Below are 144,179 nucleotides of genomic sequence, written 5' to 3'. Positions count from 1 at the left end.
CCTTGGGTGCACTTTATATAGATTTGATTTAAGATCAAACAGTGTTTTCCTGGAAATAGGAAATGTACTCTCTCTGACCCAACATATCACCAAATTAACTCACCTTACATATCAGTGACTAGATCCTAGAGGATGTTGTGTATCGCAGACTTTACTGCAGTTTGGCATGGTTGGGTGTCTCTGGGCAGTGTTGCGAACTCTTGTGATTTTATCTAGGAATATCTAGGAATATTTGGTGTTTTTTGTAGAGCCCGCACTCTTGAAGTCAAGTGCTTATGTTAAAATCTTTACTAACATTTTTTTTAAAGAAAACAAGTTTCTATCTTTCATAATTGTGGAGAACAGCTTAAAACATGATCCAAACTACCCAAAAGGCTGGGAAAACAGAACGCAAATAAAAAGATCCTCAAATGTATGAATTAAAATGTATGCTTAAAAATCATGACTTTTTTTTTTAACAATCTCATTATTCTGGGGGGGGCTGATTCGTGGTTTTTGAATGCGTAGGGCTGACAAAGCTGGCAGAGGCTAAGGTCAGCACTTTGGCTGATAAGGGTTAAAGCGTGTTGGCAGAGCTGATAACGGGTATGGCTGTATTTCAGTCACCGGGTGTAATTGCAGCTTGAGCAGGCATACCAGAGCTAGCCTTTTACCTTATTAGCTCAGGTCCCAGAACACTTAGCCACAGCAGTGCGAGCTTCAGCAAGGACTATAACTCTCAAGGAATTACCTAGGGTTCCAGGTGGGTTTGTACAGCCTGTGTTGTAGCTCGCTGTCAGCTCCAGCTGCAATCTAGACATACCCAGGAGGGGAGTGTTCACAACGCTAGTTTTCACCTTCCATCACTTCGATCCTGCTGCCAGCCCTTCACTTGAAGCAGCAATCTTCTGTTTCAAAAAACATGCAGGATGATGCATATGATGCTGGTAAAGGCAGGTTTTGCCTTTTCTTCTCAAGGTGGCTAGGGCATTTCCTATATACTTTAGAACTTCCTTGATGTTTAAAGATGTAGAGGCATCTAAATGCATATGGTCTCTTCCCTTGGTAATTCATACCTAAAATTGCATCCCTTTTAAACTGTATGTCTGTTTGCTTGGACCTGCTGGTACTGACTTGGGATTGTGCTCCCGCTTACCTACCAGATTTGCAGCTGCACCCTGGAATGCTGTGGTTTGGTCTCTCTGGTTTAAGTGCCCCTGAGGCTTACCGTGTTGAGGAAGCAGCACTTTTGGGTCACTCGTTTTACATCACACTTGGTTGATGCACACAAAGTACTACTGTCACTACGAAAGGGAACTCTGACAGTAGCACGACACAAAGTCATACTATGCTGGTTGTTACAGGGCTGTCGTCTTGCGTAATGTGTGTTCTAGATTTCTCTCTCTTCGGTGTAGTTTGTTTTGTGCAATTCTGTGGGGATGGGAGGGATTTTTCCTTCACTCTGGTATCTTCTTGCTCTATGTATTTGTTATCGTCTTCAATTCAAATTCTTTGCTATGTTCTTACAGTAGAAATCCATCCTCGATTCATAGATTCCAAGGCTGACAGGGACCATTGTGATCATCTAGTCTAACCTCCTGTATAACACAGGCCACAAAACTTTCCCAAAATAATTCCTAGGGTGTATCTTTTAGAAAAACATCCAATATTGATTTCAAAATTGCCAGTGATGAAGAATCCACCACGACCCTTGGTAAGTTGTTCCTATGGTTTGATGCTGCATTTCCAGTCTGAATTTGTCTTGCTTCAACTTCCAGGCATTGGATTGTGTTATACCTTTCTCTGCTAGATGAAGAGCCCATTATCAATTATTTTTCACCTTTATAGAATGTAATCAAGTCACCCGTTAACCTTCTCTTTGTTAAGGAGCTCTCTAAACCTTAGAAATCTTAGAAATGTAGGATTGAAAGGGACCCCCACAGGTCATCTAGTCCAGTCCCTTGCACTGAGGAAGGACTAAGTATTATCTTGACTATCTCTGACAAGTGCTGGTCTAACCTATTCTTAAAAACCTCCATGGATGGTGATTCCACAACCTTCATAGGTAATTTGTATGAAAAAGGGACCTCACTGGGGAAGAGCTAAGAGGGCAGGGACAAAAGGGAGACACAGATTAGAGGAATGGAGTAAAGAGATGGGGGTGTTTGCAGAGGGCATGTCAGGAGACAAGGGGTCTGAATGTGTCCCCATTGAATATTAAAAATATTCAGGCAACTGTAAATTGGATTTAAGGCAGATAAGAAGCTTTGCATAATTTCAGAAAGGTAGACTGATTTTGCTGAAAATGTAAACACAATCATTCTTCCAAGCTTGAGAAATTTCAGCCAAATAGGAAAAAAAATTTCTTAGCATATGAGAAGAGCGAGTTATAATGCTAGCTAGTTTCAGCATAACCATAACTATACTATTTACTACCCAGAAGACTTTATACTATAGGACACATTGTACTCTGAAAACGTTTCTTCTAAAAGAAACAACTTTGTTCATCCAGACAGCAGTATGAAGCATCAAGGTTTTGCTTTTTCCCCCCCTCCATCAGGCTATTTTCAATGATGCTTTGAAAATCCAGAGGGGTTATGACATGAGCTACCATTAAAGTAGCACTTAAGCAGAAGACACTTGAGAATGCCAACAGCATGAATTAAACCATTTGATTATCTCTGAACCCTATTTCCAACACTCAAGGTGCTGCTTTGTTTATTGAGCAGCGTTTCTTCCATCACTGTGCATGCTCAAGAATGGTAAGACTGGGGGTGTTTTAATGGCAGCTAGTGTAACAGTCAGTGTGAAAGTTCACAATGCTAGCTTGTAAAACAAGGGGCAAACATTTGTAACAGGGTGCTTGCTGGAATAGCTTTGAACTTCAAGTCCACTGCACAGCACCTGAGATCACTATGAACAATCCCAGTGGATACCTGTACTTGCAAGACCACATTTTCCCCAGGCTTCAAATCCTCTGATTTTTGTCACTTATAAAAAGGTGCACACAAATGTTTGCACCTGCAGAATTGCATGCACATCTGCATAACGGTGCCTGTGAACCAGCTGGTAGAAGGGCTCAATTCCCCAGTTCATACGCAACAAGAGGAATGCCCATGAAGAAAATGAGTTAATGAGTAATTTTGCAGGCACAAAAAATTGTACAACTTGCACATTTTTGCAAGTATACAGATGAAGGCCACAGCTGGAAGTCTGCCCCAGAAATGGGGAATGTGAACAGTCAACTATAAGATGACAGCTGAGATTAACACGCCCTAAGTAAAAATATCGAACCCCATAAGCAGATATATATTGGACCTGGTCACTTCTAACATGTCCTTTACACTCTCTCTTTTGCATGCCAAATTTTTGCCACTGTGGGGCCCTTGTCAGTGATTAACAACGGCTCATACTGCCCCTCTCCTACACACACAAGTGAACTCAGTTGAATTATTGTCCAATAAAGACATCTGTCCACTTATTATTTCCTCTCTGTGGATCCAGTGCAAATATTATAGATCATATCTATTAACAGTATAATATAAATTGTTTTAGTGTAGCTAAAGGTTCATATATAAAAAGTTGTCTATACAAACAGCATAGTGTCATCAAATATTGTCTCTAAACAAACTGTCCCATTTCTTTGAGTACCCGGAAAAATATATAATCCCTGAGTAGCTGAGCCTTACAATTTATTTCCACCTGCTCACATCTCTGCTTTAGATCAGCTCTCACTGTCATGTGTAAAAGCTTCCTCGGGTCTGCTTGTGATTTAAATGCACATTATTACAAACACCAGTGTTACTGCATTGGACTCCTCTCTCCAGGGGAGCGTCAGGAGGTGAGGAGAGTCATGTTAGAGATTTAACTAAACAACATTTCAGGCTTTAAAGTTGTGTCTACATTACGGAGGCTATACTTGCATAGCTATGCCAGCAGAAACCTGTGGTACAGACACAACCTACACCTACAGAAGAGATTTTTCCATCAGTGTAAGATCTCCATCTCTCCGAAGTTAGTTACAGCTGCGTCTACACTTGGGGTTAGGTCAGCATAGCTACATTGGTCAGGGATGTGATTTTTTTCACAGCCGTGACCAATGTAGCTATGTTGACCTAACTTTTTATTAAGGTAAAGTTACAATAAGACTTTATCATATTACATAGTACAGACCAAGACTAAGTAACCTCCTGGCTACAGCTGACAAGATCAAAATGTTGTGTCTGCATGTACACGTGGTTAACCTTTTCCATCTTGAATCATAGCCACATGCTTTCTACAACATAAAACTGACAGTCTCATAGTGATGCAATACATCACCATATGAGGAGATATTTGGATAGCAAGTTACTGAATATAGACAACTTGTGAAAAGCCCTATGCTCCTTCTAGGTTCCTGTGAGGCACTGAGAGCTCTCAGTCACGACTAGGAGCTGAGGGCACCTAGCGCCTGCAGGATCAGGTACTAACTTTAAATGAATCTCCCTTTCCCCCATTCCCCTCTCTAAAGAGGTACCTAATTAATGTTTGGCTGCCATTGTAAACAGGCCCAAGTAACAGAAGTTCAAAAATGGACAGCTTATATTTTATTCTTCTCTATCTTTATCTTATCTTTACAGAATTTATTAAGCCCAATATAATTTGACAGACTAAACAAGCTTTAAGCCCCTGACTAAATATGCCTTTGGGATGCATGGCAAATCAACACTCTGCATTAGTACAACCACATCCATGCTCTGGTAAACATTAAATATTTAATATTTTATTAAACCTTAATTAAACTATCAGGATTTGGTTTGTGTCTCTTTCTCCGTCTTTCCTAATCACCTAGTACTACTGTGTAAACAGATACTCTCCTATCTGACTTCAGCCTGCCTTACTGAGTGACGCTGTACACCTCACAGCTGTTTTCATGATAATGCATTATGATGTCACAAATGATGGATGGTGACATCGCTGAACAAATCCAGGAAGGTGGAGTTAGCTGGTGAGAAGAGGCAGAAATAGAGCCCAGGAGGTGAATGGAGTTATTAAAAAAACTGTTTTCTTTGCATGTGGCTGAGGGTGTCCCTGAAGGGCTACACCTAAGCCCATATATAACAAGCTATATCAGTAAAAGCAACAAAGAGTCCTGTGGCACCTTATAGACTAACAGACGTTTTGGAGCATGAGCTTTCGTGGGTGAATACCCACTTCGTCAGATGCATGTCAGCTATATCAGTGCACTGACATCCTAGTTCTCAGAAAGGGTAGAAAGGTGGACTTCTTGCACAAAACATAAGAGGTCTCTACCGCTTGATCTAAAAAGAGAACTTCTTTAACTCTGAGTAAGTAGCTGGCTGTTCTAATAACAAGACCAGGCACCAGAATGAGCTATGATCTCACATATTAAGCCAGTGTATTACACACATACTGTCACACAAAAAATAATATGAGCCATATTAGGTTACACTGCTTCTTCTCACAAAAAGCACCCAGACTGGGAGTTTACATTATACTTCTAGTCAATAAAGCTTTAAAGAGTTAACTAAGCATCCCTTACAAAAACTGCAGTATTTTATGGTAAATGCCTAATAAACCGGAGTAATGGTAATTTGTAACCTGCATTGTTTTGGACCATTATTATAATATATTTCTATAAGGGATCTTGCTCTCCACAAATATTTGAGTCAGCAACGCAAATAGCACAGAAGCAACTTCAAAGCCAGCAATAAGGACTTCAGCTTTCCAAGGACAGGTACATAAATGTGGATTCGCAGGGAACAAATTAGGGATCCATCTACTGCAAGAAGGGTGCTGAAGTTGAACATTTTGTTGTATTGGCAGCAACCTTCCCCTTCCTTCTGCTATATAGTTATATGGGTTTTCAGGATAACAGCGTTCTACTGTCATTTCATTTGGCTATACAGTGGGTGAAAGCTAAAGAAAGGCTCTTTCTGCCTCAGAAAAAAGGCTGGGCACAGGCAAAAGCTTGTTTCTCCCCCTCCCCCATTTTTTTAAGGCATTGAAAGCCTAACAACGACTTTTAAATAGGTTCAGTCTATACATGCCCTAACGGTCATTGATCCTATCAACACACATCAAGGACCTGCAATAAGTGTTTTTGCCACTGCTGAAAGGAGGAGGGAGGAGCACAGGATACAATGGAAAGAGAGAATGTGTAAGTGTGCGTGCTAAACAGCAGCCCAGGATGCATTTTTCTCTCTCTTTTACACACACACACATGCACACACAGAATTATAGCATGCTTTTACTTTCACTTTTGCACTGACATACCCTAGATTCTAGAACTTCCTGTATTCTGATCACTGGACTGCTGCTGCAGTCCCAGATGGAAACCCAAAAGCCCCATTGCTACAGTCACTGCATTCTATCTAGTAAAATGCTCTAATATAATATCTGGAATAGAAACATTGACAAGTATCTGGATCGCAGTTGTGGCATTTACGTAACAATATTCAGATTCAATTCAACAGACTCATTTCATTCCATTTTTCTTTCCACATCAGAAAATGAGAGCGGGATAACTGAAAAGATCACTCCTTTGAGAATCACTACAATAGTTTATCAAGATAACATATTTTAATACAAGGAAAGGCAAATGCACAGCCTATTTCCAAATGGATAAATGAAATAAATCCTTCTAAACCAATTTCTTGTTGTTTACTGATTTGGGGAAACTATGCTACATTTTACCAGTCTGTATCATCTACTATAAACAGTACTAATCTACCCAAACATATTGAGAGTCAATATCCATTTCCAGTTATGAATGAACACAGCAGGAAGCTGAGAAAACATCAATGATTCAAACTGGGTTTGAGTGTTAAAATGAGATACATGATCCAGGCTATATCTTCGGTGATTTTCATAGGGAGTGCAATGTGTGAAGATCAAATTTTATGCCAGGATTTGCTATTACTCCTTTTACATGCTGTTCAAATGGAATTTTTCTGTTAATAAAGATAACAATAAAAAAAGATTTATTGGTTCCCTAATTTCTTCTAAAATTATTCTTTGAGACTGAGAAAAATCCTCATTGCTTCAAATATGGTAAACCACATTTGGGGCCAGATCCTCAGCTGGTATAAAGTCACCTTTTCTCCAGCTAAATCAATGGAGCTACACCGATTTACACCTGCTGAGAATCTAACCTACTATCTACTTGTATTAAAGCACCTTGTCTTTTTGTCCAGGAGGTGATTCAACAACAAATTCTAGCACATTTTCATTTCACAGATTTCTCTTGTGTGTGCAGAAGTTACTGAACCTTGACAAAACAGAACAGCCAGAAGAAATTGTGTAGCTAATTTCACAACATGTAACAGATTTTTATCAGATTTTTATAACTATTCTACTCTCTGATCATAAAATATCAACGTGCTTTCAGAAATGCTAGCAAGAAATCCTCCAACACCAAGCAGTGTGATCGATACAGCTTTAGTAGAAGATATTTTCCTCCCTTTCTTTTCTTTCTTTTTTTTTTTTTTTTTTTTTTTTTTTTTTTGGATGCATTGGTTTCTGCTGTACTAGAAAATCATTTCTCCAAGAGAAAGTATTACTTTCCAAGCTCTGTGCTATTGGCATTTTACAGTAGCTTTTCTGGAAGAAGATGATCTAAGAAAATGTTAATCTTTCACCTGGTTTATATTGGTCTTCAGTTGCAAAGCTTGGATTAACACTGAGCACTGCCGAAATGCTTTTTATGTGCTGTGTGTACTAAACTCTAGTAATGACACTTTACAAATCGTAGGCACTTTCATTTAACATTGTGACACTGAATGGGGGGGGTGGGTATAATAGGTGAGGGAAGGGTCTGTCTCCCCTGGCTGCAGCTGCTGCCGCGAGACACTGGGCAGGGGCTGCTCTGGCCCCGGGGCAGGACAGCATGCCTGGGGCTGCTCTGGCCCGGGGCTCCTCCGGCAGTGAGAGGGGAAACGGGGAGCTTAGGGCTCCGGGATTCATGGAGAGGGCCTCATGCGGGATTCGGGGAGAGGGCCTCAGGGCCACGGGGCTAGCCTCCTCAAAGGGGGTGAGGGGTCCACCCTCCACCCATGTGTCACTGGTTTGTTTCCTAACACGAACAAGAATTCAAAGTTTTAAAAGTATATAATATGCTTCTACAGTTGATGCCAGAATAATGAAACAAACATCCCTTTAAAAAAAGCAAACGGAGCAAGTGTCTTTTCCTGGTAGTGTGAAAAAGTCATGGTGCTCACCAGGGCATCCATAAAGATGGCAAACAACCACTACTGCAGAGTGTAAGGGAGTAGCAGAGACGGTAAAGTTTTGCCTGAGTGGATCTGTGCTATAGACAGACTCACTAGCAACAGCCCTGGCCAATCCACAATCCCTCCAACCCCTGCCATGAGCTGGAGGCACCTCTTGCAGAAATCTTCAGTGTGCAAGAAGCTGTAGAGTTCCTCTCTGCAGTGGTTCTACTCCTCGCCCAGCTGACACACACTTTGTACACTCCTTTTGCAATTTACGGACCCCCACAGGAGTGGCCTAGGGGCTAGCCTATTTTGAATTTCAAACATCAAAAATAATCAATTGGGATCTAATTGGTAGCAGCTGATCCTCACAGATGGTACCACAGGGGCAGAGAGAGTAGATGGGGCAACCTTCACAAAGGTTCGGTTCAATAAGAAAATAAAAGTTCCAAAGGTTATTCCAAATGGTAGAACTTTGGAAATAACCAGGAATTTCCCATCAAACTGATTTTCTCACGAAAATGCAGTTTCTGAAAAATCAAAACTTCGGTGAGAAAATCTTGTCTTTACTTAAAAAAAAAAAAAGTTTTCCATTGGGAAAACAAAATTAAATATTTTCGCTTTTGGCTTGGTTTGACCCCGATCTGAATATTTCATTTTGATGAACTGACCAGAAATGTTTTCATTTCAATCAGATCAACCAAACATTAAATGGCAGTTCCTTGTTAGGCACATTGTCTTATGGGAGATGTAGTTCGAGTCCCCATTCCCTCCTATGGGTGAACTTCCTGGAATACTACACATCCCGTAAGGCAACACTGATTTCCTTCTGACCAACCTCTGCATGGTGCATCATGGGAGTCACAATTCTGGGTGCAGCAGGGAGCCTGGTTGTTAGGGCAAAACAGGGGCATCCATCTTCTGAATTACAACTCCCATAAGGGAATGCACCACAATGAGAGAATACAATTCAAAGTTTAACTTAGTTGAAATGAAGCATTTAATGTTATAGCAACAAATCAAAACAAAACATTAATATTTTGGGAATGTTGGGGAAAAACTGCTTGAAAGCTCTGGAACAAAATGTTTTGACATTTCTGAGCCCTCATTTTTCAGAATTTCCATTCCATGAAAGAAATCGAAATTTAAAATCTTCCTCCCAATTTGAGCCAAAAACAAATGTTGAAATACCTGAATTTGCCACAGGATGGGAATTCCAAATTGCACTCAGCTCTACAGAGCTTCTTGTTTCTCCTAGATTGCAAGCTCTTTGGGGTAACAACTGTTGTTTATTATATTTGTGTACAGGCTCAACTTAGTTAAGGCCTTTAGCTGCTACTATATTATACATAAATAGTAATATTAAATAATATCTGCAAAAAAATTGCTGGAAAACTTGTGATAATGGGCTTTCTGCTCTTAGAACACTTTCTCTCATGGTATATTGGTATAAGCAGGTTCTGATCTTGGCCACAAAATGGACATGAATGGACACTTAACTAAACATTTTAGAACTTCAACAAGAATCGATTCTAATACAGGGCAAAGGTTCAGGTTTGTGTGATTTTATTTTCTCTAAAATGGCTTTCTGATTCAGAAACCTAACCCAATAGTTTTTAGCCAGCTAGCACCAGACACCAGACTGCTGTTCCTCTGATCTCTAGAGTCTGAGAGACTGTTCCCAACAAGTTTAAATGAAGAACTTAGTAAAGGAGATGTCCCAAAGGACTTTAAATGTGCATGCTCAAAGCCTTAAGTATTGGCTGGTGAAGACTAATTACAGCTGGAGATGCTTTTTCTTTTCCGTTCCCACTTTGTAGGGATGTGATTTTAGCTGATACAAAATATTGTACAAGGAAATATTAGTTTAGCCAAAATATGCAAAAAGCAGGTAATGCACAGAGCATACTGAGCTACCTCAGACAGTAATGAACCCTTGCATTAAACTAACACTTCTCATATGGAATAGTAAGTATACTAGTCCCAACCCTTCTCTTATTAGCTTAATGAGGGATAACCCAAGCTTCTGTCCAGGGAATAAAAAGTGGTAAGTTAAGAAAAGGAAAATATTAGATTTAGATAATTAGATATATAGAAACAAGTCGACAGAGATTTTCCATCTACCCCAGGTCAACTTCTCCTTCAAGGACAATCAAGGATGACCTGGGGTAGATGGAAAGTCTCTGTCAACTAGACTAAACTAGACCAATGCATAGGATTGGATTCAGTTTGTTTTATTTTACATTCTCCAAACTCAAAACACCAGACCGAATAATTATAGCAGCGGTGACCCTTGCTATTCGTTTTAGAGTCCTGCAGGGCAAGCTGTTTAATTCTTGCTTCCAAAGCTAAAAGCTATTTTTCCTTCCTCAGAAGCAGCTTAGAAAATGGTATGGTGTTATCAAGAAATATTTGCACTAAAGAATAAAAATAAAGACTTTATTATAGGCAGGTACTGGGATCTCTTTTTTTTCCCCCTTGCATCTTTTCTTTTTTCATAAGGAAGACAAATCACTAAAGTTTAGATATAAAAAAAAACAGAAGCGTCAATTTTGGGGCAATATATATTGCAGCAGACAATACATCAGTCAATTTGCTTTACTGAACCTAGGAAATGATGTTTTAAGTTTTAGTATTGCTTCTGTCAACATAGAAAAGATGTTTTTTCTCAGCTCTGGAGTACAACAGATAATACTGTCATGTTCAAAATTACACTTATTGCCTGTGCTGTGCCAATGATAACCACAATTTGTTTAATACTCTGCTTGTGTTCTATTTTTTTTAAACACATCATGAGTAAAGAACAGTAAAACCTGTGCAAATTTTGGGGAAGCTAGTTCAAAAGCCTGCTATAATGGAATCCTAAAAGCTGATTATGTCTTAGCTATTGCAACTGCACTTCTGTAATACAATGGCAACAAGCTCAGACCAAAACCTTCAGAGCTCTTCAATTTCCTCCTGTCCGCTGCTTGGATAACAATCGCAGCTGAATGGAAGTCACCCTTTGTTCCTAGTATTAATAGATGGTTTAATGCATTCTGGGAAAGTCTTGAGATGAGGAATTTAACCCATTCCAGCAAAGACTCCCTCATGCAGAGGAAACCCAGCACACACTTTTCTCACAAGATGTCAAGCCAGAAAGTATGGCCTTTGTAACAAGGGGAGGCAGCGTCAGTATCAGGTTGGACACACTTAGGCCAGCTGTGAATCCCAGCAAGGTCCTTCATCAAGCTGAGGTAGATACCTGAGGGCAGATACTCAGCTGGTGCAAATGCCATAGCTTCCTTTTGGAGCTCTGACAATTCACCAGCTGAGGGACTGACCCCTGGAGTTCCATCATACAGTGCCATAGGAGCTGGAGCACCCTTTGGAAAAAAATAGTGGGTGCTTAGCACCCATTGGAAGCCAGCTCCTCTCCCTCCCTCCCAGCACCTCCCGTCTGCCATGGATCAGCTGTTCCGCGGCACACAGGAGGCACTGGGTGGGAGGAAGAAGAGTGGGGATGGGGCACACTCAGGGGACAGGGTGGAACTGGGTGGGAAGAGGCAGGGTGGGGATGGAGGTTTAGGGGAAGGGGTGGAATGGAGGTGGGGCCTGGGCCAGAGCTGGGGTTAAGCATGACCAAAGCAAGGAGGAAGTTGGCGCCCATTCACAGTACACTGTGTGTACATGCACGCAGTAGGGCAAGATGGTCTTTCAGCTAAGACCCTAAAACCCAAGCTCCTGACAGTTCTAGATGGACTTTGAGCCTCTCCACCACTCCACAGTTTTGCTCTGTGCTTCCTGGATGCCCCCTCCCACCCCAGAGATAGCTTTATCCCCCATGTGACAACACTCCTGCATGTTGAGACCTGGTTGGATGATAAAAATACCACATGCATGCAAAAGCCTACCATTGAGCCTCCAAAAATACACGCTTTGGACCAACTAAAATGATTTAATGTGTTCTTTTCACAACATGAAATACGTTTGGTGAGAGGGGACGGATCGAGGGAGGCAAAAGGAGAGCAGAAACTCTCCTTGAGGGTTTGTTTACTCAAGATTACTGATTGTCAATTAACTTAAATTAGGTAACACATTTATACGTTAGTCTGGACACATCACAAACCTTAGGGTTTGGCTACCCTTGCAAGTTAGAGCACATTACAGCAGCCCTGGGTGCCTTAGCTCACTACCCGTCCACACTGGCAAGACACATAGAGTTCTCTGACTCCAGGGCTAGAGCGCTCCCGGTACTCCACCTCAGCCAGAAGATTAACACTTAGCGTGCCTTGGCTGAAACGCCCAAATGTCAGTGTGAACGAGGTGTTGCATTACTGCGCTCTGATCAGCCTCCGGAAACATCCCATAATCCCCTTAAGACAAGTGGCCATTCTTGTCATTGTTTTGTAATCGCTGCAGGAATGCGGATATGCCCTTTGAAAGCTCTGTTTCTGACCACCGGCATGCTTATTTGCTCCAGGACAAAGCAACCATTACTGCAGAATGCTGTGTGTGAGAGAGAGAGGCGGGGGGAGGAGAGAGGGTCTGCTGCTGTCTGAACTTACACGACAGCATGCTGACATGCTCTCAGCTCCCCCAAAACCCACTCTCTCTCCCCCCACATACACATAACACACTCCGTCACACTTCATCCCACCCCCCATTTGAAAAGCACGTTGCAGCCACTTGCATGTTGGGATAGCTACCACAATGCACTGCTCTCTGTGCCTGTTGCAAGAGCTGCTAATGTGGCCACGCCAGTGCACTTGCAGCTGCCAGTGTGGACAGATTGCAGTGCTTTCCCTAACGCGCTCTGCGAAGGGGGGTTTAACTCAAAGCGCTCTACATCTGCAAGTGTAGCCATGCCCTTAGCGTACTGGAACAAGGTACCAATGTGTTAACAAGCTCGAGTTAAATGGCAACCAATAAACTGGTGTTTAAAACACTCTATTGCAGACGTAGCCTCAGACACTATGCATACTGTTCCTGCCCTGTTTAGAATCTTACAATAAATTACCATAGTTTCATCTGCTTCCTTTCTCCCACCTTTTGTACAGCCTATTTAGATCATAAACTCTTCAGGGCAGAGATTGCCTCTAACTGTGTTGCAAGTACAATGCCTAGTGTAATAGGGCTCTGGTCTCAACTGCAGCTTCTAAGTCCTACTGTTATATAAGTAATTTATAATAAAGTCCTTCACAAGTTTACTGCTTGTTTGCTCAAGAAGGAATTTGCTGACTGACTAGAACCACTGCAAAAATGTTTTCCTCCTCTCTGCTGTATCCTTTCATTATACGAAAAAACATTTGTGACTCCTTCACTAGCTTCTTCCCACCTTCCTCCATCAAGTTCAACCTCTTCAACTCTGCTCATGTAGAGATCTCTGCCCTTTTTCTCTTGCTGATCCTTTCAGGCCCTTTGCTCCTCTTTAACTACCCCTCCTCTACTCTCAGCATGGATCATCCCCTCCTTTTCCTACACACCCCAACAACCACCTCTCTTTCCCCTTTCAAACACATCTGTATAGCTTTTGCATGGTCACTTTATACACAAGTTTGAATGGGCATCCGTTGTATTTTAGGCATCTATTATTTTGACTGTTTAGAACCCATCTATGAGGGACGATGCCCTCTGTGTTCATATAACACTGAGCACACTGTCTGTGATCAATACATAACTGCCATGAACGGAAACAAGGAGGAAAATCTAATTTAGATCTGGCTGTGAAAACATGTCAGTTCAGTGGCTCAAGTCAATACAAGCTGACCTCCATGGCTTTGGATCCTGCTGGCAATGATAGTTGGACTGCAATTTTACAAAATAAACCTGTCCCCATACCCACAGTGGGGACATCCCTTTCTGGCCTCTGGCTGCCAAAGGAAACTACAGACAATGGGTCAAATTCTCCACTCAGTTACAGAAAGAGTACTGAAAATTACTGAAAGCACATTTAAACTAGCGCTGACAATACCATGTCATCACTACTACCCCAAAGCAGAGCTGGTGCTTAGTTAACTCTGACACTGCAACTGAGAAGGCATAAAATTACCAGTACAATAAAGGGGGTGGATTCTGACTAAAATAAAGCGTGAATGCACTAAAATAAGCAAGAGGACATCTGAGTTGACTGTAGAGTCTTAGCATTCAGCACTGAGCAACCCTTAGCTCTCATTTTAGTAGTGGATAGCTGAATCTAACATGCCTGGAAAGTTTTCACCAGTCTTTTGGTTTCACTCTCACTCACCTTGGCTAATGGTAGATCCTTTCCTGTCACTGTTCTAACAAAACCCTTTTCTCATAACTTGCTGCTGTCAGGGAGCTGAATTTATGCTGCTGTGAGGGAGCTGAATTCGGCTCCATCTCAGCACTCCTGACCTTGGACTGGTCACCAGCTCTTACTAGCTAATACCATATGGTATTTGCAGTTGTAGAAGTTGTAATATTCTGCAATTCTTTTGTAGAGCTATTCCTGTGAGCACATGCTTATGGAGAACAGCAGTGAGGTAAGAGCTGGGTTTAGGACTAAGGTTACTAAAGAGAGAAACAAACGAGAGGAAACTATATATTCTCCTGTGGAGTGGAGTGGTCTCCCACTCTTTGCATCCTGTGCAGACATTTATGGGCTAGATTCTCAGCTGGTGTGCACTATTTATACTAACTGAGGATCTGGCCCTTATACCTCTGCAGAGTGGGGTACAAAATGCTACCCTTCTGATTTGGAAGCATTTTACACATTTTCACAGATATAAATAACTGCACAAGGTGTTGAGCAATGAAAAAAAACAGACCCTGTATCGTTGGACAAGGACAATTAACAAAAGCCTTTTACTGCGACCTCAGTAAATACCCATGGACTGTATGACTCAAGTCATTCCTTGAAATGGATTTAGTCATGAAGGCAGTTTGTCTATGAAGTGAAATCTGCCTTGCAGTATCTGAATCAGCGTGGTTATTTTTCAGATTGGACAAGTTATGAGAAAAGGGTTTTGTTAGAACGGTGACAGGAAAGGATCTACCATTAGCCAAGGTGAGTGAGAGTGAAACCAAAAGACTGGTGAAAACTTTCCAGGCATGTTAGATTCAGCTATCCACTACTAAAATGAGAGCTAAGGGTTGCTCAATGCTGAATGCTAAGACTCTACAGTCAACTCAGATGTCCTCTTGCTTATTTTAGTGCATTCACGCTTTATTTTAGTCAGAATCCACCCCCTTTATTGTACTGGTAATTTTATGCCTTCTCAGTTGCAGTGTCAGAGTTAACTAAGCACCAGCTCTGCTTTGGGGTAGTAGTGATGACATGGTATTGTCAGCGCTAGTTTAAATGTGCTTTCAGTTCTGTTGCAAAACAACATAGAGCCCTTCTCTACTGAAATACATAAATGAAAGGCTTCTGTGCACCCTTATTTATCACTGAATGAAACGTTAAAGGGGGTTCCAAAAGAAAATTGAAGCTGTACTTCCCAAGAGGCCATGCAGATGGACAACGTATCATGTACTGTGTCACAAGTATCAATGAGCCTTTTACAAATCATGGTGCAAATTAGGCACCCTTCTAGACCGGGGTGAGCAAACTTTTGGCCTGAGAGCCACATCGGGGTATGGAAATTGTATAGTGGGCCATGAATGCTCATGAAATTGGGAGTAGGGCTGAGGAAGGGGGTGTGGGCTCTGGGGTGGGGCCAGAAATGAGGAGTTCGGGGTGTGGGAGGAGGCTCCAGGTTGGGGTGCAGAGGAGGGTAAGGGCTCTGGGGTGGGGCTGGAGATGAGGGGTTTAGGGTGGAGGAGGGGGCTTCAAGCTGGGACTGAGGGGTTTGGAGGGTGAGAGGAGGATCAGGGCTAGGGGAGGGAGTTGGGGTGTGGGTGGGAGCTGTGGGCTGGGGGTGCTGGCTCTGGGGTGGGGCCAGGGATGAGGGGTTTGGGGTGCAGGAGGAGCCTCTGGGTTTGAGTGGGCTCAGGGCTGGGACAAAGATTTGGAGCTTGGGTTGGGGCGTGGGCTTACCTCAGGCAGCTCCCAGTCAGCGGCCCAGTGAGGGGGCTAAGGCAAGCTGCCTGCCTGTCCTGGCACTGCTCTGCGCATGCCCCGGAAGCAGCCAGCAGATCCGAGTCCTAGGCGGGGGGGTGGGTAGGAGGCTTCACATGCCGCTCTCGCTCACAGGCACCGCCTCCCTCCCCAGCTCCCATTGACTGGTGCGGAGCTGGTGCTCGGGGCAAGGGCAGTGCGTGGATCCCTGTGCCTGCCTCCCATGCCTAGGAGCCAGACCTCCTGGCCACTTCTGGGGTGCAATGCGGGGACATGTAGGGCCTACCCTGCCTCAGTGCTGCAGCACCGCTGACCAGACTTTTAACAACCCGGTCGGCAGTGCTGACCAGGTTTTCCGGTTGAAAACCAGATACCTGGTCACCCTAACACCAACCCTACAAACTGCTCCAGGCAGGCAAACCCCTCCCCTCTTGTGGGACCTCACTATCTTCTAACCCAAATACCCTAACAACCCATATATGTTAGAAGATATCTTCTATGGGGGTCTGAGTTTCTTTTGGGAAATATATTGCAGATGAAGCAGATTTTCTCAGGAGAGATTACAGCTCGTTACTTGGGAATGTTAATTGGTAATGTAAACCCTATGGAAAACATCCACTTCATCTGCAGACACGAAATACCTGAATTATCCATAATAACCTCATTTTCCAGTTTTTTAAGGGTAGGAAAGCTATTGTACATTTAATATATGAATTCAGCTATGCCCTGTGCATGTCTTTTAAGGCTTAGTCCTGTGGCCTGATGCCAATGGGATCTTTGCCATTGACTTCACTGAGTGCAGGGCTAGGACCTGGCTGAATAAATCTTGTTATAACCGCTGTCTTTCCTCCCCACCCCACCATTCTGTCATCCCTTGTTGTGTAGACTCTAGACTTTTCTGAGGAGGGCCTTGCCTCTCTGTGTATGTGGTCATGGAGCCAAGTTCGCCTTGGGGTGCTCTGAATAACTTAATAACCATAAACAACTTGCATACATGGAAAAAAATTACACTCATAAAATTGCAGTGGCCAAATTAGAGGCAATTTTGCTTCCAACATCAGTAAGGCTTTGTGTGTCATATGTGAGGATAACATTTGATTTTTCTGAGCTGGAATCCCTCTCACTGTATAATATAGACCCAGTTTTCAACATTTGGATATCGCAAAAGTACTGCCCACAGAGCTTGCTGGCTTCGTAATTTTTTCTGTCAATTAACTCCACTTTTAAACTAGTCAACAAATCTGGGTTTAAATTATTATTAAAATATCTGACATAATCCCATGAAAACCAAGAAGTTCCAAGATCCCAGTTCTTGTTCAATCCTTAAATCCCCCATTTGGCAGCTACCCATGAAGAAGGCATGAGGCTTAGATACCACAAGTGCAGAGATGTCTGTGTAGAACTGATAAATGAAATTGTTTTCAATTGTTCACTTTATTAATGTAACTTCTATTCACCATTCACTACACTTGCCTATACTGTAACTTCTGTTCCATATTGTAATTCAAACCCCATTTTAAAACACTCACTCCATTTTGTAAAAGCTTCCTCCAACCTTCATTTTTGCAAACCCTGCTGTAATCTTATTAGTTTAGTTTAGATGTGTGAATGAGGTATGTATGAATGATGGAATCAACCTCCAGCCCCAGCCTGTCCTGATGAGATAAAGTTCAAATACCAACGGCTGAAGACCTAGACAACAGCCCTAAACAAAGTAAGAAGCATCCACCCTAAAAAGAAAAGGACAACAGAAGGAAGATCAAAGCCAGGTTCAAGGCTGAAAGTCACGCCTGCAATTGATGGGTGATCAATCTAAACCCAGAGGCAGCGTGACACAGCAAGACCTATAGACTTTGAATCCAAACTAAAAGCCTATAAAAAAGAAGGGTGAGATGGGTAACATTCTGCTGCCAACATGGAAGAACATCGGTGCGTGCCCAACAGAGATCCAGCTCAGCCTTGTGCCCAGCTTTCCTGGCCAGTTAGCTGCCACAAGCTACGAACCCAAGCTGCAAAATCAAGCCATGAACTTAAGGTATCTTCAGGACTGGTAACTATGCAGCAGCTGCAGAACACCTGATGAGAGTGAGAGAGAGAGAGAGAGAGAGAGAGTGTGTGTGTGTGTGTAAGAATTAAGATATTAGTTAATAGTCAGAAATTGTTATCATAATAAATGTGGCATCTTTGCCTTGTCCCCTTTAATAAGATCCTGCTGGTTTTTACTGGTCTAATATAATTGGTACAACATTTTGGTGGAGAATAGCGAAAGGGGGATTATTGGTATTTTTGCCTCACTTATTGTAAACCAATCTGTGTGCACACAACCAGCTCTACAGAGCACGGTTCTATTTTTGGTTAACCAAAACCTGCTGGCCCCCGTGTGGGTAGCAGGAAAATAAAGAGCTCTTAAAATTGTTAACAAAACCTGCTGGCCTCCGCGTAGGTAGCAGAAAACATAAAATTGTTAACAAAACCTGCTGGCCTCCGCGTAGGTAGCAGAAAACATAAAATTGTTAACAAAATCTGCTGGCCTCCGAAGAGGTAGCGGAAAAAAATATATATATATTTTGTTAACAAAACCTGCTGGCCTCCGAAGAGGTAGCAGAAAGAAAGAAAGAAAAATCAGGGGCAGCAAGAGGGTCCCAGGGGCCAGCAGTGCTGCTTGCTGAACAAAATTAAAAATGTTTATGAAAAGGCAAGGGAAAACAGTCCTAGAGGAAGAAATGAAGTCAAAAGTAGCTTCTACCTCATCTTTTATAAAAGAGATAATGCCTTTTCAACAAATCCTGCAGAGATATGGGCACAGTCCTTAGACTGAACAAGCCCTTGCAGATATCTGCACCATTTTGGATCTAGAGGATAGCTTGGCCCAATATATCCTCATATGTAAACCCCCAAATGCAACAAAAAGAGACGCTGCAGGGATCTGGCTGCTGTGGGAGGCTTGTAATGACAGCTACCTCCACCTAACAGCCTGTAAAAAGCTAAAAGAGAAACTATTCCAACTAAAAGAAAAAAGAAAAAAAAAAGGAACATTTGAGACCCCAGAAAGGGCAGACTTTTGGGACCCCTCTGGAGAGTGGGAAGGGGGATATTTGGGTAGATTCCTCCTCCCAGGGCCAAAATGCCATTGCAACAGTAACAACAGTGCCTGCTTCTGCCTCAAACCTCCAGGCCATGGCAAAGTGGCTGGGGATTTTAAAATAAAAAATTTAAACTCAAAGAAATGCACCACTTAATTAGCATTTGTGCAGCCCCAAGTACCAAACACACTGTGGCAAAGACTGAGCAGGGTTTGCCATGTGGGGCCACTGTGCTAATTTGTTTCTAAGCTTCTATTTTTCAGGCTCTGAACCAGAACATCAGAAGAGCTGGTACCAGCTGAAGAGTTATAAAATACCATGGTTATAGTGTCGCGACAAAGTCTGTGTTCAGTGTTCTGTGTTGCAAGTTCTGTGTCTCTCTCTAGTGGTGTGTGTTCAGTGGTCTGTGTTGCAAGTTCTGTGTCTGTCTCTAGTGGTGTGTATTCAGTGTTCTGTGTTGCATGTTCTCTGTCCGTCTCTAGTGGTGTCCTGTGCTAGCATTGGGTCCAGAAAAGAAAAAGAAATACTACACTAGACAGGACAAATGTCTTTTCCTCTCTCTACTTCCCCCCAGTCCATCTAACTTAGCAATCACCACTTGTGTCCAAAAAACTTTGGTCCCCATTGCATCAGGTTTATTTTTTGTTAGGTTATCTAATAGTAATTTTGCTGTTAATTTTTGTTATTGATACATTTGTATTGTTAGTTACATTTGCTTATACTGTTAATTCCACACTTTCCTCTATGCACTCTGGTTCTACTCCCCCAAGCCCTAAAGGGTAGTTCTTGGGCACCCATAACCTGTAAGACCTTGGCCCATAATTGTAAGGCCCCATCTTTCAGGTCCCCAGAAACCTCTTGAAAACATCTGTTAAAAATAGGGGATTCTGCAACATTTTAGCAACAAAATGTTAGTTTAAGTCCAAATCAGCTTAACCTTGCATGACAACTGTGGTCCTCTTACAAAATCTTATTTGCTGTGTGTTCTTAAAAAGGTCCTGACTTCAGTAACTTTTATTGTTTGATGGCTATTGCTGCATCAAACTTGGTCCTCATTTTATTTGTCAATGTACTCAATAATTGTAATGGTTTTATTGTATTCCCAATTATTATAACTATAATTGTTTTCATTTATGTGTAGGTTATATCTGGTGTTTAGTCAATTGTAATAGCTTTAGTTATATTCACCTAGTTATAATTATTTGGTTTGTTTGCAACAGATCACCTTGCCCTACAATGTCAACAACTAATGTAATGGTCATAACTCAAGGGGCAAAGTGTTGCAGAAGCAGCCCACCTGGTCAGCAGTTCTAAATATAATTTTTCATCCCCTCATTGTCCTATTAGTAACCCTAACTGTTATGTTGGTTCTGCCTTAAAACAATTACATAAAGTGTGACCCATTCAATGCCCCTGGATTGAAGTGTCAAAAGGGGGACAATGTAGAACTGATAAATGAAATTGTTTTCAATTGTTCACTTTATTAATGTAACTTCTGTTCACCATTCACTACACTTGCCTATACTGTAACTTCTGTTCCATATTGTAATTCAACCCCCATTTTAAAACACTCACTCCATTTTGTAAAAGCTTCCTCCAACCTTCATTTTTGCAAACCCTGCTGTAATCTTATTAGTTTAGTTTAGATGTGTGAATGAGGTATGTATGAATGATGGAATCAACCTCCAGCCCCAGCCTGTCCTGATGAGATAAAGTTCAAATACCAACGGCTGAAGACCTAGACAACAGCCCTAAACAAAGTAAGAAGCATCCACCCTAAAAAGAAAAGGACAACAGAACAACAGAAGGAAGATCAAAGCCAGGTTCAAGGCTGAAAGTCACGCCTGCAATTGATGGGTGATCAATCTAAACCCAGAGGCAGCGTGACACAGCAAGACCTATAGACTTTGAATCCAAACTAAAAGCCTATAAAAAAGAAGGGTGAGATGGGTAACATTCTGCTGCCAACATGGAAGAACATCGGTGCGTGCCCAACAGAGATCCAGCTCAGCCTTGTGCCCAGCTTTCCTGGCCAGTTAGCTGCCACAAGCTACGAACCCAAGCTGCAAAATCAAGCCATGAACTTAAGGTATCTTCAGGACTGGTAACTATGCAGCAGCTGCAGAACACCTGATGAGAGAGAGAGAGAGAGAGAGAGAGAGAGAGAGAGAGAGAGAGAGTGTGTGTGTGTGTATATAAGAATTAAGATATTAGTTATTAGTCATAAATTGTTATCATAATAAATGTGGCATCTTTGCCTTGTCCCCTTTAATAAGATCCTGCTGGTTTTTACTGGTCTAATATAATTGGTACAACATCTGAGTGGGGGAAAGAAACAGAATCAATAAAGCACGACTGAACAAAGCAGTCATATGGATTATAGGACAGATCTGTTTTTTTTTATAGTACAGTACTTGCAAACTGTTTCCTTCTGGCAAGAAGCGCTTCTCATTGTCTGAGTTTTTAGAGCCCTGTGATGAGTAGCATGGCAGCAATTCTCTTTGAACTCAGAATTTCCTGGTTTTTGAGGGTCTCAATTTAAGTCATATCTCTGATAACTTTTTGTGGTCAATTTATAAGAAGGGCAGGCACAGGGAGAGAGAGACACTTAGTGGAGTGAAAATAATAATGCTTTGTACTTGTACAGTATCTTTTGCACCAAGGAGCTCAGAGCATTTTTGGGTAATGTCCCCCCTTTACAGATGGGGAAAGAGACACACAAAGAAGTGAAGTATTTTACCTTAGGTCAAACCGCTAGTCTGTAGCAAGGCCAAGAGTATAACATTGTTTCCAGTCCCTTTTCTAAGCATTAGGTCAGACTTCCTGGTTAAAAAACCCAAATGCACACAGCAAACAAACACACCCACAGAGGGAGAGAGAGAATTATTTAATTGAAGTAAGAACTTGTTTTTGGAGATTACTGTCTGTCTTGCCAATGCCCTAGTGACAGTCCTGTCTGCACCCATAATGAGAGCAAACCCTTCTGTGGCTGCATGAAGTCATGTTTTTCACTAAATTACCATAGCTGCTGTCATTTCCCCCACAACTCCCTCAAAACATTAGATTACCACAAGGGCCTCCGTTATTTCCTCATTTTTGGCGCCATTCCTGATAAGACAGAAAGAAAGGCTAACTTGACATACCTGCATTTGGGTGGATGGGTAACAAAGATATTCAGTGTTAGGAACAGAAAATAGAGATCTTTCTGGAACTGCCAATTTTCTGGATCCTTTGAGGATTAGATCCAAGTTTACAATTTCAGTGAGCAATTATCTAAATAGAAATGCTCTAATTGCGCTAGGATTGTGTTTTCTCTGGAGTGTTATTTCTTTCACGTAGCCTGCTGTTTATTTATATCCAGCTAAATAAAAGGTATACTGAGCTACTCAGTGATTTATGCTGAAGTAGGGATTCAGCTGCTGGTACATGTGAGATTGCAACTCTGGGGCCCAAAACCCTCCGGGGCTGTTCTTATTTACTGAACCTGGGCCCATTCCTCTCTTTGCCCCTCTAGATTCACAGTTTAATAGAAGACAAAACACAATTCTTCCTGGGTGATTGTCAGCCAACTGACTTGCTGCTTTTGAAACTGCTGCCAGCTTGGGAGAGAGAAAGGGACTTAGGCATCACTTAGAATGTTCAGATGATGTCAGTTTATTCTGCATATTACACGTGTCTGAAAGCAACAAGAGGGTGGAGGAGGCAAAGTGTGCATTGCATTGGGCTTCCACCACTGATGACAGCTTACACTGATACAGTTGCTGTCATCTCAACACTCCTCAACAGCTTTGTGCAGTCAATACTGCAGCCATTCTGCGATAGAGGTCAGCACTGAGGGACCAAAACACTGAAGACCAAACCCTACTCTGAAGAAAAACGCCATTGAATCTTTAATTCCTAAAGAGAGCAGCAGGTTTTCAAAGATTAGTCCCCTGGTGTTTAGACCATCAAGTCATCTCCTTCACCTAAGAAAAGAAATCATATTACTTTACCCTATTGTTTAAAAAAAAACAATAACATTATATTCCAAACATCTATCCTGAAAATTGTAATGCGATTGTGGAACGTGTGCAGGTATATGCACATACATAGTGAGGAGAGGCAGTAACCCCACCACAAATAAAACTGCAACCTCTGGCTGCTACGCAAACTGAGCTCATTGGGGCTAAAGGGCCCCCAGTCTCCTTTGTCTTGAAGCATAGCAAAGGTTGCAAAGGGGTGGGGCAGAGGAAAGAATCCTCAACACCACAAGGGCTACAGACTGGCTCCTTAGAAAACAAAATGGGTGTCACAGGCCCAGAGATCCTCACTGGAAACCCATAACCATAAGTGGCATATGATTTTTAAAAACTGAATGTTTCAAACATAGAAGTAGCAGCAGGGGGAGACTTCCTATTATGCATCCCACAAGTACCAGCCACTTCTTACCTTCATTTGACATTTCTAGAGGCTTATAAGTAGCAATAGAAGCACCTGTAAACCACACCTTAGATAGTCTCTATGGAAACCTGCAGCTGACAGGCACAGTTTGATAAGCTGACCCCACAGGTAAGGAAAAGCAGAAGTGGAAGATATCCAGAGAGAATGGAGACCTGGTGTAGCTAACGAACAGGGGACTGCAAACAGGGGAGTTTGAGAAGGGGAGAATGAGATCCCCCTGCTGAACAAGCAAAGTGTGAGTATTAGTTTTGGGGTGAGTGACTTTGTTTGGCGGTTTGTGGTTTTTCTTTCTCTTTCAGGTTATTTCAGTTGCAGGGTCAGTTGGGATTGTGTGTCTGGGGACTGTTTGCCTTTGTTTCCTGGATCATCCTCAATCATCTTTGATCAGCCTCAATCAGCCTTTAATTACCCTCCCCTTGTGTGATAAATGAGTGGGTAGGACTGACCTAGGAAAGAAGGCCTTAAAACCCAGAGGCTAAGCAACCAATGGGAGCTAGCAAACAGGGGAGTTTGAGGGAGGGAGTCATAATATAATCACTATGGTTAGGAAGGGCTGCATGGCCAGAGCTAGCGCTGCTCCTGTCTTCTCCACCTGCACCTGCATCCAGACAGACAACCTAACCCTAGATGCCTCTACCCAGATCCTGGTGTGGACTTGTAGAGACTGTGGACTGCATTTCCCACTCACAGAAAGCCAGGCTGCGGGGGGACCATCTAGTGTGAAAGGTGCCTGCTGGTGGAATCTCTCAGGAAGCAGGTGAGATAGCTACAGGAGGAGGTGGGTAGGCTGAGGCACATCCGAGCCCACGAGGAATTCCTCAAGAGTATTCATATGGAGACATCCAAAGCTGAGGACCCTATCCAGCAAGAGAGAATTGCTGTCACACCACCAGGGGAGGAGGATATGGCTCTGTCACAGGGAGGACACTGGCTGCTGGTTACTTCTGGTTACTCCTACTCCCATCCACCATGGTGATGGAAATCCGTTATGCTGCCCTGGCAATGAGCGATGAGGAATCACCCCCAAAGGTGGAAGAGGAGAAGCCATGTACCCCCAAGGCTGAGAGGATTGCAGCCACCACTCCCAGAAAGAAACCTAGGGTTGTGGTGGTTGGTGACTCTCTTCTGAGGGGGATGGAGGCACCCATCTGTTGCTCTGACATGACTCCCAAGAGGTTTGTTGCCTGCCAGGGGCCCCTATCTGAGATGTTATGGAGGGATCGTCAAGGATCATCCGGCCCTCTGACTACTATGCTATTCATCCATATGGGCACTAATGATACTGCGAGGTATGACCCTCAGCAGATTAGAAGTCTCTGGGTAAGGATAAAAAAGGTAAAAGAACAAGGGTGATGTCATGGTAAGGGTCTACTATAGAGCACCTAACCAGCAAGAAGAGGTGGATGAGGCTTTTTTAAACAACTAACAAAATCATCCAAAGCACAGGACTTGGTGGTAATGGAGGACTTCACCTATCCAGACATCTATTGGGAAAATAACACAGCAGGGCACAGATTATCCAACAAGTTCTTGGAATGTACTGGAGACATTTTTTTTATTTCAGAAGGCGAAGAAATCTACTAGGAGAGAGGCTGTTCTAGATTTAATTTTGACAAATAGGGAGGAGCTGGTTGAGATTTTGAAAGTGGAAGGCAGATTGGGTGAAAGTGGTCATGAATGGTGAGTTAATTATTTTAAGGAATGGTAGGAGGGAGAACAGCAAAATAAAGAAAATGGATTTCAAGAAGGCAGACTTTAGCAAACTCAGGGAGTTGGTAGGTAAGATCCCATGGGAAGCAAGTCTAAGGGGAAAAACAATTGAAGACAACTGGCAGTTTTTCAAAGAGACATTATTAAGGGCACAAGAACAAACTATCCCACTGCATAGGAAAGATAGGAAGTATGGCAAGAGACCACCCTGGCTTACCCAGGAGATCTTCAATGACTTAAAAATCAAGAAAAGTGGAAACTAGGTCATATTACAGAGGATGAATATAAACAAATAACACAAGTATGTTGAAACAAAATTAGGAAGGCCAAGACACAAAACGAGATTAAACTAGCAAGAGACATACAAGGTAACAAGAAAACATTCTACAAATACATTAGAAGCAAGGACAGGATAGGCCCATTACACAATGAGAGGGGGAAAACAACAGAAAATGTGGAAATGACTTCTTCGTTTCTGTTTTCACCAAGAAGGTTGGTGGTGATTGGATGTCTAACATAGTGAATGCCAGTGAAAATGAGGTAGGATCAGAGGCTAAAATAGGGAAAGAACAAGTTAAAAATAACTTAGACAAGTTAGATGTCTTCAAGTCACCAGGGCCTTATGAATTGCATCCTAGAATACTCGAGGAGCTGACTGAGGAGACATCTGAGCCATTAGTGATTATCTTTGAAAAGTCATGGAAGACGGGAGAGACTGGAAAAGGGCAAATATAGTGCCAATCTATAAAAAGGGAAATAAGGACAACAAGGGGAATTAAAGACCAGTCAGCTTAGATGGTGCGAAGATGGTGTCGCCAGGAGAGCTTTGGCTTACTCGACCACGGGATGCTATTCGAGGAAGGACTGCTAGGCACAGATGGCGTTCACTTTTCGAAGAGGGGAAAGGCCTTATTTGCGCACAGACTGGCTAACCTAGTAAGGAGGGCTTTAAACTAGGTTTGACGGGGACAGGTGAGCAAACCCCACAGGTAAGTGGGGAACAAGACCTGGGAGATGGGTTGGAAACAGGAGGGAGCACAGGCTATAATGGCAGTGAGGAAGGAGGGTCAGGGCAAAGCTGGGAGGCAAGATCAAACCAGTATCTTAGATGCCTATATACAAATGCAAGAAGTATGGGTAATAAGCAGGAAGAACTGGAAGTGCTAATAAATAAATACAACTATGACATTGTTGGTATTACTGAAACTTGGTGGGATAATACACATGACTGGAATGTTGGTGTGGATGGGTATAGTTTGCTCAGGAAGGATAGACGGGGAAAAAGGGAGAAGGTGTTGCCTTATATATTAAAAATGTACACACTTGGACTGAGGTGGAGATGGACATAGGAGATGGAAGTGTTGAGAGTCTCTGGGTTAGGCTAAAAGGGGTAAAAAACACGGGTGATGTCGTGCTGGGAGTCTACTACAGGCCACCTAATCAGGTGGAAGAGGTGGATGAGGCTTTTTTCAAACAACTAACAAAATCATCCAAAGCCCAAGATTTGGTGATGATGGGGGACTTCAACTATCCAGATATATGTTGGGAAAATAACACCGCGAGGCACAGACTATCCAATAAGTTCCTGGACTGCATTGCAGACAACTTTTTATTTCAGAAAGTTGAAAAAGCTATTAGGGGGGAATTCTAGACTTGATTTTAACAAATAGGGAGGAACTTGTTCAGAATTTGAAAGTAGAAGGAAGCTTGGGTGAAAGTGATCATGAAATCATGGAGTTTGCAATTCTAAGGAAGGGTAGAAGGGAGTACAGCAGAATAGAGACAATGGATTTCAGGAAGGCGGATTTTGGTAAGCTCAGAGAGCTTATAGGTAAGGTCTCATGGGAATCAAGAGTGAGGGGAAAAACAACTGAGGAGAGTTGGCAGTTTTTCAAAGGCACACTATTAAGGGCCCAAAAGCAAGCTATTCCGATGGGTAGGAAAGATAGAAAATGTGGCAAAATACCACCTTGGCTTAACCATGAGATCTTGCGTGACCTACAAAATAAAAAGGCGTCATATAAAAAATGGAAACTAGGTCAGATTACAAAGGATGAATATAGGCAAATAACACAGGAATGCAGAGGCAAGATTAGAAAGGCAAAGGCACAAAATGAGCTCAAACTAGCTATGGGAATAAAGGGAAACAAGAAGACTTTTTATCAATACATTAGAAGCAAGAGGAAGACCAAGGACAGGGTAGGCCCACTGCTCAGTAAGGAGGGGGAAACAGTAACGGGAGACTTGGAAATGGCAGAGATGCTTAATGACTTCTTTGTTTCGGTTTTCACTGAGAAGTCTGAAGGAATGTCTAATATAGTGAATGCTTACGGGAAGAGGGTAGGTTTAGAAGATAAAATAAAAAAAGAGCAAGTAAAAAATCACTTAGAAAAGTAAAATGCCTGCAAGTCACCAGGGCCTGATGAAATGCATCCTAGAATACTCAAGGAGTTAATAGAAGAGGTATCTAGGCCTCTAGCTATTATCTTTGGGAAATCATGGGAGACGGGGGAGATTCCAGAAGACTGGAAGGGGGCAAATATAGTGCCCATCTATAAAAAGGGAAATAAAAACAACCCAGGAAACTACAGACCAGTTAGTTTAACTTCTGTGCCAGGGAAGATAATGGAGCAGGTAATTAAAGAAATCATCTGCAAACACTTGGAAGGTGGTAAGGTGATAGGGAATAGCCAGCATGGATTTGTAAAGAACAAATCGTGTCAAACTAATCTGATAGCGTTCTTTGATAGGATAACGAGCCTTGTGGATAAGGGAGAAGCGGTGGATGTGACATACCTAGACTTTAGTAAGGCATTTGATACGGTCTCGCATGATATTCTTATAGATAAACTAGGAAAGTACAATTTAGATGGGGCTACTATAAGGTGGGTGCATAACTGGCTGGATAACCGTACTCAGAGAGTAGTTGTTAATGGCTCCCAATCCTGCTGGAAAGGTATAACAAGTGGGGTTCCACAGGGGTCTGTTTTGGGACCGGTTCTGTTCAATATCTTCATCAACGATTTAGATATTGGCATAGAAAGTACGCTTATTAAGTTTGCGGACGATACCAAACTGGGAGGGATTGCAACTGCTTTGGAGGACAGGGTCAAAATTCAAAATGATCTGGACAAATTGGAGAAATGGTCTGAGGTAAACAGGATGAAGTTCAATAAAGATAAATGCAAAGTGCTCCACTTAGGAAGGAACAATCAGTTTCACACATATAGAATGGGAAGAGACTGTCTAGGAAGGAGTATGGCAGAAAGAGATCTAGGCGTCATAGTGGACCACAAGCTTAATATTAGTCAACAGTGTGATACTGTTGCAAAAAAAGCAAACGTGATTCTGGGATGCATTAACAGGTGTGTTGTAAACAAGACACGAGAAGTCATTCTTCCACTTTACTCTGCGCTGGTCAGGCCTCAGCTGGAGTATTGTGTCCAGTTCTGGGCACCGCATTTCAAGAAAGATGTGGAGAAATTGGAGAGGGTCCAGAGAAGAGCAACGAGAATGATTAAAGGTCTTGAGAACATGACCTATGAAGGAAGGCTGAAGGAATTGGGTTTGTTTAGTTTGGAAAAGAGAAGACTGAGAGGGGACATGATAGCAGTTTTCAGGTATCTAAAAGGGTGTCATCAGGAGGAGGGAGAAAACTTGTTCACCTTAGCCTCCAGTGATAGAACAAGAAGCAATGGGCTTAAACTGCAGCAAGGGAGATTTAGGTTGGACATTAGGAAAAAGTTCCTAACTGTCAGGGTAGTTAAACACTGGAATAGATTGCCTAGGGAAGTTGTGGAATCTCCATCTCTGGAGATATTTAAGAGTAGGTTAGATAAATGTCTATTAGGGATGGTCTAGACAATATTTGGTCCTGCCATGAGAGCAGGGGACTGGACTCGATGACCTCTCGAGGTCCATTCCAGTCCTGGAGTCTGAGTCTATGAGCTTAACTTCTGTACCCGGAAAGATAATGGAGCAAATAATAAAGCAATCATTTTTCGCACATCTAGAAGATAATAAGGTGATCAGTAACAGTCCACATGGATTTGTCAAGAACAAATCATGTCAAACCAGCTCGATAGCTTTGATAGCCTTGTGGATGGGGGGAAGCAGTACACATGACTTTAGTAAAGCTTTTGATACTGTCTCGCATGACCATCTCATAAACAAACTAGGGAAATGCAACCTAGATGGAGCTATTACAAGGTGGGGGCATAACTGGTTGGAAAACTGTTCCCAGAGAGTAGTTATCAGTAGCTCATAATCATGCTAGAAGGGCAGAAGGAGTGGGGTCCTGCAGAGATCAGTTCTGGGTCCAGTTCTGTTCACTAACTTCATCAATAATTTAGATAATGGCATCGAGGGTGCATTTAATAAAGCTGGGAGGGGTTGCTTTGGAGTATAGGATTATAATTCAAAATGATCTGGAAAAATGGTCTGAAGTAAATAGGATGAAATTCAATAAGGACAAATGAAAAGTATTCCATTTAGGAAGGAACAATCAGTTGCATACATACAAAATGGGATATGATTGCCTAGGAAGGAGTACTACTGAAAGGGATCTGGGCGTTATAATGGACCACAAGCTAAATATGAGTCAATAGCAGAACACTGTTGCCAAAAAAAGGAACATAATTCTTGGATGTATTAGCAGGAGTATTGTAAGCAAGACACAAGAAGTAATTCTTCCGCTCCACTCTGCACTGATTAGGCCTCAACTGGAGGATTGTGTCCAGTTCTGGGCGCCACATTTCAGGAAAGATGTGGACAAATGGGAGAAAGTCCAGAGAAGAGCATCAAAAATGATTAAAGGTCTAGAAAGACTATGAGGGAAGATTGGAAAAAATTGGGTTGGTTTAGTCTGGAGAAGAGAAGACTGAGAGGGGACATAATAACAGTTTTCAAGTACACAAAGTTTTTTACAAGGAAGAGGGAGAAAAATTGTTCTTAACCTCTGAGAATAGGACAGAAAGCAATGGGCTTAAATTGCAGCAAGGGAGGCTTAGGTTGGACTTTAGGAAAAACTTGCTAACTATTGGAGTGGTTAGGCATTGGAATAAATTGCCTGGAGGGTTGCTCTTGAAATCTCTATCACTGGAGATTTTTACAAACACCTGTCTGGGATGGTCTAGATAATCCTTAGTTCTACCATGAGTGCAGGGGACTAGACTAGATGACCTCTTGCGGTCCCTTCCAGTCCTGTGATTCCAGAAAAGGAATCAAGAATAAGGAGACTAACTCTAATAATGCACAAAATTTAATGTCTCAGGGGGCTTACTGGCAGATACCTAAAAATCTACCTAAGCATCATTTTCATGGCTATAGGAAGTCTTCCGTTCTCCCGCCCCCGCCTTGTAATAGAAGGTTGTTCCTCATCGTTATCACTACACCTATATAGTGTACACTGCATTTCCTTCCTTGTTGATGTATAGTAATCAGTTAAAATATCAGAAGCAATGTTTTTATTAGGGCTGCATGTGTTCGTTTTGATTATAGTCCCATTTAGAAAGGACTGAAAAAGATTAAACTGGAGTAGACATCAGAGCAGCAGCTTTTTTGAATCATGTCTGGGTTCTCATTCCAAGCTTCAAAATACATATAATACGGTAAGGAGCTTGTTTATGAATTATTTCTTATTTGTATAGGTATAACAAGGAGTGCCTATTTAAAACCCTAGGCGCCTCTGGCACCAAATGCTAATTACCCACAAACTCCACCAAAGCTGACAAACTTGAAGCCCCTCACACAAAACCACAAACCATTTTTTGAAATGAGAAATAAGCTGTTTTAAAGTTGCCTAGCAACATGACCATGAGGAGTACTGGCAAACGCACCAGTATCTAGTTACCTGCCTATGGTGGGGCAGTGCCCCATCCCAGTCAGGAAAGGGTTAAAGAGCTCCTTTGGGCACAATTAGCCCCATCCCAGCACAGCTGTGAGACCTAGCAAGCCTGGAGATGGATGGGTGCTTAACAGGGAGGATCCCTGCTCAGAGCAAAGTGGCGCTCAGCTAGAGCTATTTACAGGCAGACCCGGGTTTACGATGGCACCATGGAGTCGGGTCCATGCTCAGAAGGGACCCCGGCCTGCTCCGCTTGCAATGCGCCCCAAGACTCTGCCAGCCCGTTTGCTCCCCCACTCACCACTTGCTCCTCTTGGTCTGCCCGCCAGCTGACTGAGGGTGCCTCTCCATCCCCTGGCCCCACCCGCCGGCTCCTCTTTACCCCCTGGCTGAACTCCAGTGCACCTCCGGCTCTAGGCAGTCTCTGCTTCCCCCAGCCCATCTCCCTGGAGTTGAGCCACCTGGAACTGGTGCAGAAGCCTGGCCAGTCTCAACCAGTGGGGGGGGGGGGGCAGTGTGGGGGCTTGGCGGGCCTCTCCATGCAAGTGGGCATAGCGGCATGGGCCTGCCCGAGGGGAAGGGACACATTGGCAGCACAGGGCTAGGCAGCCACCCTTGCCATGCCATGCCCCATTGCCACCGGCTGACCCCTTGCTCTGGGGAACTACCTCTCCACGCCATGCTCCATTGCCCCTAGGAGGGCCCACAGAAGGTTAATCTGGCCCTGCTTACAAACCTCTGTTGCTTGGACCCTATGGTGAGGTGGCGGGACTATCTTCCCCTTTTGAATCCTGGGTCCCTCAGCCTAGACCTCTCAGACCCCTACCCAAAGACTATTTACCTTTTGCCTTGTAAGAAACACTGGGGTGAGCCAGGACTGCTTAGTAAACAGCAGGATTATTTTGTTTGCCTTTTTCAGTCATGCCTAGAAGCTGGGGACCCACCTCCCTAAGACAAACAGCCAGAGCACCTCACCCTGTGCTCCCAACCAGTGCTATAGCAACATCTACAGCTAGGTAGAAACATCCGGGACAAGAGAGATGCTCACCCATTCTGCACAGGGGTGCCTTACAGGTACAATCTCTGGCATTGCCTCTAATAGTGAGGAAGAAGACTGGGGTAGGTGGATAATACAAGACATTTTTCTTGGCCCCCATCAAGAGATGTTACCCCAGGTGAGAAAGCAAGTGGAATTTTGCATGGCTGAATTTTAAAAGTAGGTGCAGTTACTTGCTCCTTTTGCTGCACCTTGTGAATGTTGCTGTGTTAGTGTCTTCTATAAATATCCCATTGAAACCAGTAGACTCTTTGCACCTGGTGCATTCAAACCGCTGAACATGAAAATTCTGCCTAGGCACTGATGGAGTGTGAGGCAACAAACAAGCAGTAAAGGGTCAGTGTAACTAGACTGCACCACAACTATGTGTGCTATAGAAAATAATCCTGTCCGGGCCACTGGGAGATGGACTAGGGGAGCGTATAGGATTTTTCTGTCTGTAAACTTGTGCGCTGGATTATCCCCCTCCCCCCACCTTAGATCCACGTGGGGAGAGTACTCTCTGTGTGTACATCTCCCTCTCCCCATGCAGAATGGGGAGATTGCCCCTTACCTCAAGTGAGCCCTCAACAGGGTTAGGGAGCCAGGTGTGGGAAAAGGAGCAAAGGAACAGTATGTAAGATCATAGTTCCTTGGATGCAGCACAAAATCTGCTGGCAAGTCATGACAGCCTGAGGCCATACTGCTTTCACCATCCAGTCCCTCCCTGTTGTGAAACCCATTTGCAGAGATACTAGGGTTAACCCTGCCAGCATATCTCCACTGCAGGGAGGAAGAGAGAAAAATGGGGGTGCAGGTCTTCTACATAGAGAGCCTTGGCAGATTGCAGCACGGTTTAGAGAAATCACAGAGGATCTTACACACTAACGTCCTTGCTCATTCTGCAGTGGGACAAGTCCCACCCCCTCAGTGGGAAGCTCTGAGAGGCAAACTTTGCAGCATTTTCTTTTCCCCATGTTTTCTTTTGTGGGTGATGGCAATCTGGCCCTATGATTCTGCATGATCAGATACCACTCTTTACCTGGGTCTTTCTGATGACACTCTTGCTTGTTTGCCATTGGTCTTCCTCTTGATCTGTTTGGATGATGATAACCTGCTCAAAGCTGATGCTTTTTGTAGCATCTTTGACCTGGTGGTTTCTTGGTCGCCAGTTCTGCAAAGAGAACCATGCAGGTTCTGTTAACCCTCAGGGGTTCAGGCATGCCATTCTCTTTGCAGGACTGGGATTGTAGCTCTTAATATACCGGCATCACCATGTTCAGAGGTGCAAAAAGAAGGGATCCCTCTATAAACACCTGTGTGGATACTCTTCTCCCTGAACCTGCCTCCCACAAAGATTTTCCTTCAGAACAGCAAGGCTCAGCCCTGAAAGCACACACCAGAGCCTGTGGAATGCTGCTCTTGTCACCAGTCATTCGGAGTTAACTTCTTTTGTAACTTGAGTCCAGTCAAGAAAATCAGATTTAAAGATGAGAACCTAGAGTGTGCAAATTCCGTTGGTCCCTCAACTCTAAATGGAGTTTGTGGTGACCCTACAAAATAACACTTCTTTGATCAATTCTTCTCAGTGTGAAGCAAGGATGATGGTTTATTATTACCTGGTTTGCAGCCCAAGGGGACAGGTGCCCAACTCTCGTTGACTTAAATCTAATTCCTGTTTGTGCCTTTTGAAAATCTTCCTCAAGTCCTTGCTGTGTAGGTAAACAGTTTTAGTTAGTAGGTGTAGGTTATTTGAATAACTTTACAAGAGCCATATTGTTTATTCTCCCTAAAGCATTTTTATATAGTCCTGGTCTGCATTTCTCTTGTTCTAGCCAAGTGACTTCTATTTGATCCTAATAGCTGTCCAGGGTTTTTTTTTTATATATTCTCCTATGTTAGTTCAATTATGTTCCTATCTCTGCCAATTTCTCTCTTTAGTACATTCCTCAAGTTATCAGCATTTTGTTTCAAGTTCATTTTTTGTATAGTCATGCTTTCATGACTCCTTTATCAACTATATCTATGAATTTAAAGTGGTTCAAACACTATCTGTATATGTGAACCCCTTCTGAGATCATCTTGGTTAGCTAAAGTGCGTAATTTCATTTCAATCCTTACTATATTATTACTATCTTACTGTAAGCTTAATGCCTTTACACCAGTTTATTTCTGCAACATCCTTCAGGGTATACATCCTGAAAGATCTCACTTATACCAATATGAATCCAGAGTGACTCCACTATAATCAGTGGAATTCTTCTGAATTTATACTCCTCTCAATTTCATCTCCCTCTACTTTATGATACATAGACATCCAGACCCAGTCCCCATGCTTTTGTCGCAAAGACTCAGTTAATTACGCTTTTAAGTGTTACCTCCTGAAATACTGGACTAGGCGCTAGTCAGCGTAAGTAAGGGGGGCAGAGTGGGGCCCTTTGTAACTTTGTAGCTATTGATTCTGAACCCAAGTTTGGTCATATTTAATGAAATATGAAATTATTCCTGTTTTACATAATGGCACAGCAAGATTTTTTTTTTAATTTCCTTATGTCAATACAAGACAGATACATTTTAGAAACCTACAATACATTCACACTACAGATGAGCTTTCAGCTAATCTTCAACCTCTTCCATGGATCATGTACATGGAATTAACTGTATCTTGGTTTATTGGGGGGGGGGTTGAACTATTTATACTTCTTACACACTGAAGTACTACTCAGCATCAATAAGGATAGAAGAATCAACTGCCTGGCAAAAAGAGAGCTGAGTGGAGGTTAGGCTTCACTCTCTTTCAAGCAACATGGAAGACTAGAAAGGCCTCTGTGTCCACCTGCACCAAGGTAAAATGTGTAAGGAGGCCAGTGAGAACAGCTTTTCCAATGACTGGCTGGCCCAGTTTCACCAGCGTCAGTTTAGTCTACTTGAGAATTTAATCCACTTGAGCTTGTTAGGTTTAAAATCTGATTTCCAGGTGAGAAACTTTTTTTGCCTCTATCTGTTTAGGTTCTCTCTCCGTCTCTTACACTGTTGGTTTTTACACTAAATGCTCCATTACGTCAAACTTCACCCAGAAAAGGAACAGTGCTCATTGAATTAATCCAGGTATTCATTCATTCCCAAAAGAATGTAAGGAGCCAGCTACGTTTTCTCTCAGCCATTTGCTCTGACTTCTTCCAATCATCCCATACTAAAGAAAGAGTCAGCAAGACTCCCTGAGAAGCTGCAAAAGGTGTTTAAGTGGTTTGAAAACTCTTTGGTCAAAAACTAGGTTTTCTCTTGTGTTCATATAGTGCCTGGCACAATTACTTCTGCGGGAATTCTGTGCTAAAAAATTAAATATTCTGAACGCTGTTTTAAAATTCGGTATATTTTATTTGTCAAAATGACACCACATAATCATGCTCGTTTCAGTTATTTTTGGTAATTTCAAAATACCTGTCAGCAAGTTTGTCTGTAACAATTCAGACAAAAACTAAGATTTAGGAAAAAATTTTGACAAACAGATTCCTTCCGAGGCTACCCTGCCCCGACTCCTCAGCCCCCTGCCAGGGCAGTCCCCCAGTTCTGCCCTCCCGGGTCCCGGCTGGTCCTGGATGGACCCTGGGCTGAGGCGTGGCCCAGGTGCCTCTCTGCTTACCCCGACCCTGCCAGCGCCAGACCAGCTGGAGGTTAGGGGGGAGTGGGCGGAGTCAGCACTGGTGTGGGGGAGCCCAGGGCTGCAGTGGCAGGTGGTGTGGGGGGAAGAGCCCACTGCTGGGGCGGTAGGGGTACAGGTGGAGGAGGGCACTGGTGGGGGGGGGGTGAGAGCCCAGGGCTGGGGTGGCGGGCAGCCAAAATTTTTTTCCTTGGGGCAGCAAAAAACCTAGAGCCGGCCCTGCACAGGAGCTGAGTTATGCTCAGATTATTACTATAGATTATTGCCCTAGCACACTATAATTCGTATAATGTATTTTCTCCATTGTGGCAGAATTAATCTCATCACCATTGTAACTGTTAAAAACCAGATTGCTACACAAGGTCAAGGTCTTCAGGTCACTGCTATTATACTCGCCACCCCTACTCCAACAGCTCTATGTCAGTGGGAAGCATAACAGTATGGAACGGGGGATTCTGGGGGGGAGGGGAAGGATTGTTAGGGAGTTGGGGAGCCTCCCCCATGCAGACTCTGGTTCACCACCTAGCCTCCCCTATTCTCAGGTACATCTGCCCCCTTTCCTATGTGGCCCTGCAGCCCCTGTCTCATTCAGCCCCTGACTCAATGCTGTCATCCCACTAGCTCCTGAGCCTGCACCCCAGTCTGTCCTCCCTACTAGTCCTTCTGTGACTCTCGGTAGCCTTGTGTCCTCTGTTCTGTCCGTCCTGTGCCTCCTCAGCTGGCCCCACTGTGAGGAATGCAGTCTCACCCCCTGCCAGCTGGCTGCCCTCTCTTCTGGTGCCACAGCAGCCCCTGGTGGGAGAAAGGTGCAATTGCAGCACCTCTTCAGCAAAATCTATATTCTGCAAAGAAAAAAAATCTGCAGAGGATATGAATTCTGCATGTGTGCAGTGGCACAGAATACCTTCAGGAGTACACAATGACACTCCAGTCCCAACTGGGGCTGCTGGATATTGCAGTAAGATGTATTATAAATAAAAATAGACACCCACTTCGTACTTTCATCACCTCGGTTGCTAAGGTTGTTCTTTAAGTCAGGGGAGATGCGGGAAGCCACATTGTGATCTGATTTACACTTGGATTAAGACAAATTCTATGTCATGTTATAGGCTAAGAACCTATATAAACAAGCACTCCTTTATCCTCAGGTTTGTCTGACCTTCCCGTTTTTGGATTAACAGCCTCCACTTATTTAATTACATTCTGATATCCAAATATGCAGTGCTACCAACTCTTGCAAACTGATTGTGAGTCATGGGATCTTGCTCCCTGCAGGAAGAGATTTTAAAAAACTTCAGTATCTTTGTTACCAAAATTATAAGCAGAATGACTTACAATTTTTGCAATGCTTTGTGAGTGAAATTTTTTAGAAAAAATATCTGAGCATTATAAATACAATTGCTGCACTGAGGAATAGCCAGCCTTGCTTGGGTAAGGATTTTCCAGCCATTTTCAAGGTGGCTGATATTGTAAAGATGGTCGCTGCTCACAAATCTTTATTGGAAAACTAGTTACACAGGGAGAGTGCTTTGTGTTTCTTAGACAGTCATTGTTCATTTTCCAGCTTCATTTTATAGCCCTCGTACAGTATATTATGAAATAACAATATGATTCTTTGTCTAACTTATGATGAAGGTGCAACTAACTGGGCAGGAGACTGGAGGAGGGGGTAGTCACAGACCCGCAAATCAGGGAGGAAGGTTGAGGAGGGAGATGGGGAGGAAGTGGGAAACTAAGAAGGGAGAAAGTGAAGACTGTAATAGGAAATGAATGACAGCTCCCCTATCTCAGGGGAAAGTGGAGTCTTCATCTGAGTAGCCAGGAAGAGACACATTTTTGTGTGCCCTAAAGGTTGACTTTTCAACCTGAAACTATCAAACACACATTGGAAAATGAGTAGAGGGGAATTAAAATCAAAATATACTAAAACCCATGATTTGATGGAATGGCTTCTTTTTAATCTCATGAATTTGGGTTTATAATATTTTTAACCTGACTCCTGATTTTGGATCTCTTGAGGTTGGCAATACTGCAAATGTTTCCTGTTGTTTTACTGACGTCATGGCTGAAGACTTGGGACCTGATTTTTCCATTGACCTGCACCTTATGGAGCAGTGAAAATTCAGTGTAAACTGTCAGCAAATCAGAATGGTAGACTGCTATACCACAGTCCACTGCTGCAAATGACTACACAAATGCAGGGCAATGGAGAATTGAGGCTCTTGGCATCTGAAGGGATTTTGTTACTATAGTTTGACAAAGGAGAAGCTAATGTGCCCTCATGTTTTTAGCAATCTATGTTCCTGCTATGAAGTTCTCAACCAACACATCTCAATCAGTAAGTAGATGCCTTTAGTTAAAAGGTTCTCTTACTTAATCTAACAGTGGTTTAGCCACATTCTGCTCTGTAGTACACCAATCAATTTTGTTGACTTAAGCTGTCAAGTAAACTTGTACAACTTTCACTTATTTGGTGTGTTGCCTCTGAACTCAGGTTACCCTGGAAAATGTCTTAAATCCATTTATTGGCCTAAATTCTCTTCCATGAAAGTGGTCCAAGGTAACAGAACAGAATTTTGACTCGTTGTGAACAACTACACTTGTTTCCTTGGGTCTTAAGACACAATAGGTAATTGCTATAAGCTTTTCTTCTTCCCTTTTCTGTTCTATTAGGTTGAACTTTGCAGGGAAGTGCTTTGTCTCAGATAAGAGTTAGGTAAGCTTTCCAGAGTGGATCCCTTATGTCTTTTTGGATTTATTCCATATATCCAGATCAGTCATGTAGTTTTATTTATAAACTATTATTTACAGCTTCTGAAGACTCCTATATTAAACACAACACATAGTATAATTTACATTAAAGTGTCTGCCTCAGAGTTGTTTTCTGCATTTCTTGTACACCTGCCTTCTGGTTCAGCAGTTGGTATATCTGCATGATGGTCCATGGCACAGACATTGCCTATCTAGCTATCATTCTAAGAAGTTTCCTATTTCATACATTCAAGGTAAGTGCCTTTCATCCACATACCTGCTTTTTACAAAAGAAAAATAGTCAAGAAAAAAGTGTCTAGCAACTATAACTAGGAGATTGGAATTAAATTATTGGTGGCTTTCAGAATCAGGCCAATTTTTGTTAAAATCTTAAGATCCAAAACAATTCTGTCTCCAGTTCATTTTATAGTTGATCTTCCTTAATGGGATTAAAGGAAGTGTCAGTATCCTGAATGCTAAATCTCAGATTAGATAATGTCTGCTTAAATTCAGAAATGAAGGATCTTTGCATCCTGAAGCCACAACTTTTAATTTCATCCTGAGCTTTAATTTTTGCTTCAGCTCTATACTTCAGTAGCTCAGCTTCAATGTGAGGCACATAAGAGTATTGCATCATGTTACTGAAACTGGTAATGTTGTATTTATGCACAGTATATGCTCTGCAGGCTTTTGTCCAAGTAGTACAAATGCTACTGACTTGATCTAAATATGTTCTTTGAACTCTGCTCCTAATTTTCTGTGCAGTTGACTCACTAATAAAACAGACTTCTCTCTTTCTTACACATACGCAGACAATATATTTTACATTAATATAAAACCAGCACTTTTAACCCTTTCAGTCTCCTGTTATAGCTTACTATACACTAGAAACATTGGGCCAAATGCATTCCTGGGGAATTTCAGCTAGCGATTAATTTGACCCATTGGCTAATAAATACAACACTTAACCAACCTCTTTTCACAGGGAATACAGCCTTATTATTCTGTAGGTGTTCAAGGACTACGAAGCTTCCACATGCACATTTATAGTACAATATGAGACATTGGAGACAAAGTTGCTTACAATTGAGTCTTTCCACAGTGCCCAAGGAATTAAAAAAACAACAGAAGTACACACAGATGGTAAATATCTGAGTAGAACTTTAACTAAAAGAACCTAACATACTGTCCAACACTTCTGTTCCATTGTCTGTCATGTCTTTACATCCAGAGCTGGTCCAACATGTCTAAACAGTCAAGCAAATAAAATGTTGCAATGAAATGGGAAAGATTTTACCTTTATCTAGAGCAGCAAACAAGATATTGCACGCACACACTTAACTTCACTGTTACCAGCAAACCATCTGGAGACGTGTCCTCCATGCACACAAATTAAGGGTCTGATTTGTGCTGCCCTTGAACTCTGTGTCAAAACTTGTACTAAGACTCTCCTCTTTCCCCTGTCTTAGTCTAGTCTTCAAGCCCAGGTGCTTTAACATGGATGCTCATTAAGTTATCTAAAACTGGGATATAGGAGCCTAAGCGTGAATTTAGGCAAATAACAATTGCACCCTAATTTGAAAATTGAGCCTGTTGTGTTTGCAGTGTGGGGGGAGTGGGGAAGGCACTAGCTTTTGTTGGTATTTAATCATTGTCTTGGTCATTGTGGGCCTAGCTTTGAAAACTGGTTGCCTAAAATTATGTGCTATTTAGGCACCCAGCCTTGAAAAATGACTGACAGTTGCTATTGTAACTATTGTTTAGTGATTTGCTACATGGGGGCTATAAAAATAAGATGGAATGTAGTTGCAGTGCTGATGGGCTCTGAAGGCATCCAACCATCTTCATCCATTGGAGGTTGCCATGACGTGGGAGAGAGACCTTTGAGCCTCAGGGTCTTAGTCTCACATTTTGTTTTTTGACATGTATCTGTGTGTGCCAAACTCTTGTGTGATGGGATGAATGACCACAAAAATGGTTTCATTTCTAATATTTCAATTACCAGAGTTGAATCCCAAATAGAGAGAATTGCTAAAGATGCAGAGAAAACGGGAGGGGAAAGGAAGAGAGAATTGTACATGGCATTTATAAAAATAACTTAAACATTCCAATATTTAACAAAACTAAGAAAAGGGAAATTGAAATTAAACATCCAAAATAGAATGGAATGCTACACAAATATTTATACACTACATATCAGAAAGCTGGGAAGATGTTATCAAATGGATTTGCATTAAACAAGAAAACAGCTTCAGGAAAAACAAAAGAACAGTGGCATAATTTAACAAATCTGTATTTGGGGTATTGCCAGCTGCAGGCGCTTTCAAAAGGATTTCTTAAAGAATTATTTTTAAAACTAATTTTCTGGGAAATGTAAAATGCTGGTAGTTAATATCTGACAGTAAATACTCCAAACATTGAGGGACATATTAACACTATTAATTCTCCTAATTTTGTATTAAATACATAAATGTAAGCTGCTTTACAAAGAAGGGTTGGAGCTCCGCCACTGAGGTTATATTTAATAAGTATTAATTTATGACATTACAAAAACATAAGGACTTGAGGGTCAAGGATCAGAGGTGTAGCCGTGTTAGTCTGGATCTGTAAAAGCAGCAAAGAGTACTGTGGCACCTTATAGACTAACACGTTTTGGAGCATGAGTTTTCATGGGTGAATATCCACTTCGTTGGATGCATGTAGTGGAAATTTCCAGGGGAAGGTATATATATGCAAAATATATATATACACACACACACTATATTATATATATAAAATCTCCTATGCTAAATACCCACAGAGTACGGGGGCTGAAGAATTTCTTCTTCCAAGGAATCATTATCACGGAGTTAATGGCAAAAGACCATCAAGCCACTCTATCGAAAGATATCCTCCAATCGCCACCCCCACCCCCCCGGAAACTATAGTGATTAGTCACTAACTAACAGACTCTTCTTTTGTATATCTAAATGTGTCTTATCCATACTCATTCTCTGCAGCCTTTGACAGTATCAACCTGCCATTTCTCCTTTTCTGCCTAGTTTTTCTCTACACTATGTTCTGTAGATTCTCTTGGCATTTCCCAAGGAGCTGTTTGTGGCCCCCTCCTTATTTTACATTCTCTGCACTTGTCGTCCGGTTGCCCTCCTTCATTCGCAGAGGTTCTTTTTTTTTTTTACCTAGCAGATACCAATAACCCTCAAATCTACTGTTCTCCCTTCCTGACCTCAGCTCTGGTTCCCATTTCACCACTTTCTTAGACTAAATATGAAAACTGAACTTCTCATTTTTCCTACAAAAGCCTCTTTCAATCCTGCCTATTTCTCCAATAATTTAACTTTCCATTGTGTTGATACAAAAAAAAATAGGGGGCTACATTAATCATATCAACCAGTGCATCTGAGATATGTCTACCACCCTGTAACTGATGGATTTTGCATGTTTATGCCTCGCTGCTATTTTTATCTTGTATTATCAATACAAACAAGTGATATTAATAACAACAATTATATTAAAATAGAGAAAGAAAAGCACCAAGCTCACATGTGGGAGAGATTTTCCTTCTAAACTGCAATTCCTAAGAGAGAAGCTGAGTGAGGTAATATTGTTTATTGGACAAAACTTCTGTTGATGAAAGAGACAAGCTTTCAAACTACACAGCATGTCTCTTTCACCAATAGCAGTTGGTCCAACAAACAGTATTATCTCACCCAGCTTGTCTCTCTAAGATCCTGGGACTAACACAGCTATAACACTGCAAATGATACTCCAAAGGACAGATGAAATTAGATACCCAGAAAAAGCTATTTAGTTCAGAAGAGAAAACTTTCATTGGCTGCAACTGAGTTTGTCGGCATACAGCTGATTTACACAAAGGATCTGATTAGTTTAAATAGTTCCATTCTATCAGTAACCTCAGTGAAGTTTTTTGCTGGTGTTTTATAAAAGTAACTTCCTGATGCAGTACATGACTCTCTTCAGCCATTCATGAGCCAGGATTTTCTACCTGTACAATAAAGCCAGGCAAACTCCTCCAAGATTTGCACTTTCCTACAGATTATTGCCCTAGCACACTATTGTTGGCATAATGTGTTTCCTCCATTGTGGCAGAATTAATCTCATCACCATTGTAACTGGTAAAAACCAGACTGCCACACATGGTCAACGTCTCCAGGTCACTGGTATTGTACTTGCCACCCCTACTCCAACAGCTCTGTTAGTGGGTAGCATAACTCAGCCCAGTCCCATTCATTTCAGTACTTTCAAGCAGTGTACGTCATATGGATTAAATACACTTTTTTTAAATGTTACAGCTGTTATTTTTGGTGCCTGGTCCCTGGTGGGCTATAAAGGAAACTTATGAAACTAGATAGATCCTAGCTGGGAATTCTACTACACGAGTTTTACTGCTGGGAATTTTGGTCCAGCCAATCTGATTGTTCTGTTTTTGCAGCCCATTCTGTTATGACGAAACAATGGCTAATAAGTTTTTCTTGTAAATGCCCAACTATTCCCAGCTGACTATTGTATTTTGGAACTGTTCATATTGTTGCAATGAAATCCTTATCTTTGAAACCATGGACCCAAGTTATAACAGTCTCTCGTGCTAACAGACTTTTCCTGATATCCAAACAGTGTGAAACTTTCCCAAAGGACCTTTCAGCTGGCTAAATTCTAGACTTTGGCTAGAATCGCAGGGTTTCAACACATTTCTTTAGCAATTCAGCCTCCCATCACAGTCCAGTTTTCTGGTTCGCCAAAAAATCTCTCTTTTTAAACTCTTTGCCGCTCTGCCATTGGAGGCACTTCCTGGTCTGTTGCTGTGTCACTGAGAAGCAGAAGGTCAGCAGTACTGAAATTCACATAAAAATTGTAGGGAAAAAAGAAAACTACCTACACCTCTACCCCGCTATAACACGACTCGATATAACACGGGTTTGCATATAGCGTGGTAGCAGCGGGGCTCTGGCAGCGCTTTAAAGGGTCTGGGGCTCCGGCTGCTGCGGGGAGCCCCGGGCCCTTTAAATCATCGCTAGAGCCCTGCCGCTGCTACCCCAGGGCTGCGGCAGCAGGGCTCGCTGGCGATTTAAAGGGCCTGGGGCTCCCCGTGGCCAGAGCCCTGGACTCTTTAAATCACTGCTGCAGTCCTGCCATGCTACCCCGATATAACGGCGTTTCACCTATAATGCGTTAGGGATTATTGGCTCCCCATGACCACGTTATATGGGGGTAGAGGTGTATATATATTTGAGGGAAATGTTGCTAAAGTAAATGATGATGAATATCCTCAGCATGAGCAATCAAACACCAAAACAAACATCTGTCTGGCTGTTGTTTGCACTGGATGCATTGTAACAACTCCAGTCTTCTCAATACACTCTTTGTTCTGCAGCGTTGAACGTAGGAGCCTGACTGTGTCATGTTCTGAGCACCTCCTTCCAGCTGCTTCATGCCTTCATTTGACAATGCATTGAGTGCACTCAGCTCTTGTCAAGGTGAGACCCTTCTCCCCCCAGCACTTAAGAAATGCCCAAGGAAGCAGGCAGGCCAGGTGTTAAGAGAGGAACGGATAGGACAACAAAAGAGAGATGGTTGAGTGACCTGAAAGAGGCCAGACAGAAGGTGAAACTTAAACTTTATAAACGGGAGGTTACGTAGCTGATCTAAAAATAATCAATCATTCTATTTTTGTGTCTTAGCATTCCCAGCTGCTGCTTGCTGACCAGGAAGAGAGGGCCTACAATGGGGAAATCAAGCCCAGCTCCCCCTCAGCAAAACACAATACCCTAGGCTGGTCCCAATGCCACTTTCTAAACTAACAGGAAAGCCGTTTGCAGACAGCTAAATGTCTTCTAATTGAATGAACTAACCCGGATATTAAATAAATACAACAAATCCTTCAGACAAATAATCAGCAGCTCTGGCTACAGCTTTCCTGCTGTCCACATGGCAGTCAACACACAGCCACCGGTGCCATTTTATAACCAGAAATCTCTAGGGCATCTGACCCCATCCTTTACCTTCCCTTTCCTCCACTCAATTTTATGCACATCATCATCATTATATGCCATCTGACAACTCAATATAATTGATAGTCTCTGACTGAGAAGATCCCAGAACTGGAAATGATAGTTAATGTTGCACATCAGGGTAAAACAGCAATGGCAGTTATCTGGGAAAAGCCTGGATAAACACGCCAGCACTATGACCACCTCTAACCAGCTCCAAGAGACCTTCACTTTCATGGGTACTAAATTTTCTCAAAAAACTGAGTATCATATTCTGCTATAGTGGAATGGCTGCTGCCATGACCAACAGTTTCAAATGGTTTTCACACTTTGTTTCATGCAGACTGATAAAATTAAACATGACCTCAAGCCAAAGAATTTAGATCTCATATCAAACCCACAGCTTCATCCAAAGATGAGAGGTGCTTGGAACCAGGGGGTTGTTCCAGCTTACAACCGACAGAAGGGGTAACCACAAAAAGCAAGATCCAGGACTTTTATTTGGGCCCAATCACCAGCTAACATTTTTTCTCCACAATAAAAGGTTAAGTAGCCATGAGTTAGTTCTGTCTTTCCTGGCTGACTATTGGCTCAGTTTTAAGGTGCCACGCACACCAAGGAACCACATACAAATATTGAACTACTACCATCATCACCAGAAGCAGAAAGAGCACCATTGATACATTTTAGGGAGCAATCTGCAGTTTCTTGAACCATTATCCTTACAGAAACATTAATATAATAGAAAAAAATACTGTATATCACCATCCTCAAAATATCAGTGTTAATATTGTATTGATTATTTGTATTCAAGGAACACTTAACATTTATACATAGTACTTTACTACTTCAAATCACCAACATTAACTACTGGATGCAATATCATGCTCAGTTTGTGCGGTAGTTTTTGTGAAGTGTGAAAACTGCAGATGCAGATAAGATTCAGATTCTTTTCTACTAGTGAGCCAAGGCTGGATTTGAACCCCAGTCTCTAAATGGCAATGGCCAGTGCATTTAGCCCAACAAACAGTGAAAGAGTATCAAATAGTAAAGCTGGCGAACAAGGAGCCACCATCCCTCAAGATGAAAGTGCGTCTTGTCTACATTATATGAAGCTGTCTCCTACACAGCGTAGGATCTCAGAGACCTAAGGAGGCAGAAACACATTACCAATAGGAATCATTTTCTATTTCAGCTTTGAGTTTTTTAATTCAGCATATTAAAAGGAAAAGATATATTAAGATTAAAAAATGTCAAAATACACTCCTGTTGCTAATGCCATTCTCCTTGAGAGACAGAAAGCAAGCATTGTGGCTCAAAACAGCCAAACTCAACACTGACAATCAGAGAGGCTAAAATAATGTAGGAGCAATAAGAAATGTGCTTTGAACTGTCAAGCCCTTTGCTTTGTTAACTGCACTTAGGATCTTATTTACAAGTAGAGAAATATGTCCTGTTTCTTGACATTCCTAAAACAAGCAGAAGTAACAACACTAATGAGTTGTGAAAATTATTATGCCAGGGTGATCCTAGGCCAACAGGGCATCATAGGCCAACTTGGTGCTTTCCTCCCAGCAATTTACCATTAAGGAAGACAACTGTAATTCCCATATGTCTTCCAGACTCCTATCAGCTGCAATCCTGGTTCACTGGAAAGTGATATGACAGCCAATACAAAGGATTATGGGGCACATCTAAGACCAAGGGGCTGCCAGAACTGAGTTCCATCTGCAGCACCATTCTGCTAGCAGAGACTCAAACACCAGGACTGGTGTTTCAGATTCCCTTGTTGCTACTACTCTAGCCTTTATGCCATCTATTCTTGGTCCTTCTGAAAAACAAAACCCACAGACCTTTCTGCAGCATGGCTATGTATCAGAAGATGGGTTGAAGAGCTGATTGGAGGTTTTCCAGGATAATATAGCTCAAGACTTTTACCTGATTAAAAAAAAAAAAAAGTCATCTCAGTAAAATCCAATCACCTTGATCCATCAATATGATGGCAAATAGTAACATACTGTAAACTTCCAGGGGCTATATACTGTACTTTTCTATTTCATTTTAATAATTGGAGATATACCAATCTCCTAGAACTGGAAGGGACCTTGAAAGGTCATTGAGTCCAGCCACCTGCCTTCACTAGCAGGACCAAGTACTGATTTTTGCCCCAGATCCCTAAGTGGCCTCCTCAAGGATTGAACTGACAACCCTGGGTTTAGCAGGCCAATGTGCAAACCACTGAGCTAGCCCCCTCCCCCCCAAACACACATTCTAGGACAATAATGGAAAAACCTGTAACTCCACTTGGAATTGCTTTGTTTCTGTTTTTTTTTTTTTTTGTCTGTTCATTTTAAATGAGAATCAAGAACCTTGGCACCCCCCAAGTCATAACCCTTCTCTATTGCACAGCAAGCAGTAAATGCCAGCATGCTGATTTAACATTCTTATCTAGAGAGTATGTGATTATACCCACTTTAAAATTAGTGCAGCTTGGGTATAAAATACTCTATGATAGGTATATTACCAGTGATACTAGAATTCAAAAGCAAATGCACCGCTTCCAATGCCAGAAGGGACCATTGTGAACATCTAATCTCACCTCCTGTGTAAAATAGGCTCATTGAACTTCCCCAAAATACTCCTAGGACATATCTTTTAGAAAAAAATCCAATCTCAATTTTAAAATTGTCAGTGATGAAGAATCCCTGGTAAATTGTTCCAATGGTTTATTACTCTCACTATTAAAAATGTATTTCCAGTCTGAATTTGTCTAGCTTCAACTTCCCAGCCATTGGATTGTGTTATACCTTACTCTGCTAGACTGAATTATTAAATATTTGTTCCCCATGTAGATACTTATACACTGTAATCAAGTCACTCCTTAACTTTCTCTTTGTTAAACTAAAGAGATTGAGCCCCTTGAGTCTATCACTGTAAGGCATGTTTTCTAATCCTTTAATCATTCTCATGGCTCTTCTCTACACCCTCTCCCCAACATCCTTGAATCGTGGACATCAGAACTGGACACAATATTCCTGAAGTGGTTTCACAAGTGCCAAATAGAAAAGTAAAATAACTGTCTACTCCTACTCGAGATTCACATTTATGCACCCAGTATTTATGAAATACAGTAAAATATTCTATGAGCTTTAGCTGTAAGTGATGAAAAAAAGTTATAATATCGAAAGGGACTCTGGATAGTTTTTCAATTCATAGCGATAGGTTATATCACCAACCAAGAACACAATCTGAGGGGGTTTGAAAGTCTGAGATGTGCTGTATTAAAAACTGGATACAATTATTTTTGCAAAATACATTAGACTATGGTTTAATCCCAAATATAAAATCATAGATAAAAGCAAGTGCAATGCATATGAATTATAGAATGACCTTGTATGTCTGGATGGGCTTTACAACTAGTGCAACAAGTTCAAGCAGCCTGTTAAAATACACTTGAAAATATTGCAGATAGGAGCACCTGTATTCTGTACATATGAGGACAATTTCCAAAATACCCTTATATAGTCCTATGATGCCAGTTCATTTTTAAAAAAACCAAACAAGTCAGAGGTTAGGTTTTCTATCCTTGCCAAACAGAAAGAAAAGGAGCATTTATAAAAGTTAGGGTTGTTTATCAGCAGTTATATTACTTGCATGGTGGTAGCACTTAGTGGCTCCAAGTCATGTATCTCAGCACCATTGTGCTAGGCGCTGTAAATCAACACAGTTGTGGGACAAGAGCTGAGTATGACAAAGTTCAAAGTTACTTATTCTACTGGTGTTACGTGGGGTGTCAAGTAGACTAAAAAGACAAGGAGGTAGAAAATAAAGCAGGATTGTGTGAATGGGTTTGGGCATCATTTATTCATCTCAGCTAAGAATTTTATTTAACAAACACCACAATAAAAAATGCAGAATGCTTCAAGACACAGACAAATTTAAAAATACACACTTTCAAATTACAAAGGAATATCTGAGGGGGCAGCATCTATATTTAAATATTCAAGCATCAACGCTGAAAGGGATTCACCTGTTACCAACAGCAGTTAGAATGTACAAGCTTGATTTTCAACCTTTTTAAACCTCACCCCAGTCTAAAAATAGGAAAAGGTTTCAGGCCCACCAATCTAGCCATCAAAAGAAAGAGGTTGGGTGTGACACCCTTAGATCTGATCATGACCCGAGTTGCAAGTCCGCCATGATCAGTGCTCAGTACAACAGGACCCTACCTGAGGCCTCCAGGCAGAACCGATATATAAATTTTAGGTAGCTCAAAAGAAGAGCTGCTCCTGGTCTCTCCATCCCCCATGACTTCTCTTTGTACTGAGGGGGCTGTGTATCTCCTGAGTAGTTCATACCCCCTGAAGTACCATTCTGGCTGGGGCCTGGGAACGCCCTGAGGGCTTCTTCCCCACAGCTCCTAGAGCAACTGCAAGATTTCCACACGTGATTTTGGGTGCCTGGTTTGTATGAAAAGGGCTGGACTTGCAGGGGTGGGAGGAGGGATGTTGAGCCCTCGCTTTAACAACAGGCCCCTTGCAGGGGTTGTCAAGTTGGGATTCCAAAACTGAGGCATCATAACTCACTCATCACTTCTGAAGGCCTTGGCCACTTGCTCTAGGTTCACTGGGGCTGGAGCAATCACCTTCCCTTCCCCAGTTATTCTGGGTGTCTGCCTTCCCAACCAATCCATCCACCTCCATCATCATTTTCCCCTTGCAGCGCCCTGACCTAGGCTGGGAGTCAGGAGATGGGATGCTCCTGCATTGCCTGGATAGGCTACAGGCTGTGGCTGCTGCTGGGCTCAAGGAGCTGCCCTCACCCCCTTGAAGCCCGGTCTAGGCTACTGCTGTCTGGCTCCAGTCTGGCCTCACCTCTCCCACTTGCTGGTCCACAGCAGTGACCATGAAGCGACGCTGTTATGCAGCTCTCCAGTGCAGCTGCAGCCACACAGAACACATGGGCTGGGCAGGATAGGACAGGAGCAACAAGCCCAGCAGGGCAGAGGAGAAGTGAATGAACAAATTAATCTCACTTGTTATGGCTCAGACTAGATTTTGACTGTTTCAATAGGTTTCTGTAGTTACAGCTCTTGAGATGGGAGGGTGAGTAATACTGTCCAAGGAGGGCAGTTTGGCATTTGCTTTCAAGTAGAGGACCCTTAGTTTAGGCTGTAGTCAATTATGCCCAAGTAATGCCCCACTGTTGGGGACTGTTGGTTACACAATTAGACAGCAGGCTGTAGGGTTTTTTGAGCCCAAAACTTTATTTTTTTAATAGCCCTAAAACTAAACAAACAAGCCTCAGGTGAATGCAGTAGCAGGGGAAGTGCATGTAACTTCCAATTGGTGTCAGTATACCTAATGTTCCAATTAACTAAGTAGCAATGCTTCAGCAGTGATAAAAAAGGTCCAGCAAAAGATTCATGGCGCCACTGAAAAGCACTGTAGGAAAAGAAGGCACAGTGCTCCGGCTGAGTAGTCAGTATGCTAGAAATGTTATTTCTAGCGCAGTATATAACAGTTCCCCCTGCTTTATCTTTCTTCACAGCCCATCACAGATATGGCTGTCAATTACCTCAGACACTTGCTGGAAGCACATGTAATCAAATTAGATTATATACCTACCTTAGGCGATCAGTCACTGTGACACTAAATGTTTTTAGTAAGCTGTGTCAATCAAAGCCTGTCTACAGATACATGTAAGGCAACCGGTTTAGACAGAAGCTGTTTTGTTGCTAAACAAAACTATTTTTGACAGTGAAATGGCACAAGCGAGTTCAATCCACATTACTGAAAGAGCTACATTTTAGAATATACAAATCCAGCATGTTGCAGTTTAGTAGATATGACTTGTCTTTTACATACCTATTTCTCTGTAAGGGTAATCTTTTCAGTTCCAAAGCATATTTCTAGCAGATTTCATTATAACAAAAAACAGTACAACAGCATGGTGGCAAAGCCTCCACAACCGTATTAAAATTCTAAATCAGATGTGATGCTCTTCCTTGCAGTCTTTAAAACAAAGAGATGAACATCTGAAGGGACAGAGAGAATGATTTGTAAGTGGCAACGTACTATCTAGCAAGTTGTGTTTGGAAAGTATTCCCATTAACATTTAAGGATTGCGTTTCAAAACACCAATTTGAAAGGAAATAACTGTATAATGAAAACAGAAGAGCACTGTGGATCAAAATGTGGAAAATAACCATATCAAGATGGCTCTGGAGAAGTAATTAGTTCTGCATTTTGCATATTTAATCAAAATCAACAAAATGATCTTGCCCCATGTTGTCACGGATGAAGGTCAAGCCTAGTTTTCATCATGTTTTTATACAAGTGCAATAGTGTCTTCATGGCAAATAGATGGCTCATAATTTCAAGGATTAAAGGCAAACAGCTAAACTACCAATTTCACACAACCAAAAGAGCACTTCTGATCTTTCAGCATATTAGACATATTAGTGTTATGTTGGGAACTAGACTGCTTTTTGGGAAGCAACGGGGGGGACAGCTTTTATTCTGTTTCATAAACAGGAAATATTTCATAGTATTAATGCTTTGTTAATGACTGTAATACATCAGCCTCTATGAGACATGCCCAGTTTCTCACAGAGTATTCAGCTTCTTTTCCCTGAGCCGAAAAGCAAATCATCAGATTACAGGTGCTTAAGTACTGTACTGGGGATGAGTTTTGTGAAGCCATCAGCGTGATCTTTTCTAGATAATGAATCCTCCAAAAGATCCTTCTGCACATTTACATCTTTGAAATGTAGCATGTTTTTATCTAGTGATTTAAAAACAAAACAAAAAACCCCACACCATCCTGCTGCTTAGAGCCATATTCTATCTCAGGCTTTGAAGCTCTAGAAGTATTGCTGACCTTTTCAAAGGCAGTTTTCAGCCTAAATTTAGCAAAAAGTATTTTTTCAACCAATTATAATTTTGAGTCACAGCAAAATGAATGGCTTTTGGGGGTTGGTGTGAGTTTACAGACCCTTTAAGGCGTTGGCTTAACAATCCATTTGCCACACAAGAGGTTCAGTTGGGCAACATTCCCTGCACTGTCCATTGAATACCTGATCATAGTAACCTCCATGGAAGTGAGGCAATAGTTCAGTCTCCATGAACAGTCACACTTTTCTATGTATTCAGTGGCTAGTAGCTTTTGTGATGGGAACACTTATCTTTATCGGGAACTCGACAGAGCAAAGAGCTATCTGATAATTTACTCTTAGCACCCTGAATAGGATTTGAAATGCAACTTGCAGGTGAAATGCTCCATATTAATTACAAATAATCAGCAATTCTAATGAGAAAAACTGCCAGAAATAACTGGTATGCATCTTATTTACAGTGGGTATCAATAAAATTAAGTGCACAATTTAGATTTACAATTCTGAAATCCATTAACTGTCCAGACAGATAACACTTGTATTTAAATGAAGTGGGTTACGTTTTTTCTTTAAATTAAGAGAAACACTTAGAGTCTGTCAGTTTTTTTGATCCCATTTTCTCCCCCAATCCTATCTATTCTATGTATTTCACACTATTTTGAATACACACTGAATTTCATACTAGCCTACATCATATGTACTGCCAATGTCCTTTTAAAATGCAGAGATGCCAGCATTAAACACCAGACTATTGAAGGCATTTCATTAATGTGGCACAGTGTTTTACCAAAGTCTATAAATAACATATCAGAAATACTTGCATTACAGAGATTTACAATTATAATATGCATAATTTCTAACTTTCCAGCTGCATATTTTAGCATTTTTTCATATTCCTTTCATCACTCCTAGGGTGTGCACCAAATAATGCTAAATATTTTATGTACATCTTTTTCTCAAGAATGTCACCTGATTTTCATGAAGTCTAGCTCATAATCAATGGGCCTAAAAATTCATGTCCAACTGTGCACCATGTCTGTGCGTGCTGTTACCACGATTGCCTGGAGAAAGAGGACATTAGTTGGATTTCAGGCACAGAGTGCAAGAAATTAAACCAAAAGCATTTGTAGGATTTATAAATTTTATTTATATATGGGCCAAGGCTTTTAGGGCACCCATATGGCAGGACCCATGGATTGATATGCAACCTTTATCCTCCACAAACAGCCTACCAGCATGCAGGTCACATCCTGAGTGTCTGTGTATAGCTGCAGCCTGCCAGCCACACATCGGTCACACTGTGGTTTCCCCCCGGCCTTAGTCACCACTTGCAGGGTGACTCCAACACATTCCCAGTCCCGGATTTCCCAAAAAAACATGTGTTTTGCACTGTCCACCCCTCTCCTGGGCAGCCTAGATATATTAGGTCCATTGTCCCTCTAAGGGAATCAATATACAACAGTTTGCTACCCCAAATGGAGTTACCCACACACAGTTCACAACACTGGATTAGTTCTGATTAAAGAATAAAACAACTGAACCACAAGAAGATCGTTTTTTCTCCTGCCTTTCTCAAGCTGGTTTGTTTTTTAAAAGGGAGAGAAAAAACACTAGAGACATATGAGTTCAATCCTTGAGGGGGCCATTTGGGGATTAGTCCTGCTTTGAGCACGGGGTTGGACTAGATGATCTCCTGAGGTCCCTTTCAACCCTAATAATCTATGACTTCTATGACTAAATGAGTAACATTAAAAAGATGATGAAACCTCAGGTTAAGATTTTGTAGCCAATTTATTTTACTTAAAGGTGCCAGTTTATAGCTTATCTTGTTTTAGGAGTCCAACAATAGCTTATTTTTTATTTAACCCTGTTTTCCTCTCAAAATGTTAGTATTGTTTGCACTATGGCAACCCTAGAAACATCAGTTATAGTCCACTAAATCCAGAGTTTCTCAAACGGGGTCGCCGCTTCTGTAGGGAAAGCCCCCAGCGGGCCGAACCGGTGTGTTTACTTGCCCCGTCCGCAGGTCCGGTTGATCACGGCTCCCACTGGCCGCGGATCGCTGCTCCGGGCCAATAGGAGTTGCTGGAAGCAGCGGCCAGTATGTCCCTCGGCCCGCGCCGCTTCCAGCAACTCCTATTGGCCAGTGGGAGCCGCGATTGGCCAGACCTGCAGACGGGGCAGGTAAAGACACCGGCCCGGCCTGCCAAGGGCTTTCCCTACAGAAGCAGCGACCCCTGTTTGAGAAACTGTGACTAAATTTCTCGCCAAACAATTAAAGTATCTTGTCAGCAATAAGTGTAAACTTCAGAAATTTTTATTACAAATATTAGCAGTTGAGTAAATAGCATTTTATATCCAAGTGTACAGAAGACAAAACAAGAGATCCTTCCTTCAGCTTTCAGCCAAATGTCCATATGATGTATAGCTGTCCAGCTGCAACATAGCTCAGCTCTCAGAGTGTTTTGAAGCATTAGTGAGCCTCTGACGCATCTCTTCAGCATGTGCCCGGCTCTTGGCTCGGTTTTCTTGATACTGGAAGACAAGGAAATAAATGAATAATAGATAAATTATGTCACTGAATTTAAAATGCAGCACAGGTTTATCATTTGGAAAGAAAACAAGTGTTTTTGACTGACAAATTAAGTTTGTCAAGCGATTAAAAAGATTAATTGAGCGATTAATCGCACTGTTAAACAATAATAGAATACCATTTATTTAAATATTATTGGGTGTTTTCTACATTTTCAAATATATTTATTTCAATTACAATACAAAGTGTAAAGTGCTCGCTTTAGATTTATTTTTGATTGCAAGTATTTGCACTGTAAAAAAAATAGTATTTTTCAATTCATCTAATACAAGTACTGTAGTGCAGTCTCTTTATCATGAAAGTTGAACAAATGTCAATTTTAGAGCCTGCAAGTCCACTTAGACCAATTTCTTGTTCAGCCAATTGCTCAAACAAGTTGCAGCAGATAATGTTGTCCACTTTTTGTTTACAACGTCACCTGCAAGTGAGAACAGGATTTCGCATGGCACTGTTGTAGCCAGCGTTGCAAGATATTTACATGCCAGATGCAAGATATTTACGTCTCATCATGCTTCAAGCACCATTCCAGGGGGACATGCGTCCATGCTGATGACAGATTCTGATCAGTAACAATCCAAAGCAGTGCAGACTGATGCACGTTCATTTCATTGTCTGAGTCAGATGTCACAAGCTGAAGGTGGATTTTCTTTTTTGGTGGTTCGGGTTCTGTAGTTTCTGCATCTGAGTGTTGCTCTTTTAAAACTTCTGAAAGCATGCTCCACATCTCGTCCCTCTCAGATTTTGGAAGGCACTTCAGATTCTTAAACCTTGAGTTGAGTGCTGTAGCTATCTTTAGAAATCTCACATTGGTACCTTCTTTGCATTTTGTCAAATCAGCAGGGAATGTTCTTAAAATGAACAACATGTGCTGGGTCACTATTCGAGACTGCTATAACATTAAATATATGACAGAATGTGGGTAAAACAGAACAGAGGACATATTATTCTCCTCCAAGGAATTCAGTCACAAATTTAATTAACGCATTTTTTTTTTTTTTTAAAACAAAGTCATCAACATGGAAGCATGTCCTCCGGAATGGTGGCTGAAGCATGAAGGGGCATATGAATGGTTAGCATATCTGGAGCATAAATACCTTGCAATGCCAGCTACAAAACTGCCATATAAAAATGCCCGTTCTCACTTTCTGGTGACATTGTAAATAAGAAGAGGGCAGCATTATCTCCAGTAAATGTAAACAAACTTGTTTGTCTTAGCAATTGGCTTAACAAGAAGTAGGACAGTGGACTTGTAGGCTCTGAAGTTTTACGTCGTTTTGTTCTTTAAGTGCAGTTATGGAACAAAAAAATCTACATCTGCAAGCTGCACTTTCACAACAAAGATTGCACTACAGTACTTGTATAAGTTGAATTGAAAAATACTATTTCTTTTGTTTATCATTTTTACAGTGCAAATATTTGTAATAAAAATATATTTTGATTTCAGTTACAACACAGAATACAATATATATGAAAATGTAGAAAACATCCAAAATATTTAATATATTTCAATTGGTATTCTACTGTTTAATAGTGTGGTTAAAATGGCGATTGTTATTATTTTTAATTGTGATCAATTTTTTTTAGTTAATTGCGTGAGTTAATTGCGATTAATCGAAAGCCCTACAAATTATGCTTGCACTGACAATGTTATTTTCATTATTTCATGTCTGTATTGACTCAGTTTACTTTAAAACTAACGAAGGGTCTCTTTCATAATAAAAAGCATTTTTCTCAGTCTGAAATGAGTACAAAAACTGAACAACAATTCTAGTAATAGTACAGCATACATGCTTATGGAGGAAACTTATCTACCAAGCCATCTCACGGATGAGAAATATAGCTATCTTTGGATCATGAAGATACTTAAAGAGGTGCACCTGTGTAGAACGTAAGCACCATGCCAAGGCACTGCTCCAGACAATTCCTCCCTAATGATAAGATGTAGATGCAGAAAGTAGAGGAGCCATCCTGGACATGAAGTTGTCCTTATTGTAACTTAAGTATCTATGATCCACACATATGCATTTCTAAGCCAAAAAGATACGACAACTTTATGCTCCTGCTGGTATATTTTGTTAGGCAGATGATGGTTATAAATTAGGCTTTGAAGGATTAGATTTTATTGGTAACTGTTGGGAAACATCGATTTCACCACACACATGGGTTGACGAAAAAATTATTTTCAGTGATAACCAAAATTTACAGATAGGCAAGGTAACAAAAATACTGTTGGAGCACTTAGTCTGATTTTAAAATATTTACTTTGTATATCTGGATATGTGATGATGACAATTTGTGTTTTGTTATAAAGCTTTAACTTGTTTAACCTCAAAGTATACTGTCATTAAATAATTACTGTCTGACCCTACCCTCAATTTCCTGCAACTGTGAAAATTTAAGTTGAATAGAAAAAAATGCTTAAAAGCAAACATTGCTATTATCTGCCAAAATTATAAAAAAAAAAAAATCTAATTCTGCCTAGCCTAGTTATAATATTCCTTTAGCAGCCCAATGGCTGAGCGACACATTCCCTCTCAGCATTCTGGACGTTAACGGGAGCCAGCCTGCTAGGACATGCCATATTAACAGAATCTCCCTGCAATGACACCTAAAGCCTTGTTTTCAGCTTAAAGGATCCAATGATCATGACCGGATGCCTGACAATGTCCCATTCCAAAAACTCATCTCTCAAGTGTTACTGTTGATCCCAGCTGAGCCAGAAACAAATTGGAATAACCCCATGAAGTTCATGCAGCCTGGAACAAATGCACAAGAGATTTGGTCACCTTCAGTGTCTTGGATGACCACAACAGACAGTCTTGGTGACTAACATCAGAACTGGCAAGAGCTCAGTAAGCTCATGTAGGAAATTGTAGCTTACACAATTCAATTCTCAAGTTCATTTTATTCCAGGACATTCATTCACATTTAAATAAATTCCAGACATGTCTGATGATATGGCACAAGTAAGATCACACCTAGAACACTGTGTACACTTCTGGGTACCCCAGTGCACAAAGACTTGATACATTTCAGGAAGAACAACAACAACAAAATCAAAAAAGACTGGGGGGTTGGGACAGGAGTAGGGAGGCATTAGATATTATTTCTCCATAAATCAAAACAGCATGATTTAGCACAATTACAAAACCAAGTAAAAGTGATAGTTCTCTGAATATCTGAGAAGTACGAAGACTAAAAAGGGGGAAATGGATTAGGATGACTAAAGGAGCATAGTGGAAAGAAAGTGAACAAAGGAAACTTTCCCGCATTCAGCCCACACTTTCCTAACAAGTCCTCAAAGGTCTCAATAGAGAAAGACTCAACTGTGCAATAGTCTGTCAAAGAAGTGATGAAAATCCTTTCACTTGAAGAATTTCATACTAGACTAGACAATGTACTTACAAGTATACTTTTGGGGATAATCTTTAGCATTAATAGGAGTCTAGACAACTTGAGTTAGGTCTTTTCCATCACTGTTTTCTACAACTGGGCCCAAACTATTTTTATTTTCGTGTTAAATTTAGAAAAATGCAGTCTGTGTTAATCAATTGCCTGCATCTGCAATGCTTTTCTAACTTTCAAAGAGCAACAAATTACTACAATAGCTTCCAGACAGCCGTAAGTTTAAGTATTGCCAGTTTAGTTATATACATTTTAAAAGCAGATCCACTTTTGGGGGACTGACTACCAATACCTAATTAGAAAGTGCTTATAATAAAATATTTTTTATATTTCTTAAACTCAGCCCTGGTCTACACTAGACAATTAGGTCGTTCTAGCAACATTGGTCATGGCTGTGAAAAATCCACACCTTCCCGAGCAGTGTATTTAAGCTGACTTACGGCCTGGTCTACACTGTGGGGGTGTCGATGTAAGATATGCAACTTCAGCTACGGGAATAGCATAGCTGAAGTCGACGTATCTTATTTCGACTTACCTCCCGTCCTCATGGCGCGGGATTGACGGCCGCAGCTCCCCCGTTGACTCCGCTTCCACCTCTCGCCCTAGTGGAGTTCCGGAGTTCAGGGATCGTCTTATTGCGTCTTCCAATATAAACACACACTGGGTGTCAAGGGCCAATAAAAAATACAAATTTTCTTTGGATGCTGTCCTTAGGAAGAAGGATCCTCCCAGAATTTGCCTCCACAACTAGTACTGCGGCAATAGGTCTTAACAACGAAAGCATTTTGGTTTGCCCCCAAATAAGATTTTGATTGAAGTGAAGTGAAGTGCATTTATAACCACACAAAATGTCACACTGACTGAGATATTACATGCAAGTGATATCTGAACAGTTTCAAACCACTTTGTATATGATTTCTCCTTGTGTAAGATGTATATTCCCACTCACAAATGTCAAGGGATTAACACAGCTTCCTAAATGAACAAAGACTAGTACTAGAAGAGTTACATTTTAAAAAGCCAACACTGTGTGAGTAAATTTCAAAGATTTTGAAAATAGAAAAATGGACCTACTTTATGACAGAACATTGCTCACATTTATACCTGGCTACCACCCAAGAAATCATGGACCCGGACCTCATTTGAAATCAACAAAACTCCAACCCCTCTCCAATACTGAAGAAAACTATGGCAAATAGTATTCCCCCACCTCAAGTACATATTTATTTATAGCATAGGGTTTAAATTTAGCTTCCCATCATTGTATGCTATTTGTATTTTTGCTTAAGAAGAGAAGCTTTGTTTTTAAAGTACATTGTTCCTGATACTATATGCTTACCATTCATGTTGATAAGACACAAGAAAAAAAAAGTAGTATTTTCTGGTGTGGTACTTCGATTCTGCTGGTTCTAAAGTACATACTAATTCACAGATGGGCTTTTTTCTGTTTTTTCCACCCATGTATATTCATTACAGTAATTTCAAATAAGATATTTTGAAATTGCTAACTAATTACACCAACAAGCTTCTGACCCTTTTAGGAAGTTGCAGTTACACTATTATATCACTGTAGCCATAATTTAAGGGAGCAGATACTTCACAGTCTATTTTCTTTCAATGGAAAAAAAATTAGAATTGTACTGGAAGACTGGTAAATTATATACCTCAGTTCACCTGTGTGTAACCGTTACATTGCAATGCCTTTTGACATGCCTTTAATCTGGCCAATTCAACTGTTTTTGGGTATCAAAGGGATGTTAAATTAGCTGGGAGACATAAGCCCTCTCACTGATGTTGATAAGAAATCAAGGAAAATATTGTTTGTATGTTTACATCTGTCTATATCCTATACTCAATTAGCCTTAAGGTCAAAGATGCGTATACATTGCATGGAACAAATCAATATTTCCTGTATTGTCCTCACTTATCTGTTCATGTTTTGATGAATGGCCAGCAATTGCCTAATGTAAATCGGTGTAACTGAACTATTTGTGTATGCATGAGAAGTCGGTAGTTAACTTCAAAGCAAAGGTTGTTGGTTTAACAATGGAGACTCACAAACTGTCTGCATTACCTATTCTTCGTCAGGGAAAAACCAATGCTGTGATAGTAACCCTCATTGAGTTACTTTCAACTACAAATACTGTACCATGGGAACAATCCTGCTATCTCTGATTCATTTCTGGACTGCCTGAACTCTGGCAGGGAGAGTTCTAAGCATATGGACAGAGATTCCTAGAATTGAATTTTGGGAAGCCAAAACTTGTGAAAAGGATTCTAACAGACTCTGAATCTATGTTTTAATCTCTTCAATAACTCATTTATTTTCTTAGTCAATTATCTTTGGTTAGTTTACTAAGGAGTGGCTAATAGCTGTTTTTGGTGAGACTTGGGGTGAGTGACTGGTCCTTTAGGACCAGAAGAACCTAATGTGTGGTGGTTTTTGCATTTAATAACCTTACATCATACAATCCAAGTTGTCTAGGTGATTATAAGGGACTGGAATGCTAAGGAGGCTGTATGTGACTCCTTGGTAAAACTAATATAGTGATCCAGGGGTACGCTTTTGTTACTGGCTTAGTAAAATCTAACTGTAGAATATACCACCAGTTTGAGTGTGTCTGTCCTATTTTCTGACAGCTTGTCCTGAGTTTGGCATTCTTAGCTGTGACCCACTCTAGGCACCATGACAATATTTATTCTTATTTTTCATATAGTTTGAGAAGGTTTTTTAAAGCATGCCATGAGAGTTCAAGCAGATGAAGTAGCATTCTCACAGATTGATAATGCAGGGCAAGCAATTCTGGCTGTTCAGTATTTGGCTTTTCAAAACCACATTTTCAGAACATGGCCACTAATTTAGCACATATAACTCTGCATATGCACAATTCTGCATTCTATCATTTGACACACACAAATTCTGAATATATCAGTTCTCTCATCCAGGCATGACATTACAAGTGTAAAGATCAGAGTGGATCCTGTTGTGATAACTAGGCCTACAAATTTACCCTAATTCTAACCTCAACTGTAAACTGTAAATGTTACAATAACTTATAACAACAAATGTTAATAGAAAGTAAGTCAAGTAGCTTTCAATAATGAATGTTATAAACAGATGCAAGGGAACCAGACAAAGACTAAATTCATCTAAACAAAAAAATGACCCCAAATTTGGATCATAAGCCTACCCTGCATCTCCATGAGGTATGCCAAGTTTCAAAGCTAGCCGAGTAACCATGCAGATTTTGGAGCACTTAGACTCATCCTTGAAGCACAAATGGCTTCTCAACCCTAGCTACAGGAGAATTGGTGCTCCACTATGGATTATTAACTAAACTTTTTCATTTTTCTTTTATCTGCAGTACAGTATTGTAATAAGCAGAGTCCTGAGCAGGAATGTTGTATCTATAGGAATCACTTAAGGCCCAATTCTGCGACTCACTGAATAGTTCACTGAAGCCAATAACTCAAGTAGTGCTTGACAGACAGAACTTGGTCATTCTGTTTCATGTTGTATAATGCACACATAGGTATCCTATGAAAAGCAAATACCAAGGAAATTTGCTTTATTTTTAATTTTTTAAGCAGGAAAAATCTGTGAAACGTTAATCAGTTCCTATTTGGAAGCATTTTATTTTGTTAGAGATGCACTGGGAGGGGGGGCGGGATTACATATCTGCCCACTTTTGGATCTCTAGAAAACACTCCTGCCTTTGGTATAAAAAATAAACAACACTGGAGTGGAAGAGGCACTATTTCTTTTGAACATGATGTCACAATGAGTTGTGTTTTCATGTGCACTAGAGCTGAATTAACATTTCTGCTGAAGAGGGACCAACATATTGTCAAGCTTAAAAACACTTACAAAGCAAACAACTAACAGTGTAATTGCCAAACAAGAGTGTTAATGAAAGATCTTTCTGGGTGATACAGAGAATGGAAAAAATACTATAATTATTTGTGAATCAAAAGTACATAATGTACTTTGAGCTATTTAATAGTGCTGCTAACCCAAAGTAAGGGTAGCAAGATTGAAAATGGATAATTACTGATTCAATTTTATGGAAGAATGAGTAATATTCTAAAATTTACTCAATGGTTATTTTAACTAGTGCTTTATACAATATCAGAGTCTACATTTAACTGAAAAAGTATCAAAAAAGTTAGGCCACTATCCTTCAACTGGATCCACAAAGGTGGACATCTAGGCCCTTATGGCACTCTGTTGGCATTCGCAGTGTTCGGGGCAAACTCGGAGGTCTGTCCACAGGGATCCATTTTCAGGATTGAAACCTACTACTGATTACAGAAATAAGACTGCTGACAGAGGACTTTGATTCTGTATCCTTGCAAAGATGGGTCATTACCTAGTCTCTCATTTTGCACATACAATTTTCCATGCAGAGACCTTTCTCACAACAAATACTAGATAAAAGACACAACTGCATTGTTGCTATCCACTTTAATATAACCTTTGAAAACTACGTGTTTCAGTTACATTTGAAGTTAGAACCTTACCTCCTTCTTTAAGCATTTCCGCATCTCACGGTCAAGGTCATTGCAGTGGCCAAAAAATCTCAAAAAGGTGTGCTAAATAGTTATGGGAGAGAAAACACAATTTGCCACGTTATATAATTCAAAGTTTCTGCTTGAAAAGCATTACAGCATCTTAGAAATTAATTTGTAGCACATATTGTGTTCTATTCTTCCTTTCACTTTCTCTCTTGTAGAAGTGTGCTGAGTTTCAAGAGAATTTATTCTATCTAAAAATCAGAGCTACTTCTATGGAAGCCTTGTTACTCAGTTAGGGCCCAAACTTTGATGGTGCTTACCCTTCTGTTTACTTTACTGGGAGTTGTTCAACATGTGTTAGGAGGCACTCAACAGATTGCAGGATCAGACTCTTAAATAAGATACAAATTGAAGTCAGACGCATAGCTTACTGACAACATCTTTAAAGCATGTACTTATTAACTTTAAGGCCAATTCTGTAACCTTTACTCACCAAACAATATAGCTAGTTTCAGTGGAACTGCTCGTGTGTGTAAAAGTCTCTGGAACAGATTCTTCCGACTAGAGAGGTTTGCAACCATTGTGGAGGAGATGTGCTTAATCCCCAGGATTAAGCACAGTATACACTGCTTTTCCTTCACAGCTTTAAGAGGTAAATCCAGAACTAGTTTCAGATTAAACTGCATACCATCCCAGCCACATAAGAGTGTGCTGCTTGTCCAAAATATCTGAAGCTGCTATACAGAGGGAGTTTGGTACTACAGAAGTGGACACAGCCCAAAATAGAAGAGAAGATAAGCCCCTCCAACCCACCGTTCAGATCAGCCCTAATTTCCCATTTCACCAAGCCCATGACTTGAGACTGCATTCACTCTGGTTAAGAGTCACATCGCTGCAATTTCTGGGGCTTTATATATATTTAAATCTTATCCCATTTCTAAGATACTGATGGGGAAACTATGGCCATTGTTCTGATTGACTCTCTATAGCTATCTTCCCCAAATAAGTCAAGTGTCTGCCATGAAAGTACGGCATCTAAAGTAAAAACTTTTTGAAGCTGTGTCACATCAAAGTGCATTGTCCAAAAACATGCCTGCACCTCTTAAAAGTACCATTTTCACAGAATGATAATCAAGATGACAGTACCAAGTGGTTTGATAGTAGAATGCTATATAAAGCCTTGGCTACACTTGCAAGTTACAGCGCAATAAAGCAGCCCTGGGCACCCTATCTCACTCCCCGTCCACACTGGCAAGGCACGCAGAGTGCTCCGACTCCGCAGCTACAGCGCTGCTGGTACTCCACCTTGGCGAGCGGAATAACGTTTGCGACGCTCCCACTGGAGCGCCGTGGCGGCAGTGTGAATGAGGTGTTGCATTACTGTGCTGTGATCAGCCTCCAGAAACGTCTCATAATCCCCTTAAGTCAAATGGCCACTCCTGTCATTGTTGTGAAATTGGATGCAGGAATGCGGAAATGCCCTTTCAAAGCTCCATTTCGGAGAAGTCAGCTGCTTATCAGCTACGAGAAAAAGCAAACATTTACTGTTTGCTTTGAGTGTGTGTGGGGGGGGTCTGAACTTAGAAGACAGCATGCCGACACACTCTCAGCACCCCAAAAACTCACTCTCTCTCCCGCCACATATACACAACATACTCCCTGTCACACTCCACCCCACCCCACCCGAAAAGTATGTTGCAGTCACTTTCATGCTGGGATAGCTGCTCATAATGCACCGCTCCCAATGCTGCTGCAAGTGCCACAAATGTGGCCACATCAGTGCGGTTGAAGCTGTCAGTGTGGGCAGACTACAACACTTTCCCTACTGCGCTCTACGAAGGCGGGTTTAACCCACAGCGTTCTACATCTGCAAGTGTAGCTATGCCCTAAGACACCCAAATTACTCAAAAACCTACAAAAACTCAGATTCAAAAATACTTGCAACTATAGGCTAGACTGAGTCTGCTTAGCCCACCTTGTGCAGAACACATCCGTAACAAAATAGAATGCGAAACAAAAAACAGTACAAAGAGGGTTTGGTACACAGAGATGCCTCTAAAAAAGACTGGCTTTTAGTGTAACTGCCTTTATACCCCAACTTGCTTATCCACGCCATTCAACATGGAGGTGCCATAAGGAGCACAGAAACTGAAAAAGTATGGTGAAGTCCACAGTATTTTAATGAAGAGCAATACATCTCTGCTAAAGTATGCATATATTAGCCTGTATGTGTGGTATACAGAGATCATGTTAAATGTTGTTTTCAATAAATCAGGCTAGTAATTAGTTTTACAAAAATAAGCTTCTATGAAGAAAAAGTGTTGACTGTTGAACTCTAAGCTATTTACAATAGAAACCAGACACTTACTTCTTGTTTAAAAATTGTAGTAAATACTTTTATCTGCATTCCTGTGACTTATAAGCAAATATATGATTTACACATATGTGGGGTGGGATACCATTAATGTGCGTGTGAAATTTCAGCCATAGTTACAAATTTCAGAGTTACAGACTTCTGGGAATAGGAAGGGGTTAATGAAGATGCTGACAGACACTTCACTGTAGCAGTGCTATAATTAATTAGTTTATACCTCCTTGTACTTAATAGGAGGACATCAGATGGCACCACACACAGCAATTGCATGTGATAAGCCCTCACTCTCCCCAATTTGTACTCTACTACAAGCAAATCATGTTTAAAAAGAACATTTTCATTTTAACTAATACAGACTTTGTTTAATTCTTAACAGAATATACCCTATATCTGCACTTTGATTTTTGTGTGAGCTCTCATGCTAGCCTTACTCCATTCTTCCCAAGGTGCAATGCTGCAAGCTATCTACTAAACATGAATACTCCGCAGAGAATTTAAGATGCTGTAGTTCACTCACACCGTCACCTAAAGTCTCTTCCTTACATATAAACATTTGGTTCATGTGGTTTCTAAGTAAGAAATTTAGTTGACAGACAGAATTAATTCAATAAATTTGGAATGGTAGGATTTCCACAGAGCCCTATTTAGGGGGAGGGAAGAAATTTGAAAATAAGTGTGTTATGCTACCATACCCCCCACCCCATATAGCCATAACATAATCCCTTTAGCAAAATGAGTTATCTTTATTGTGAATCATGTGAACATATCAATAGCCAACCCTCCCTGACTCTGTCCTGCAGATTAAGTAAAATATAAATGGGGTCTGATTATCACAAGTGAACACCTCCACACATAAATGGTAAAAAAATTCACAAGTCATGACTGCAATTGTTACCCTTAACTCAGCCCTTTATGTTTAGAACTGGACATTACAGCTTACCTCACCATTATTAAATACCACAACAGCAAACAACTCATCACACAGTATAAAAGGGCCAATATTTAGCACATAAATTAAGCCTTCGCAGGGATGTAAATTTGTTTTTGCGCGGTAGTGCATTATTATAGCACTAGATAGTTGTTTACAGCATGTCAAAATATACAATATTTTACAATTACAAAAATGTTATAGATTTACATTTATATTTAGATACAGTGCATTATCCAAGTGCAAACGTGCTTACCGTATATATGTACATACATGGACACTGATTATCTTCCAGAGGTTTTAGTCTTCCTGAATTAGAAGAATTCAAAATTCATTTTTTAAAAGTAAATATTACACTCCTCTTGCTAAAGTCTTTTAGTATTAGCAACCATTTTTTCCAGTATGAGAAACAGCTAAATTATTTCTAATGAAGTAGCACAGAAATATTCCCATGCAGACACACTGATTGTCAAAGTTTCAGCCCAAATGTTTTACAACTTCTGTACAACCATACCTGCCCATTTAGAAATCCAAGCATTATTTTGCAGTTAGTACATTTTAAGAATGAAACATAAGAAGGCTTTGAAAAAAACAAAACAAATACACAAATTCGGCTATAACACAGTAAAGCAGTGCTCCGGGGGAGAGGGGGCTGCGCACTCCAGCAGACCAAAGCAAGTTCGAAATAACACGGTTTCACCTAGAACACAATAAAAAATTTTGGCTCCCGAGGATAGAGGTTCAACTATTAACCAATGTTGATTTTTTGACATGGCACAAAACATATTACAAAACTTCAGCACAGATTCATATTTTTGTATGTCTGTATATACTTTTGATTGAAACACATTAATACATTAACTCCTCACTTAAAGTCATCCCGGTTAACATTGTTTCATTGTTACGTCACTGATCAATTAGAGAACACGATCATTTAAAGTTGCGCAATGCTCCCTTATAACGTTGTTTGGTAGCCACCTGCTTTGTCCCCTGCTTACAGAAAGAGCAGCCTGTTGCAGCTAGCGGTGGGGGCCTGGAACCAAGGTGAACCTGCAGCCTCCCATCAGCTCCCCCAAGTTCCCTGTGCAGCAGCTGCCCAGCAGGCTATCAATTGCCGGGAAGTTCAGGTGTCCCTCCCCCAACTGTCATGTGCTGTTCCTGCCCTCTGCCTTGGAGCTGCTCCCAGGAGCCTTCTGTTTGCTGTGCGGGGGGGAGAAGAAATGTGCTAATGTCAGAGTGTCCCCACTTGGCTCTTGTACCTCATCTCCACAGAGCCGGGGACGGGAAGGAGGGGGACACGACAGAGCTCAGGATGGAGGGAGCTTGCTGGCAACAACTGCTGTCTCAACTTGATGATCTACTTAAAAAGGCAGTGTACTTCGAGTGGGGTCAAAGGGGCAATACACGCCTCTCTCTCACACACACAGTGTGTATCTCTGCCTCTCTCTGCCATGCTGTCTCCCCTCCCTCCATTCCTGCTGCCTTGTAGAGCACGAGGCTACATTAACAACGTGTTAACCCTTGAGGGCACAGCTGAGTGCTAGTTCATCATTTAGCAGCAAGGCATTCCCTGGGAAATATATATGATGTCTTCTGTCTGGTAAAAAAAATTTCCCTGGAACCTATTCCCTCATATTTACATTAATTCATATGGGGAAACTGGATTTGCTTAACATCATTTCGCTTAAAGTAGAATATTTCAGGAACATAACTACAACGTTAAGCGAGGAGTTACTGTATTAAAGGTAATCTCAGAATGTAGGAGTAGCACTATATATTCTCAGCCTTATTTAATTAAAGCATGTAAGCGTGTGCTAGGTGCCTCACAACATAGATAAAGATTGCATGATCCCTGCCCGGAGGTGCTTACTAATTTCAGACACAGTGAAACAAGGGGAGTTACAAGGCAGAGAAAAAAGAACAGGGGTAACATCAGTAAGATGATGTGCTTACTCAGTGAAGGCTAGTGTATAGCATGAAGGAATAACAAAGCGATCTTTAAACATATAACTAAGATACGGGATTTATTTTATTTCTTGTAGGCATCATACAAGGATTGAGTCGTCAGGAGGGATTTTGTGGAAAAAGGGGAATGGCCTCATGGAGCGGCTTGGGAAGGTCATTCTATTTGTGACTCCTGGGGGAATTCCAGACAAACAAAATTAAAATTGTGCAAAATTCTACATATTTTATTTGTCAAAATAACAGAATGTAATCACTCCAGTTTCAATTGTTTTGGTAATTTATTTCAAAATACCTGTCAGCTAGTATGTCAATAATACAGACAACAGCAAAAAAGAGTTAAACCAACACCTACAAGTCATTTCTAGTGGTGGGGCGCTGGAGGGGGCTGTGTGGGGACCCAAGAGCCCAGACACCTGCACTCCCATCCCACTAGAGTCCAGCTGCAGGGCACCCCCAGCCCAGACACCCACAGCCCCTTCCCCTGGAACCGAGCCACATGGCACCCTCCAGCTCAGAAACCACCACCTCCCCTCCACAGAGTGCAACTATGGGGCAGCCCCCAGCCCAGACACCGGCACTCTCAGAGCCTTTACTCCCACCAACTTCTTTACCATCTCTCCAGGGGACATGGTGTGGTGCAGCCCTGCCCTTCCTCACCCTTTGCCAGAGCTGGCTGGGTCCCCCAGGCCCTCTCCCATCCCACGAGAATGAGGATCAAAGAGCTCAAAGAGCGTACAGCCCACAGCACCACCATGCTGGGTGCTCCACTCACTACAAGCTGCATTCTGCAGAATCCAGCAGCCCTTAGTGGCGGCCAGAAATTCTGCCTGGAAAACAGTGAATTCCGCAACATTCTGCATTCTGTAGTGATGCGGAATTCTACCAGGAGTAAAAATTTGTGTAGAAGAGCTGCAAGAAAGTATGGAGACAGCTGTGTGAGAGAAGTGGACAAAATGGGCCCCGAAGCTGGCAACACTGGCAGAACAGAGAGTGACAGCAGTACGTGAAGGCTGCAGTAGCTGAATCTAGTGCCTATCTTGATAAAGGCAGAGCAACATGGGGAGAAATATTCAGAAAGAAAGGGATAAACCAAAGAATCTATGAAAGAAAGAAAGCCATCTCAGCAAAAATTAATTATTTTAATCGGAAAAATAAATAAATCCAAAAAAAGATTAGAGGATGACTATTGTCAGTCCTCTGTGGGGAGCACAATGAAAAAGTGACCAGAAAAAGTGAAACCAGTGAAGAAGAAACTGCATGCCACAAGATGTCTGGACATGTTCTCTCCTCAACAAACTTCATGCTCAATCAGATTTATCTCCCCTAGTACATGTTTCCATAGATCTAGTATGAAATATTAAAGGGGAACAAGACATTGATAGGAAATTATACTCTGTCTGCTTCTGGATATTGCAAATAAAGAGGGGGGGAAATAAGTAACATGAAGCTAGAATAAGAAAAATGTTTCATATGAAACTTCACAGTTTCTCTTTAAGACTGCTTGCCTAATTTATTCTTGTTTCACAAGTGAACCTTTTCAGGTAATGTGCATCTCACTTCAGTTTGAAAGATGCTATTGTACACCCATAGTATTATTTTATAATATATGTTCGCTATATGCTCTGGAAACTCAGGAGTGAGAGCAAGCTAAAAAAGCAGAATTATTCTTTCCCCTCTCTTCCACAGGCAATCAAATTTATTTGTCAAATAAGACTGATCATAGAACGTATCTTGTTAACTTCTAAACGTATAACATTTCAGCTTCACTGTAATATGAAAAGGCTGTAGTCATAAATGACTAACTGTTAATTCAAAGAAAAGGAACGGTTCTATTAGAGCTGCAAGAAAGAGATGGATGTAAGTGTGTATGTATTCTACCAATTTAAAGCCAAGTTTGTTAGCCATCTGCAGCATAATCAGAAGGAAGTGTCATGCTTCTCGCTGCAAAGGCAAAAAGAGATCAAACAGTTGTCCAAAGGGTGCAAGAGAGGCAACACCTCAACTCTCAAAAGTGAGACTATACCTGCTATGTGTGTGCACTTGAGATATTACTTTTCTGGTGCAGCATCCTGCCAGGGACTTCATTTGGACAAACAGTAATGAATCCTGCTCTTAAGACTTATAAGTATACCATCCGCAAGCCCACCTGAGGCACAGAACAGCAAAGGAAAGCTACAAAAATAGCAAGAGTGACAGGATGACGGACCTGAAGTTAATGTAAAGAAACTCCCCTGAAAGTATATTATTTCACTTGGAGCCAACCCTTCATGGAAAGTTAGAGGAGAATTTAGAAGGTCTCAGACGACATGAAATTGATGAGAACAGATGAGGTAACTAGGAAGAAGACATCAGATTTAGTCAGCAAGTATAAAGATTTTGAAATCAACTTGTTTTTATAGATTCAGAGAGTGATTGAGGCAAATCTGAAATCCTGGCTTCATAGCATGGAGTTAAACAGCTTATTGGACCAAGCACGTATCACCAAATTAATGGATATTGCTGACGAAGACGTGCAATAGAAAAGATGGGTATATTCTTTAGTCATAACTTGGCATGGAATTTGACTTACACCTGTCTGAGACTTTCGTCTTGGTGTCTCTTACAATTATTTATCAAATTTCAAGAAATATTCAGAAGAAATGCATTGTCATGCTAAGCTGAGATGGCTCTCAACTAGACCCTTACATGATCTTCTTTCATATCACATGGAGTCCTGTATTCGCACTAGAGACTGATTATGTTCATGACAACTTCTTGAATTTTGAGATTTTCCTTACATTTCAAAGTATGCTTTGTTGAGATGTTTTGGGATCCACTATCTATATAGTATCAGTGGATTTCAAGTTTAGTGAGAGCTATTATATTTAAACTCTTTGAAGATAAAGCACAGCAATGGACATTGTGTCAGTGAAATTAAATTCCAGCTTGAAAAGAAATGTTACTGCTTTAAATCTAGTTAACATGGAGTCTGCAAAGAGAGTAAAACGTTAGCTTTCTTCTTATGGGTCAACTTATGGAAATTCAGTTTTTCCAGGATGGGTGTCACTCTCCTAATAGTGAAGAGCTTGTAAAACCGTATGTTCTATAGCTGACATCTGCAAGAAATACAGGCCTTTTTAAAGCTCTCACTTGGCACAACAATAATTTACCTTTCAAAAGTGTCTAAGGTAATACTGTACAAATAGCATACTTGACAGCTTCTATTCAATAAATATGAACTTCGTACAGTAGACATGTTTCAGTTCAGCAATGAAATGCATTTAACTGAGTTCTGTGGAGATGTTTTCCCACACTGCCCAATTCAAGTTATCACTTTTAAGAGTATTGAATTCAGCTACATAGAAGCTTACACTCATGGTGATTTAGTTAAGTATTGGCCAGAGTTTTCAGTGACTCAGTCACTGAGGGTAAAGTCAGTGAAATCTGACATTCCAAAGTAAGATATTTCAATAAATTATTTTAAAGTTTAGATAAAAACATCATTTCCTTATGACTGAACTGTCTGTGACAGACATTTTCTCTTCATAGCGGAAACTCTAGAGTGTGCAAACACCTCTTTTCATAGTTATGCACAAAGCTGAAAGAACCAATTAAGTCCTCCTTCATCCAAGCAGACATTGTCTTTCAATCAAACCAAGAACACATTCTGAAAAAAATATAATCCTTTGCATCAATTTATTACCACTACTCTTAGTCGTTTAGTAGCTTAAATAGGCTATGTATCCATTCAAATCACTGTTGCCAAGACGTTCAAATAGAAGAGCATATTCAAATCAAGTCCTTTCTAAAGTTTATGGACAGTTTTACTAGGCATATTGTACCAACCTATACAACATAAAATTATAAGAGGAAAGCAGATTAACAATAATTCCTACAATGAAAGGAATACAACAGGATTCTCTGGTCAAAGCTTATTAGCCAAATCAGTTTACACACCACTAGGCAGAACAAACCAAACTCATTTTCTTCTCTCTCACCCCTTTCACCTGCATGCTATTTACAGTATTTTATTTAGGTGATTACAAAATCCAGACATTAGGATTCTGCAGTGTCTAAATAAAAATGTGTTTTGGTTTTACTTCTACTTTCCTATTAAATGTGAGCAGCTATCATTTTATTGGCAACCTCCTTTGATATTGCTGAAGTTGATATGGAGAGGAACTCCCTATCCTGGTTTTAGTTATTAGGAACCTGGTTAGAATCCTACTTGCTTTTAATTAACTTGGATGAGGAAAACTGTATGCCCATGCAACACCTCAGACTACCCCTAGATCATTTAGACTGCACAGACAAATGAGGCTGCAGAATTTGGAGGAAATGCAGAGAAGATACCCTGGACATTCCATTCCAATTTCAGAACTTGCAGCTATTCTAGGCAAGGCTCCCTCATGATAATTCAAGAATTTAGAGAGAGCACAGGAACAGAAGATTTAAAGAGAACATACTGTGGTCAAGTAGTACTATGTGAGAACTTGGGTAACAGATTCCAGTGGACTAGGGCTTTAAATTGATGAGCAGGGACACAAATGAAATGAAGTTGGGGCAAATGGCTGTCTTTAACAGCAATTATCTGTTCCTACATACAGTATAAAGGCAAAACTAATATACATATTAATGAAGTATGCCCTTTAGTACTGGAAGTTATCCTCTAAAGGACTGCTAGAGAAATTGGGCTGCTAGAGAAATTGGGCTAGATTGTGAATGAAAACTAATCTCTTGTGTTTAATGAGCTAAATTATGGAGGACATGAGTCACATTACTTAATAAGTAGTTTGGGATGATATTGCCCATGGAATTGTTCAAGTTCCCATGAGGGCAGAGTTAGAGTTATGATAGCGCTAAAGAGTTTACTACACAATCCCCACTCCTCATATGAAACAGCACAGTGCACATTTGGGCACCAATAGAAAGTTTTCAGCACAAGTAAATTTCAGATTCTCTCTATTTTAAAAGGCAGATTGAAGCAATAATCCAAAAAAAGGAAAAAAGTTACCAATTTTTGTAGTTTTAGAGTGTATAGTTGCCACAATATTGTTTACAGAGACTCTACAGCCTGTTAACCTATTCCCAAAGGGCAAGATTCTGATCTCTTATTCATGGTGAGTAATACCTTTATCATGTGAGCAGTCCCACTGAACGCAAAGGAGCCATCTGTGGAGTAAAACACCCTGAATAAAGCTATTACCAGAAGGAATTTATCAGAATCTGGCCCAAAATGCTTGAGTCAGACGTCCATGTCATCACAAAGGAGGCCATTCCTTAGTTTATTTTCATAGTGGAGAGATATGACAATTTTATCTGTCCTCATTTTGGTGCAATTAAAACATGTGCAAATTATGTCCAGTGTATTAATCTGTAAAATATTCCTGTCCATTTTGCTTAATCTTTGTGTGATTGATTTACAAGTAAACCAAGATACACCACCAAACAGGAGAATGGTTGCACAAACTTACAAAAAAAAATCCCTATATACACCCTATCCCAAAATACGCTATAACAAAATTGCTTGCATTGGACAGTATGTATTGTTTACTGCAAACAAGGCCAAAGAACCTGCCTGGAGTAGCTGTTGTCCCCTCACTAAACCTCTGACAGCAAGGAAGGAGGAAATCCACATACGGATGAGTCCAGATCTCACCAGATTTCCTAGCTCGAACTCATTTTCAGGAGGAGATCACACTTTTTTATTAGCTTTAATTAAAATATGTCCTTATAAACTAAAAGTTTGAAGTACTGGTGCCTTTTATTGTGAACTAGTGTCTTACTATTTTGAAACATGAGAATGAAATTAAATGAGCAGGGTTTTTAAAGTAACCACAAATTGCACTGCTCTACAGCCAAAATGCTTCTGAAATAAATGTAGTCCAACTTTACTAATTCTGGGTCACTGAGAACGAAAATGATGCTTAAAATTGTTGATTGGCTCTAGTTTTCAAGATATGCTATTGGGTCAGTATATACGACCCTTGACTTGGGAATGGCGGATGGTAAGTGAGTTATAAAGGGAAAGGATCTCTATTTAAACCAGAAAGGACTAAAATACATCTTTGACTGGATCTATGAATAAATCTATGACTGGGTTTGGACAGTACTTGCTTTTTAGAAAAACAATGAATGATGCAATCTGAAGCTGGTATTGCATCATACATGATATGAATTGCATCATGTTATTCCTAGAAGTCATGGATGATGCAATCATAACGAAGCTTACGTCACTCTGCTGAACAAATTGCCCTATATCAGCTCTAGAAATCATACAGTGTCGTGCTATCTTATTTGTCAGTGTTTGATTTTGCAAAGGGACACATTTCTGTTTAGCCAAAGTGAGCAGAGATGCCTGTACTTGTGTGAACAGTGCAGATAACTTCTGCTATGTTTGTGGTGAAGTGACTTTTGCATCACAAAAGCGCAGTATAACCACCATGGTTAAGAAAGCCTATCACCTTTCTTTTGGCTGCAAAATTGGAGATCAGGACAAGAGGTGGGCCCCACACATATGCTGCAACACTTGTGCAACAAATCTTCGCCAGTGGTTGAACAGGAAAAGGAAATCTATGCCTTTTGCAGTGCCAATGATTTGGAGAGAGCCAACAGATCATACCAGCAATTGTTACTTCTGCATGGTGCCTCCAGTTGGGAAAGGTGTGTCAAAGAAGAAAAAGTGGACTGTGCATTATTCAAACATTCCATCAGCTATACGCCCAGTACCCTACAGAGAAGGACTGCCGGTTCCTGATGCACCAGAATCATTCTCACTCGAGTCAGATGAGGAAGAGGATGAAACTTCTGGTCCTGAACCATCAGTATCACAGGACCCACATTTTCTCCCATCCTCCTCCTCTGAACCACACCTCATAACACAAGGTGAACTGAATGACCTTGTCAGGGATTTGGAACTACCCAAGAGTAAGGCAGAGCTGTTGGGATCCAGATTACAGCAGTGGAATCTCCTGGTAGGCTATCAGGGCAAATGGAGCCCATCAATGCTTGCAGACTATTGCTGGACAGTGACAAGAGATGCTCCATTTAATGAAGACAAGAGACAAGCCAAGAAGCGCCGAGTAGACGCTGAATAGGACTAAACTATGTACAGAATAGTTTTTTGCCTTTTGTTTCATAATAAATTTTATTTATATAACCCTTTTGCTGATTTTTAAAGTGTTACATAAACAGGACAGGTGAAATATTATCATGTAAAGCAACCATAAATACATGAAAAGACCTAGGTTTACAATTTATGATTAAAATTCTACTATCTACCCAATATACAGACATAAAATATAAAAATGTAAATATAAAAATGTAAATATCTTAGAAACAGTAGCCAGTTGTTTTAATTGTCATATTTGAATTCAGCACATCAAAATACATAATAAATATCACATTTTATCTCTGAAGCAGACGACTTCTCAAAAATTGTAGACTAGTGTTATATATGGTATGTACAGCTGAAACAGAGTAACCAAAAGTTCTTTCTATATTTTAAACTTTCAGTACTATTGTAATGATTTCACATAATTTATGGCATCTTAAAGACATATGAAACCAAAAGAACGTCAATGGAATAGTCCCACACTCATCTATTGACAATATATCATGAATTAAAACTATTCCACTAATACTTCATATCTGAAGGACTTCAAGACTCAAAAGGATTGTTATATAAAGGCTCAGACCTTTCATTCTCAATTACAGGTCTACCAACACCACTTTACAAAAGTGGCCCTTGACCACTTAAATACAAATGGCTATTTATCAGTTCTTAAATGGGAGTGCCTATTATGCCTCTTCACATCTTAATACAAGTGCTGACATGATGCAAACATTAATTTTTGTCCATCAGAACATCATGTTCTGACATGGCATTATACTCACACTGCTAGTAAAAAACACTTAAAACTAAGTCTGTACTTAAGATATTTTGTTGTGATTTATAAATCACAGCCATTTAAAAAAAATTCTGTTGATTAAATGACCAAATTGAAAATCAGATTTATCCAAATATTTTGCACATACTAGAAATATAAGTAACATCCAGGGGCTACAACTAAAACTAGTTGAACAAAAAATCTAGCAGTTTGCTTTCTATACTTGATTAATTGCTTAATCAATTTCACCATTTCCCTTCAGTGTTCTTTCAGAGTAGATTAAGGTTCTTATCAGCCTTAATTGTGATCCCAATACCTTCTATGTTACTAGTCCAATTCAAGTTTATGCAGTTTTAAATTTAACATTTTTACTTCTGAAGCTATTTTAAAATTCTAGTAGAAACTTTAAAGGAAGGAGATGAATGAATTTAGTAGTTTCAATAAATTCTAAAGCAACAGATTCCATGAAACATCATATTTGAATCTTTGCAACAACCTGAGATGAAGATATTTCATTCAATGTGTAATAGGGCAAGCCAATGCTTTGCTCATTAAGATTCAATATTTAAATTTACTCTTTGTCTTAGTGAAAACAATTGAAATTAAATTGACTTTTTATGTCTTGATACAGAAATACTTCTGCATGCAACACTGATTAAGAATAAAACCAACAACTGGGAAAATAATTTAGCAATGATATAGCATACAGCAGATATATTATTAAGTTTCTGAATATAGAGGATGACTCTTCGACATTTAAGATTTACAGCACAGCCAATGAAAATGTAAAGAATTTTTCCAAGCAGGTGATCTCAACTTTCTACTTGCTTGAAAAAATGAAAGACCTCTGAGCCACTTCACAGAAATGTGCTAGATTATATATTTAGATGGTGCTGATTGAACCATATTAAAAATATAGAAGTCTAACAGCAGGTCTCATTGAAATCCCAGCAACTGTTTAAATTTTCAACTCTCCACACAGTGGGTGTCAGGCACTCTGCATTTTCTTATCACTTTCAATACGCCTAGAGCACCTACTTTCAAACAGACTGAGCCATCTGTCTCCTGGATGGCTGGAATATGGTAGGTTTAGTGCATGTGTGACAGATGGGAGGAAGAACAGCTCATGGTTGTTCTGCCTGAAGGGGAGATGTCACTCTATGACGAAATAATATTCTCACTAATATACTGACACTCAATTCCCACACACAACTTGTTTTACTTTTCAAAACTCTTACCTCTTTGTGACACTCTTTGAGCAGATTGATAACTAGGTTACATTCTTCACTGTGCAGGTGAGGAGACAAGTCTGGATGCATCTTGAGTTAAGGGTAGCTTGTGCAGTTCATGGACTACAATTTGAAAAATGTTCCACCTGCAAATATTAACACATGAAAGTTCATCTTAAAGTCCAACACATCTCTACTTAGGAAGTCCTTGCAGTTCACTAATAGAAATAACAATTTTAAATCAAAACCAGAACACAGTGACAGTCCAATTTGTTTATTTAGGTTATAATTTGATTTAACAAAGTAGGTAGTTAAAAAAGAAAATGCATCATATGCCTCTGCCTTTCTGTTATTCATTTATGGACTGCCTACATGATTGAAGTTAAGCACATACTAAAGAACTTTGTGGGATCAAGACCCCTATGTGTTTCATGGCATCTGGGAGTTGAAGATGAAATAATCTTTCTCCTTGCTGCTGTCCGTTCCTCCTCCATTTTCTAGCTTCTTTAGTAGAAGATAAAAAATAAAACTATGATCTATTTTCACTACACGTCCACTACCTATGTGGGTATAGGGCAGTATATGTCACCTGGTATTCTGGTATTTCTATAGTACTTGGAATCATTGGCTTTTTTATTTGTGCCTACGTATCTGAGTTAAAATGCAAAATTTAATTAACTGATCTTGACTGACTGGAGATGGTGGTGAAGAGGGTTAAACTTCAAGTAGCTAAGTTACACTGATATGCTTTGGAAGCATGTCCCTGTACTTCACTCAGAATTTTGGCTACGCAACACCCACTGCTTTAACAGGAATTACAAAATAAAGCCTTATGCAATACTTTTAAAATTTATCCCAAGGGGTTAAAAAAACACACAAAAGCAGAAAAATTAAGGCCGAACAGTCATCCTTAATAACTATTGTATCTGGAAGTTTTGCAGTGCGTATGGTATTTCAGACAGTAGTGTCCTTCAGATAGGAACATCGTCTTTGTCTTGATCCAGCAGGGAAGTCCATAATCCCCTGTTTCGATTACACTGAGTCCAGTCCTACATTGTGCTGAGCACCTTCAACTCCAATGAAATCACTGGATGTTAACCAAGTAAAAATACTATCCCTTTAGAGATATTAGAGGAAGTGAGTGGTGGGATATGTTGGGGTGCAGGAGCAAATCACTGCGTAATACTAGAGAATGGCACACAGCGAGACTGGGGGGGAGGGGCCATAAATGGGAGAAGAAAAGACAAAGAAACTGAAGAGGTAGAGAACACAACGTGAGAAAAGAGAAAAAGCCAGTTATGGTGGTATCAATCCAGCACCTTTTAATCATTTCATAGACAGACTTATCTATTTTATTCAAAGATTTAAAAGTATCTGAAGAAAGATTAGTGAGCAAAACCACATACATCCAGAAGGGTGCTAGCATATCAAAATAGAAACGAGCTTTACCCTTTGGTGGACACAGACACATTCTGATTTTGTTTAGCAACTACAGTACTACAAAAATGTACTTGGTGATTAAGCAAAAAAATCACATCCCAAAAATAAAATACTGCGTATTCAATTTAAAATTTCTTGTTAATTATAAAATAATTAAAGGAATCTTACTAAGGCCACACTTTAGGTTTTGTTAAACTGCTGTAACAAAATCTAATATTAATACAAGTGCTCAGTGATTAATTTTAATTTAATGAACAGTTTTGGGAAGGGGATTTAAATATTACCTCAAACTGCTTGCAATCCAAATGAACAGTGTCATGCTAACAAAAATAACAGTAACAATCAGCTTTTTTGTCTAGAGTGTCAACGAAATAGCAAAATGATTAACACAAGTTTCAGCTCTAATCATTCCCGTTAACATAGCTACCGCCTCTCACAGAGGTGGATTAAGTATGCCAACGGAAGAAGTTCTCCTGTCAGCGTAGCATGGTCTTCTCTAAAGCGCTACAATAGCGCATCGTTTTAAGTACAGACCTGTCCTAATAAAAGGGTTGCTCTAAAATATTTATCATATCTTAGCTAAAAGTGTCTTCTCTCAGTTACTAAAATTACAAAAAGAGAGTTAATATATTACATTTGACTACAGTTATGTTTATAACTTGGCACTTAGCAGCTCTTTTTTCCTTCAGAGTGCTTGACAAACATTACTTACACCAAAAAACTTCAATTTTTAGAGGCTAAAGTTTGCAGCAAGTAGTAAATATCAAGATCATATTTGCTACATAAATGTGTATAATAGGAAAAAAGATAAGACTTCTAGAGAGGTTACATAAAAGGATACTAGCTCCACTCCAAGACATGTAATCATCTGAGTTCATCTTTGACAAATCCCCCAAACAGGGAAACTAAAAATAGAAACACACAGTGAATTAGCAGGTAGCACGTGTTATTCAAGTGGTAACTAAGGGCTTGTCTACACCACGCAGCTTTTAACAACAAGGCTGTGTCAACACAGACTTGTCACTAGAAGTCAATATGTGTAAACGCTCGTTGTCAGTACTTCTGCCAACAAAATACTTCCAGCCCCTCTGAGCGTTAAGCTTTGTCAGCATGAGCATTCCACGTTCACACTGCCACTTGCATCGGCAAAACTTTTGTCTTTCGCGGGGGGGCTTTTTTAAGTACCTGTGAAAGACAAAAGTTTTGTCAACAATTTTGCAGTGTAGACATATCCTAAGCCTCATTATCATCTACCGTATTTGCACAACACACTTTGATTAAAGGTGATCTAAACAGTTGACATACTGAATTCAAATACATAATCCACTGACTGAAGTTCTCTATTTAAAAAAATAGTTCATTGCTTATTAGAACGATCTGGTCCGTAGAATGCTACAAGGAAATACAAATTAGATCATCCCCATTCTAGAAAGAGGCTTTCATGTCACTTCACACCTTAAGAAATAAATGTTGATAACTGCTGTTCCTACTGCACACTATTCAACAGCCAGAAATCTGGCAAAGCACATGAAGCTAAACTAAACTTATGTCTACACTCCAAACATCTGCTGGCATAGTTACATCAACTGGGGATGTGAAGAGGTTTTGATCCCTGACATAGCTGTGCTGGCAGAAGCCCCTAGTGTAGACACAGTTATACTGGTAAAACTATACTTCTACTGGTATAGCTTGTTTTGTTTGGGGATAACAATATAAACTATACCAGTCAAAGTGCAGCTTTGCAAATACAATTGCGTCTACACTAGGAGGGCTTTGCTATATAGCATATTAGTATAGCTACACCACTGACTTGCTCCATGAAGAGACATGACCTAACACCGAAGATAAATAATCTGTTATGAGAGGGGCCCTCTGTGACCCTAAGAGCATCCCAATGCCACAGGGCAAGGGGCTTCCTGGTATGTAGAAATGTGTCTCAACTGGCCTGCTCACCTTTGTGTGCACCCCACACACTACTGTCATGATATTATTTAAAAGGTGTCTTGTATCAAAAACTAGTAACTCACTGATCATTAGTATTCTTGCATGCTGGAAAATATGCCCCTCAAATGTATTTGGCAGACAGTGCCTAATCCCAGTGGGTCCTAGACAAAGCAATGTTGTTTTGCAGGCTTGACTTCAGTCTCCAATGTAAATGAAGGTATGACCTCAGACAATGAAAAGCACAATCATATGCAAGGTAAAAAAAAGCCATCAGGCAAGCAAGTTGGGGAAGATGATCACTTAGGCTATGTCTTCACTACCCGCCATATCGGCGGGTAGCAATCGATTTCTCAGGGATCAATATATCGCATCTCATCTAGACGCGATATATTGATCCCCGAACGAGCTTGTCGACTCCAGAACTCCACCAATGCGAACGGCGGTAGCGGAGTCGACAGGGGGAGCCGCAGACGTTGATCCCGTGCCGTGAGGACAGTAGGTAACTCGATCTAAAATACTTCAACTTCAGCTACGTTATTCATGTAGCTGAAGTTGTGTATCTTAGATCGATCCCCTCCTCTAGCGTAGACCAGCCCTATCTCTCAATGGGATTGGTGACTGGACTCACAAGAAGCCTTCCTGCCTTGTGGAACAGGGTCAGTAAACTCTGGGAAGATATAAGCAAAGGCAAAAGTCATTTTATCCTTCATCTTTCAAACAAAGTAACCAAGTGCTTTGGTCTCTGTGTTGGATCCTGGCTAAAGACTGGTCAGCCATGCTGGAAGAATGAGTGCTACCATGAGAGGGAGTTGAGCACAGCTGAGAAATGCTTTTGTGGAGAATTCGGAGATCCTCCTGCAAAGAGTAATTGAGCAGAGGAAGCCAGAGTGAGACTTTCTTGTTTGTATGGTGGCTGTTGGTGACACGGCTGTGAGTCACAGCTGTATAGCATTTAAGGCACCCCGAGTTGCAAGACTGAACCCCTTACTGGCCTAGGTGAATCCCAAAGCATCACACTTTCCACATCATGGTTAGATTTGCTGAGTAAGTGCTTGACCCCGCAATCAGTTCTTCAAAGAACTCCACATAGGAATAAACATATATACAAGAGTAACTGTTGACAACAGTTGGGACTGAAGGGAATATTGCAAGCTATCAGGGCTAATCTACATTGGCATCGCTAAAGTGCTGCCGTGGCAGCGCTTTAGCTCTCCCAGCGCTCTAAAAAAGCCACCTCCACAAGGGGCTTAGCTACCAGCACTAATGCACTGTCTTTACTGGTGCTTTATAGCACTGAAACTTGCTACGCTCAAAGGGGTGTTTTTTCACAACCCTGAGCGCTGTAAATTCTCAGTGTAGTTAGAATAGCTACTTCAGTGTTACCTCAGAGCTTTGGCATCTGATGCTGTTACTAACCTTGCCTTCATAAGCAATTACTCAGAACAAAAACTTGTTAACTTGTCTTTAATGCAAGAGGCTGTGCTTAACTAAGGAGGCACCTTCATTGGGACATCTCCCAGAGAAACAGTACTGCCTAATGAAATAAATAGCAATGACTTCTGCCAGAAGCAAAATCTCCACTTAATAAGCATCCATTCAACCAGTGGCAAGGAGTTAATATCTGGTGAACCACCCTTTAACAGAAATCCTAAAATCCGGTCCCTATTAGAAATTGTCATAAAAATGGAGGGACATGAGGTCAAAAGTCATTTTTCAACATCTCCATCCTTAGCTATGTCACTACCATTGCCTTTGATTAAAACTGAAAGGATCTTCAAATATCAAATACAGTTAATCATGTGTGTTTTGTTTATTTTTGGTAATTCACTCCCTTGGACATTGAAAACAGAATGTTCAGTCTCACGGTGAGTTACTCCCATTGCAATAGAATAGCACTGCCACATTTGGGGCACAAACAATTCATTTTTATGTTTAAAGCCAACCCCTTCCGTCACTATAAAACAAAACATTTATACTGAAGTTCTCTTCATTCAAGTTTTTGACATTTTCTTTTTGAAAGCCACACAGAAAAGCTGAATTTTGGGCCCAAAAGTATCTAGCAGTGTCCCTTTAAGGAGGAAGGAAAGAGTCAGTATTTTATACAATGTGATATTTTATTTAATTTTTAGTTGTCATTTTAAGAAATAATCTCTCCTCTCACAGAGGCCAGTCACTTAGACCTTGTTTAAACTAAGCTCCCCCCATCCCTCCAGGAATGGCAGAGAATTCTACAACTTTTCAGCCCCAATAGGTATCCTGAGTGAGAATGCTAGTCTAAACCATGCTCCAGGCAACCACTGCTGTTCTAACCACTGTATCATCAAAGTTGACATTTTAAGCATCATTAGATGAGAGTTAGACTTTCAGGTTAAACAACAGTGCTTAAAATGATTATGTTCAGCTAAAGTCTTGTCTGCACTAGCGCTTCCACTATTTCTACCAAATGTGCAACTGAACTGGTGATGGGAAGTTTGGGGCCAGTAAGATTAAACACTCTCAGTCAAGCGAATACACTGCCCAGCAGGGACTCTAAGGCCATGTCTACATCTAAAATTTTGCAGCGCTGGTTGTTACAGCTGTATTAGTACAGCTGTATAGGGCCAGCGCTGCAGAGTGGCCACACTTACAGCAACCAGCGCTGCAAGTGGTGTTAGATGTGGCCACACTGCAGCGCTGTTGGGCGGCTTCAAGGGAGGTTCGGGGAACGCGAGAGCAAACCGCGGCGAAGCTGGTCTCCTTTCCCGGTTTGCTCTCTCGTTCCCCGAACCCCCGAACAAGCAGGTCTCCTTCCCTGCGGTTTGCTGGGTGGTTCGGGGAACGCGAGAGCAAACCCGGGAAAGGAGACCAGCTTCGCCGCGGTTTGCTCTCGCGTTCCCCGAACAAGCAGGTCTCCTTCCCTGCGGTTTGCAGGGTGGTTCCGGGAAACGCGAGAGCAAACCGCGGCGAAGCTGGTCTCCTTTCCCGGTTTGCTCTCGCGTTCCCGGAACCACCCAGCAAACCTCAGGGAAGGAGACCTGCTTGCTCGGGGTTCGGGGAACGCGAGAGCAAACCGGGGAAGGAGACCAGCTTGATTACCAGAGGCTTCCTCAGGTATGCTGGGATACCTGCTTATTCCACGGAGGTCAAGAAAAGCGCTGGTAAGTGTCTATATTTGATTTCCAGCGCTGGATCACCAGCGCTGGATCCTCTACACCCGAGACAAAACGGGAGTACGGCCAACGCTGCAAACAGGGAGTTGCAGCGCTGGTGGTGCCCTGCAGATGTGTACACCTCCTAAGTTGCAGCGCTGTAACTCCCTCGCCAGCGCTGCAACTTTCTGATGTAGACAAGCCCTAAGACTTAAGGGCGTCTCTACATAGCAAAGAAAAATCCACCAGCTGACTCAGGATCCAGGGACTCAGGCTGCAGCACTGTTTCACTGCTGTGTAAACTTCCAAGCGGGAGCCTGGGCCTTCCACCCCGCAGGGTCCTAGAGCCCAGAAGTTTGCGCAGCAATAAAGCAGCCCCACAGCCCAACCCTCAGTAGCCCGAGTCAGCTAGCATGGGCCAGCCATGGGTGTCTCATTGGTGTGTAGACATACCCTAACAGTCTATAATGCTCACAAAATAAATTTACACAAATTCAGGCAACATGGAAGCCTCTTAATTTTCCAGCCTCAGAAATAGTCTCCCTGTTGCCACAATGAGAAAAAAAACCCAGCTACCTACCTTTCTTAACTGTCTATTCCATGTTTGGCATGTGCACACTGCATGTACCACTGATAGAAATTTTTCCCCTAGAGCAGGGGTCAGCAACCTTTCAGAAGTGGTGTGCTAAGTCTTCATTTATTCACTCTATTTTAAGGTTTTGCGTGCCAGTAATACATTAACGTTTTTAGGTCTCTTTCTATAAGTCTATAATATATAACTAAACTATTGTTGTATGTAAAGTAAATAAGGTTTTTAAAATGTTTAAGAAGCTTCATTTAAAATTAAATTAAATTAAAATGCAGAGCCCCCCAGACTAATGGCCAGGACCCAGGCAGTATGAGTGCCACTGAAAATCAGCTCGCATGCCGCCTTCGGCACCCGGTGCCATACGTTGCCTACCCCTGTCCTAGTGGTATCCATAGGGTGGGCTTTGGTGCCCTCTGGAGTGCTGTGCTCATGCGTCAATATATGAACTACCACCAGCCCTACCACCAGCCCTACACCCTCTTAGTTCCTTCCTGCTACCAGCTCCAATGACAGGTAGGAGGGTGGATCATGGAATGGACATGAGCAACATATCTCAAAGAACAACAGTTACAAAAGGTAGGTAACCACTTTTTCCTCTTCGAGCACTTGCTCATGTCGATTCCATGTTAGGTGACTCACAAGCGGTTTCCCTGGAGGTGGGCTCGGAATTCACGGTCTTGCAGCACTACTCTATCGAAGCTTGAGTCATCCTGTGCCTGCTGGGTAATGGCATAATGGGACATAAATGGATGTGGTGCACACACAACTAACATGGAATCAACATGAGCAAGCACTTGAACAATATTTACATTCTTGGAAGTGTTTTAAACAGTCCTCCACATTAATATAATTGTTGGGGTATTTTCTTTCAAGCCTCTCCTCCACATTACTGCGTGCAAGTCTACTCCTACACTATACCCTTAACGCAGCAAAATTTGAACTGCACACATTGCTAAATGTTCCTTTCAGCAAATTAACAAGTGAACCGAAAACTGCAGATGACAGTCCCAGTACTGCATCCAACTAAGGCCAGGTCTACACTATAAACTTACAATGGTATAACTACAGTATAACAGTATGAAAAATCCACACCCGAGTGTCGTAGTTATACCAACCTAATCCCGTGTAGACAACTGAGTTGACAGGATGGCTTCTCCCATTGACATAGCTACCGCCTCTCGTGGAAGTGGAGTACCTACCCCAAAGAGAGAAGTCCTCCCGTCAGTGTAGGTATCATCTTCACTTAAACGCTGCACCAGTGCAGCTGTTCCACTGCAGCCTTTACACGTAGACATGCGCTGTGATTCAAGTAAGAACTCGGCCATGCCACTACCAATTTTTGGTTGCACACCATAGTAAGTCAGTGTTTCTAATTTGTAGAGCCTTGTGTGGATATACAGAGAGTGGATATTTGTGGATTTGCAAGGCTCTACTAACTTATCCATGGATTTTCCTAATAGCATTAGCTAACATTTGAGTGCTCATCAGTGATTTTGTATTACTGTAAAAGGTGTAAGATTGACTGGTGGTGCATGTCAGCGATTTGATAATCAGCTTGCAGTCTCAGTCAATCTTCTGCCAGTGGTGTCATCTTGATCAGTTCTCTCAGGTGTTGTCTACATTATGAAGTTTTGTCAGGAGGTGTACACACTACAAAGCTATTTTTGGTGGAAAAATCCTGCTGTTTTGCCGACAAAATAAAACCATCTCAACCAGAAACAAAGCCTTTTGCAGCAAAGTTAAGGCAACAAAGCGTCGTTGTGGACACTGGTTGGTTGACAGAACTGGCTTTTGCCAGTATCCCACAATGCTATGACTGCTCTGCTCACTGTTTTGATCTCTGCTGCCCTGCAGGAATGCACCTCACCCCTTTCAAAGTTCCAGGAAGCATCTGACAGCTGAGTGTGCTGCTCCCTTTGTGGAACAAAGAACAAATCATTGGAATGCTCCTGTTCTGCCCTGCTCTAGGAACACAGTGGCAGGAAGACTGCTGCTAGGGGGGCAGAGAGGGACTGCTGCGCTGCTTTGACATTCCTCAGCAGGGAGAGCTCACAGGGCTTCCGGCAGCTGAGGCGGCTGCGGGGAGGGAATCACAGAACCATAGGCAGGCAGGCAGAGTGGACTGCTTCGGGAGAGACTGCTGTGCGGAACAGAGCCAGGGGCTGATGTTGGGGGGTGTCTCCCCTCCTCCTCCTTCCTCAGAATAGGTCAGTCAGCCTGCTGTCTCCCTCAACTTAGACACACCACTCTCCTCTCCCCCCCACCCCACCCCACTTCAGTTGAAAAAGCAGCTGATAATCTACTAGGATGCCCTTGGAAGGATGAGATTGAGAAACCTGCATCATGTGACAGTGTTCCTGCCTCACCAAGGCATTGCAAACCCTTCCCAAATGCCCTGTGGCCAGTTGCACAGTGGGATAGCTACCACAGAGCACTGCTCTCTGTGTCGATGCAAGAGCTGCTAGTGTGGATGCACTCTGCCAACACAAGGAGCTAGTGTGGACATGCAACAGTGGTTTAATTAAAGCACTTTTATTAAAGCAGCATAACTTTTGCTGATAAAACTTTGTAGTGTAGACAAGGCCTCAGAAATAGAAAGCACTGACTAACACTCCAATGAAGTAAACAGAACAACAAAAGGGAGGGAAGCATGACAATAGAAAGGTCAGTCCCATTCTTCATTTAGAATGGATTAGTGGTGTAATTCATATAAAGAAACTATTTTCATATGAAGTTAGAAAAGGCACTGATAGCATAAACACATGTCTGTTCAAAGCTACATTTCCCAAGTAAGTCTTTTTAGTGGCCAGATCTTATTCACAAGTTGTTCCATTGACTTCACCTAGGATTACAGAATACATAATCATTCAGCTTTGTAACATTAGCCCTCTTTAAATTATCTCTGATCAGACAATGTTCAGTCATTAATTTACCAAATAAAGTCGTGTTCAGACAAAGTAAGAATAATCTAATTTAAAGTTATCATTCCTGAAAACCATTTTGATAGCCCTGACACAATGAACTCTTTGGAGGAGACTAACCAGATATCCTCATTGTAACGTATTTCATGATAGGCCACAACATGAGTATGCTTGCAGTTCATCTCAAATTGCATTGCTGAGTATGTGTACCAAGTTAACATATTTATAAGATGGGTAAAATAAGCCACCTCAAATGATGGATGGAAGATTTAATTAGCATCTGTTAAATGCTTCGAGATCCTTGAATAACTGGTGCTTTAAATGCTAAGTATTATTTACGTTCATGAGTAAGCCTATGAGAGAAAGGGGAGCTGATGATCTCAAGGTGGATGTGACAGACCTACATGTGAGAAAATGTACAATGACTGGTGGCCAGGAATACTATGTGACAGGAGCAATGGGGGAAGCTTGCTAGTTTCTTTGCAAAAACCCTAAAAAAGTTGTTCCGAGATAGTAAACAGTTGTCAGTAGTGAACAAATCAATGTAGGTAGAATTTTAACACAGGTGAAAACTTACTAAGATATTAAGAATAGAGTGATGCTGAATGAAATTTTAGCAGTAAATGTTTGGAAAACTTTGTTTATATGTATAAATTGCTCTGAGAGATCTATTAACAGAAATGCTGGATAAAGAATATCAAGGGAAACAAGCAATTGCTCTGAAAGAAATATTAGTAGAAAAGCACACGGATAATATTAGGAAAGTAGAGCAATTGCTCTGGGAGAAAAATGGGCTTTAAAATGCTAGGCAAACACCATTAAGATCTGGAAGTGATTATTTGGAGAGACATAAAAGATGAAGTCTGTGCATTTATTTAGAGATGTTAGTATATTTCATCATGGGCAGCACTACCTGCTGAGATAGGACACAAATTGGTAAGCTCCTAGGATTTCTCTTTATCAATCTTGCTAATCTTGTTAATTTTCCATATTTCTCTCTTCATATCTGGCAACCACAATACAGACAATAGTTGTGTAATAAGTTTGGCCGAGAATGCCAAAAGGAGCTAAAGATAAACACTGATAGGTCAGTTTCCTCCCAACTTTCTGAACAAGCTTTTAATGGAACAGACAATCAAAAATGACCATGCAGGTATCAATGCTTTTTACTATATGCTCACTTAGATAACATGAGGGAGATGGGAAAAGAAGAGGTCATATTTGGGAATCTGAAAGCTAAGGTGGGTACTCTGAGAAGCTATCATTCTTGATGGATGACTATGTTATCTGGCCTCAAAGATATAGCTCACGGTCAAAATTCTGAATCACTCTTAAGGTCTACAATTTTCTTTGCCATAATTTAGCAACGCTGGGTATTATTTGCTCTAAGTAAATTGTCCCTACATAGGCCTACCAGAGGGAACCAAGTGGAAAGCTGTAACCTGCTTTATGGAAATGTGGGTATCTGAGATATTAAATTTTAACAAAAACACATTATCCAATATGTCCAGGAGGTATTCAAAATCCCAATGAGAAGCAAATAGGGAGGGGGGGGGGAGGTAAAACAAGGACATCTTTGGGTACGTCCAGACTACTCGCAGTATTGGCTGGTAGCTATCGATTTATCGGGGATCAATATATCGCTTCTTGTTTAGTTTCAAACTAGACAGAAAACTACTAGAAATAGACTATTTACAGAGAAAGACTGAGATGTACTAATTTTTAAAAATTAGTTGTACTGTAGTTAGCACCGAGGAATCCTAAACAAGTGTCTCGGCGCCATTGTGCTAGATACAAAGGCATATCCTGCCTTCAATGGCTTTTAAATCTTGAAGTCAAGAGGACACGATAGCTGAACCAAACAGAAACAGGGAGCGAATAGGAGTATGAAATAACAAAATTAACAGTTTAGAAAATTGGAACTTTCAGTTTACCACTTGCCCAACCAATGTGAGACAGTAGTGATTTTCAGGCATCACGGCAGAGGTAGACTTAAAGTAAGGGTTTAGAAAAAGGTGATAACTTAATTAGTTTTGAATGGAAGTTCTTCCCATGCACAGAGATCTGCAGAGGAGAAAAACAGGTGGCCAATCAAAAATGCCTTTGCTGGCAAAGCAAAAATGGAGGCTAATGGCTCAATAAATTAGCAATCTGGTAGATAGGGCCAAGGTAAATGGTGAAGGGCCAATGGAGAGAAGGCCATGGATAGATCAACAAGTTAGGAAGATAATCCTAGCAGTATTCTGAAGGGAGTTCAGTAAAGCCAGTACTAAGGCCAGCTGGACAGAGAGAAAATGCCAAGTCTTTTAAATCCTGTATAATTACAAGTAGCAAGACATAGTCACACTAAATTGTTCCTTCTTGGAAGTTTCCAAACAAGATAGCAATCTTTAGTTAAGAGCAAGAAGCTATTTGAAACTTGATTCGAAACAGTGTATGGACAGTAAGCATAGTTTAATAACAGTTCTAACAGTGAATTTCTCATTCAATGGATTATATTTTAATTATTAATTGTCAAATTACAATGGCATGAGTGTCAGTGCTTTTGCCTTTTTTCAAGCTGTAAATTGTTAGGGTTTGAAATTAAATGATGAGGTAGTAATACTGACAAAACGTGATCCGAGATAATAAAAATTAAAGAAACCTGTGTATAACTGAACACTAAAGGAAAAAATGCATAGTGCTCTTCTCTAGTTGGCATATCTTAGAGAGTGATTAAGTAGTCAGAGATGGAGAAAGATGCCAAATAAATAATAATAATCTATTTAGGTTCCTATAAAGCACCCATCACTATCGTGTTTGAGAGCCTTAGAGTTTAATGCACTAGGGCCTTTTCTCAGGGAAAATAGGATTCCATTAACGTATTTACTCGGGGTATAGCAGGGTGCCACTCCCCTTCCAGTCTTAGTGTGCCACCATGCCTCAGCTTCCCATCCTTCTGGGCTCTAGAAATATTCATATCCCAACCACAGGTGATTCATTTAACATTTCTTGTTGTAGCTTAATAAAACAAACATTGAAAAGGGGAGCAAACAGTTTGCTTGACTCACCTACATCATAATCAGTTCCTACCCTTGTCAGCTTGGTTTCACAAGTCAGTCCATTTACCTTGCCCAGTCACCCCACAGTCCTTTCAGCCCTATCAGTAAGGTTTCCCTGAGCTGAAGAATATTACAGTCCTCTCCTTCACTAGACATTGGAGAACTTGCCAAGAGAGTGACTCCTTCCTCTCTGCTGTCTTCCGGCAACTGACATCTTATATGAAGTGAGAAAGGAACCCTTCCTTTTCTCTGAACTGTTTCCACCCTCCTCCCAAGTGTCTTTGCAATCACTGCAAATACCTATGTCCCTTCTTAAACAGCCCTCCCCTGCTAGACCAGAGAGGAGGTCTATATATTCCGTCACTAGAAGTTAACCATGACCAGCTAAACATTTCAGGATTTGTCCCTGCCATCACTAGGTACTAAAGATATGTGTAACATCATATTAGTTGAAATTGGTGAGTTAACATTTTCTAACAATGTATTTTCACCATACAGACTTGGTCTCAGAGTATAAGGATGCAACAGGAGAGAGTATGCAATAAGGGGAAGATAGCCTAATTGCAATTCTGTTGTGGGAGGGCTTTCACCTATCACAGCTCTCCATCTACCATAGCCAGAAAGAATGGCTATTTTGTTTTTTTCTGGGCATGCTGTGCTGCTATATGCAATACTGACAGTATACCTACAGCTAAACTAACTATCTCCCTCTGATGTACATTTATAGCTTCCATACCATGCAAACCAATGGTGGACATTAATCAATATTAACTGAAGAGAAGGAGAAAGACTGGATGGCTTAGGGAACTACTAAGACACAAGACAGTCTTTCACCTGAAAGTTACAGGATCAAATATAGTAGCAACCAAAAGTTATTAACATATGGCATCTCTTCATTTCCCCCACAAAGAGGTTAACAATTGAAGCATGTTGACTTCTAGACAACGTGGGGAAGTTGCTGCTGATGGCTATGCTGTACCTGTTCTGTTGATAGTTTCATATATTCAATTCTCTCAATTTGGCACCCCTAATGAGCACAAACATTTATTTTAAAATAACTGCAGAGGGACAGGAGAATTCCACCCTCTATTTTTACAAACTGTTAAGACAAATAGATATGATAAGGGAAACTGTTTTATTTGCTGATAAGCAGCTGGGACTAGATAAAATCTTTCCAGGAATCCCCTATATGTTAAAAATAGAAGAGACGTACTAAATTATCTAGCACTGGCAGAGAGGGTAGACAATGCATACGCTGTGGATCAGATTGGACCAAGTACTTGTTCTTATTTCTAATGCATTACAAAAGCAAAAAGCTGGGAAATGTTTATGTTTCAACATGACAGCAATTAAATAACTTTAGAAATTCTTTTTGCTCATAAATCTGCATGAAAGATGAAAACCTGTACATCAAGATGCAGCCCAATGTGAATTAGAAAAAATAAGATTTATCTTCTCACTACCTACCCATCCACAAAAAAAACTCCACTGAGTTGAAAGTGAAACACCAATAGAGAAGTTTACCTAGATTAGTGCTGCAATACATCACTCCAAGCAATTTCTCACCGCTCCATAGCTGGAAACTGATTTGTTCTAAGTTAATGATCAGCAGTCAATATGAGTAACTGGAGTCTAGTCCAGTCCCCTGAATTCATGGCAGGGATAAGTATTATCTAGACCATCCGTGCCCGGTGTTTGTCTAACTCGCTCTTAAAAATCTCCAAGGATGGAGATTCCACAATCTCCCTGAGCAATTTATTCCAGTGCTTAACCACTCTGCGAGGACGTTTTTCCTAATGTTCAACTTTAACCACCCTTGCTGCAATTTAAACCCATTGCTTCTTGGCCTATCCACAGAGATTAAAGAGAACAATTTTTCTCCCTCCTCCTTGTAACAACCTTTTATGTACTTGAAAATGTTATCATGTCCCCTCTCATTCTTCTCTTCTCCAGACTAAACAAACCCAATATTTTCAATCTTCCCTCACAGGTCATGTTCTCTAGAACTTTAATCACTTTTGTTGCTCTTCTCTGGACCTTCTCTAATTTGTCCAGCTCTTTTCTAAAATGTAGTACCCATAACTGGATACAATACTCCAGTTGAGGCCTAATCAGCACAGAGTACAGCAAAATAATTGCTTCTTGTGTTTTGCTTACAACACTCCTGCTAACGCATTCAAGAATGATACCTAAAAAACTCGCTCTCATTAGCACTGATCAGAAAACTCTACCTCTCCTCTGACAGAAAAATTCAATAAGAGTACAACTCTACCAATTTTGCTGATACTGTACTTCACTCACTCAACCCAGAGTGGAGCTTTTTCTTTTAGTTACTGTTTTATTCGCCTCCACTTATATGTCCACAGAGAACTTGAGCAAGACTTTTCCCTGAGTTTCACGAGGAGATTTAAAATGGTGTCAAGCTTGTATCTTCAACTTCAAGATATTCAAGAACACTGCATAAATTTTACTCCTGACTTACTTGAGAAAGGGAGAAGTTTTATAATACAGCATTATTATTAAATTTGTCTTTATCTCCTTACAGGCAAAATGGAGTAGTCTTCAACTCCTCTGGGACTGTCCATTAACCCTTTTTTTCCAAAGAAAAATCTAAATTCAGAAATCCCTCTGAATATATTTTTTTCAAAATTCCAATTACTAATGTCTTCATTTAAAGTTGTAAGAGAAAAACAGAGACATTCCCCTATAGCAACAATCTTTAAACATTTAGTTATATTAAGCTCATAAAGACTCTCTCATAAAAAGTTTTCTTGATCCTCCCAGGTTGCCAAGAAATGAATATCTATTCTTTGTATTCAGTTAAAAAAAAAACACAAATATTGAAACGATGTTGTGTTAATAAGAAACCTGCGAGTGTAAGGAAGTTCATGATAAGATACTAAATGTCCAAAAAATAGACAAAAAACATAACATAAATAGGCAGATTTGTAGTCCCCAAATACTGGACCAAGTAACTGAGCATGCTGCCATCCGCTACACTCTTCTTGCTAGGGTAGAGGGTAAGAAACCAGGAACTACGCTGAATCAGCATTTCCATCTGGTCCCCACCCAGACCCCAACATGGAGCCAGAAGCAATCCGAGCCAGGTGTTAGGGGGGAGAAGACCGGGAAATCTGGTTCCTTCACTTTCCAAACCCAAGCATGGGTTTGAGGAAGAACAGGAACATAGCGCGCTCCTTCCCTCCCTCCCCAGACACCTTCATAAGACCAGACACAGCTACATAGGATGAAAGCAGAGGCTCCAACTTTCTAATTTCCCCAGGGATGCTCGACCTCTACTCTACACCAGGCCCTGTCTCCACTCCATCCCTTCTCCCAAAGCCCCACCCCCATCTTGCCTCTTCCCACCTCCACTCCACCTCTTCCTGCCCCCACTCCTCCACGCAGTGCCTCCTGCACACCACTGAACAGCTGATCACGGCAAAAGAGAGAAGCTAGGAGACAGGAGGAAGAGCTGACTGCCAGGACTACCGGTGAGTGCTGAGCACCCACTATTTTTTTCCTGGGGCTGCTCCAGCGCTGGAGTTCTCACAGAGTCAGCACATATGGATGGAAGTTCCTTCCACAGAGATTCTTCTGTAGTTCTCAACAAGCAGCTCAAAAATTAGCAGGTCTTATTTCAGTACTGCCGCTGTTAGGCAGACATGCACCCAGAGGGAGATGGCCACAAGTATGTTTGATATTGCTGCTCATGGGCCACCTATCTGCCCTTGCTGACCCTTATAATATTAGCAGGGAAACAGAAAAAAACCCTTTGTGAATCGTTTAAAAAAAATCAATTGAGGACATGCTGTTTAAAAGGATACCCCAAAAAACTTGCATTTAAAAAAAAATCGATTTTGAAAATTCAGGTTGACAGTGTCCTTTAACCTTTAATCAAAGGGATAGAAAATGTCCTATGACACCTAAATAAAATGTTTACTATTCCTGCATAACAGGTAATTCCCATTAATATTTAAAGGGAAGCTCTCAAGTTAAAATATATTTTTTAAAAGAATTACTGTTAAAAACACTTATATTTTAAGTAGCATTTTTAGTATCGCTGACACTGTTTGTTCAGCTATTTTCCATTGACTAATCTATTTTGATTGTCCAATCCCAGCAAGTTTCACTTTGTTCTAATGCATGAGAAACATGTTTCCATATTTGGATGGAAGGCACTGAAGAAGAATGTTCAAATCCAGATAAAACCGCTTTCCTTGATTCCCCTGCCACCCACACACACTTCATGAAAATATCTGTTAATAGTAGGCATTGTGATGCCTTTTTCCCTAAACTTTCTGACACAGTCTGTATAAATATGTTGTACACACATATTAAGGAAACAAAGGGCCCTTATGATATTTCTCAGTTTTGGAGATAGTGGAAAGCCTAGGGGGTTTAATTCTACACCTGATTTATTTTCACCTTAGGGAAACCCTTGCTTTTATATAGATTCTACCTTAAACCCTGCCTCCATGTTTTTCATCCAACATAACACAAAAACCAGCAACAAGTTTAGACATCTCAGCCGACCCAGAGTAAGTTTTTATTATATTTGAGCTCCATGTGTTATTAGATTGTCTGATGATCAATCCTGCTTTTAAAGCAGTTGCAAAATATTTTACAAAAAGGATAAGGATGTCCACATGGTGGTGTAGTAGCCATGAAAAGTAAGAACTAATGACGACTCTAGAAAGAGTGTAGCTAACCAAATTGCCTATGGTAATTTATTTTTCACAACTGATAGTTTATTTTATCATTTTTCAATAGAAGAGCAAAACAGATTGGTCAGGGTTTGTTTTTTGAGTTTTCACTAATTACACTGTTTGGCTTTCTACCACTGTTTTTATTAACTTGAATTAACATGTTCATTATGTTATACACAACTTTAAAGACAAAAAAATAGATTTTGGACTTAAACTACTTGTTAGTATTACTTTAAAACATCTATCATGTCAAGGATGCAAAGTTGTAGATGATATTAACTGTTAAATTTCATACAAATTACTAAAGAAAATATAACAAAGGATATGTGCTTGAAAACTTCATAAAAGCAGCCAGTAATTAAGTTTCAATTCAAGTAACATTGGAAATAAGTCAGAGAACTCAAAGTTAAGGACAATCTGCCCTTAATTTTCAGCAATATGGGTATGCTCTGCTATGTCAGAATATATAAACATCACACTATTCTATTATACCTAGACACCATATTAGGCAAATTAAGAATAACCCCTACATTTTCCAGCAAATGCACTATATTACAGTTAATTTGTGTGTTGTATTGGGATACATCTGTGAAAGCTGGGATGCATACATCTTATACACCAGGCTAGGGCAGGGGTGGGCAAACTACGGCCCACAGGCTGGATCCGGCCCGTGGGGCTGCCACCTCCGTGGGGCTAAGGCAGGCTCCCTGGCCCCACGCCACTCCCAGAATTGGCCACCACCATGCCCCTGTGGCCCCTAGGAGGGTGGGAGACAGAGGGCTCCATGCACAGACCTCGCTTGCAGGTACCTCCCCTGAAGCTCCCATTGGCTGGGAACAGGGAACCTCGGCCAATGGGAGCTTCAGGGGAGGTACCCACAGGCAAGGGCTGTGCACAGAGCCTTCTGCTCCCCCCAGCACTCTCCCCCAAAGGCCGCAGGGGTGGCCACTTCCAGGAGCAGCGCACGGCCAGGGCAGACAGGGAGCCTGCCTTAGCCCCACCTGTGCACCACTGCCACCCCAAAGCTGCTCATGGTAAGTGGCAGCAGGCCGGAGCCCGCACCGCGAACCTCTCCTGCATCTCAAGCCCTTGCCACACCCCTCCTGCACCGCAACCCCTTGCTCTGAGCCCTTCTGCACCCCAGCCCCCTGTCCTGAGCACCCTTGTACACCTCACACTCCTCCTGTGCCCCACCCCCCTTCCTGCACACCACACCCCATCCCACACCCCCTACTCCCTCCTGCATCCCACCCAGTGGCCCCAACCCTACATTCACGGCCCTGGATGCAGTTTCCCCACTTAGATGTGGCCCTTGGACCAAAAAGATTTCCCAGCCCTGGACTAGGGCATCCTAAGGACCTACTGTTTCTACTGAACAGCGTAAGTTTTAAACAAACCGACAAATGTTCGAAGCTTTATTTACTACGATAGTAGATTATCAAATCAAACTGCAAGGGTATATTTTCATCAATTCTGCTGACAGGTGTTTTGCCACGCCATTCTCTACTTGTCAAGATGCATTCATCAGATAAGAACCATAGAAAGATGACAGTTCATGTAATGGATTTTTTTTCCTTGAATGCTTTCAACATTTTATTGCCACATACAGTGAATCATGCTTTGGAAATCAATGTTGTATAATAAAAGTTTATTGCAGCTAGCTCTCTCTCTCTCTTTGCAGTCACTCTTACAGACATTCTTTTGTAAGACTATTTTTTCCTCTAGTTGTCAAGTAATCCTTAGAAACAGACAATGGTTTGTTAAATTTGTTGATACCCATATTGGCTGACACACCATGCCCCAACAGGAATGCAAGCCACTTTAGAATGAAGAGACCCCAGGGGTGGGCTCCACACAGGAACATAAACAGAAGAAAAGGTACACGGAGGAGGGGGCTGGCCAGTTTGGATAGCCTGCTCCCATATTTTAAGGCTTAAGCTGTAGGGTAAACCAGGGTAGACAACAGGTGGACAGTAGGCCAAAGCCGAGCCACCAGATGCTTTTGAACAGTCTGCAACATCTTTTTTATTTACTTATTATCATTATTGGTATTGCTGTGTGAAAAATGTTTCTCTTGGAGTCTGGACCTTGCCTATATCTTCACCTCACTGCTATGTCACTCGCTCCAGCATGCGGCTGATAAACCTGCAGCCTGACTGTACCCATAGCTGAAGAAGAAAGGATGGTTTGTTTGTTTTGCAGCAGGGGCCCCCGTTGTCTCCTGTGGTAGGGGCCTGGAGAGATTCATTCTCCCCTCTTCGGGGGAATCAACCCTCTTTTCTTGCGTGTGCCTGGGCACATGGGAGTGTCTATCCCCCTCAAATGGGGGGCGGGGTGAGACCCTTCTCCTCTCTGTGAGAGGATGGGAAGGGTTAGTCCCCTCCAACCCCCCATGCTCTGACCGGTGCGCATGCAGGGGGAGGGGCCACTCACTTCTCCCGTGAGTATGAAAGTAGAACTGCAGAGGAGTGAACACCGGGGGGGAGGGGACAAGAGGGGAAGGGGAGTTAACAGGCGGGAGTCCGGGCGGCTGGCCCCTCCCCTCTCAGCCTCCTTTCACTTACTCCAGTCCCGGGGAGAAGAAAACTCCGTCAGAAGAAGAAGCCGGGCCCCAGCGACAGCCGCTCCTCACCTCCGGCCTAACACGTACAACCCAGCTAGGGCAGAAGGAGCGCGGTCATGACCCGGAAATAGATAGCGCTTCGGCCGGGAAGTGGTCACAGGGGGCGGAGCTTACGGCCGGACGCAACTCTCACAACGCGCATGTCCCAACGGGGGAGGTAAGAGCGCTTGTGATTGGGCCATTCAAATACAGGAAGCTGGATGATTGGGTGCGTTGAAGGCGCGGGCGTGGCTGGCGGGAAGGAGCGGGCAGTTTGGTGAGCCCGAAAAACGCTGCTGTGTCGAGATGTGGGCGAGCGGCCGGCGCCGTCGCGGTGCCCTTGACAGGTAAGCGGGGTGGTGCGCGGGCCCTGAGGAAATGCTCTTGGGGCGTCACGGGGTCCCTTTTTCCGTGCCCTGCCCGGGACTGTGACTGACCCCCATTTCCCGCGGGAGGGGCTTCCCTGGGCTGCAGCACCTCCCCGCCCGCGTAGCTGGAAGGGGCCCCAGCGGCGGGTATTCACGGGGCCTTCCCTCTACGGCTCTGCCGTGGGAGTGGCGTTTCCTCGTGTGGAGCGAGCGCCTCCGGAGGCCCGGCTCCCCCAGACCTCGGCCTTCGCCGCTCCGAGGCAGGCGCGCCTCCCTCCCTCCCTCCGCTGACACACACCCGCTTCCCTAGAGCCAGCCCAGGGGACGGATCTTAGGCTGTGGACGGCGAGGAGGGCTCTGCACAGGCCCGTGCAACAGAGCCCTGCGCCGTGTCCCGCATGGAGCTGCCCTGGGCTGTCTCGTGCCCTCAGAAAGCAGAGCAGCGGCTTGGCGGAATTTGCTGCGGGGACTCAGGCGTGTCCTTTGGCCAGTCTCGGAGCAGCGTGGGCGGTGACTCCCCGAGGCTAGAACAGGGGCATTTTCTGTCTGTCAGGGTAGGGTTAAGGTGCGGCTGATGTGCAGTACCAGCTTTCCCCAACCTAAGAGTTTCCCAAATCTGTTGAAAAATTCCCAACGTTTTTTACGGTGCTTCTGTATTCAGGGAAACTTCCCCAAACCTGGAAATTTGTGAGTAAAATGTTTCGAATTGGGAATTTTTCATTCAAAACATTTTACTCAAAAATTCCCAGATTTTGGGACATTTCACAGGATGTGGAAGCACTGGTGATGTGATACTCCCTCAAAGGAGCAGGTGTCCTAAGCCTCGGAAACACGCTGATTCTTTGCAGTGTGTACATTAGAACTGCCAGTCAGACCAATGATCTGTCTCCAGCAGTGCCCAGTACCAGAGCTTCAGAGGGAGTATACAGCACAGACCAGATGGAGTAATCCACACCCCACCTTCCCTCGTCATTGGCTTATATCTCTTTAATACTGCTTTTTAAAGTGGCTTCACAATGGATGAGACAGTTGCTGAGTATATCAGAAGGACTGTGCTGAAAATCCCACGCCATGAAATCATGGAAATGCTAACGATGTGGGAATTCCTCTCCAAGACGCAGCTGCAAACCATTAACGTGCATCAGATAAAGGAAAAAATTTCCCAAGAAGTGGTGGAGCTTTGTGAGGTGATAACATCCATTGTGAATGGTCTGTCTGAAACATTTTCATTATACTTGCATAATGGCAGGATGGTATACTAGAAGCATGTATTGGTGTCTTTGTAATGTGTGGCACACATTTAAGAAGGAAAATGTTCTCATTCTCAAATTAACTGTATTTTCCTTAATCCAGGCACAGGTTAATAGTTTCCAATCTGAGAAATATAGTGTATGAATACTGAGTTGGCCTAACTAATTTCGGTAGGTGCACAACTGGCCCATAGGAAGGCACGGTTGGACTCAATTCTTCCTTGCTCTTTAACTGAATCATAGATTAGAGCCTGCTATTGTTAACAGTTACTCAAAGATTTATGTGTTGTCACTGGGTAGATTCCAGCCACTCAGTAGGGATGGAGCTGTTCTGAAGTTCTGTATTTGTGAATCTGAATGTTAAACATATTCTATCTGGAAATCTAGAAGGCTAAGACATACCTATGTTACTCCTAAAATGCTGTCTCTCTCTTAAGGAGTAGAATGCCTGTAGTTTTTTATTCTTCTGGAATTCTGTAGTGTTGTTTCTGAGGTTTGTGGTTTCTGTTTGGACAAACAAGCACATTAGATGGAACAATTTCCTCTGCAAGATTTGTTTTCACTTTACTTGATGTAAAACAAAATTTCCTCATATGACACTGCTTGTGATAATGTTTCACAGTTGGGGCCTGATCCTACAATTGCATTTGCATGGGGAGACCCCTGGGCTGGCCTCTATGGAGTCTCAGTTATCATAAATAAATTTGTTTGTCTCTAAGGTACCACAAGTAATCCTGTTCTTTTTGCAGATACAGACTAACACGGCTGCTAAACTGAAATCAGTTATCATATATTCCCTTAAATTCTGCTGTTTGTTACACAGTTTTAAAGGCATTGGAATCTCATGATTCCACAGATCTCTTATCTATAGTATTAATATGCAAGCTTCAGGTGCAAGCCAAAAAGACTTGCTAAACGCCATAAATAGTATTGTTAAACTACTTTTAGTGGGATAACAAATGCCAGGTTTAAAATAGTGAGGGTGTTTTGTAGAAGCTTCTTTACTCTATTGTCCTAAGAGTATCTGAGATTATTCAGATAGCATGAAGTTTTAAAAACTAAATAAAATTAATGGGAAGAAAATGATAGTTCACCTTTTACTTGTTTTGCATAATGAAACACTAGTCATTTTCTCTTCTGTTTATAATAAAGTTAGTTAATTTCACTTACTGGGTCTTGTGTACTGGTTCAGAATAGCAGTGTTTAAATTGCAGCCTCTGCAGAGGGAGTGCATAAGTCCTCTCAAATATTATGATTTTTTTTTTTTTTTTGGTTTAAGAAAACTTGCTAATTTTGGGTTGGCAAAAGCTTTTTTTGACTGTATGCTCTTTGTGACAGGGAGTTTGTCTTCCTGTGTTGAGAAACTGCCTAGCATTCTGTGGCCATTAATGCAATCTAAGTAATTTTAACAGTATCTGCATTCTGGGGCTAAAATTCCAGGCAGTGTTTCTTTAAGCTGCAATTTTAATGAAGTGCTATAAAGAATTCTGGCTCTATGGTTCACCATACACTCTGAATATTGTCTTGCAGGAAAACTCTGCAAGTATCAAGCAAGCAGCCATCCTAGACATGATTTGTAAGTTAAAAATACCTTTTTCTTTATATTTTGTCTGACATTATCAAATAACTTCTAATTCAGAGAATTGCCCTTATGAGATATTGGTATGTTAAGAATGGTCTGACCCAGTATGCCCAATGGTCCATCTAGCCCAGGATCCTGTCTTCTTACAGTGGCCTGTGCCAGATGCTTCAGAGGAAATGAACGGAACAGGCAACTTAGTAGGTGATTCATCCCCTGTTGTCCAGTACCAGCTTCTGGCAGGCAGAGGTTTAGGGAACACCCAGATCATGGGGTTGCATCCCAGACATTCTCGGCTGATAGCCACTGATGGACCTGTCCTTCACAAAGTTATCTAATGCTTTTTTGAACCCAGTTACAATTTTTGGCCTTCCCAACATCCCCAAGCAATGAGTTCCACAGGTTGACCATGCGTTGTGTGAAGTACATCCTTATGTTTGTTTTAAAACTGCTGCCTATTAATTTCATTGGGTGACACCTGGTTATTGTGATATGTGAAGTGATAAATGACACATCTGTGTTCACTTTCTCCACTCTGTGATTTTACAAACATCTGTCATAATATCTATCATATCCTTAGTCATCTCTTTTTCTGAGCTGAACAGTTTCTGTTTTTTATCTTTCCTTGTATGGAAGTTATTCCATACCCTTAATCATTTTTGTTGCCCTTCTCTGTACTTTTTCCAATTCTAATATCTTTTTTGAGATGGGGTGACCAGACCTGCATGCAGTATTCAAGGTGTGGGGTATACCATGGATTTATATGGTGACATTATGATTTTTTTTGGTCTATTTTTCTATCCCTTTCCTAACAGTTCCTAACATTGTTAGCTTTTTTTGAGTGCTGTGCACATTGAGCTATTGGTTTTCAGATAACTGTACACGATGACTCCAAAGTCTGTCTTCTTGAGTGGTAACAGCTACGTTAGAGCCCATCATTTAGACTGCATGGTGGGGGATTATGTTTTCCAGTGTCCGTTACTTTGCACTTCTCAACATTTAATTTCATCTGCTATTTTGTTGCCCAGTCATCCAGTTTTGTAAGATCCCTTTGTAATTCTTTACAGTCTGCTTCAGACTTAACTATCTTACATAATTTTGTATTGTCTGCATACATTTCCCACCTTGTGCTTTACCCCTTTTTCCAGATCATATGAATACGTTGAACAGCACTGTTCCTAGTACAGATCCCTGTGGGATCATGTTGTTATCTCTCTCCACTGTGGAAACTGACCATTTATTCCTACCCTTTCTTTTTGCCTTTTAACCAGTTACTGATCCATGAGAGGACCTTCCCTCTTTATCCCATGACTGTTTTAAGAGCCTTTGGTGAGGGACCTTGTCAAAGCTTTCTCAAAGTCCAAGCTTACTATATCAAGTGGATCACTTTGTCCGTATGCTTGTTGGCACCCTTAAAGAATTGTAATATATTGATGTGACATGATTCCCCTTTACAAAAGCAGTGTAGACTTCCCCAGCATATCATGTTGAGCTGTGTGTCTGATAATTCTGTTCTTTACTATAGTTTCAAACACTTTTCCTGATAGTGAAGTTAGGCGTCTAATTACTAGGATCGCCTCTGGATCCTGTTTTAAAAATTGGCGTTACATTAGCTATCCACCAGTCATCTGGTACACAGGCTGATTTAACTGATCAGTTACAGTTAATAGTTCTGTAAATTCATGTTAGAGTTCTTTCAGAACTCTTGGGTGAATGCCATCTGGTCCCGGTGACTTAATACTATTTAATTTATCAACTTGTTCCCAAACCTCTACGGACTGTCTCAGACTGAGCTGTCAATCAGATTTGTCCTCTAAAAAGAATGGCTCAGGTATGGGAATCTCTCTCTCACTTCCTCTGCAGTGGAGGCCAGTGCAAAGGATTATTGAGGGCTTGGCTACACTCAGAACTTCGAAGCGCTGCCGCGGGAGCGGTCCCGCAGCAGCGCTTTGAAGTGCGAGTGTAGTCGCGGCACCAGCGCTGGGAGAGAGCTCTCCCAGCGCTGTACATACTCCACCTTCTCATGGGGATTAGCTCGCAGCGCTGGGAGCCGCGCTCGCAGCACTGCGGCACTGTTTACACTGGTGCTTTGCAGCGCTGTAACTTGCTGCGCTCGGGGAGGGTGTTTTTCACACCCCTGAGCGAGAAAGTTGCAGCCCTGTAAAGCGCCAGTGTAGCCAAGGCCTTAGCTTCTCTGCAATGCCATGTTTTCTTTGAGTGCTCCTTTAGCAACTCAGTCATCCAATTGCCCTCCTGGTTGTTTAGTGGGATTCCTGCTTCTGATGTACTTAAAAAAATTTTTGCTGTTAGTTTGTGTGTTTAGCTAACTGCTCTTCAAATTCTTTTTTGGCCTGCCTATTTATACTTGAGTTTTTGCTCCTTTCTATTTTCCTCAGTAGGATTTGACCTCCAATTTTTAATTTGCCGTTTTGCCTCTAACTGCCCCTTTTACTTTTAGTCATGGTGACATTTTTTGGTTTTTCTTACTGTGTGGTTCACTATTCACCTCTTGTTCAAGTTCCTATATTCCACTTAGCAATTAAGTCAAGAATTGCCTTTCCCCTTGTGGGTTGCAGGTCTGCTCCAAAAGGCAGTCATTAATCTATTTTGTCCATTTTATATTAAAATTCTAGGGAATCAACAAATCATACATGTTTGCCCATATGTTAACTGACTAGAGATGACTAATCCTGTATAACACTGAGGTTATAGATCAAATCCAAGACTTTATTACAAATTTAGGAATAAAAATTTTCTCTAGTATGATCACACTAAAAACAATATTGTCTTGAACATATGGTACTCCTGGGGGAATTCTGTGCCACTGCAGAATTCCCTGTTTTCCCCACAGAATTTATGGCCACCACTAGGGGATGCTGGACTCTGCAAAGCGTAGCTTGCAACAAGTGTAGTGCTTAAATGCACGGCTTAAGGCTGCATGCTTTTTGATCCCCCTTCGGGAGAGGGCCTGGGAGACCCAGCCAGCTTAGGCAAAGGGTGAGGAAAAGCAGGGCTGCACCACATGTCCCCTGGAGGGATAGTGAAAAAGTTAGGGGGTGTAAAGGCTATGAAGGTGCTGGTGTCTGGGCTTGGCTGTGCCCCGTGGCTGGGCAAGGGGGGGGCTAGGGGCTGCCCCACGCCTGCGGGGGGGAGCTTGGATGCTGGGGGCTGCCCCATGCCTGGTCTCTGGAAGGCGGGGGCAGCTCCATGCCTAACCTCTGGTGAAGTTGAGGGGGGGCTGGTGTCTAGAGGCTACCCTGTGGCTGGGCTTGGAGATGGAGGCTGGGGGCTGTCCTGTGGCTGGGCTTGGGGACCGGGGGGCCACCCCATAGCTGGGTTTGGGGTGTCTGGGCTCTGGGGAGATGGGAGTCTGGGGGAATGGGCTCTGGGGGCCACACAGCCCCCTCCAGCACTCTACTCCTGGGGGTATCTCTTTTTGCTGTTGTCTGTATTGTTGACATCTTTGACAGGTATTTTGAAATAAATTACCAAAATAATTGAAACTGGAGTTATTATATTGTGGTGTTTTGACACAATATGCAGAATTTTGCAAAATTTTTAATTTTTTGGTGCAGAATTCCCCCAGGAGTAATATGAGTGTTAGTTTAATTCAGCGTATGGCACATCAGCTTCTAATAATCAAGGTGGCTCTCTAAATTCAACATAATTTTTTATATATATAAATAAAACTTCTGTTTATGTGGAAAACTGAAGTATAAGTGATTCCAAAATTGCTATCTTGTTAATTTTTAGTTGCATGTTGCTCTGGCTGTTTCCTATACATTGATAACTATGTACTTATAAGTTGGCAAACTCTTGTCTGTCTTTTTTTCTCTAATTGCCCTAAACAACTTAATTCAAGTTAAGAAAGAGTTTTGGTAACCTGCATGTAATCCTTTTTAAAGAGGGAATTGGGAGGAGGTTACCTCTTCATTAATTAATTAACCAAAATACAACAAATTTTAATGTCTCCTGTATAAAGATGCCTATTTTACTCGTAGACTAGAAACTACCTGCAGCTTAGGACAGTCTTGATCACTAGGACTTTCTTTGAATATGAGGACAGTTGTTTGAAAGTGATGTGATCACAAATAATGTATGTCAGTAGTTTACTCAAAACAGTTGTGTCCATGCATCATTGGACAACTTTTATCTCCACAGACAACCACACCTATCGGAACAAGAAAGTTTGGACTGTTTACCAAATGACCAAAGCAGCGGGTAGGTAAACCTCTTTATCTAGAGATACCACCTCTACAGGATTCTCACTCATAGGAAAGTCTTCATTCCTCAGTTTTATAAATGCCATTATTCGGTTTGTACAGGTTCCTCCTACGCCCTCAATTTTGGACTATTCAGGTGTATGAAAATACTGCTTGTTAGGAAAATCCAATTCATTATATTAAGTAAATGTATTTATGTTAATAAATTAGTCTCTCTGTTAAGGTGAGACAGTATAAGGTAAGAGACGTGTGCGTGTGTGGTATGTCAGTGCTCATGTCCTAAAAACAGAAGTGCCGAAACTCCCCGGAGAGATTAAACTGACACATTTTTATATATTTAATGGTTACAATAAATATTTAAGCAGCAAAGAATCCTGTGGCACCTTATAGACTAACAGACGTTTTGGAGCATGAGCTTTCGTGGGTGAATACCCACTTCCTCAGATGCATGTAATGGAAATATCCAGGGGCAGGTATATATATGTGTGCTAGCAAGCAAGCTAGAGATAACGAGGTCAGTTCAATCAGGGAGGATGAGGCCCTATTTAAATTCTTGGGTTGATGCTACATCACTGTAATACCATTTTGCTGTAACAGACCAAATTATGTCTAACAGTCATAATTTTGTGTTTACAATAAATGGTATCTTTTCTTGTATAACAGGTGAAGAAACTGACTCTTTTAACTTGGCAGATTTCAAATACAAATTTAAGAGAAGTCTTCGGTCAGCTCTGAAAAATGTAAGAATAAAACCATTCTAAATGAGTTGAAACTCTGCAATATAAAGTGTGGTTATTATATTGTCTTTAGGAAGATAATTCTTGATTTTGTCCCTGCTTTCTAACCAAAACTTGAAGCAAATCTGTAAATTGCTGGAGTCGTGGGGGATTGTATGTGAAATACCAAGGAGAACTATATGTACTGCCCCAGTAGTGGTGTTTACCTTCAGACTTGCTTTTTTTTCTGGTTGAGGGAAGTGAAAAGTGGCAGAGTTCTGTCTTAAAATATAGCGTTACCTGTTTTAGGCTCCAGAGAAATACAGTTGTATTTCCAATTTTGTATGTTTTCAGCATACCTCTATCCCGATATAACGCTGTCCTTGGGAGCCAAAAAATCTTACCGCTTTATAGGTGAAACCACATTATATCGAACTTGCTTTGATCCTTCGGACTGCACAGCTCCACCCCCTGGGAGCACTGCTTTACCGCGTTATGTAGGGCCATGTTATATTGGGGTAGACGTGTACTAAGTAACACTCATCTACTGGCAAATAATGGAAAACAAGTTTGAGCCTGTACTTCAGAAAATACACAAACTAGATAAATATAGCTTCAAAAAGCATTGCTATATAGAAAAATTGAATGTTGCTCATATAGGCCAGAAGAGTGCAGTGTCTGGGACAGATACATCTGAGACTTTAAAGCTAGAGTGTTCATGTGGCCTGGATATAATTGATACTCTTCTAATCTGTCAATCAATAAAACAACTCCTGTTAACTAATAAACCTCTCTCACCAAACAAATTACATGGCTACTTCAAATTCCACTCAGATTACTTTTTTTATCAATAAGCAGAAAACAGAGGGTGGAAGTGTGAGGGTGTATCCACGATTCTGAAGTTAGCACCAGTAGTAAAAATGGAGTCAGAAATAGTAAACTGCTCTTGCACATGGTCTGTAGCTTATGCTTCAATGTATTATCCCTAGTGAGCATATTTTCTGTGTCTTGGAGTTTTGGCCCTGATATTGTTATATTTTGGCAAAATTTTACATTGTCTAGTAGATGGTAGTGTTCTTGGGTCACATACTATATGAAGTAGTGTCCAACATGTGACCTAGGGAGCTACTCATGGCTATCAAGAGTGAATGCGTATGAACATTTTGTTTGATCTGATTATCAGTTTAATGTGTTCCTTTCATCAGTATATGGAACATTTGTCACTGTTGGAGGGGGACACTGCTTCCTTTGCAGACTCAGGAGCATTGTCAGCAGCTGTTTTCTTTCTTGATGCAACTGCTTAGCTGTTTGCCTGCACTGCAAGGGAAGGAGAAAAAAATGACTGTGACTGGCCAATTGCCTCCTTCCGTCCCCCATTAGAAGCAGTATAGGAGCTTGACTGGCTCTGCCTGAACCTACAAGAGCACCTAACAAAGGGTGGCTTCCTTTCCCCGCACAGCCACTCAGGGTAACCTGGTATGGGTGGGTGAAGCTGAAAGCCAATAACCAGTTGAACTGCAACCCGAGTGGTAAAAGAAAATGGAAGAGGGCAGAGAAACTACCCCAAAGCATTGACTGTGGACATTGACCTCTTTGAAATATATTCAGTCCTAAGGCTGAAAAGCTACTACTGTAATGTAACCTCACACCTGTAAAATGGGTAGTGAAATAGGCTCATTAGAATGGAAGCACTTGGGTTACTGTCACTACAAAAGTATTGCTGCTATCTACCTTTGCTTTCAATAAGGGTGCTTGCATTTATTAAAAAAAAAAGACTTCTTCTAACGTAAAAGTATTTTCTAAATACTATAGGCTAAATTCCATCTGGTGAAAGAATGCTGTGGAAGTCGATGGGATATGTTTCTCTTTCATCAGCAGTGGCATATCGCATGTTCACGTATAGTACCTAAATGTAATGCATAAACACAGGGGAACAGTTAATCCACACAACCTTAATTTTGGTGTCTCCTGATTCGAGTGCCTAACTAAATTGTAGCTTTTGATTTTTTTCTAATCAGGTGACTATCAGCTTCAGAGAATATGAGGATAATGCAATATGGATTCGAATTGCTTGGGGAACACAGTATGCAAAACCAAACCAGTACAAAGCTACTTATGTCGTGTATCACTCGCAAACTCCCTATGTCTTCATTTCCAGTCTTAGGAGCAACCTACCTCTGCTTTGTCAGGTATAGAGAAAACTTGACTGTTACAGATGTCCATCATGTTGTTTCTAGTTATCAAAAGAGGATTGTTGAAAGTATGAGGAAACATCGCACTAGAAAATCTGTATCATAGTTGTTTGGTCTGGAAACATAACACAATCTTTAGATTAGACCCCTAAATGGAGTTCACTAGGGGTGTTCAGAGGCACAAGTGCATACGTCTATTGAGAGATATCTTCTCAGTATTGGTGCCTCCTCATATACCACTTTAAAGTCCATACCAAAACTCCTTAAATGCAAACCACGTAGAATAACTGCCTTTAAGATTTTTCTTTTTATAGAAATTTTATTTAATAACGTGAGTTTGTGCTTTTACTAGACGATAATTTTAAATCTCTGAACCGGATGTGCTTGTGTTGAGGACCTGTTACCTTGCAAGGTATCTTTACTTCATATCCTCTTGGGTGATGGTAACAGAACCTACAACTTCATAGCTGAATAAAAATGTTGCATTAGCCAGGAGTGTGTTACATTTTATTGTAAATATAAGGGTGACTTAAGAAGTAATGATGATGATTTCAATTTTTATTTAAAGGCACTGGTTCACGCTTCTAGTTACCATGACATCCATGAAATGGAGCTCCGAAGCCGTTGTATAGACTCCCTTAAAGATATTGTGTTCAAGAGGTATAGCCAGGTGAGTCACTTTTCAAGTTTATTCCAAGATAAGTCTTGGGGGGGGAGGGGTTTGTTTCAGGCCTGGCTCTAGACTTCCTACCAGGTGGGGGAAACCTCTTCCAAGAATTCATCATGTTACAGTAATACTGAACTACTGAGGTGGACAGCCTTTCAGTGAGGTAACATAAAATGGTGATCTAAAACCTAGTTTCCCACCTACTGCTTTTTAGAGGCATTCCTGAATTACCAATTAAACTAAGACATAGAATTGGATAAAATTATTTAATCTTAAGGGTTTGTATTATTACTGCCTCATTGGTCTTAATAAAGTACTGGCTTGGCAACTATTAGAATAGGTATTTACTCTGCTTGTCTAAAGAACACTTCCAAATACAGAGATGTTTTCTGAGTATAGTCAGGGAAAACGTCACTTGCCAAAACTAAGATTTCGGATTCTTAACTTCCCATAATTGGTAAAAGCAAGGACAGCACTCTGTTTCAGAAGGTTTTTTAAGGAAATCTGGAAGCTATTTATAGCGAGAGCTCCTAGAACTGGAAATAAACTGATTGTAAAGACCTTATTGTTCCTCCTCCCTCCCACACTTTTTTTTTTTTTGTATTTTGTTTTTAGACTTTCCAAACATATCACCCAAGACCTCTACAAGAAAGAAATGTTGCTCCAGAAAAAGGTGTGTGTTTGGTTTTTTTTTTTTTTTTTTGGGGGGGGGGGGTTGTTGTTGTTTTTTTTAAATATATGGCTTATCATTACTTTTCAGATTTGTGTTCTCAGGTCTTTTAAATGTTTCTTGCTATAAAGTGCCAAGTAATTATTATATTACATTCATAGTATAGTACATACACTGTAGTGATTGCTGCTTGCCAGACTACACCTCCACTCTTTCCAAGGCTGGCTGAGTTCTGTTTACTAAGTCACCGAACATCATTTGGATGCTCATGTTGTGGTTCTGATACTTATACTAGCTTGGCTGGTCAGATAGACTCCACTATCTTACAATAACTGTTTTTTTTTTAAATGTTTTGTCCACCTGGCTTCTCTGACCTACCCTCCATGCTGACTCAATCTCAACATAGATTGATTCTGAAGACAAATTAGCAAGTGCTTGGGGCCACAGTGCCCTAATTGTCCTTGTGTGGGAGAACATGTAGAGCACAAGCACAGCCCCAGTGAACGCTGCTGGTCAAAAGAGTTTGTTCTTGCACATATGAGATGCATGTTCATGGTAAGTAGGATCCATGAGGACAAAACATTCAAGGTAGACTTTTTATACAGCTGCTGTAAAGTTTCTTCCCTTTGTGAGATAACATGCTTGTTTGATTTCTGGCAGGCTTCTGCAGGGTTGCCTTAACTAAGAAATCCAACATGCAGTTCTGAAGCTGTTACCTTTGCATAGTGGGAACTTGTCAGATTTATAACTTTTTTGTCAAGAAATAAATTATTTTTCCTAAGTTTGTTTTTTAGGTCAGGAAATAATATCTTCACTTACTTATGACTTACCTAGCACTGTTTTGGCTGTTTGAAAAACAGCTAATGAAATCTAGGTAATTCCTAGAAAGGAATCTTAATAGACGAATTACTTTTTAAATGTCAAACTTCTAAAAGCTTGGATGGATTAATTTTAGGAGCATCAAGCTGCTTATAGCATTTGGTTAGAGTTAGGCCAGGGGTAGGCAATCTATGCCACACGTGCCAAAGGCGGCACACAAGCTGATTTTCAGTGGCACTCACACTGCCCAGATCATGGCCACCGGTCTGGGGAGCTCTGCATTTTAATTTAATTTTAAATGAAGCTTCTTAAACATTTTTAAAAACCTTATTTACTTTACATACAACAATAGTTTAATTATCCATTCTAGACTTATGAAAAGAGACCTTTTAAAAACCTTAAAATGTACTACTGGCATGCAAAACCTTAAATTAGAGTGAATAAATGAAGACTTGGCACATCAGTTCTGAAATGTTGCCGACCCCGGAGTTAGGCACATTGTTAGTGTATGACTTTACTTCCCCCACCCACAAAGTACACAATGCTAAACTTTTTTCTTTTTCCACTTTTTGGTCTGGCTGTTTTATTAGTTTGGAGTTGGTTTAAGTGATGAATCATTTTGTGCATTCTCTAAAATTTGTATTCTATTCTGGGTGTGTCACATCTACAAATAATTCCCAAAGAAATGGTATGTGTACATAATAGCTAAACAATGCCATATGAGAGTTAACAGTGTGTTTGTTTTTCCCCTCCTCCAGTGGATCCGAGAATAATTCAAGAAAATAAAAGGGAAAAAGAGAGAATTCAGAGTGTGAATCAGGAGGTCTTCGGTGAGGGTGTCCAACCAAAAATAGAATTTGCACAATATAAGGTGATAAACTCATTTAATCCTTCTAATTTGGTTAAAACGACTAATTGGTAGATGTGTTAAAGCACAATTGTAAAAAAAAAAAAAAAAAAAAAAATCTCTAGTTTTTCTTCCAACTTTTTGCAGAAAAGGTTACTAGATATTTTTCATAAACTAGTTACAATTATAGATTTCTAATGCAGAGCTCTTGCTCCATTCGTGGGATCTAGTGCCCAAAGAAGCTATATTTAAAATTCTGGATCATATCTGTCTTGCACGATCCACACTAATTGAGTAATAGTTACTTTAATTTGATCATACTCTTGGGACCAAACTATTTTGGATGTTATACTAAAATAAAATGAGATTTTTAAGTACTGGTGAAATAGAAGTCCAGATTATACAGAGTACAGGTAACATTCAATAATATGTTGAAAAATATCTGTTCATAACTACAGGTATGTTTTAGTCGTGTATTTTTAGTAAAAGTCATGGACAGGTCACAGGCAGTAAACAAAAATTCACAGCCCCATGACCAATCCATGACTTGTACTATATACCCTGGACTAAATTTGGGAGGGGATTAGGGGGGGCAGGAGAGTCTGCGGGCAGAGCTGGGACGGAGGGACATATCACCACTTTTGGGGAGCTCCCTGAGTTAAACGCCACCCAGGGCCCTCACTTGCTCCTATGCCCCAACCCCCTGCCCTTAACCCCCCGTACCACACCCAAACTTCTGGTGCTGGGGGAGGGGGATGCAGTGCCCTGAGACTGCCCCAGCAGCAGCTGGTGCAGCTGGCCCAGGGTCTGCCTGAGCTACTCAGGTGGCCCCATGGCCAGCCACACCGATGGCTGCAGAGATCACAGAATCCATGACCTCTGTGACAAACTCGCAGCCTTCTTCATAACAAAACTATGAACATATCATTAGGGATTCCAAGAGATGACCCTTAATGTTTTACTATATACAGTGGACATAACTGCGTTGTTTTTGGTTTTTTTTTTAAGTAGGGAATTGTTTTCACGTCAGGGCACCCTCGATTTCATTAAGAAGGTATTTTTCCCAAAAATGTATTTACACTAAAAACAGGTTGTTGAAAGGCATAAATAAAATAATTATAATAGGCCCCGTAAACAAACTTTAAAAATGTATGCCAAAGACTTGAAGTCAGAAGTCAATCAAAGCAGCATGTTGGTGCAGCTGCTCTTTTAAAACATTAACTATAGCTCTTGTTAGGAACTGGCTTGAAGTGGCTCGAGCCATGCTTGAGAGAAGAATCCAGACTGGAAATACCAGGCAAGGAAAGGAGCAAGGGAAGACACAGGCAGCCAATACGCCTGATGAAGGAAAAAGGTGAAAAATTTTGGGAGTGGAAATGCGAAGTGAGGAATTAGAGTGAAAGCCTCAGAGGATAGGGAGTTCTGTCCCAGTTTGGACCAGAACTGGATTTTCTAGAGCAGCAGTTCTCAAACGGTGGGTTGGGACCCTAAAGTCGGTCAGGGCCCGTTTTAATGGAGTTGCCAGAGCTGGCGTTAAGACTTGCTGGGGCCCGGGGCCAAAGTCGAAGCACAGGGGCTTCAGCCTTGGGTGGTGGGGCTCAGGTTACAGGCTCCCCACTTGGGGCTGAAACCCATGAGCCATGGTCCCCCTGCTTGGAGCAGTGAGGCTCAGGCTTTGGCTTTGCCCCCACCCCTGCCCAGGGCAGCAGAGTCTGGGCAGGCTCAGGCTTCAGTCCCCCATCCTGGAGTCGTGTGGTAACTCTTTTGTTAGGAGGTTGTGGTGAAATGAAGTTTTGAGAATCCCTTACTAGAGACTATAGCATAAATAATTTTGGGAAATTAAGCTGTTCAAAGTATACTTTTCAGACTTATTCTTCTGATACTTACAGTCCCTACCTAATGTATTCTCTAGCATATCTAGCAATCTCTCGCAGGAGGCGGTAGATTTTTCTTAGCTAAAACTTGTGATTGGAATGTCTTCTCCCACAGCCTAGTTAATGAGAATATTAATTTTCTGTATTTAACTCAAAAGGGGTTAAAAGGACTCTTAACTTAAATCATGCTTCTGTCTGAAAATGTTTACCTGTTACGGTTCCAAGCAATTCTTGAGATGATTATAACTGAAAGAGATTAGAGAATTTAATTTGTTTTACGTTTTCTGTTTGCATGAGTCTTTTTCATTCAGCAAATAGGGAGAATATTTGTTTTAAATAAGAAATTGATTATGAAACAACAAAAGCTGACAGTCTAAGGGCATGTATGGTAATTGAAATCTCTTTTAAATAGGGTGTTGGTTATTTGCAGTTAACTCTCGCGATTAACTCAAACTTAATCACGATTTTAATCGCACTGTTAAACAATAGAACACCAATTGAAATGTATTAAATATTCGTGGGTATTTTTCTAATATATTGATTTTTAATTACAACACAGAATACAAAGTGTACCAGTGAGATGTACCTATCTCATAGAACTGGAAGGGGACCTTGAAAGGTCATAGAGTCCAGCCTCCTGCCTTCACTAGCAGGACCAAGTACTGATTTTGCCCCAGATCCCTAAGTGGCCCCCTCAAGGACTGAACTTACAACCCTGGGTTTAGCAGGCCAATGCTCAAACCACTGAGCTATCCTCCCTTCCCCAGTGTTCACTTTATATTTTTGATTGCAAATGTTTGCACTGTAAAAATGATCAAAGAAATAGAATTTTTCAGTTCACCTCATACAAGTACTGTAGTGCAGTCTCTTTATCGTGAAAGTGTAACTTACAAATGTAGATTTTGTTTTTGCGTGAAGTTATGTAACAAAAAAATGTAAAACTTTAGAGCCTACAAATCCACTCAGTCCTACTTCTTGTTCAGCCAATCGCTCAGACAAACAAGTTTGTTTACATTTACGGGAGATAATGGTGCCCACTTCTTACTTAGTGTTGCATGGCACTTTTGTAGCCGGCATCGGAAGGTATTTACATGCCGGATATGCTAAACATTCATATGCCCCTTCATGCTTCGGCCACCGTTCCAGAGGACATGCTTCTATGCTGACAGTGCTCATTTTAAAAAAAATGAATTAATTAAATTTGCCTCTGGGGGAGAATAATATGTCTCTGCTCTGTTTTTAGCCACATTCTGACACATACTTCATGTTATAGCAGTCACAGATGATAACACAGCACATGTTGTGCAGATTTGACAAAATGCAAAGAAGGTACCAATGTGAGATTTCTAGAGATAGCTACAGCACTTGACCCAAGGTTTAAAAATCTGAAGTTCCTTCCAAAATCTAAGAGGGATGAGTTCTGGAAAGCATGCTCCACATGTCTTAAAAGTAACACTCCGATGTGGAAACTACAGAACCCAGAGCACCAAAAAAGAAAATCCACCTTCTGCTGGTGGCATCTGACTCAGATGATGAAAATGAACATCCTTTGATCCACACTGCTTTGGATCGTTATTGAGCAAATCCCATCATCAGCGTGGAATGGTGCTCAAAGCATGAAGGGACGTATGAATCTTTAGCGCATATGGCATGTAACTATGTTGTGACACTAGCTACCAACAGTGTCATGCCAATGTCTGTTCTCGCTTTCAGGTGAAATTGTAAACAAGAAGTGGGCAATATTATCTCATGCAAATATAAACAAACGTGTTTGTCTGAGCAATTGGCTAAACAAGAAGTAGGACTGAGTGGACTTGTAGGCTCTAAAGTTTTACATTGTTTTTGTTTTATTTTTGAATGCATTTTTTAAAAACAATTCTACATTTGTAAGTTCAGCTTTCATGATAAAGAGATTACACTACAGTACTTGTATTAGGTGAATTGAAAAATGCTATTTTGTATTTTACAGTGCAAATATTCGTAATAGAAAAATATAAAGTGAGGGACTGTAAACTTTGTATTTTATGTTGTAATTGAAATCAATATATTCAACAATGTAGAAAACATCCAAAAATATTGTTTAATGGTATGCTTAATCGTGATTGATTTTTTTTAATCTCTTGAGAGCCCTACTTTTAAATTAAGAATTTAATGGTTTTTAACCTTTCTGTAGTTTCCTTTAATACTTAAAAATAAATAACAGAACACTAACTGGCCTATTTTCAATTTTTAAAAGGGTCAACTGGATATCTGGTTAACAGGGATAGTGCCCTGAGGAAGTCACCACTTAGCACCAGGAAATGCTTGACTTATGGTTTAGCACAACAGTTATGACAGCCAAGTTTTAAGTAGTCATTGCCCATTTTTGTATTGTGTTAAATTGAAGGGCATGTTGCCATAAATTGCTCACAGGTCTCTTCCCAGGTGAGAGAAGAGAAGACACATCCGACAAAAAAGCAGGGCTTTTAGTTTTCATATTGCCTTGTTTTTTAATAGTATGTACATATAGGCATATCCTCGCTGAGGACACCCGAATGCTTTGTATTCACAGCTTGAAACAATGTTTAAAGGTGAACCTGAAATGGACATTCTGACTGAAAAAGAACCATTCAGATGTGTAGTCAAATTTTCCAGTCCCCATCTTTTAGAAGCATTGAAATCCTTAGCACCAGCAGGTGAGTGCTACAATATTAATAGGTGAACTATTTTACTACGTAGTCTTCAGTTTAGCTTGCATATCTTTCATAAGGGATATTTGAGTGGTTAATCTTATTTTGTGTACATATCAATAGAAATTTAGTGAACTACAAGAATTATTTTATAAATAACCTTAGCAGACGAGGCCAGATTTGCACAAAAGCATGAGTTTGTGTCTAATTTGCTTACAGCATTACGGTGATTGAACATGGATACTGAATTTATACCTTTAATCTAAATCATATGTGAAAGATAAAATGGTGGATGAGTTAAGCTATGATTTTATTTTATTTTTTTTTCCCCCCCTCTTCCCTCCAGGTATGGCTGATGCACCTCTTTCACCATTACTTACATGTATACCACAAAAAGCCAGGAACTATTTTAAAATTAAAGAGCGAAAAGGTATACTTTCAGCAAGCTGTCTAGGCCCCTGACTTTTTTTTTCTTTTTACTGCAAAGAATCATTCGCAAAGAATTGTATATATAATGTATTTACCTACCGTGTTTAATCAAAAGATAAATTTCAGAACCATTTTTAAAACTAATTTATTCTTTGGTAATCCCTTGTATCATTTTAAATGATAGTTTACATTTAAGGTAGTACTTTTTCCCTACTGTTCATTTTTAACAAATGGGTTAGCCAATAAGATTGACTAATGGCCTGTCATCTAGCAGATAGCTGAATTTACTGTTTCAGCTAATTAAATTAGTTCATTGAAGTTCTTCTATGGATCATAATGTATTTGGTGGATGCACACAAATTAGGGAACAGATCTAATCAGAATGCAATAAGTCAAGTAATGTGGCAGATTAGCATTCTTTCACTGTACTAGCACCACTTAACAAAACAGTTAAATCTGTCATCTTTGATGCTAGATATTAATTCTGAGTGAGACTGTCAGACCAATATACTCTACTTGGAAAACTAACATTCTAGCCTTACCTTGATGTTTTCATTTTCAACAGAAGACTTCCTTCCTATGACAATATTCTATTGTCATGACTTCATTGATAGTGAGATGCATTTTTAATGAGGTTTTATTTTTTAATGAGGTTTTGGGTTTCTGATTCACTAGCAAAAGTTGGTATCAGACATTTGGTGCATATTTTTCATATCCTTAAAATGGTGCTAAATGTCTAGGAAACAGATGTGATACTTAATGTACAATAGGTTTTTAATTATTTATTTTATCAAAAGACTGAGTAACTAGGTAGCTAAACAAGTAAAGATAGTTACTTAAGTTTCCCCATAAGAGTAAAAGACACTGAACCTTTCTGTTGAAGCAAATTACATTTTAAGAGTAAATTATAAAGAAGTAACACTCTTGAGATTAAGGGCCTACAAAATGCATCATTAGGGCTGTGCACATATCCCTAGTTATTACAAAATCTTTAATCTAGTTGGTAAGGGAAAAAAATTCTGACCACTAAGTGTGAGTTGCTGTTCATGATGTGTGTGAAATAAGTTAGACGTGAGAGATGCAAAACCCAAGTTATATACACTTACCTGACAACAAATACTAACTGTAATCTGCTAAATAGTCGCATTAGGGCCCCAGTTTAGCAGTGTATCAAAGTGCATGCCCAACTTTGAACATGTCAGTAGTCCCATTGACTTCAGTAGAAATATTCATGTGCGTATAGTTAGACATGTTTTGTACCTCACTGAAAGGTAGTCCTTTCAAGATAAGACCATCTGCTACTAATGAAGTCCAATAGCAAAGTTTTCCATCTGACCTTAATGGATGTAAAATCAGACCCAAAGTTTGTAATCACTAAGAGCAACAGCAGATAACAAACTTGTCTATTTTTAATTATACTTATGTCTTTTTCTTTGACTATCTTGAGATTTCATCATAGATCTTATTGTAAACCATAATGCAGTTGGTATAACTTTGATTTTGTGAAGTAGTGTTTCTGAATGCGTATCTTTCTAGGGTCTGATCCTGCCACACTCCTTGCACACTAAAACTTTTGACTTTGTGTACATAAAGATTTGCAGAACCAAGTTAATGTAGTGTTAAAGCAGAAATAGGGTTTGCAGTAAAGTTCTAAGTGTTAATTAAACAGACATTTTGAATTTCACCCATTTAATATTTTAAGTTACAGATGTAATTGACTTGGTTTGAAGATCACTTGTATTGTTCAAAATGTGTCTCTTAGATTCTGTGTTGGTTAGCAATTTATTGTTGATGTATTCTCTGTATTCACATTTTATTCACTTAGATAATATCCATATGCAGAGAGAATTTTTCAGAAGGGTTGTGGTATAGCATACCAAACTCTTTTGTTATGTTTTGTGTGTTTGTTACATTTGAAAGGACTAATAAAAATTTAAAGTAGAACTTCTTGGTTGAAGTTTTGTTTGGCTTGAGATACTTCATTATAACCCATTTATACTGAATATTTTTTGTAATGATTATAAACTGAATCCTCTGTATTGTACACTATTGGACCTATGCGGCTATTTTATAAGTACGTTTCTTTTAACTAAAATTCAGCAGAATTGCAAGTGTTTCAGTGTAATATTGTGCTATTACTATTCTTAAGAGTCTGTTTTAATTCATGATCCAAACTAAGGCCTCTCCACAATCCCCATAAGAAGGGAAAGACTACTTATAAAAGCATGATCCACAAATGATGAATGAAAGTTCCCTATCTGAAGTATTTATCTTCTGATTATCTTCAGCAATTCTCAGCAGACTTAATATACGTTCATTCTATAATGAATTAACATGCAAAAACATCTTAAAACATTAAGGTTGAAAAGTCAAGCGCTCAAAAGTTAGGAAATGCCAGAATTAAGGTTACCTGTGCAACTTTAATTTGGCTCCCTGGTGTGCATACATTGATATCTTTAATTAGTTGAAAACATACTATTTTTGACAGGACCCCTGCCTCATTCAGTGCGCAGGATCGATGATATTCTCTTAAGGAGGAACTATTTGATATTTTGTTTCCTCCTCGTTCAGTGAGTGAGCCCATTCCTTATTTACTGCACAGTGACAAGCTGTGGGCTTTTTTTTTTGACAGTGAGTGAGGAATGCACTTAGTCTTCTGACCTCCAACCATCATACAGAATGGCCACTTCCTTTGAAATCAGCATTTTCTGTTAAAGTCCTTAACTTGTACAATGCTAATGAAGGCTTGTTTTGTTTTTTTTTCTTTGATGGGTTATTTAGTTACAGGGGTATACACAATGTATACACAGTGCATCTGAAGCATCTGGCACTGGCCACTGTAGGGAGACACGATACTGGGCTAGATGGACCAATGGTCTGACTCAAGTATGGCTGTTATGTAAATATTTACCATTACATTATAACAGGAATAGATAAGTGAAAACCAATGCAAATAACAGCCCATTAGTTTTCATGAAGTTTAAACCACCCACCCCATTACATTTAACCATTACTTTGATCTATACTAATACACAAGTGAATTGACCTGAACACACTCCAGCATGACCTAGTCTGCCACCATCACAACAGTCTCTTCCAGATTCAGTGCCTGTTTTGGTTGGCATGTCCTACAGTCATTGTTTAAGTAGGACTCCTAGTACCCACTTCCAAGCAGACAAGGAACTGCTTGTTAGTCCTCTCACCCCCCAGTCTACTCTGGGATTCTGTATTGGCAAAAGAACTGAGGGATGGTTGGGGTTGCTCTGCCCTTTATGTTCTCTAGTGTGGGTGCAGCACAAGGGCACTTGGGCACAAATGCGACCTCAAGAATTTAATCTCACGCACACAATGCCCATGTTCATCAAGAGTGGAATCCATGTGGCTAACACATCTTGAAGAACCATAGTTACTGTAGAAAAAATATTTATGTATCTAAACTCTGTTTTCACACCCAGATCTGATTTTCATGTAACATCTATTTTTAACCACAAGGAGAGAAGGTGAGGAATAAAATCAGTAGTTTTTAATACTTTCCTCCTTTCATTTAGAGAAGTCTGTTTTCCTGTTTTGATATAATGGGAGGACATATGTTCAAAGTATAAGATTTATGGGTAATGTTCATATAATTTATTAGCCATACATTAAGTGGATTAAAATAATGTTTTGAAATGCAGTATTTCTGTTAATGCCTGAAGGAGAAACCATGCTGTCAACTTCTAAATTTTTATAATCCTCAGGAATGTTCTGAGCCTGGATAATTATGTAGTTAATTAAAAGAATTTCACTAACTACATGAGATAAAAATAAACATATATTCAGTGTATTCCTTCATAGACTTAAGGACTTTTTGTAAAAGGTTGGTTTTGCTGTGCAAATGCATAATTGGAAGAGGAAAATGGAAAAAGTCCTTAATCCTGAATCTACAGATCCTTATATTTGCATAAAGATTACCTTGTCATATCCATAACTCTGGATTATACAGGTTTACAAGGCCAATGAAAAATGTGAGAGCTGGAAAGAATAGTTTATTTTGTATTTGCAGCATTTATACAGTCTTTCAATAATTCTCTACCTTAGCTTATCCATTTACATCAAATATACTACCTAGGTTTTTTAAAATATGTATGTGAGAATTAGGTATTTTTTTAATTTTCTTACCAGTAATATGCTTGGAAGTTACATCATAGGAGAAGAGTCAAAGCTGAATCTGGCACAAAAGCACAGGCATGGATCTGGAGTGATGAGGGGATGTGATAATGGGTTAAGAATCCTGACGACAACTATGCTGTGTGCTTGTAAGTTGATCAAACTGATAGATATAGAGAGATAAAAAATCAGCTATGATATTTCAAAATATGATTACTGCTAGAAAGAGAGAGAGCCTACCTGAGTTTAATCAACCCGAATTGGTGCATAGGAGGTAAGAGGCAAAGAGATGTGAATGGTGATCTCAGTGAGAGAAAATGAAGGTTTAGGAAGTGAGTATGGGGATGTAGTGGGAGACAAATTATAGAGTGTCTTAAAGTTGTGTGGTTTAAATCCAGCCATGTCATTTGTCTTAATGCTGTGTAATTTGTTAGGGCCTTCACCCTTTGCCATAGAATAGCATTCACAATCTCAATTTTAAGTGCTTTTAAATTTGAGTTTCTCACCCTTATGGCAGTTGAGATATATTCGAAATTGAGTGTTGTCTTCCTGAGTCTGTAAAGAGCCAAGAAAAGTCATCTAGCCCAACTCCTTCCACTGAGGCCGAGCTAACTAGAATGGACCATCCCTAACAGCTGTTTGTATAACCTGTTCTTAAACACCTCCAGTGACTGGGCATTTGGTATAGCAGATGGGCAGCCATTGGGGGTAGGAGGGTTGGTGTTGCAGATAGGTAGCTGTTGGCAATTTAACTGGCTTAATGGGGGAGCCCTAGCTCCTACTGCCAAGGGGCCACTTCAGGGCTCCTGCTTCCTACCATTCCCTTCCTTCTCTTCCTCACTCCCCTCACCCCATCCCCTTTCCTTTCTTCACTTCCCCTACCCAATCCTCTACTCCCACATGTTCCCCTATCCTTTTTCCCTCTGCCCTATCCCATCCCCCTTCCTTCCCTCCTGCCTCTTCCCCCCCACCCTTTCCCCTGTCCCATTGTAGAGAAAACAGGATTGTGGCCATATAGGGTGCCCAGCATATATAGAAGGGGAAGAGGACTAGCCATAGGAGCCAGGAGGCAGTGACCACCTACCAGAAGCAGGTCTGGACCACTACCTCTACTCCTGCAATGTCCCTCTCCAAACTAGACCCCTGGACTTTGGTCCAGGTCTTGTACTGCCCTATTTTTGTGCCCCCAGCAGTTCTTGCCCTACCCTAGTTATGGCCCTGGTTTTGATGTTACATTGTGCCATCCCTTCATGCTGCAACCGCTGGCTGATGCTACCTGGTTAGTCCATGTCACAATCTATTCCCCATTGCCTTCATGGTGTCATGGCTTCTTAACCCTACATCATTAATCACCTTACCCTCTAACGATAATTTGATCCCTCATCTGTTGCAGTATGACAGTGATCTTTGGACTCTTGTTAGCCTGCTGCCTTGCAGAGTGGTGATGTTTTGATTTCGCTTCAACCTAGGGCCTGATGATGATAGGGTGCCCTACTGTGTCAATGACCCAGAGAGCAAGGATTAGGGCTGCCAGATGTCCGTTGGTTGACCGAAATGCCTGGTCAAAAAGGGCCGCTGTGGTCAGCACTGCTGACCAAGCAGTTAAAAGTGCAGCCAACGGCACAGGGGATAAGGCAGGCTCTCTGACTGCTATAGTTCCAGGAAGCAGTGGCATGTCCCCACATGTAGGTGCACCATGCACTGCATCTGCCCCAAGTGCCAGCTCTGCAGTTAACCATTGCTGGCAACTGCAGCCAATAGGAGCTGCGGGGGCGGTGCGTGGAGCTGCCTGACGGCACCTCTGCATGGGGCGGGGGAGATGGGGGACGTGCTGCTGCTTCCGGGAGCTGCCTGTCCCAGCCCTGATCTCCTGCCCTCCGAGTCCCTCGGTCCCAGAGCCTGCACGCTGAGCTGGAGCCCTCATGCCCCGCCCCTTGCCCCACCGTGAGAAGAGAGTGACGGTTATTCGGGAACGAGGCGGCCCGGCCCGGCCCAGCTGTAGAATGAAGACGAGACGATGCCGAGCGGAGCGGAGTGTTTGTGGGCGGAGCCAGGGCCAAGGGGCGTGACCAGCGCCGAGCGTCCTCACGCCCCTTATGAATATTCAAATTACAAGATGACTAATGATGAGCTGTCTCCGTCGCCCACCCGGAAGTGCTGCTGCTAGGCCGGTTTGTTTGTAAGCGGCCGAAAACAACATGGCGGCGCCAGGTGCAGAGCCTGGACGGCGCGGAGAGGGGCCGGGGTGGCCCCGGGCTTCGGCCCCTGACACGGACCGCCCTGCCCCGCGGGAGCTCGTGCGGCCGTCGGTGACGGAGCTGTCCCGGGCCGTGCGGACCAACATTCTGTGCACGGTGCCCGGCTGCGGCAAGGTCCTGCCCAACAGCCCGGCCCTCAGCATGCACCTGAGCAAGGCCCACCGGGTCCAGGTACTGACCCTCCCCGGCCCGCCGGGTCTGGCTACAATCCTCCCCTGCCTTGGGCATCGCCCGGCGGTTCCGGCTACCGGCCCGCCCCTGCCCCGAGCGTGCGCCTGGGCATCGCCCGGCGGCTCCGGCTACCGGCCCGCCCCTGCCCCTGCCCCGAGCGTGCGCCTGGGCAAGACCCCCCCCCCCTTGGCCTGCGGGACCAGGTACCAAAACCCTATTATTCCCCACTCCCAGCAAGACTCAGCTGGTACTGACCCTGTGCCAGCCCACCTGGTCTGGATACCTAGCCCCTTTTATCCCACCCCCAAGCCGCTGAACAAGGTACAGTGGATCAACACATCTCTGGCTCACTGGGTCCAAGTACCAAACCTTCCCTATTCTGATCACTTACCTGAGCCCATGTACACCGAACCCTTCATATTGTCTACCCCCAGCCCTGAGTGTGCATCTGAACAAGCCCAACCAGGTCCAGGTACTAAACCCCAGTCCACTGGGTCCAGATACCGAATCCCCGTTGCCATGAGCTTCTTCCTGAGCAAGATCCTCCAGGTCCAGGTGCTGAACCCTGTATTTCATTTGTTCCTGAACATGCACTAGAGCAAGTCTAACCAGGCCCTCCCATCCACCCCTCAAAAATCCCCTAACCCAATGAAGGTCCACATATTGAACTTCCTTCCTACAATTGCATGTCCAAAAAAACCTTCTTGGCTTTTAGCATACATGTGAGCAAGGCCATGGAATCAAACTCTCCAGCACTATGCATGATGTAAGCAAATGTAGAGCCAGATACCCCTGCTTGTCCCCATTATTCCTCACCCCTTGAGATCTTCTGAGCATGCACCATGTCTGGTTCAGAGGCACCAACTTTCCACTTTCTGTGGGACTGTTTGACCCCTGCTCCACCCCAGGACCTGCCACCGCTCCACCCCTTCCCCCAAGGCCCTGCCCCATCTCTTCCCACCCTCGTTCTGCCCCATTCTCTGAGTATGCCTTGCCACCACTCCTCTTCCCCCCGCAGTTCCAGCTGATTGTGGTGGGCGGGAGGCACTGGTCGGTGGGGCCTGCCAGGGGGTGGGAGGCTCTGGGGGAGAGGAAGAGGAGCTGAGCACCCACTATTTTTTTCCCTGTGGGTGCTTCAGCCCTGGAGCACCCACATGGTCGGCACCTATGGAGCTCTTGGTATGCACCTAAGACCATCGGTTCCAAGTACCGAAGTCTGCACTTAAGCTAGATCCACTTGGTCCTGATATTGACTGCCACCTCTGGTGCCCGCAGCCCTGAGCATGCACAAAAGTAATACACACCAGGTCTACATACTGACCCATGCTCCCAACCTGACCCCAAGTGTGTACTTGAGCATTGGCTGCCTACCATTTGTCTAGCACTACATCTGTGTCCCCTGGGTCCTCCTTGCCTTCTGATTTATCTAACATCTAGATGGGGAGCTCCCATTCTCAGTTTTGAGGTCCTCTGCAAGGGTTAGCATTCTTTAGAAACTCAGTAAACTGTCCAATTGTTTCTAAAGCCACTGTTGTTCAAAGCGTACTGTAAAGATTTATATAGGTGTTGATGGGCTGTTCTAGATTAGTGTATCATGTTTATTTTATTACAATAGGGAGAATGATGCATTTTCTAGCAACAGCTTTTTTGTTTAAAACACCCTTCAGTGTGAAATATATAAAGTTGTTTAACAGTATATGCGTACTTAGTGTTTGGTTTGTCTCTGTGGTATTTGTGTGTGGTATATTTTAATATATATTTTTAAAAGATTCAAGAATAACAGATACTGTTAAGAGTAGCTTGGGTTTTTTCTTTCTAAAGATCATTCATCATTTTATCATTATTTGTATTGCTGTGGCACCTGGAGGCCCTGGCCACATTGTACTACAGGAATACAGACATATAATAGTTCCCTGGGCACCAAAACGTCATATTTTCGTAGTGAAATAGCCAGTTAGATTTGTTGATTATTGGTCGAGTTGGCCTATGTGGATCTTGGCGCAAAAGGATTTAGAAGGAATTGAGTGGCATCAGCTGATGCGTCCTGGGGTTGAGGGACACAATGGATACATAGGGTTTGTGCGCAGTTTCAGCAGACATTGTTCTTCTAAACATTCCGAGCTTGTGCTTTCCGGTGCACGCAGCACTCCTGGATCCACGTGGGCCATCATTTTGAACCACAGTTACTGCAGTATTTAACTGTTGTGTTCCAAGTTTGCTATCAGGGAAGAAAATACAATGTGTTCTTTCTCCACATAAACTGCTATAAAAGCTCTCAGAACTGTTATCATAGTGCCAGGTACACTCATGAGATTCCTTGTACTCAACTTTCCGTTTGGTAATTGCTCAGGCTAGTATTGGAACACTGGTGTGGCTCAGACACACAGTGTCTATGGAGATTAGATTTTTGGAGATACAGATTCTAATGACACTTTATCTGGTCATGACTGACTGAATGATACTTTAATTTAGAGCTACATACACATAGTCCCAACTAAGGAAACTTTTTACCAATATATGTAGAGTTGCCTCTTCCATATTCAGCATTGTTTTACAGCTTACCTCTTTTACTAAACCCTTTTAGCAGTTAAGTCCAACTTGCTAACTAAGTGCCTATAAAAGCAGATAGCCACCTAGTGGAATTATCAAAAGCACCTTAGAGAGTCTAGGCACTTTGAGAATTCCGCTAGGTGACTATCTGCTTCTTTAGACACCTACCATACCAGGGGTTCTCAAATGTTATTGCATCATGACCCCCTTCTGACAACAAAATTTACTACATGGCCCCAGGTGTGGGGGACCGAAGCCTGAGTCCACCTGAGACCCACTGCCCTGGCTGGGGAGATCAGAGCCGAAGCCCCCACTGAGTAGGGGGGCCAAAGATGAATCCCAAGCCCCACATTTAATTGACAAAGTTCAAGAATCTGTCAGGTTTTCTTTTGGTGAAATGAGAGAGTTGACCATCTCATTCATTAGATTCTTTGAACTTCATTGTATAGACTTGTAGCATTAGTAAAACTATCTTGCAACAAAATGTTTTTTACTAGTAACCAGGTTTGAATGCGTAGAAACATAAGTTGCTTGACAAACGTGTATAGCATTGATTATGTTCCATTCATTGAAGACATAACTTATCTTGGTTTGGCAGCTGTTAAAGCTTCACTTTGACAAAAATGAGCTAATTAATGTAGCATCTGTTTATTCCTGTTTGTGGAATTCGCCCCATGCTGTGCTGCGGGAACTTTCTGGAAGATGATGCCTGTTGGAGCTGCATGAGCACTCGTCTCACTTAAGATGTTTGAAGCAGACATTATAAAAATGTTGTGCAGTCCCAAACTATCTCAGTTTATGCATTTCTGTGGTCAGGTGCAGGGACCTTCTTTCTGTTCCCAGGGTGATTTCTTGGGGTCTTTCTAATCCCAAACTCAACTTTTGGTGTTGCCCTGTTGTACTGTTAGGTTTTTATTTTGGCACTAAGGTTCTCTGGCTATTACTAAAATGTCTATCAGGGCTCTGAGGTCTCTGGTAAGAGGGGTGTATTTAAGCAGTGTTGTGATGTGTCTGTCTATGTTCTGGAGACAGATGTTGGTACCTGCTATTCTGCTCGAGATGGTAAACCATTATTTGGATTGCTGCTCTTTATAGGGCCTTCACACTTTGAGCTTGCATTGATAAGCAGCAGAGGCTCTGTGCCTTCATCAGGGAGGCCTTATGGGGCTGATCCCTGGATCCAACATCAGATTAGCAGTCAGCCCCCATGAAAAGAGGCATCAGATCAAGTTAAATCTAATTTCACACTGCAGAAGTTGGTACCAGAGAGAGATTATAGTGCCTGGACTTTGGCTCCCCAGCCAGTTCCAGGATCTGGAGGGACAAAAGAGGTGCTACTTTTGTCTTTATGCTTCCTAGCAGCACTGTATTTTGCTCAGGTGCAGCTGAGTATTTTAGTCCAAAATTCCTTCTTAACTAGTAACCTGCTACTATCCCTAAGTGTCCCGGCACAAGTGGCTGAAATATGTGGATAGCAGAATACTGTGGTCGAGACTGAGGGAATCTTCCTTGATAAGGGAGATGTCTCTTCCTGAGACAACTAAGCAGAATCTGTGCCTAATGGTATTCTGGTTCTGTAGTATGGTGCTGTGAACATCTAGACTGCATACAAGCACACACAAAAAGTTTACTAAGTGGCACATGGAACTTTTTGTTTTTTAATTTTACTTGCTTCAACAACTTTGATGGCAGTGTGATTGTTCCAGGCAAATATAAATTGTAAAGTAGAAACCTTACCGGTTGGAAACACCAAGCATAAGGCAATTCTGAAAAATTAAAACTACAGTGTATTGGAACACTGTAAATATTTAGTGAAATGCAGTGTAGAGGCTGGAGCTTTCGCTCCGTTCATTTTGGACTCTGAAAAGTTAAGAAATAGCATGTGTAAATTGTTTAGATTCTGAAAGTATTTCCTGTATGGTGAGGAGAATTTAATATTTGGAAGTAAAATAATAGTATACTGCTCTCAGATCATCAGTTGTGATTCCTGAAGAGTTCTGCTGGTATAGTTACAAAATAGTATCTGAACAGATAAGCAATTCCATCAGCTTGAATGTCAAGGCTGGTAAATGTTGAGCAAAGTTTAATCTGTATTCTGAACACTGTATTAATAGTAGTACAGACCCATTTGCCAACTTTTAATGAAAATGTACTTTTTCAGGATGAAAAAATAAATCCTTCAATAAGGAAAGGTTTGAAAACTACACAGAAATTCTACTGCTGTCCTATTGAAGGCTGCCCTAGAGGACCAAACAGACCATTTTCCCAATTTTCACTTGTAAAACAGGTATTTTTTTTTCTGGACTACTTTTCCTTGAGTAATAATATAAGCGGAATCTGGGGACAACATGGGCCAAATCTTCAAGAGTGCTTATACCTTCCTGTATCCAAACACACGTGCCAGACATCCCAATGTGTATACTCGAGTTGCAGAGCAAGTGTGTGGAGAAACACCAGTTTGTGTGCAGATGGCAATTTGCACATCCACTTTGGAAGACCTGGGCCTTTGTGTCTAACAGGCACTGGGCATGTTCTCATTTAAAAAAAACAACTGATTAAAAAATGAACAACTTAGAAAAGGTCATTCCGATACAGATTTTCCAAAGAGTTACGTGTGGTTAACATTTTTCCATAAATGTCCAATTATAACAAAAAGTCCAAGGGCAATAAGCTGGTTTAAAATTATTAGCCATCTTAAATGGATAAGAAATAAGACTAACTCCTGTACTTTTGTCTCAAGAGTTGACGTCTTTACACAGATGACTTTCTGTTGCATGTTAATCAGGATTATCTCTTGTTAAGAAAAAGTCACTTATGCATTCTTTATGAAAAGTATTAAATTCTGTTGAAAATCCAACTGCCAACATTTGTGACTCATCTTCAGTGTCAGTCTGCTGCATGATTCAGCATGGTAGTGATGTGGTTTAGTGGCTAGCGCGCAGGGCCATAAATAAAGAGTTCTGTTTACTTGCTCTGGGAACTTTGGACTACTCACGTAGCCTCTCCTCTTTGTTCTAGTCCTTTTATTTTTTCGAAGGAGAGAGAGAGAGTGCCCCTCTCAGGGTGGGAATTTTGATTATTTAAATAACGTTAATAAACAGCAAGATCCTTGAATGAGAAGCACTGTGGGCTTGATCCTGTGCCCACTGAAGTCAATGGCAAATCTCCCATTGATGTCAATGGTACAGGAGGAGGCCCTGTAAATGTTAAGTGGCAGTATTTAATCTATAACTAACAGCTGTGGGAATTGATGATATAAAATTAATGACCAGGTGTATGAGATTGCCAACAGGTTCATTCTCTGGTATTGCATGAAGACTTATTCCCAAGTAAAACAATGGAAATCAGTTAGAAGGTCAATGATGGTGTAAAATCATATTTAAACTACTGGTTTTTTTGTACAAATAACTAATAAAAACTATTAAAATTAATTTAAGCTACTTTTCATTGTTTACTTTTTGCCCTCACTTTAACTTGGACAATGAAACTAGACTTCTCTTCATTCTGTAGTTCTCACTGCTTTAGAATAGTATTGTATTGTTCATTCCTCGAGCAGTGCAAGAAAATATTTTAAATTTTTAAATCTTTTTTCAGTGAAATGCCTAAATATTTCTATTGAATTCTTAAAACTGTTTCTAATTAAGGATAGTTTTTTCACTCTTCTCCAAGACGAGCATATCTCCTAAATTGTTTGCATGTGCTAACACTGTATCTGTCTTGTAAAGAAATGACCTCTTAACCAATTCCTTTGTATTGTTAACTTGTCTACCTTTCACTGTGAATTTTAGCACTTTATGAAAATGCATGCTGAAAAGAAACACAAATGTGATAAATGTAGCAACTCATATGGCACGGAATGGGACTTGAAACGACATATAGAAGACTGTGGCAAGACTTTCCAGTGTACTTGTGGGTGCCCTTATGCCAGCAGAACAGCATTACTGTCTCATGTTTACCGAACTGGCCATGAGATCCCTGCAGAGCACAGGTAACAGTGAAGCTATTATTGATTGTGATTTAATTTATTTTATTTTATGACCTCTTCCTACATGTGCCTCATAATTAACTCCTTTCGGTTGATCTCCTACCTATATGCAGTTTACTCCCACTAACACTAATGCAGTTTGCTGCTGCTTCCTTCCATTACTTACAGCAGTCCTAGCTCCATTGATGGCAAGGGAATTGCGTATCCAGTACTATGTAAGATCGAGCTTCTAGTGTCTAGCACAAGAAGTGCTACTAGCTGTGGTCCTCTTATTGCTGGTGACATTTATTGCATTTGTTGTTAGAACTGCAACTGATTTTTGTTGGAACTGTGCGACCTGCAGTGCTATAAAAGTAAAAAAGGAATGCTCTTGGATGGGGAATTTGCACACCCAGTACAGTTCTGTAGCCTGAAGTAAGCAATGTGAATTACATATTTTTACTCTTAACACTTATACGGCACCATATGTGTCAGTTGCTTTCATTAGTAAGACAATGGTTGGCAGTTAATAAAAAGATAAGTATGAAAAATTGCCATCTATAAAAGGTGCCTAAATTTTCCTAATAGTGTGCATGCATGAAGCAATCTATTTACTGAATCCTACTGTGTATTTTGCAGAGTGAAATGCTACAAGATTAGAATACTTGTGCATTCATGTTATGCATGGGTTAGAAAATCTAGGCTCCAATTTTCTGTAAGACTGTAACTATCTCTTTGAACGTTTTCTTAAACACCATAACCCAAAATACTGAGAGGTTACTCTTTTAGCATTTTCCTCATTCTCTCTCTCTCTTTTTTTTTTTTTTTTTTTTAACTTTAATAAGGAAAAGCTCATGATCAGGATTAGTTTTTCTGCCAATTCAGACCTACGGAAGGATTTAACTTATACCTCCACTCCCACAAGGTCTAGTGCCATGATTGAAAGAGCTGGGAGGGAGGATTTTGTTGTTGGTCTCTAAACTGTGAGATAAATTCTTAATGTATCATGTTTACAGGGATCCACCTAGTAAGAAAAGGAAAATGTGCACTGAGGTTTCCAATCAGCACTTGGTAGAGAAAGCGAGTGAAGCATTCATCAATGCACGCACCAGTGGTACCTGCACTCAGGACTTGGAATCGTCTGAAATGAAACTAATGGCCTCCTTTGAAGGCTCCTGCAGTTCTAATGTCAGTAAGCAAACGCTCTCACAGCCTAAATGTACACCGAAGATGCTTTTGCCAAAGCCCAGAGTAGCTTTGGTTAAACTTCCAGTAATGCAGTTTGCTCACTTGCCTATTTTTGTGTCAGCAACAGATTCCTCTGTCAAACCTGTTGTAGTGACTGTTGATAATCAAGGCTCTGTTATGAGTACTGTTCACTTATTACCTCAGTCTATAGGAATTCTGATACCAGCATTGGAGGCTGAAGCACTTGTATTTAAAGACACAGTGCCTATTTCAAAACCAGCAAATTCTGGTGATGTTGAACCAATTAGCACCAGCGTCCAAGTCAGTCTGGGTAAGATCACATCAAATAATACAGTACAAGAGCTGGGGAGCACGTGTCACAAGAATAAAATCTCTTCAATAAATGTACAAACTGACTTATCTTACATTTCACAAAACTTTATGCCAGCTGCAGCCTGGGCTCCTGATTCTTCTGTATCCTCTTGCTCTCAGACGGACCTGACATTCAGTTCACAGGTTTCGCTACCAGTTAGTGTTCAGACTCAGACACTGCTGCCTAGTTCTAAACTGACTTCATCCATAGCTGCCCAGACTGATGCTTTTGCTCAGGCTTGTTTCCAGTCATGTGGTGTTTCTAGAGAGACTCAAACCAATAGAACACAAAACTCTATTGATGGAAGAATACAAATGGACCAGGCTGTAATGTGCAATGACATTTTTGACAGTGTTCATTCAGCTTACAATGTTTCAACCCAGATTGGGCTCTCAGAAAACAATTTAATGACTGCAAACCTAGATCAAAGATTGCTACAAAGAAGTAACTGCAAGACCCTGAGTGAGGATACAATAAAATCTGAACCCATTATCAACTTCCATACGCAGACTAATATACTCCCACAGCAAAATATGACAGATAATCAAACCCAGACAATGGACTTACTAAGTGATCTGGAAAACATCTTTTCAGGTAACATGTCTGGCCAGACATTGGATAATCGTGGTCTTTTGTCTGATACTAGCTCAGGGGCTGATACGCATCTGCCATCTGGCCCTACACAGAGCACAGGAATAGACTTTGACATTGAAGAGTTCTTTTCAGCTTCCAATATTCAAACACAAACTGAGGAGAGTGATCTTGGTAACCTGAACTCTGAGCCAGTCTTGGAATCTCTGGATATTGAAACACAGACTGACTTATTTTTTTCGGACAGTGCCACTCAATCCTATAGCTGCAGAGGAAATTCCAACTTCTTAGGTTTGGAAATGTTTGATACCCAGACACAGACAGACTTAAATTCCTTCTTAGACAGTAGCACCCATTTGCCTTTGGGAAGTATTTTGAAGCAATCCAGCTTCTCCATGAGCACTGACTCATCTGATACCGAAACCCAGACAGAAATACCCTCTGCTGCTAAAAATATACCTTGTCAAAATATAGAAAATAAAGTCCAGCTGAATAGTGCTGAAACACAGACTATGGATAGCTGCTTTGAGACCCTTGGAAGCCTATTTCTTACCAGCAATGAGACACAGACAGCTATGGATGACTTTCTTCTGGCTGACTTGGCCTGGAATACAATGGAGTCACAGTTCAGTTCAGTAGAAACACAGACCTGTGCAGAATTGTGTTCCTTGGTTTGTCAGAAGTTTGGAACAAGCCATTGAGTGCTACTTAATAAAATTGTTTTCCTTGTGGTTTGAAACTAAGTTATTGGGGTGGGGGGCGGGAGAAGGAACTGACCAAGTTATCTACGTTGAATATAGTTGCCTATATGCAGTTGGTCTAAAAAAAACTTTTCATGCATAAGGTACTTAAGTTGTTGTATATGTAACTTAAACATAGAATATGTATACATTTTTGTAACCTGTTAATGCAAGTTTGAACTTTTAAAGTGAATGTTCTCGTGGTGCCTGCCGTTGTTGATCTGTGTTACAAAGCTATATCAACATGTCCATTGAACCTCAGTTCAGGCTTTTATATTTGTCTATACCTGTATACTTTTGGCTCAGACCTAGGCTTACTGTCTTGACGCAAAAGTAGGCCTATCTAATTCTGACACATCTTGCTCACCAAAAAAGCCCTTATTGGCATAAGCTGCTTCTTGTTTTTTAAAGTCTTAGATTATAATATGGCAAGGTTTACCTGTCCTATACAAAAAGAGATGTTGAGGAATTTATTAGTAGATGTAGTTTCCAAGGAGTTCTCCCAAAAATGAAGCTGGAACACAGATTTGCTGATTATTGCGTTTATAATTTAAATTGCAACTAATGTGAGTAGCGACACTTGTTTTTACTTCTCTCTGAATTGGTATAATCAGCATTGGTGTTAAGGGGGTATAAAAACTTTTTGAGATTCTTAACTCTTAAAGTTATCATGCAGTAACTTCACTGCACATACTGTAATAAAGCAGCCTCCGGGTCTAAAGTATTTTTGGACTTTTCAAGGAGGGATTTGTGTTCCTAAACTGTGATTTGCAAGAAACTCTGGTTCTGATGCAAACAAAATCAAGAAAATTCTAAATATTAGACTGTCTGAGTGAAAGATCAGAACAAATCATCAGGTTACACTGTAATTCACCTACCAATAGCACAGTTATTTGCTAATTTGAGGAATAGTATATTGATTATACTATAACTACGAACCTTTCCAAAGACTATAGAAACTGTTAGATTTGTAATGACTGAATTCTCTGATAGCCTGTTGACTAAATTACTACTCTTAAATCTTACTCTTCCGAAACAAGACTAGATAGAACTCCCAAAGCTCAGAGTGTTTGAGGCTGCTGACTTCCCTGTATAGCAGCAGGTACATTGTTCCTCTGCACAGTGGGCTCAGCAGCCACTCCTGCCCCTGGCTTCACTGTAAAGCATTCCCCTTCAGCAGTTAAAAGCTGATGATATTCGAAGCATGGAGATCTCCGTCATCTACTGTCTTCTCCTAACTGGTCAGTTACAACAGTCATGTATTTCAATGGAGGGGCAGTTATTCTGATGTGAATTTTTGCTGTGAGCTCCAGTCTTCAGCCTTGCATCACTTTTTCTTTCTTTCTTTTAGCATTTCTGAGGTGTTGCTAACTTTTGTATTTTCTTGTAACTTTATTTCAGGATCATCCAGTTCTGCCTTGAAGGTCAGTCTAGAAGGCTGGTAGCAGCTGTGCCTTGCCTTAGAGCACCTGTGTGTGCTATCCAGAAATATTTGGAACCAATTCCATGCTCTCCTGCCTCCGGTTTAAGGAAAGGGCACAGCTCTGAAGATCAGTGTGTAAAAGGCACAATCCTCTGTATGTTGGTACGAGACTCAAAGTGCGATTTAGTTTGGTGCAGCCTGAGTGGTAGTGGCAATTGCAGTGCAATTCCAGGATTCAGATGGTTGTGGTTCCATTGGTGTTTGTAGTACTGCAGTGGGGTCAGAATGCCTCCACACATGAGCAAGATCTGTTGTCTTAGTGTGTTGTCAGAGCTCGGCATATCAGAGGAATTTGTAATGTTGGGGCCTAGATTGCCTTCCCATTTCATCAGAGTATGGTGAACTTGCAGGGCACTGACAGCACCATTGAGTAATCAGGGCTTGCTGTGCCGTTGGAGCTTGATGCCGTAGCAGATAATCTTGTATCACATCAGAGCTGGGCGCTACAGTGATACTTTCCCAACATAGGCACATCTTGGAGCCCTGGAGCTCATTTGCTGTTCCTACTTCCAATATGCTGGGTCAGCACTACATGGTGGTACCTCGGAACAGAGGCTTGGTGTATTTCTGACTAGCGTGCCAGTCGGTATCTTTGAGGGGACTTGGAGCATTGGCCTGTTGATGTACAAAGAGGTCACCCTTAACATACCTGGTACCAACACTATGGTGTAATTCACAAGATGTCTGGGTGCATTGTCCAGATGTTCCCCTGCTGCACTAGGCAGGTGTTCACCCACAGCACTAGTGCCGAGGAAGTAAATTTGAGGTGCTGATGGCTTCTCTATGGGGGAGTTCTTCATGGCTTGAATTACTTTGCCTCGGAGCATTTCAGACTGCTTTTACCCAACACCAACTGCTGCATGATCACTTGTCTTAGTACTCCAAAACTTTGCTGTGATGGGGGTAGCTTAGTGTGATGTGCAGTGGGTGGATTGCATACCTGAGCTCCCAGGCACACGAATTTCTATGGCTCTGCAGTGCACTCTTCAGGCCAGTGTTTCAGAGTTGCATTTTGGGGCACTGCTGTAGTGTGCCAATCAGTAAGGCATTGTCTGTAGGTATCTTGGGGCACTGGACATCATGATTCCTCCAGATGAGGAAGTCAGATACATAGACATCAGTGTATCATAGAGCAGTCCCAGGCACAAGAACAACTTGTTGGAAAGGTTTGCCTGTCTGTGTCTGCCTTGGAGAAGATAAGGTTTGTGCTTTGCACCAGTGTACCCAGTTTGAGCTGTCCAGAGGCCTTGAGTCCTGCAGCCTTCATAAACTGAGAGAAACGTGAGACACTGTGTTCTGTTTGCCAGAAGGTGGCAGGTACCAGCTCAGACCATAGTGAAACTTGAATTTTAATTTTTGCAGTAGTATTCTGGTTCTTCTGGTTGGATGTACTATAAGACATGATTCCAGTGGGCCTGAAGTTCAAAGAACAAAATACATAGTTCATATAGACAAATGATGAAAGCTGAGCCTCTCTCCCTTAACTGTTGTCACCAGACCTTCCTTCAAATTCTATTAAGTCAAATTATGCAGCTTCCTGTGCTGTCCAATTGGTAATTGCCTTTAGGTAGCCACATTCTCTACTTGTAGATGTATTTGGGATGTGTGTTGGCTACTTGAGCTCAGTGCAGTCTCTGGTCTATTCTTTGGTAGCCTTGGGGCATGTTTACTAATCTAGGGTCGTTATTGAGCTCTAGATTTTTGACTTCTCTCTCTCAAACTTGAGTATCTTGTCCTCAATTTGTGTTGCCTCTCACTAAGCTGGTGTATGTCGAGTTGCTTTATTGACTAAAGGAGTAACCCTTTTGGCTGCAGCAGAAAGGGGGCAGCTGGATTAAGCACTCGGCATATCCCTTCAAGTATATCCTTAGTTGGTCATTTTAAAAATCATGCACAGATCCCAGATCAACTCTTTAGCGTATTTTGTTCACTTGTAATAATAAGGACCCAAGATCCTGCTTTTAGTTCTCAAAGGCAAAGGAACACTTGCTTACTCACAGGAAGAGGGGAGGTATTGGGTATGTGTTTGACACTAACCAGTCACTCATCTATGTAGAAGTTTTTGTTTCTGGAGACCTGATGTGCGTCAGACTAGATGATCATAATGGTCCCTTCTGACCTTAAAGTCTATGAGTCTATGATCTATAGCCTGTCCTTTCTGGTCACTGCTCCCAGTGCAAAACTGAGAATGTTTCCCTCTTTACTATGTAGGACTTAACCAATATGCTAGATGAAGGTGACTCTTCTGTTGCAGGATATTCCTTTATCAAATCAGTCTTGGAGAAGTTTTTGGCTTTTCCTGCTTTCTTAAATGTGCTATAATCAAGCCAACAGGCTTAGCTGGTGGTCATCTGTACCCCTGCTTGAAATTGTGTAATGTAAACAACAAATCCTGCTGCATGCCTGTCTTGCAATGCATGCCCTATGCTCCTTGTCCCTATTTAATATATATCCCTGACGTTTTCAAGATGGGGGAGTGTCCTGGAAGTCTCCACAGTCCTGAGTGTACAAAACTGCCTTTCGCCATTCTAGTTCTCCATAATTTGGTGAGTCTGCTGCTTTGTGGAAACTTCCCTCAAGTTTCTTGGTCTCTGGAAGGAGGAACCCAGTCAGCATGGTATATTGAGAGAAGGGAAAATTACTTGCATGTAATTCTGATTCTCTGAAGATGTATGACTGGATTCCTTCTCACCCATCCAATTCTTGTGAGAGACAGATAAAGTATGGCTGGATGAATCCATCTTATCTGTTACTATTTGTAACAATGTGTATGCTTTGGTTTTAAGAGTATTTTCCCATTGCTTTATTGTAGAACCAGAGAATGCATTTCTTAGTGCATAGATGGCTGTGGCCATCCAACTGATGCACTGATTATACTGACATCTCAAAGTGAAGTGGTTAGATATATAAGTTCTCATAGGTAATTGCTTCAACCTCTTGCTCAGAAAGAACCAGCAACTGGGAGCAAGCATGTTGTACAGAGGTGGAACGTACCACCTTCTGTGGAAGAGGAGATGTTGTGGGGACTCAGTGGCCCTGCACAACTTCACATTTTGGAAGTTCAGGTTTTGTTCCAGAAGCCCAAAACTCAAGAGTGCGGATCAAATTCTGTGTTCAGAGAGTGGAATTACAGCAGGTAAGTTTCCCACTACTAGCCACCCAAGTAAAATAGCTAGCAACCCCACAGGCTCATGATGCGGAGCCGCAGGTTATCCTTTCTTTGGTTTAAGCCTAAAACTCTTTTTACAAAGGAGTGAATTGTGGATGCACTGTTACCAGTGACTGTGGCTTAAAGGAAACCAGCAGCATGTTTTCAATAGAAGTGAGTTTACACTGCTGATTCCTGTGAACAGTTGTCTTATTTCAGTTCTCTAAAATAGGCCATTACAAAGAACAGTAATACAATAGGGCTTTGATGCTGAATTTGGCTCCATTCCTCCCAGCCCCACAAGATTAACATTTGATACTGGGCTATTACCTTAACTGAGTTTGGTATTACCACAATTTGAAACTGTTAAATAAAATCTAGTGGCATGAAAACAATTTAACAGTAAATATACCTTGTTTTGATGGACATGGGTCACTTGAGTCCCAGAGTTACCTACAGTCTAAACAAATGTGATGTGTTCATTCTGATTATAGAAAATTATTTACATTGGAAATCTTGAAAATTAGGCTGTGGAAAATGCCTTACACTAAAGGAAGTTATCCCTAGTTCTGGATTTTTTAATTAACACTTGTCCTAGACAAGAGGGGTCACAACCAAATTTGGCCCTATTGTGCTAGGCACTCAACAAATGCATTAAAACTTGATTTGAAATCTTCAGTTAATATTTAACTCTTCCAAATTTTTTTTTTTCAGTTTCAATTTTTCTTGCCCTGCCCTTCCAAAATAATTTGAACTACCTTAAGTGTGTCAGTCTGCAAATCTGATTTTAGGCAGTATTCTTTCCAGTATTGTTAACAATGACTTAGATGTTTCACTACCCTTTTGTTGGCTGTAATGGGCTGGCTGGTGAATAAAGGGAGACTTTGTTTTTGGCACCTATGGTTTCCCCATAGCCTCTCCATACAAACTTCTTTCCAAATAGTAATACTTGCACTATTTTCTTGCATTTCCTGCTTTATCCCAATTCTCATCCTTGCAACTATTGGATCTCTTATGCCTGTGTTAGACCATTCTGAACTCCACTTCCATTCTAGACTCACATGTGCTGTGATTGGTCACCTAATCATGCATATCATGACCCGTTTGTTGGGGGAGGGGGGAAAACTTGAATATAGGATTTGCCATTATGAATCAGCCAACTGGTTAATCAAATCCAGTATTCTATTGCTAGCAATGCTCATTACCTGATCCTTCGGAGGAAAATGAAAAACCTTAAAATGCTCTAGGGTCTGATCCAAAGTCCTTGGAGTAGATAGTATCTCTGCTGCTCTCAGTGGGCTTTTGGATCGGACCTTTAGACAACCATACAATATTTTCTCTCAGCCAGAGATGAATTCTTCCCTGGTCTGTCACAATCATTTTACTGTGCCCTGAAGCATGAGTTAAGATGAAGGTGTTCTACTTTCCTTGGCTGCCTGTAAATAAAGTTGCATGTTACCTTGTCTGTCTAAAGCATCCAGTTTTTCAAAGGATAGTAAAAGCAAGCCAGAGAGTAGTCTATATTGTCTCTTGGATACATCCACATAACCGTCATGGCATGCAGATTTACTGAGAAACACCAAGGACAAAACATTTAAATGGATAAGTCATGCAATTGTAGACACTTCTAACTTATATACTTTAGGGATTTGAGTGCTTTTATTGTAAATAGGGTATTTTGCATGCACCTGGGCAGGGAAGTGGCATACTAGTAATGTGCACATATGTAGTTATTTGGACATGAACATATGCATACATCAACTTCAAAACAAAAAACTGGCTTTAGCGTCTGAAAGAATACTGACACTTGTATGCAAATTAAACATATTGCACTTTCATTCATTAATCCAAAGGAGATCTAAACAAGTTCAGGACGCAGCCCCTTTCTTATATTCTGCAAAATATAAGCAAAAAGACAGCTGAAAAACTAGATATGTCAAACTTAACAATGAGTTGCCTTGCATTTTTATTGGTGTCATTATATATTGGTAAGTTTGTTAAGCCCTCATAAGAGAGGAGGCATGTTTGTTTATACTGTGGAGATATGCAAGCATCCATTTATGTGTATACACTTGTAAATACTTATTTGAGCTTATTTGAAAAAACACTTTGTTTAAATTGCAGGGAAGTTTTTGTTTCTTCAGCCTGACAGAAATTGGCAGTCTAGGATAATAAATCTAACTCTCTTAAATATACATGTACTCTTTTATGTACACAAAATGAAGTAGCTGGTGTGTAGAAACTCTTCTTTTCGATGTTATCTGAAATCCTAAAGCAGCATAAAGCATTTATATTCAGCTAAGAGTTAAATAGATTAAAGAAACTAAGATTGTAAAACTGGTCTCGCTGAACTTGTTCAAGCTATAAACCATTCCAGATCCACATCTGTTTTTTTCCAAATTACATTTTCATAAATTTCCCTTGAAAATGTTGCCTCCAAGTATACATATGCCATGCCTTTTTTAAGAGTCTAAATTCCACTGTTACTCATGTGTACATCTAGATTATTACCTGTAGTTACTCTGAAATAGCATAAAAAGATAATAGAGTATGTTTCTAACTTAACAAAATGACTGGTGTTTGCTATTTAAGGTCCTGGTCCTGACAATATTTTGGTACATTTTTAATGTTAAGCATGTGAATAATGTAATGTATTTCAGTGGTACTGCTCACATTCTTAACTTTAGATGCATATGTATTGGAAGAGTTGAGGTTTTAAATTAAAAGATTATCTAATATAAAATTACGGGTGTAGAACGTACTTGAATAAAGCACGGAGGTGGATAATATTGGTATGCTTTGTTCAGTCAATGTAAATCATTCTTAATTTACTAAAGGAATATCTGGTGCTGAAATTACAACACTGAGGTCAACCAATTTATGTTTAAAAGATCTTTTATCATGAAAGCTGTGCAGAGTAATTCTCTATAGTTTCCTTTGCTCTAATCTAATTTGGGGATGCTCTTTGTCATTTTGCAACACAATCTTCACGTGAAGATTTCTGTTGTTCCAAATAAACATACATCAAAATGTCTTTTTTGAGTTGGGCCTTTGTAGTCTCACTTTGATTTGTTTAAAAATGCTGCTGTGCTTGTGTCTCAACAAACCTACTGCAAACAGGCTTCCATTCATAATGCTCTCTATAAACACTAGGAGGTAAATATGTGGGAGCAGAGGGTATGTTAGTGACTGTACATTTTCTGAATGCATGGTGCAAATTTGCAGGAATTTCAGTGGTTCTCTAAACATCCGAAGTTTTTTTTAAAGTACACCTCTACCCTGATATAACACTGTCCTTGGAGCCAAAAAATCTTACCGCATTATAGGTGAAACCTGCATTATATCAAACTTGCTTTGATCCGCTGGAGCTCACAGCCCAGCGCCCCACCCCAACCCCCACCTCCGCGGAGCGCTGCTTTACCGCATTATATCGGGTCGCGTTACATCAGGGTAGAGGTGTAGTTGATGTGAATTAAAGTCTACGTGCTTGAATGCCAGACAAGTCAGTGAAAGAATTTGCCAGCCTACAGCTAGAGTGCGTTCTCTTATTAAAATTCCGTTGCTATGCAATTAATAGACTCAAAGGGCCAGATTGTTCAACTCTGTATTGACTTGCAGTCAGGTTGATGCAAAGTTTGTCTGTTTTGTGTGTGCATAACTCTTCCAGTTCACTAAAAACTGGAGTAGTGGAAATCCCCAAATGAGTTTTCTGCTACTTAAAAATATCAGCAATCTGCTGAGCTGCTTCTGACTTACAGTCCCATAAATCATCCTTTATACTGCCTTTAGGTGGAAAACATTAGATTCAAAAGCTGCTGATACAATACATCAAGTGGATTAATAAGTTTCAGACAGTGGCCTCTGTTTTGGAATGTGCAGTTTTGCCAGTACATGTTTCAAGCACTCACTTGGCTGCAGAGCAGACACTATTCTACATATATTTGCAAGAGCACATATGGAAGAGGTGGGCTATGAGCCATGTTTTCAAGCAGGCCTTATTTTCATTTTAACCACTTACTATAATTTAGCATCTGATTGTTTCACTTGTATTTTAAATTATTTGGAATGGGTAAGTACAAAACTCCATGGATGAGTCTGTTCCAGAGCATATTGAAGCAGCTAGATTTGTCAACCGCATTTGAAATATCAGAAGTCTATTTCATCCCCTCACCATATGAAGTTTGAGCTTCTAGTAGAGTGACGAGATAGCAAGTGTGAAAAATCAGGATGGGGGGGAATAGGTATCTATATAAGAAAAAGCCCCAAATATCGGCACTGTCCCTATGAAATGGGGACATCTGGTCACCCTAGCTTCTAGTGGACAAACTTTAGTTTCAGAAGGATGTTCCTATTTGACTTTTGTCATTTTAGCCAATTAAATTGTAATAAACAGCCAGAAGCAAGGGGTTTTTTTGTTTTATATAAAATTTACAAGTGGCAATTCCAAAGAAGAAACGTTGTCTTAATAGCTGTGAAACTGTTTAGTATAATGCATGCAAAAAAACTCTGTGCCAAAATTTTTTTTTGCATTTGTCTCATGTTACCTTCTAAAGTTGTACTGTTACATACATAAAGCTACAAGTAAGTTATTCATAAGTGTTACAGTGCTTTTCACCAATGAAGAATTTAAGTAATCTTGTAAATGGTGCATAATATGTTGGAGTAAAGTTAATTTCAATCTGATTCTTGTCCTGTATTTATTGTATGACTGTGCCTAAATTGGCACCGGAAAGTACCTGCTGTTCGGGAAAGCAGTAGAGCATTACTTATAAGAGCTATAGAAGAAATGAGAAATGATGGTTATTTTTGAAAAGACAGTTCTGTCTGGTATTCCACATTCTTCAGCCTCTGGTGAAGAAGACACTATTATGAAGGGTAAAAACCCCATTAATCCTGAAAACAGTCAAATGTTTCTAGTTCCCTAAATTTCAATGTGTTACCTGTATAGGAAGTGTGGAGAATTATGAAAAAAAAATAGCCCGACAAGGAGCTGAATTTCATAACTTTTTTTTAAAAGGGTTATCTGTGAGAGATTTACTCAATATTCAGAACATTCATTCTGTAGCCAAAGAGTAAAACCTGTAATTTTGGAAAGGGTAGACTGTATTCAGTGTAGCAAATAGTTGTTTTCAGATCAAAAGTCAACTTTGCTTATGGAACTGTGATAGGCACTCTTAAAACTGTCACATCATCAAATGTAGCCAGGCAACCAGCTGCTGGCCATAGTTGTCACTCCTGCCTGTGAATCGGTACTGACCTAATGCCCCAGGAGCACAATGCTCTTGGCAGGGCTGTGTTTCAGAAGAGATGTTTAACTGCGGCTCTGACTATTTGTCATTAAGAGCCCGTGGAACTTCTCATCATTAAGTCCAAAAAGGGTGACACTTCTGCCTCCTTATTTCCCCATCCAGTTTCAATTGCCTTGAACTGTTGCGTAGTGTTGCTGCATTGAAGTCCAGTGTGTCTCATCCTGAAGATATTGTACAGTCACAATGCAAACATTTATGTATACTTAGCTTCCCAGGTACTAAGAAGATTGGACTTTGCCATGGCTACATGAAACCTCAGTCTAATGTTCATTGGAAACTCATGTCTCAAAATATCACAGGAGAAAGTCAGGTTTTAATATATTAAATGGGCAGAAGTAGAAACAAAATTGTAAATAACTAAAACCTATAATTTTGCCTTTGTGGATGATACTCTGCATACAAATCAAGCTGGGCTGGTATAATTGGATGCTGGTTTGAACCACTTGTTATCTCTTTTCTTTCACATGCCCAATGCAGTTTTTCCACCAACTTAGTACTTTTTTGGAGGTAAAACAGTTAATTTCTACTCTTGCCCCAATATTCTGTACCAATATCCTGCCTAAGTCCCCACTTAGTCAGAGCACTAAGAACAAATGAAAGTAAATGTTCAACTGTTTTGCTTTAGTGCAGATGCTGTATGCAGGGCTGTGAGACGTGTATGTGAAACTTCTGTCTACATACATTGGGCCATAATGGGGTCAGATCTTGCTCTGACATAGTTGTGGTGCAGAGGTGTAACTTAGGACGGTGCTCAACCCCTGAAGCGTTAGCACTGCATTTGCCCAGCTCAGCTGCACTTTGCCTATGTCAAATTATCTGTTTAAAGGGATGCTGTGGCTGGAAATACACTTAAAAAAAATTACCATTTGTTCTCATAGCCTAATACGTGGATGCAGTATTTTGGTTGCAAGCATCTGCAGGGAAATGTAAAGTGCATAGTGATGCCTTTCAATTACTTCAGTAAATTGAATTGTATTGAGTGTTTTCATGAAACACAATATGGGTCTGGTCAACCTTTTTAAAGTGTGTTATTTTGGAGTCCTGACTACCTGTCAGCTTCCCTTTGTTCTAGAGATGGTGTTGGAACTTTTCTCTGAAATCATCATGTATATTCTGGTGAAGAAGTCACTGCTAAATCATTAGCTAGAAATTAAATCCTCGTTTAAAATACTTCAACTATTTTACATAATTACATATGCCCACATCTGCTGCTGATGACCACAATATGTCTTGTGGGCTCAAATTCTATTCAATTAGACTAGTGGAGTTACTCCAGATTTATATCCGCTAAACTGAATAGATTTGGTCCAGTGAGCTCAAATCAGTTTATTGCTGTGAAGTTACGTTGTCCCAAAAAGGGCGGGAGGAGGGTAGACAGTTTAAAAGGCAACATAAGGATTGTGAGTTTGCTGACTATTAAGGAAGGCAATAGCTGTTCTGAGACAAGTGGACCTGTAATTTCTGACCTACTAAGTTGCTTGGCCTCACTGAGAGTCTGGTCTTTTCTGTTGTTAATGAAAGCAGCCCTGTCCACATTGTGTTCAGTGTTCTGCACTCCCCTTTGCAGAAATTGCATGCTGGTAAGTTGAATGTTCTCTCCCAAGGCAACAGCATTGGAACTAGTTGCAGTGTTTCCGTCTCACACAGAACTCAATGCCAGTGATGCTGCTTAGGGTCATCTTGCAGGAAAAAAGTTACTAACCTTTCTGTAACTATTGTTCTTCAAGGTGCTTTGCTCATGTCTAGTCCACTGTATGTGTCTGGGGGCTCCAGTGCACAGTTGTCAGAGTTTTTACTCTTAGCAGTACTCATCAGGAAGGGCCAAGCGCCTTCTGTTGTGTCTTGCACACCATGCAGGCGTAAAAGGCCAAGCTGCCCCAGACCCCCCTCAGTTCTTTACTGCTGGAATGACTCCTGATAGAGAGAGGAAGAAGTAGAGGTGGTTGTGGAATGGACATGTGCAACACATTTAGAACAACCACCTTATGGAAAGGTTAGAAACCATTTTTATTTCTTTGAGTGATTGCACATGTCCAGTCCCTTGCAGGTGACTCACACGCTGTCCCATCTGGGGGTGGGTTTGGAGTAAATTTGAACAGGGACTGGAGGACCATTCATCTAAATTTAACAATCTAGAGACTGCTGAGAGCTTGCATAGTGGGAGGCAAATATGTGACTTGCTGACTAGGTTGCTACTCTGCAAAGTACAGGTGCACAAGCCAGAAATGCCACAAAGTCTGCTTTGGATCTAGTCGAATTATGCGATACTGTATCCTGAGGGTTCATTTTAGCCAACTGATAACATAGGCAAATGCAACTAGAGATCTACAACAAAAATCCTTTGCATGGAAACCAGGCAGCCCTTCATTCTGTCTGCAAATGCAACAATAAATTGAGACCAAGACCTGAAAGGCTTTTTAGTCTGTTCCAATAGAATGCTAACGCTCTTCCAACATTTAGTGTTTGAAGTGACTCCTCTCCCTTATTACTGCAAAGCTTTGGGAAGAAAGTTAAGAAAACTGGTTGGTTTATATGGAAAGAGGAGACCACTTTTTTTCTGTAAGTGACCATCTTGATTATCACTCCAAAATATTTTTTCCTGCTGCTAACAGGTCATCTTAATTAATTAGCTTCTTAGAGCTGGTATGGCATCTTCTCTGTATGTGTATATATATACTCTGTGTAGTCCACGAAAGCTTATGCTCAAATAAATTTGTTAGCCTCTAAGGTGCCACAAGTGCTCCTGTTCTGTTCTGTGTGTGTGTGTGTGAGAGAGAGAGAGAGAGAGAAACACCTTGGATGCGGACAAAGGTAGACTTTATCTGCATAAAAAAAAATATATGGCAGATATGATTCTAATGCCCTAAACTCCCCTATTCTCCTGGCCAATGAAATGGCTATTAAAAGTGCCACTTTCTTTGAAAGGTGTAACAGGTCGCTAGAGACTCGAAGGTGGGACCCATCAGCTTCCTTAAGGCTAAATTCAGTCTCCGTGCTGGAATAGGACTCTACATGTGGAAACAGCCTATCCAAACCCTTTTAAAATCTTACAAAATCAGGTTGGAAAAGGAGTGGCTATCC

General features: G+C 41.0%; 3 protein-coding genes across 6 annotated transcripts; 2 read left to right on the top strand and 1 right to left on the bottom strand.

Annotated features, from left to right (window-relative positions):
• Positions 1-53,918: 53,918 nt before the first annotated feature.
• CMC2 (C-X9-C motif containing 2) lies at positions 53,919-96,950 on the bottom strand. 3 transcript variants are annotated; one of them, XM_050922902.1, is made up of 5 exons: positions 96,837-96,942; positions 84,717-84,796; positions 76,510-76,646; positions 62,143-62,214; positions 53,919-54,158 (listed from the first exon to the last, which is right to left on the bottom strand). In XM_050922902.1, the coding sequence occupies exons 3-5, from the start codon at positions 76,588-76,590 to the stop codon at positions 54,072-54,074; spliced, it is 240 nt and encodes a 79-aa protein (XP_050778859.1). In that variant the 5' UTR covers positions 76,591-76,646; positions 84,717-84,796; positions 96,837-96,942; the 3' UTR covers positions 53,919-54,071. The 3 variants fall into 3 exon arrangements, with proteins under 3 accessions (XP_050778859.1, XP_050778858.1, XP_050778857.1); XM_050922901.1 differs by lacking the exon at positions 84,717-84,796 and having other exon boundaries at positions 96,837-96,950; XM_050922900.1 differs by lacking the exons at positions 84,717-84,796; positions 96,837-96,942 and adding an exon at positions 78,782-78,875 and having other exon boundaries at positions 76,510-76,580.
• A 115-nt stretch (positions 96,951-97,065) lies between these two features.
• Positions 97,066-117,125, top strand: CENPN (centromere protein N). The gene is made up of 11 exons (XM_050922887.1): positions 97,066-97,221; positions 98,249-98,429; positions 100,023-100,068; positions 104,233-104,292; positions 104,958-105,034; positions 107,029-107,199; positions 107,771-107,872; positions 108,485-108,542; positions 110,117-110,229; positions 114,631-114,754; positions 115,095-117,125. The coding sequence occupies exons 1-11, from the start codon at positions 97,181-97,183 to the stop codon at positions 115,208-115,210; spliced, it is 1,089 nt and encodes a 362-aa protein (XP_050778844.1). The 5' UTR covers positions 97,066-97,180; the 3' UTR covers positions 115,211-117,125.
• A 4,426-nt stretch (positions 117,126-121,551) lies between these two features.
• Positions 121,552-134,822, top strand: ATMIN (ATM interactor). 2 transcript variants are annotated; one of them, XM_050923384.1, is made up of 4 exons: positions 121,552-121,752; positions 126,464-126,589; positions 128,091-128,290; positions 129,283-134,822. In XM_050923384.1, exons 1-4 carry the CDS (start codon positions 121,723-121,725, stop codon positions 131,117-131,119), a joined length of 2,193 nt encoding a protein of 730 aa, XP_050779341.1. In that variant the 5' UTR covers positions 121,552-121,722; the 3' UTR covers positions 131,120-134,822. The 2 variants fall into 2 exon arrangements, with proteins under 2 accessions (XP_050779341.1, XP_050779340.1); XM_050923383.1 differs by lacking the exon at positions 121,552-121,752 and adding an exon at positions 122,898-123,096.
• Positions 134,823-144,179: the final 9,357 nt, after the last annotated feature.

This window comes from Gopherus flavomarginatus, chromosome 14 (assembly GCF_025201925.1).
Source record: "Gopherus flavomarginatus isolate rGopFla2 chromosome 14, rGopFla2.mat.asm, whole genome shotgun sequence".
Taxonomy (NCBI): Eukaryota; Metazoa; Chordata; order Testudines; family Testudinidae; genus Gopherus; species Gopherus flavomarginatus.
Note: the sequence above shows the minus strand (reverse complement) of the source record. Positions and strands in the feature narration are given on the sequence as shown.

Excerpts from the sequence above, each read along its gene's own strand:
- CMC2 (XM_050922900.1), bottom strand. The coding sequence starts at position 78,818 with ATGAACTCAGATGATTACATGTCTTGGAGTGGAGCTA. Across the intron at positions 62,215-76,509 it reads TCAAAGAGTGTCACAAAGAG|CACACCTTTTTGAGATTTTT; the intron begins GTAAGAGTTTTG and ends ATAACTATTTAG. Across the intron at positions 54,159-62,142 it reads GGAAATGCTTAAAGAAGGAG|TATCAAGAAAACCGAGCCAA; the intron begins GTAAGGTTCTAA and ends CTTGTCTTCCAG.
- CENPN (XM_050922887.1), top strand. The coding sequence starts at position 97,181 with ATGTGGGCGAGCGGCCGGCGCCGTCGCGGTGCCCTTGACAG. Across the intron at positions 98,430-100,022 it reads AAGTGGTGGAGCTTTGTGAG|GAAAACTCTGCAAGTATCAA; the intron begins GTGATAACATCC and ends ATTGTCTTGCAG. Across the intron at positions 108,543-110,116 it reads AAATGTTGCTCCAGAAAAAG|TGGATCCGAGAATAATTCAA; the intron begins GTGTGTGTTTGG and ends CCCCTCCTCCAG.
- ATMIN (XM_050923384.1), top strand. The coding sequence starts at position 121,723 with ATGCACCTGAGCAAGGCCCACCGGGTCCAG. Across the intron at positions 121,753-126,463 it reads GCAAGGCCCACCGGGTCCAG|GATGAAAAAATAAATCCTTC; the intron begins GTACTGACCCTC and ends GTACTTTTTCAG. Across the intron at positions 126,590-128,090 it reads AATTTTCACTTGTAAAACAG|CACTTTATGAAAATGCATGC; the intron begins GTATTTTTTTTT and ends TGTGAATTTTAG.